The sequence below is a fragment of the Aulonocara sp. 'chitande type north' Nkhata Bay genome, linkage group LG2 (genome assembly GCF_057382095.1).
Source record: "Aulonocara sp. 'chitande type north' Nkhata Bay isolate Kocher_YH1m ecotype deep benthic linkage group LG2, A_spYH_male_GT1.1, whole genome shotgun sequence".
Classification (NCBI taxonomy): Eukaryota; Metazoa; Chordata; class Actinopteri; order Cichliformes; family Cichlidae; genus Aulonocara; species Aulonocara sp. 'chitande type north' Nkhata Bay.
In genome coordinates this window covers 35,344,158-35,483,089 of record NC_141345.1, presented here as the reverse complement: position 1 = coordinate 35,483,089, position 138,932 = coordinate 35,344,158, and the positions used below count along the sequence as shown (strand labels likewise).

The following is a 138,932-nucleotide window of genomic DNA, read 5'->3' as shown; positions in this document are numbered from 1 at the left end:
ATACCCATTAATCCACCCCATTCTCCTCTCATGTAAGTGTTCCCTCTGCCACAGTTCAATATTCCATCCCCAACCCACTGAAGTAATTATTCATCTTTTATCTACAGTCCTCTGTATATCCGTGTATCAGTCATTGAGCTGCACTAACTCTGGTTCTTGATATAGAAACCTTCATGTCAAAATGTGTGTGAAGAAAACATGTAGCATCGCAAAATTGTTGCTTAACATTGTTTTCTATGGCGTCAAAATGGCTTCTCTCTTGGTTGTAGTACTAATGCTTCAAAATGGATTACACTGTCTAATAAGCAATGTCAAAATGGATATGCCCATCTTTAGTTTCTGACCTTTCACGTTCTCTCGCTTTTCTCTTTCACAAATTTAACCATTAGAATACACATTTCTATCTCCGATCGGGATTTCTTATTGGACTGGTGACTTCTATCCGACTATCATGCATATCATGATTGTCTGGCATCCTCTTCTGTCAAACCTCTGCTTGTCCTCCTTCAAACCACTCAAAAGTAAGCTCCACCCACTCCACCCTGCTGCTATCATTATGCCACAAATCACCCCAGACACTTCCCTCCGCCCACTCCACCCTGCCTACACTCTGTTCTTCAGCTCTGTTGTGCACTCTATTGCTTTGGAAGATTGACCCTAGGTGTTTGAACTCATCCACCTTCACAACTTATGCCTTGCACTTCTCATTTCTACTATTTCTCTGTCACTGCTCACACATCTGCCGTGACTCTGTTCTCATGCTTGACTTGCACAACCTTCACATACTTGCATATTAAAAACTAAGAGAACTATTAAAATGTTTCCGGGTCCTGACATTACACATTGCCATTTGCTGTCACATCTGCAGTTTGTTTTTTTGTTTTTTACAATTATCATTTTAATTCATTTTAACTGAAACAACCATCAACAATCTGGCACATGAAGTTAACTTTGTGTTAAAGTATATAATCTAGTGTAGCCTTACTGTGTTTCTTTGATGGTAGTTCATTTTTTGTTTTTTCCAATACCATGTAAGTAAAATAATTTAATTGTAAAGTAAATGAACATTATTTTCTGTTAAGACAAATGGTTACATAACACCCCATGTTTTCTAAGCTTTAATATAAAGATGTCTAAGCCTTCAAAGCAATGCAGTTCTTTATAATGTGATGCAACGTAAAAATGTCCACATGTCACCCATTTTGAGTAGTCATATTTCACAGCGATGTCAATTCTGTCTTCCACAGTTGTGAGGAAGAAGTAAAAACCTAAATGTAGAGTCACATTGCAGAGTATTTAAAAAAAGAAATGAGAACTAATATAAATCTAAAGTTAAACAGAGTCCAAAGAGAAACAGACAAAACAAAACAAGGAACCAGGATGAATGGAGAACATGCAGAATAACTCATAGCAGCACATTAGGAATGAACTGACACTTGCACAAAGAGGAACAGAGGGTTACATAATATGTACAAACAGAGGGCTGACTTTAATAATATAAAATAGCTTTTATTAGTCCCATAGTTGGGAAATTCACAGGGCACATAGGCAGGGAACACACATTAAGTAATATTTAACACTATTAATAATTGTGTTAGTAATTAACGAACATTAGACAAAAGAGGGATGTGAAGCCACCAAAGAGCATCACAGCTTCTTCCCAAACCAAAAAACCCCAAAACAAACAAACAAGCAAACACATTTAAACAAAATAGCACACACAAAAACTGGACTTCTACAGAATACAAATGTGTGTGATGTTAGACTTGAGGAACTGCATAGTATTCAGTATGACAAAGAAATTCTTCAGAAGGGATATCAAGCCTCAATGCTGTTAAGTCCTACAGATTCCAGTTTTCCAGAACAACTATAGTACTAATGAGCATACATTATTCAGTACACAAATAGTTAATTTATGGCTAAAACACTGACATCACTGTAGACTGTTTCTCCCTCTGTCACTTTTTCATTCCTACGCTCTACTTTACCATTTTTCCTCCTGTTGAAAGCTGGTACAGTATAAACCATGAGGTCCTCTTCTGTCTGAGGAAATAGATGAAGTTTATGATGAGATGGGAATGTTAATTATAAACACGTAGCTAAAACATTTTAATTTTTTCAGTTTTACCTGCTGACCTTGCTGATCACCATCACTGCCTGTTTGGAAGACAGAGACGTTTAAGATGAAAGATGCTGTAGGCTGATTACAAAACAAACAAACAAACAAATAAATAAATAATGTCTATTACCATTCCAACAATCACAAGAGTTTTTCTTGATGGTATAGATGAGGAAACCTATAACCATCAGACTTGTAACCAAAGCAGCACATAACAAAAAGAGAGCTGTGTTGGCCGTCTGCAAATTCCACATGTCAGGTGCTGTAAAAATATAATCACCCAATAATTGTGATTATTTTGGTAAAATTATCAATTAAAACAAATATATTTTATTGATCACATGGGTATGTTGTGCAGAAGTGTAAAATTTACCTTTAATGTCCAGTTTTGATTCATTTCCAAAAATGATCTGTCCACATATGGCCACAGCACAGTAGTAAGGCCCAGGATCAGAGGAGCTGACGTTCCTTGAGAAGCTGTAGACACATTTACGTTGTGAGGGAGCTTCAGGACTCCCACATTCATCACCACTGTTTCCATGAACATAAATGGAATGGGATTTCTCTGATCCAGCTCTGAACCAGTACACACTGGGATTTTCTGGACACGTTTTCTTCTCATACTTAGAGAGGACTGAACACCGCAGAGTCTCTTGGGCTCCTGAATGAATACGATCAGAAGATCGTATTTGTATGACATCAGGTTCTGGTCCTTTTGAAAAAGATTAACATAAATAAATAAATGAACTTTATTGAGATGCCATTGAATTGAACATTTTAAAATTAGACTCATAAGCACATAGACTTTTTTTTTTTTTACCTTTGATGGTCAGAAATGTTCCCTCCAAAAAGGTCATAGCAAGCTGTCTGACTTTTATGCAGTAGTAAAAACCAGTATCACTTAGTTTAGTTTTACTGATTTGCATAATAAAGGTTCCAGGTTCTTGTTTTACTGTAATATGAGACGTATTGTTAACATCGTCATAATCAAAGGTGAATGTTCCTCCCAAGAATTCAAACTGGTTTCCAGAAACAAGTCTGATCCAAAATAATGTTTCCTGGTGCAAAAGTGTTGACTGGCGAATACACGAAAGTGTCACATTTTGTCCAACATCAACAGTCTTTGTCACAAAATTGTGATCATTTGAGCAACCTGGAAAAACAAACAAACAAAAAAAGTTATGATACTTGTAAACAAATAGTATTACAAACAAGAAAGATAAACTGTTGTCTGCCACGTGCTAAATTACTGTGAGAACATATGCATGGTACTTTAAATATAACTGCAACACGTCTTTGATACATACTTACCCCCCATTCTGGCTGACAGCAGTAAATAAAATAGGACCATCATTTTCTTATTAAAACACATTTACATTGGAGCATATGATGATATGACCAGCTTTAAAATAGACGTGCAATGTGGGAGGGAACAATTTTAGATCAGTCTGATTGGCCTTGCTTTGCTTTCTCATTCACTATATTACCACAGTGGAAATATCAACTATATTTCCTACATAAACACATGAAACAACACCAACAACTAGAACCAATCATGATTAGTGTGAAGCATTTCTTTTGTGTTGTGTAATTCAAACACATTAAACATAAAACATTCTTTTCATTATATGTTTAGAAAGTCTGACGTTTTCAGCTGAAACTAAATAGGTCTGTCTGACTGGGGCAAATACAAATCTACAGTGATGTGAAAGAGAAAGTACACCCCCTTTCAATCGTAATGTGTTTCACTCACTATTCTGAAACATTATTTATCAATAGACCCTGAGATTAACAACTCAGACACACAATTTCATTATTTATGTACAACAAACTGGGTTAAATTTAAGCAGAATAGGATTCAATAGCTGGATCTGAAAACTTTTAAAACCACCATTATGTCTCTGTGGAAGAATGTTGGCACACTTTTCTTTACAATACTGCTTCAGTTGTTTAGTTTGAGGTTTGTACTCTTTGACTATGTAAAGCTCTCTTGATGTCTGAATTTTGATGAGCTATCATAAGATCTTGACTCTTTTCTTTTTCAACCATTCTGTGGAAGATCTGCTGTTGCAGGATCTTTTTGTTGTTACATGATTCAGCTTTGGTCAAGCAGTTAGATGTTTGAGAGATGTGCTTACATCAGACTCTAGATTATTTTGATATACAGGGAGTGCAGAATTATTAGGCAAATGAGTATTTTGTCCACATCATCCTCTTCATGCATGTTGTCTTACTCCAAGCTGTATAGGCTCGAAAGCCTACTACCAATTAAGCATATTAGGTGATGTGCATCTCTGTAATGAGAAGGGGTGTGGTCTAATGACATCAACACCCTATATCAGGTGTGCATAATTATTAGGCAATGTCCTTTCCTTTGGCAAAATGGGTCAAAAGAAGGGCTTGACAGGCTCAGAAAAGTCAAAAATAGTGAGATATCTTGCAGAGGGATGCAGCAGTCTCAAAATTGCAAAGCTTCTGAAGTGTGATCATCGAACAATCAGGCGTTTCATTCAAAATAGTCAACAGGGTCGCAAGAAGCGTGTGGAAAAACCAAGGCGCAAAATAACTGCCCATGAACTGAGAAAAGTCAAGCGTGCAGCTGCCAAGATGCCACTTGCCACCAGTTTGGCCATATTTCAGAGCTGCAACATCACTGGAGTGCCCAAAAGCACAAGGTGTGCAATACTCAGAGACATGGCCAAGGAAAGAAAGGCTGAAAGACGACCACCACTGAACAAGACACACAAGCTGAAACGTCAAGACTGGGCCAAGAAATATCTCAAGACTGGTTTTTCTAAGGTTTTATGGACTGATGAAATGAGAGTGAGTCTTGATGGGCCAGATGGATGGGCCCGTGGCTGGATTGGTAAAGGGCAGAGAGCTCCAGTCCGACTCAGACGCCAGCAAGGTGGAGGTGGAGTACTGGTTTGGGCTGGTATCATCAAAGATGAGCTTGTGGGGCCTTTTCGGGTTGAGGATGGAGTCAAGCTCAACTCCCAGTCCTACTGCCGGTTTCTGGAAGACACCTTCTTCAAGCAGTGGTACAGGAAGAAGTCTGCATCCTTCAAGAAAAACATGATTTTCATGCAGGACAATGCTCACACGCGTCCAAGTACTCCACAGCGTGGCTGGCAAGAAAGGGTATAAAAGAAGAAAAACTAATGACATGGCCTCCTTGTTCACCTGATCTGAACCCCATTGAGAACCTGTGGTCCATCATCAAATGTGAGATTTACAAGGAGGGAAAACAGTACACCTCTCTGAACAGTGTCTGGGAGGCTGTGGTTGCTGCTGCACGCAATGTTGATGGTGAACAGATCAAAACACTGACAGAATCCATGGATGGCAGGCTTTTGAGTGTCCTTGCAAAGAAAGGTGGCTATATTGGTCGCTGATTTGTTTTTGTTTTGTTTTTGAATGTCAGAAATGTATATTTGTGAATGTGGAGATGTTATATTGGTTTCACTGGTAAAAATAAATAATTGAAATGGGTATATATTTGGTTTTGGTTAAGTTGCCTAATAATTATGCACAGTAATAGTCACCTGAACACACAGATATCCCCCTAAAATAGTTAAAACTAAAAACAAACTAAAAACTACTTCCAAAAACATTCAGCTTTGATATTAATGAGTTTTTTTGGGTTCATTGAGAACATGGTTGTTGTTCAATAATAACATTATTCCTCAAAAATACAACTTGCCTAATAATTCTGCACTCCCTGTACAGTGGTGTCCTGGCTACAAAATAAGCCCAAATTATCACCCATGCGTCACTGTGCTTGATAGCTATTATGAGGTGTTAATGCTCATATGTTCTGTTTGTTTATCACCAAACTCATGGCACTGTCTATTATGGCTAAAAATCTCCAGCTTGATCTTCTCTGTTCAAAGAACATTGTTCCCGAAGTTTTGTGTTTGCTGAGATGAACAGTACACAGTACAGCAGTCTGCATGGTATTTGACAAAGAATAACATCAATTATAGAATCATTTATAGGAAACATGTTGTCTTCCCACCATGGTCACAGAACACAATCAGAACATTCTATGTACAGGATAACTGGTACAAATACATCTTAAAACAGAGGATTATATAGACAAAACATAACACTAGCCTAATACTTCTAGATAATACTAACCTTTCTGTTTGGCCATCAGAGAAGGTCAAGGCTATTCAGTCCATTTATAAGACTACTGTAATGAATTCTTAAAACCCCTTTTTTGTAGTTTCTCTGAATATTGCACAGCCTGACCCTGGGTTGAATTTGCCGGGGTGTCCATTCATGAGAAAATTAGAAACTCTCTCAAATACTTGGCAATTAATCTAAATGTGTTCAGGTTTTGAAAGACTTTTCTTTTTCACTAGTGAATAATGGACTCCTATTTTTTTGAGTTGGGGTGGGGGCTTCCCCAAGACCGATGGGCAGCAACAATTGCTTCACTGAGATAATTAATCATCCATTAATTACAGGTGACCAATTTGTTAACAATTCTCAGGGTAAATATGAGTTGGGGTTCTTTGGGTTGTTTTTCTTTGTTTGTTTGTTTGTTTTCTTGTCTTGTTGTGTTAATGTCCTAAACAACAGGAGAAGAGAACAGGAAGCATTCGTGTTTAATATAACCAAAACTCTAAATACAAACTGAGTAAGATATCGTGTCAAAGTCATGCAATATGGTATCCACAGCAGTATACAATGCAAATAAAGTTAGCAGTTGTCTATGGGACGCCGTTTGTAAACTGAAACATGCCGACATTAACAGCAACATTTTTCCACATTTAGCTCTAAATCTTACAAAAACATATTTTTTCAAGTCATTTTTTACAACATTTAGTAAAATATTTGTAACTTTTCATATTTAAAACAGGATTTTAAATGTTAAATCTAAATGCTAAATGTTAAATCTAAATGTTAAATGTTAAATCTAAATGCTAAATGTTAAATGTAAATATTATATTTAAATGTAAATGTTAAATGTAAATATTATATTTAAATGTAAATGTTAAATGTTAAATCTAAATGTTATATATAAATCTAAATGTTAAATGTTAAATCTAAATATTATATATAAATCTAAATGTTAAATGTTAAATCTAAATATTATATATAAATCTAAATGTTAAATGTTAAATCTAAATGTTATATATAAATCTAAATGTTAAATGTTAAATCTAAATGTTATATATAAATCTAAATGTTAAATGTTAAATCTAAATGTTACAGGAAACTAAATATTTAGCTAATATGCAAATTTATTGTACGGGTCAACGGAAATACCAAAATAAAAGCTTCAAGAAAACCTCCCGCGCTAAAGTGTGCCGGTCGTGGTCAGGTTCTGTGTTTGCGCTCCTCTTACGGTCACTTTTGACTGCCATGAGCTGCTTCGACTATTCCCTACCAGCATGTCCAGCGATTTAGCTGAAAACATTGGAAGAGCCGTTTTGTCGGCCATCCAACGATTCAGCGGTAGTGCACCCGCGACCTCACAAACGCCGCAGCACTTGGTAAGTTTATTGTATAGCATTTTGGACGGGTTGATAGCAGTGTTAGCAAAACTAGCAAAGCTAAATTACTTAGCTAGTCCTCAATTATTTCATTTGGTAGGCAGCAGACAGAGATCGAACATCATACAACTCTATTTATTTATTTGGTAGGAAGGTAACAGTCGTTCTTGATGTAAATGTTTCCTTAGGAATCCAGCAATGCACCTGGACCAAGTAGACCTGCCGTCTCCACTGGGATACCATACTGCTCGGTAGGCCTTCTTACACATATCATTTAGCTGACTGATTTTTGTTTTTTCTTTGGTGTAATATGTCACCTTAAATTAAATCCTGTCAAAGTAATGATTCTGATTCTACATACATTTCATCTTCTTAGGGGTCCATTACTAGCAGTGTCACATCACCACCAACAACATTCACAAGTTTTACGTCATATTTTATTACTGTTTTTGCTGTGAAGTGTCTTTTGATTGCTCACTTTCATATTTTAAAACTATTGATAAAAGATTACTCTAGCTAATCTGTCACAGTACAATTGCCTCAAATTACCCATCTTTTGTTATAGAATTGTGCTCATTGAGATTTTCTGTGCCGTGTTCTAGGATGGTTACCAAGGAAGGCTTCAGATTTCCAAAGAGGAATTGGAAAATGTTCTTTCCCTGAAAACATCTTTTACTGAAGCTGCATCTATCCTTTCCATCTCCAGGCCCACTCTGTATAAGTTACTGCAAGACTATAATATCTCAGAGTCAAAATTCAATGTAATCAGTGACCATGAGTTAGATCAGATAGTGTCCCAGATAAAAACTGAACATCCAAATGTTGGAGAAGTGATGCTGATGGGTCATCTGCGTTCCAAAAACATAGTGGTTCAAAGATGGTGCGTAAGAAAGTCACTGCGGAGGGTGGACTCGGCTGGTGTTCTATCCAGGAGAAGAACTGCAGTTGCTCGGCGAGTATATTCTGTGCCTCATCCAAATTTCATATGGCACATAGATGGAAATCACAAACTGATTCGCTGGAAGTTTGTTGTTCATGGTGCAATAGATGGATACAGCAGGATGTTGATGTTTCTTCAGTGCTCCAGCAATAATCGAGCTGAGACTGTGAAAGCCCTCTTTACTGCAGCTGTTGGACAATTTGGCAGACCCCTGCATATCAGGACTGATCACGGAGGAGAGAATGCTCAGATTTGGGAGGACATGCGAGCAAGCAGGGGTGAAAGCTCTGTCTTAATGGGAAGTTCTGTGCACAACCAGAGGATTGAGCGTTTCAACCGAGACTTAAACAACAACTGTAGCCGCATTTATGCACCTATATTTTTTGAATTGGAATCACTTGGTATCCTAGACTTAGAAAATGCAACAGACCTATTTTGCCTTCATTATGTGTTTCTACCACGAATCAACCGCACTTTGAAGGAATTCAAAGCTGGATATAACAATCACTCTGTTTCCACTGAAGGTAATAGAACTCCCATCCAGCTTTTTGCCTGCGGAACTCATGTGTCTCATCGTCACAACCCAGAACTTTCTACAGCAGAGGTCTCCATACCCTCCTTGTCAAACTCTGAAAGTAGGTTTGTCCCATTAAATGACAGCGATTTACAAGAGCTATATACAAGCATTCACCCTTTTGAAGAAGACAACAATAATGGTAAAACATTGTTTCAACGAACACAGCAGTATATTTTTAACAAACTTGTAAATGTGTGACCTCAACCACAGGATACCAGTGATGTTCTAAAGAGTGATGACACTTAGCATTCTTAAATGCTGTACAGCAAATGCAGTTTTTGTACTACTGCAGAAGCCCCTCCCCTCTAGCAGTGATGCCTCCTGCCACATAAGGACTCAGAGTTAATGACTGACAGTGACTCATAGGCTATTCAGAAGGCTACAACCACTTTTAGTTTATGGGTAAAACCAGTTATTCAGATTGCAGTAAAGATCAAATTCACACTGTAATACAGTATAACAGTGAAAATTATCAACACGGAACAGTCAGTCTTTAAATCAATTCACAAGATTATCTACAGTATTGTTTTAATCATTGTAAAGTTGCAATAGTCTTAATAAATGTTGCTGTTAGATGTCTAAGTAATCCTGGCTTGTTCTACAAAGCATGTTTAGTATACTCTGTGCATAAACTGTTTTGAAGTGTCCTTGTTTAAAAAAGAAAAGCTTAATAAAATTATTGTATTACACCAGTGACTTTATTGATTTGTCGTTGAAAATACAGAGTTAGCATTTTTATAAATCTATTGAAGCTTTGAAAATTGTTACATTTCAACATTAAATGCAGTCAGAATTTATTTCAACTATCTTGTATGAAGCAAAGTTACTTGAAACTACAATTAATGTAGTTTCAAGTAACGTGCGCCTGCTGGTCCTGTTCTGTGCCTGCCAGAGGCCCGTGTGCCTGCTGGTTCTGTCCTGTGTGTTCCAGGGGCCCCTGTGCCCACTGGTCCTGAGACTGTTCTCACTGGAGGGCCCGAGGAGCCCGTCCAGCCTTTTGCATCATCAGCTGGGGGGCCCGAGGAGCCCGTCCAGCCTCCTTCCTCGTCAGCTGGGGGGCCCGAGGAGCCCGTCCAGCCTCCTTCCTCGTCAGCTGGAGGGCCCGAGGAGCCCGTCCAGCCTTTTGCATCATCAGCTGGGGGGCCCGAGGAGCCCATCCAGCCTCCTTCCTCGTCAGCTGGGGGGCCCGAGGAGCCCGTTCAGCCTCCTTCCTCGTCAGCTGGGGGGCCCGAGGAGCCCATCCAGCCTCCTTCCTCGTCAGCTGGGGGGCCCGAGGAGCCCATCCAGCCACCAGCTGCTCCACCAGCAGCCTCATCCACGCTTGCAGCAGCAGTTTCATCCATGCCGCCACCTGCTTCAGCGCCTCCGTCTGCATCCTCCACGCCGTCGCCTGGTCCGGATTCAGCCTCCTCAGCGTCGCCTGGTCCAGCGCATGCTTCGGCTTCATCCGCTTCACCTGGTCCAGCCTCCGTGTCTTCATCCTCGCCTGGTCCAGCCTCCGTGTCTTCATCCTCGTCTGGTCCAGCTCCCGCATCACCTGCAGTGGCCTCCTCTTCAGCTTCAGTATCAGCTGCTTTGCCTGGTCCAGCTTCAGCATCCTCATCAGCTGCTTTGCCTGGTCCAGCTTCAGCATCCTCATCAGCTGCTTTGCCTGGTCCAGCTTCAGCATCCTCATCAGCTGCTGCCTCGCCTGGTCCGGCCTCCGCTTCTGCTTCAGCCTCGCCTGGTCCGGCCTCCGCTTCTGCTTCAGCCTCGCCTGGTCCGGCCTCCGCATCCTCATCAGCCTCGCCTGGTCCGGCCTCAGCTTCCTCATCATCCTCATCAGCCTCGTCTGGTCCAGCCTCAGCTTCCTCGTCATCCTCATCAGCCTTGTCTGGTCCAGCCTCAGCTTCCGCCTTGTCTGGTCCAGCCTCAGCTTGCGCCTCGCCTGGGGCTGCAGGGGCCACGCAGCCTTCAGGTCCCCTACTACCACCTCCACATCTTCGGTCATCTGCCAGGCCGCTTGTTGGGCATCTCCGCCACCGTGGACGCCCTCCTGAACGCCCTCCTGAACGCCGCCACTGCCTTCCGCGTGGCCGGCCTCCGGACTTGTTTCCACGCCGCCGTTGCCGTCCGCACGGTCGGCCCCCAGAACTGTTTCCACGCCGCCGTTGCCGTCCGCACGGTCGGCCCCCAGAACTGTTTCCACGCCGCCGTTGCCGTCCGCACGGTCGGCCCCAGAACTGTTTCCACGCCGCCGTTGCCGTCCGCACAGTCGGCCCCCAGAACTGTTTCCACGCCACTGCCTACTGCGTGGCCGGCATCCGGACCTGCCCCGTTGCCATTCGCATGGTCGGCCTCCTGAACTTGACCATCTGGGCCTTTTTGGACTCTGTCCCTCCGTCCTGGGCCCCCTCCGCCCGCCCTGGTCGGGTTGTTTTCTGTTTTGTTTTGGTCCGTTTTTTCGTTTCTGCTGGGCTGTCTGGTGCCAGCCCTTGAGGGGGGGGGGGGGGGGGGGGTACTGTCATGGTCCTGGGTCGGTGACCCAGCGCTTTTAGTTTGTTATCATTTTCTAGATGATGATTGTTTAAGTTCTGTGTTATTTTCGATCTGCCTCTGAGTCTGCGTCTGTATCTGTCTGTCTATGGTGTCTCCCCATCTGTTTGTGAATCTGTCTGTTTAGTTCAATGTCTTGTCTGGTTCCATGTATCTGAGTTTCCTGTTTTATTGTGAAGGTCCGTGTCGTATGTGAGTGTGTTCAGTTTACTTTTTCCCTGTCCCGTCAGCGCGGATTTCTCCCAGCTGTGTTGCCCTCCTGTCTCTCATCCCCTGATTACTGGTGTGTGTATTTAAGCCCTGTGTGTTCTCCTGCCTGTTGCCGGTTCGTCTGTGTAACTCCGCGTCAGTCTGTGTTCCTCGGTGTCCTGCTCGTCTCTCTGCCTCTCTTCCCTTTTTTGTTTCATCTCAGGTTTGTCATTTAGCTTTCCCAGTTCAGGTCTTTAGTTTTGTCTTCCCTCTTGCCTGTTTTGCCTTCTCACCACTGTGTAAATAAACTCACCGGCATCTCATCCACTGCCTGCATCTTGGGTCCTTCTTCTAACTCCACACGGCTCGCCTCGGCAGCCGTGACAAGAACAAATGATAGCGTATAATATGAAATGATAGATGTTTTCATATTGTCATATCGAACAGCCCTAATACAGAGGGTTCACTGCAAGGTGCAAGCCACTCATAAGCCTCAAGAATAGAAAGGCTAGAATGGACTTAACAAAAAAACAAACAAAAAAAAAAACATCTAGTAAAAGCCAGATAAATTTTGGAAAAACATTCTTTGGACAGATAAAACCAAGATCAACCTCTACCAGAATGATGGCAAGAAAAAAAGTATGGAGAAGGGTGGAACGACTCATGATCCAAAGCATACCACATCATCTGTAAAACATGGCAGAGGCAGTGTGATGGTTTGGGCGTGCATGGCTGCCAGTGGCACTGGTAGTGTTTACTGAATATGTGACACAGGACTGAAGCAGCTGAATGTGTTCAGAGACATACTTGTCTGCTTAAGTCCAGCTAAAAGTAGTCACATTGATTGGGCAGCATTTAATAATAAAGATGGAAGATGACCCAAAACATACAGTCCAAGCACCCCATGACTTTAATAAAGTAAAGAAATAGAATATTCTTCAATGGCCAAGTCAGTCACTGGATTTTAACCCAATTGAGCATACATTTCAGTTGTTGAAGACTAAATTTAGGACAGAAAGGCCCACAAACAAACAGCAACTGAAAGCCAATGCAGTAAAGGCCTGGCAGAGCCTTAGTAAGGAGGAATGCCAGCATCTGGTGGTGTCCATGACTTCAAGACTTCAGGCTGTCATTGCCAACAAAGGGTTTTGAATAAAGTAATAGAAATTATCATTTTATTTTCAGTTATTTAATTTGTCTAATTACTTTAGAGCCTCTGAAATGATAGGATTGTGTTTACAAATTCATTTTTCCCCCTCACATTTTTATGCATTCATTTAGTCCAACCCACTGAATTAAAACTTAAAGTCTGCACTTCAACTGCATTGGAGTAGTTTCATTTTTAATTCATTCTGGCAATGTACAGAAGCAACATTAGAAAATGTGTCTGTATCCAACTACTTATGAACCTGACTGTATATCAAAACCAGTCAGCTAAGATAAGATAACATACCTTTATTAGTCCCACAAGGGGAAATTTCATGATAAATAAATTAAATGATATGTGTAAGAAGGCCTACCGAGCAGTATGGTATCCCAGTGGAGACGGCAGGTCTACTTGGTCCAGGTGCATTGCTGGATTCCTAAGGAAACATTTACATCAAGAACGACTTTTACCTACCTACCAAATAAATAAATAGAGTTGTATGATGCTCGATCTCTGTCTGCTGCCTACCAAATGAAATAATTGAGGACTAGCTAAGTAATTTAGCTTTGCTAGTTTTGCTAACACTGCTATCAACCCGTCCAAAATGCTATACAATAAACTTACCAAGTGCTGCGGCGTTTGTGAGGTCGCGGGTGCACTACCGCTGAATCGTTGGATGGCCGACAAAACGGCTCTTCCAATGTTTTCAGCTAAATCGCTGGACATGCTGGTAGGGAATAGTCGAAGCAGCTCATGGCAGTCAAAAGTGACCGTAAGAGGAGCGCAAACACAGAACCTGACCACGACCGGCACACTTTAGCGCGGGAGGTTTTCTTGAAGCTTTTATTTTGGTATTTCCGTTGACCCGTACAATAAATTTGCATATTAGGTAAATATTTAGTTTCCCGTAACATTTAGATTTAACATTTAACATTTAGATTTATATATAACATTTAGATTTAACATTTAACATTTAGATTTATATATAACATTTAGATTTAACATTTAACATTTAGATTTATATATAACATTTAGATTTAACATTTAACATTTGGATTTATATATAATATTTAGATTTAACATTTAACATTTAGATTTATATATAACATTTAGATTCAACATTTAACATTTACATTTATATATAATATTTACATTTAACATTTAACATTTACATTTAAATATAATATTTACATTTAACATTTAACATTTACATTTAAATATAATATTTACATTTAACATTTAGCATTTAGATTTAACATTTAACATTTAGATTTAACATTTAGCATTTAGATTTAACATTTAAAATCCTGTTTTAAATATGAAAAGTTACAAATATTTTACTAAATGTTGTAAAAAATGACTCGAAAAAACATGTTTTTGTAAGATTTAGAGCTAAATGTGGAAAAATATTGCTGTTAATTTCGGCATGTTTCAGTTTACAAACGGCGCCCCATAGTTGTCATCATCCCCTGAGTAACCTCTAAACCACATTATGCTTGCTCAGAATTAAAAGGTATCATAATGTTGTGATGTGGAAATAGGTAGCAGCTGTACAGGTTTTATTGCTTTTTGTTTGCTTGGTTTTTACTCACGGAAACAAAAGGACTGGTTGGGCTTTCAAACAAGGGTGTAAATACAAAGGGGATTCTCTTTTCTCTCTTTAACATCAGATAGCTGTTATCACTGTTTTATCTATTTTAAAAAAGCAACTCGCAATTAGCATTAGCATTAGCATTATTTTTATGATTGTCTGAGCAGTTAAATGCTATAAAAGGATTTGACCCCATGCCTTATTTAGATTTCATATGAATTGCTTTCTTATTCAGGGACTTTTCATCAGGCAGAAAACAACTGACAGGCTTTTTATTATTTGAGCCTACGTTTCTGCATCCTTAGGATTTGGTTTGTCTCACCTATACACACTCCATTACGACCATTTTGGATTCAGGACACAGACATTCTCTATAATTCTAAGATTAGGCTTAAAATTTTACTCAAAAGTTTATACAAGTCAGACTGGATAATGGCTTCGACCTGAGATTGGTTCTGACAGAGGTCTCTTCCTGTTAAAAGAGAATTTGTCATTCCCACTGTCGCCAGCCGGTTGCTCCTAGGGCATTGAATGTTTTCTTTTAATGTAGTGGAGCCTTTAACTTACAATGTAAAGCACCTTGAATTACACTGAATAAAAGACCATGTTTAAACTCACCCCTTTACAGTTTCAGAACTGTGACTTTCGGCCTCATATCAACACCTACCAATGTCTCAAACCACCTCTGTGGTTGGTCATGCCACAATAGGTGTGTCCAGGAGTGCATTTTTCCATCACACATAAAGACTCATGCTGCACAGTGTCACACATACTGATGCTTTGTCCTTGTCACACTGTTTGAAATCACCATCTATCCCCTTTGTGCAATTTTCTGCTGCCATGTGTACAGTTCCCAAATGCTATTTTCAAAGATAAGTGTAAGAACTAAGAAAAGTCTGCCTAAAAAGGTAAGTGATCTCACGGTTTTCACCTGAGAGACAGATATTTTCTGACTTTTCTTTCTGACTCTGTCACTGTTTAACCTTTGGAAAAGCTGTTAGTTTAATTTTATGTAAATAAACCCTTGTATAAATTAGCCGCAAATTCGAAGGCAAAGTTCTCATGTCTGCAACAGGAATCTTTTTGCGCAGTGGCTACTATTAGCCCTGCCTACTCCAACACTGGATGATATATTACAAAGTGGATTAAAGTGATAGACAGAGTAATATTCAAAAATACTGGTCTCTCAAATAGTGTGGCAAAATCCCTTTCATTTCACTTATAACCCACTTCTATATAGCATATTTGTTATTCACCCAAGTGTCTCATTTTCCCAACAAACCTTGATGGTTAGGATACATTTAATTATTTGAAAGTTAATTTTGGTCATAATTCAACTGTTTTTGTAACAGACTATTTATCTTTGTAGGGTTCAAGTAAGTCATAACCTAGTATTTCTATTTAAGCATCTCAAAGTAATGTATTGTTTTTTGCTGTAAGCAAACATTAAAAATCTGCAGTTAGCTTAAACATGATAGAAACAAATGAAAAAAAATACAATCAGAGAAATATGGACTGGTTCTTAAATGGACTGCTTCTTCTACTGCGCTTTTCTACTCTACCTGAGCACTCAGAGTGCTTAAAGAATGTTGCATGTAAAAATGAAAGAAGAAGGCCTTGTTTTTTTATCTGAAAGCAAATCTGTAATATAGTCAACTTTATTAGATCATTGTTTTTGTGATGTATTCTAATTTTAAGGAAAAAAGACACCAATGGGGATTGTTATCATTTAGTGAAAATGTTTTACACTGAAGATCAATACTGTTAAACATACATATCAGACAAAGGCAAATAAAGCTTAAACATACATACTCTTTCAAAAGCTCCTCAAAACAGAAAGAATGAACTTCAAAACCAATGCAAGAATGAATTACCCCTTAAAATTATAATAACACGCAGAGTATGGCATGATTTTAAAATATTACATAGTGTCTAATATATATGGAGCCCTGCAGGGGACATGGGAGAAAAAAAACTTAAGACGGACTTTTGCGAGATCTCGCAAAACAAACTCTGAATTCCAACAATGGCGGCAGCTACTTAGTTGTAATATTACTCTTTCTGGGTCACAAAATAAACTTTTAAGATATTTTGAGGCGTGAATGTAGTTGTGTAAACGTCAGATATCTGCTCGGTTTACAAGACATCACATATTTGCAAAAGTGCTCTGACGTTTTCGGAGATCCGACACCCACCATCTCGAAGCTAACAGGAGGTCGAGACCTACTACAACCGGGAGGAACACCACTTTCCCGGCACATCGTGCCTCGACCTCCCGGTCGGCTTCGAGCTGGCGGCCTCCGAAGAATGCGGGCAAAACTTTTGCGAGATCCCGAGTTTGTTTTGCGAGATCTCGCAAAAGTCCGTCTTAATTTTTTTTTCTCCCATGTCCCCTGCGGGGCTCCGTAAATATACAATATTACACTAGTAAAATAGAAGCAGAGGTGATAGCTAAATGCTAGCTTTCCCACAATTTATGAGAAAATTAAAGTTCTAGTTGGTAAATGTACAATGTGTAAAATATCTGGTCAAGCACTGATATGAGTCAGTCTGCTGCCATTCTGTCATGCCTTTGCTCAGCTTTCCACATGGTGAAGACTGCCACAGAATAGGTCACCAAATCCTTAGCTCTCTGAGGAAAATATGAGACATATATATATATATATATATATATATATATAGGGGGAGAGAGAGAGAGAAAATCTTAGACTTTAGATGGTAATTACAAATGCCACGAGAAAAGTATGAAACCTTTTCAAGTCTTAGATATACACTTTACCTGCCAACTTCTCTGTTGACCACTACTGGATCTTCCACCTTCTATTAGTCGAACAAAGAGAGATAATGATATGATAGGCTAATTTAGATTATAATGTAAACCTGTAAAATTAAAACAATAATGATCGAGTGATGTAAGGAAAAACATCTGTTACCATTCCAACAATCACAAGCTTTCTCCTTGAGAGTATAAATGAGGAAACCTATAACTATCAGACTTGTAACCAAAGCAGCACATAACAGAAAGAGAGTTGTGTTGGCTGTCTGCAAATCCCACATGTTGGGTGCTGTAAAATTAAAACAACCATTATTTTGGCAACATTATCAATTAAAACAAATATATTTTATTGATCACATGGGTATGTTGTGCAGAAGTGTAAAATTTACCTTTAATGTCCAGTTTTGATTCATTTCCAAAAATGATCTGTCCACATATGGCCACAGCACAGTAGTAAGGCCCAGGATCAGAGGAGCTGACGTTCCTTGAGAAGCTGTAGACACATTTACGTTGTGAGGGAGCTTCAGGACTCCCACATTCATCACCACTGTTTCCATGAACATAAATGGAATGGGATTTGTCTGATCCAGCTCTGAACCAGTACACACTGGGATTTTCTGGACACGTTTTCTTCTCATACTTAGAGAGGACTGAACACCGCAGAGTCTCTTGGGCTCCTGAATGAATACGATCAGAAGATTGCATTTGTATGACATCAGGTTCTGGACCTTTTGAAAAAGATTAACATAAATAAATAAATGAACTTTATTGAGATGCCATTGAATTGAACATTTTAAAATTAGACTCATAAGCACATAGACTTTTTTTTTTTTTTACCTTTGATGGTCAGAAATGTTCCCTCCAAAAAGGTCATAGCAAGCTGTCTGACTTTTATGCAGTAGTAAAAACCAGTATCACTTAGTTTAGTTTTACTGATTTGCATAATAAAGGTTCCAGGTTCTTGTTTTACTGTAATATGAGACGTATTGTTAACATCGTCATAATCAAAGGTGAATGTTCCTCCCAAGAATTCAAACTGGTTTCCAGAAACAAGTCTGATCCAAAATAATGTTTCCTGGTGCAAAAGTGTTGACTGGCGAATACACGAAAGTGTCACATTTTGTCCAACATCAACAGTCTTTGTCACAAAATTGTGATCATTTGAGCAACCTGAAAAAACAAACAAACAAAAAAAGTTATGATACTTGTAAACAAATAGTATTACAAACAAGAAAGATAAACTGTTGTCTGCCACGTGCTAAATTACTGTGAGAACATATGCATGGTACTTTAATTATAACTGCAACACGTCTTTGATACATACTTACCCCCCATTCTGGCTGACAGCAGTAAATAAAATAGGACCATCATTTTCTTATTAAAACACATTTACATTGGAGCATATGATGATGTGACCAGCTTTAAAATAGACGTGCAATGTGGGAGGGAACAATTTTAGATCAGTCTGATTGGCCTTGCTTTGCTTTCTCATTCACTATATTACCACAGTGGAAATATCAACTATATTTCCTACATAAACACATGAAACAACACCAATGAGTAGCACCGCTAGTCATTGGTGCTAGTATTTCTTTAGTGTTGTTTAATTCAAACACATTAAACATGAAAAGCTCTTTTCATTATATACATTTAGAAAGTTTTCAGCTGAAACTAAATAAATGAACTAAAATAGGTCTATAGAAAGATAAGATAAGACAGTTTTCAGCTAAATAAAAGATGTTTGTCTGACAAAGCAAAGACAAACTTGCAGTAATGTGAATCAGTTCAATGTCTTTCAGTTTCAAGCTTTTTGTATATCATGAGATAATAAATACTCTCTTCTTACCATTTTCTAAAATGTATTAAATACAGTCTCAGATGAACAACAACTCATGGTATATTACACAATTTCATGATTTATGTAGCAAAAATTGAACGAAAATGCTCAGGTTAACCTCACCTCATTCTAATATATTGTGTTTGTTATGCATCAAATGTGACACTGTGCATTATGACGATACATCTGGACTTTGGTTTCATCTATCCACAGGACATTGTGAATAATCTTTTTCATTATAGAATGATGGGATTGTCTGTCTTCCTTGGCATTGTGTTCACACACTAAAAAATACCTCCAAACTTTCAAAACTTTTGTTTTTACAGAGGTGGCTTATGATCAACTAAGTGTATTTGATTAGCATTACCCGGCTGCTACTTGCTCTTTAATCCCTGTGGAAGCAGTAGGGGTATGCCTCTGTTAAATAAATAATGTCACAGTGTTTCATGCCTTGTCCCGGGATTTATGTACGTATTAGAGCAGCGGTCCCCAACCTTTTTTGCGCCACGCACCGGTTTATGCCCGACAATATTTTCACGGACCGGCCTTTAAGGTGTCGCGGATAAATACAACAAAATAAAACTAGTACCGGTACCGAAAAAAAGAAAATTTATTCATAACACGCGTGAAAAGACCCAGGAAAACTGAGTAAATGATAAAAACGATAACAAAATAACGCTGAAAACCGATAAAAACCCTGAAAACCATACATTTCACACCTGAGCCTCAACTCTCGCGGCCCGGTACCAAACGACTCACGGACCGGTACCGGTCCGAGGCCCGGGGGTTGGGGACCGCTGTATTAGAGTATTCAGGATTTTAACTAACTGACGGTTTGCTTCTTTTAAAAACATGTACTCATTGGTTCTTCAAAAGTTAAACACTGTCTGTATACAACTTTAGCATTTTTTCCATTCAGTTTTGTTTTCAGTTCAGTATTTATGATGGTGTTAGCCTTGTTTTCAGAAAAAAAAACCAAGACACCATTTGACTACAATATTACATAAGCAAGCAAGCTAAGTCTGATCCACAAAGGAAAACATTCTGTGCGATACATGTTTTTATTAAACATTTGAACATAATACCACACAAACACTTGTAGAGGATATAAAGTCAGAGAGATACATGTTTTTAAAACGACAAGGAGCAGGCGCATCTAGTTCACGTAGAGCGGCTGCAAAACAACAACATACAAGCAGAGCTCAGCAGGCAGCACAACAAATTTTGGATCCTTCACTCTTAGTTAGCGGTGAGCACAGCACATGCCACGTCTGATGTGAAAGGGCCTTTATGCTGCGCAGTGTGACTCACAGCAATGGTCCTAGGTCTGCCCTGACTTTGTGTTAAAGTAATACTAAATTAATAATGGTATTTCTGACCATTTGTATAGGACAACTTTATCCTTTCAAACCTTACTCATGTCATATCTCATGTAGAGATCCTCCAACTTCAAATTGTGTTACCCTACCAGGACCTGAAGCTCAGTAAAGAACCCCACCGACAGCCAAACCCACCTGTTGTCTGATTGGGTTGTTAAATTTGTGATTGACATGACACTGACCAATCAGCTGAAAGGAAGAAAAACCGGGTCAAAATTCATACTTGCAAGTTGAAACTCACCCATAAGCAGGGAACTTGAGTCCAGAGTTTTATAGGTAGTTTTTTGCTTTGTATCTGTAAGCAGATCTTAACAAAAATAATTTGTAAATATGTTTTACAAACACAAATCATTTTTTACACACACACACACACACACGCACACACTATTTTTCTTCTACAAATACACAAACAGATGATTTTCAGATATTTTGGTGTGCAAGGTTACAAAACTCTCAACTCACAACTAGTTGTGATTTACAAGTACAAAATATTTATGACCACAATTTGAGCCCACAGACTCCCACATATAAACTTGACACAGAGACAGGACTGAACTCAGACTTACAAACTTACATATGTGGCCTATACACCTTTTGAAAGTGTGAGATGAGAATGTGTGGTTTTGGATACATTTCCTCTTATTGTCCCCTGAAGCTTCGACACTTTTCTTCAACCTCACAAGTGAACAAATGCAAAGTAGCTCACAGTGCTCGAGAAATCCTCTTTTTTTTCTGTAAGTATTAAATGAGATATCTAATTTGAAATCATTTTTAATCTTTGAAATAAAGGGAACAATTTCTCACACGGTAATTCTTTCTAAACTAATGTATTAGATTTTGGCACATGGACTGTATAGTGTCTGTGTGTGAAAAGTAAATGCAGAAGTACCAAAAATCTGCATTCTTCTAAATGACGAGGAGGGTTGAAACGCTTAGTGGGGCAAACTGTGAGAAAAAAATAACTCTGCCATTCTTTAAGTAGCCAGAATAAAGGAAGTGATAACTTCTAACACACACCTATGTGTATTTTTACTAAATAGGCAGAAGGCAATTTCTGACATTTCCGCCAATGACCTGTTTGTGCTTTAGAAACACTCCTCATCGTGTGACTATTTGGGCAAGAAGAGAACATTAGCGCGAGGCAAGAGTGCTGCAGTACAATGACCTTAAAACTGACTGTTTTCATTCTGCTTTTTACACCAGGTAAGTGCACTTCTTTTTCAGTGTGAAAGACATGATGCACATCTTCTGTTTGTAATGTGCGATGTCTGAAAACTCAAATATACACAGCAAAATCTCCAGTGTTAAATTAACACTGGAGAGTGTCTATATGGGTCCACACCTCTGAGTGTTAAATACAACACTGTTGAGTGTTAAATTAACACTTTTGACAGTATCATATGTTTAAAAGTAACCTAGTCAGTTTTGAAGATTAACAATGGCTAACACTGAGCAGTGTTGGTTTTCTAACACTGGAATATTTCTAACATTTTGAGTTATTTTCCAGTGTTAGAAAATCAGCACTGCTCAGTGTTAGCCATTGTTAATCTTCAAAACTGACTAGGTTACTTTTAAACATATAACACTGTCAAAAGTGTTAATTTAACACTGGAGATTTTGCTGTGTATCTTAGCCATAGTTGTGTACTAATGTTTCTACAGGTAATTACATTGATATTGTCCTGTAATGTTGAAACTTTTCTTATTTTCCTTTTTTCACAGCCCTGATTCTGGCTGCTGACCTTCTTCCACCGATTTCTTTGACTGCTGTTGAACCTGGTGACAATGTTACTTTAGTGTGTAATGTCTCTGGGGTGGAAATGAAATATTTCTACTGGCATAAACAGCCTCTTGGACATATGGTCCAAACTGTTGCCAAAGTCATCCGTGGCCAAAGCACTATTTCTGAGGAATTCAAAGATTCTCATTTCACAGTTATAAAAAAGGCATCTCAGTATTTTCTAACTATCAGAAATGTCAGTAAAGAGCATGAAGCAACATATTTCTGTCACACTGGAACAGATTACTCTCCTAAATTCAGTGGAGGAACATTCTTGTTTGTGAATGGTACATTTTTTTTCTTTAATCTGTCAGTCTCACTGATCACCTTCAATTTTTAATTAACTAAAAATAGTTTATGTTATGAATTTGTCTGATTCACAGATCACAGTAACCAGAAATGTGTCTACGTGAAACAAAGTCCACAGAGGGCATCGGTTCTTCTGGGACACTCAGTGACACTAAATTGTTCGCTTCTCTCGAAGAACAAAGAAACTGCTGTCCAGTGTTCAGATGAACACACAGTGTACTGGTTGAGAGCTGGACCAGAAGGATTTGATTTAAACATCATTAACACTCACAGGAACAGCAGAACTGAAGATGTGAAGAGAAGTTGTGTCTTCAGCCTGTCCAAAACGATACAGAACTCCTCTGATGCTGGGACTTACTATTGTGCTGTGGTCACATGTAGAAAGATCCTGTTTGGTAATGGAACTCAAGTAGAGACACGTATGTAGTGAACATTGGTATTTAAATCAGAAACTAGCTTGCTTTTTCTTTTTTTTTAGAAAATTGTTTTACTCATTTCATCAGTAAATCAATATTTGTATCAATATCTTATAGACTGATTTTGAATACACGAGCATAACTCCCAATAGTCTGTATAAAATAAATATGATAAATTTCCATAAAAATCAGGACCTGAATTAGAACCTGTTGTCCTTGCTCTTGGAGTACTGCTGGCCTGCTGTGTTTCTGTGATTGCCTTTCTTCTTTTCTACATAAAACAAAGGAGCACAACAAAGGAGCACTGCAGAGGTAGGTTAATACATACACACACACACAAAATACACACACACACCCATATATACATATATATATATATATATATATATATATATATATGGACTGCTCCACCTTCCCAACAGTTATAGAAAAGATCCTTAGCAAGTTACCTTGCCAACTTGGGTCAGCAAATTTCTCCTAACCCTAAGTAAGGAATCCACAAAGGACTTAGAAACAGTACATTTCACGTGTTTCATTACACGGTGAATACATCATTCCAGTTAAGCCAAAAGAACTTTATTGCCTTCTAAAAGCCTGTCAGTAAAATGTCACAAACAGGACAGGAGACAGGGTGCAACCCTAATCACCTGATTGCTTCGTGTGTATTTAAGTCCTCCGTCTTCCTGTGTTCAGGGTTGCATCGTCTGTGTTACCTGCCACCATGTTGTCACAGTCGTCACAGTCATAGTCATTGTTGTTTATAGTTGAGTTTAGCCACTGTCCTTGTTGTTTTGTCACGCCACCTTGTATCAGCCACTTTTGTATAAAGTTCACTTCCATCTCCTTGCCTGTGTCTGCTCCTGGATTCACCTCACTCACTCCACTCGGTCTGCCCTGCAGACAGTGACATCCAGGTCCCAACCACTAGATGCATTCTGTCTGTTTATAAGTGGCCCTTAATAAAACAGTGTCATGACAGCTGTAACCATATTCCTCATATGTAAACTCAAAAATTCAAAACTCCTTTACCTTTTCTCTTTATAGGGGAAATGCATGCCTCCAGTCATTTTGGACAGGACGTGTCAAATGTGGATCGAGCAGTTTTGGTAAATATACCTTTGGACATGCTGCAGTATGTCTTGTGGAGAGGGCATGCATAATATCATACTCACAGCATATAAGTTATATATTATAATCTTGTTTTGCCATTTTGTTAAATGTGTTCCAATATCATTATATAATAAACTGGAATAAAGTTACAAGGTAAACAGCAAAGTCTTAAATTAAATATGTAACTTATTAATAATTCTAATCTCAGTAATCTCATTTAAATTCATCCTGATTCTCCACCCATGAAATCTGAAATATGTGTCATTTCAGCCTATGAACTATTCATCGGTGGATTTCTCTGCAACAAGTGTAAAAAGAGGGAAGAAGAGGAGAGAGTCACTGCAAGACTATGTGTACACTGATGTTAAAGACTACCAGCGACGCTCTGTATAAGCCAAGGGCAGAAGCCAGATGCTCTGACCTTTTGAACTTTTGCTAACAAAAGTTTAATATTTGGAGACCATTCCCCAATGCAAATACTTTTTTATTATCTAAAGACTCAGATCAGCTCAAGTGGGAGAGAACGTCTTCTTAAGTTCCATGTCAATTGTAATGTAAGGTTCTTAAAACCACTGATCGTTTTTAATGTTGAAATCTGTAAACGTCTCTGATATACGGTTACTCTGGATAAAGTGCCTTTACGTGTAGAAAAACTGCAGGTGGGATATAAAGTTGCATTTACTCAGCATAATAACCATGACCACAAAAATAGACTAGAAATATTCATTTATTTTATTTAAATCAAATAAAATTTGTAACTTTGTTGTAAAAAAATTAAGAAATGTGGGAAAGGGGAGCACTGGAAACGATGTATATTACGTAGCTGGGCATCTCATCACGTGTATTGTTTTAATTGGTTTTTTGAAGTATTTGGAGGATTTTTTTTCTTTACAGCAGGTTGAAAGGAGATGGCATGAGATGAGAGAACAACAAATACCAGTCATGGCCAGATTAGACAAGAATGTTGTATATTCTGGCTGAATGGAAGAATGAGATTCATTCAGTATACAATACTGAGTACAGCTTATAGGCATTAAAGATAAGCCAACATCAACAAGGTGATCACATACCAAGTGATGCTAAACAGGTTTGCTAATTCAGTGATCCAGCCCTAAAGTCTTGCAAGTCATGTTGATCTTCTGCATCTTCACTGCTTTTGCACCTTTTAATGCACCTCTGTTAGCTTTCATCATGGTAAAGACAGCAGCAGAAAACAACCACGTGTCCTTATTCTGGGAAAAAGATAAATAAAAATATTTGCAATATTGAATGCTAAACACCAATACATTTTGATTATTTTACAGAGATAACCCAAGCTTTACCTGTTGATTTTTCTGACTGCTGAATCTTTTCTGTGGAACAGCACCTTGTTTATGGAATATATTGATAAATATTAATAGAAATGCAAAACTTTGTACTTTAATTATTTTTAGCTAAAACACTGTGGTAAACTTTAATTGCCTGAGAAATGATCACTAATGTTTTTCTTGATGAGGACAGCTATAACGTTTTGTTTAAATTCGATGGGATAGCTATGATTAACTTATATTACCTTCACAATTATCCCTGCTGTTTTTCTTTGACATGCGAATCAGGACAGCTATAACAATCAGACATATAGTCAAGACAGCACACAGCAGAAGAATAACTGTACTGGCACCCTGTGACCACGTACAGTCTCCTGGAACAATAACAAAAGAAGAAATACAGTAACAGATGAGTAAAAGTCAACCTACTGATTAGATTCCTATAAATGTGAAATTTTACACCCAAAAACTAATTATGGTCTATACACTTACATTTTTAAATATTCAAATGAACAGATCATGGTACACCTACCTTGAATATTCACTTTAGTTCCATTTCCAAATAATATCTCCCCACATGTGGCCACAGCACAGTAGTAAGTCCCAGCATCAGAGGAGCTGACGTTCTTAGAGAAGCGATAAACACATCTCTTCTGAGTCTCAGATCGATTCTCACATTCATCATGTGTATTTCCATGAGTATAGATGATGTTTGGATGAGATTTATTTGATCCGGCTCTGAACCAAAAGACACTAAGATCTTCTGAACATGTTGCTTTGTCAAAGACAGAGATGATCGAACATTGCAGAGTCACTGATTCTCCTGGATGGAGTGGGTCTAATACTGGAGGCCACTGAACAACAGTATAGTTTGATGTCATCTGAGTATTTCCTGTGTATTACAAAAGATACAGAGATGCTTTAAAGCTTATAGTAGAAACTTTAAAGTTTGTAAAAGTAGCTCAGTCTTACCTTTTACTGACAAATACGTCTCACTCCACTGAATGGGATACATCCACTCAGCTATTCCACAGTGATAGATTCCCTCATCCTCTTGGACTGTCTTCAGAACGGTCAGGTTGCAAACATTATTAGCATTTTCCACATTAAATCTCTTTCTAGAAAATTCAGAACTATATTCAGGTGGTGCTGATTTTGACAATGTCACAATTAATTTAAGACCATCTCCAGCACTCTGCTTGTACCAGTGGACTGTTATACTGCCGAATTCTTTAATGGGCAAAGCACATGTTAATGTTGCTGCTTCACCGAGCTGAACGGTTTTTACTGGGACCAGAGAATCTGAAGAAAAAGAAAAACAAATAGAAAAAGTGTTACAAGAAAAAAAAGAAACATTTAAATGATAATTGTATTAATTGTAATTTTAGTATGTAGAGTTTCAACAAAGAAAATTATTAGTGAAAATAAAAAAGCGCTTAAATTCTCTATAAAAGTTAAGAAAATTATTATAGAGAATAATGAAAAACCACTTACACCCTCGATGAAGAAAACTCAGTGTAATCCATACCATGATCATCTTGGCAATGTCTTTTGCTAGAAGCGTTCTTCATATTTCAGCTAGAATAGGAGGAGGGATTGTTTTAGACTAACCTGTAAAATGCTGCTGATTGGTTATCAAACAGGTCATTTCAGAAGTCGTCTTCCTGTCACATTAGTCCGATCCTTCATTTTGTAAAACATCACTTGTCTTTTAGCTTTCATCACAGTTATCCAAGTTGTTTACTTTTTTCGTTTGATGGTTGTTTTGAATGTTTTTGTGTACAAGTTGTGTTCTGACTGATTGGTCTTCTGGTCTTTTGACTTGAACACTGGTAGCTTTGTTTTTTCATATGTACTTCATTCTGCTTATGTCGTGCCTCAAGGCACTTCATGCTGTAGGTTACAGAACCTACAGTATTTGGAGGAAAAGCTCAACAAATGACCCCCTATAATTAACCACTTTGAGTTGGTGAGAAGGATAAACTAAGTTTTAACAGGAACAAACCTCTGTCAGAACCAGGTTTAGGTAGTGGCAATCTACCATGACCGTTTCTGTGCTATGTTGAATTCTTTAACCAGACTGAAACACTTCAAATAAGTCAATTATCTGCCAATGATCATTTGAAATGGTTTCTCAGCGGCTTCTTCTCTGACTCCACCTTATGGTAGAGCTGCTCTTCCAAGTTTATTCTCTCCCACACCTGCAAGTTATTATCCATGTTGAGACTGCTACCTTAAGGACCAGCTGTGGCTGTGATGCTCCGCCAGATCATTCTGTCCATTTTAATAATTCTTGGATCTGCACCCCACTCGCTCATCAGAAGCTCATCAGCTGTGTGGACTTTCACTGGTGGCTTTGCACCCTGTGCTGACCTCCATCTCTGTCAGTACATAGACGTCAACCCAAGAACAGATTCAAAACAGAGGAAACAGCAATATAGGTTTTCACAAGCTTAATTGCTAAACACAGGACTAAACAGTGACATGAGGGAGAGAAGCTTGGCGGAGAGTCAGAAACTGTAAACAAAGGTTTGTTTCTACATGAGCTTTGATCATTCTCTGTAAGATTAAGCTCAGCTATTGAACGGCGTATATTTTAAAGTAAAGGCTTTAAAACCAAGTTAGTACAAACGTCACTAATGTCACGTGACTTTGCCGACATGTGGCCAACAGGAATGTTTTCATGTTCTTCGTTATTAAACATTTGCACATAAATAAGTGACATCATATTCAGTACTTACTTAAAGTTTACTCTTCGGACGCCCCTCATCCGCCGTTTTTTTTCGGTAAAATTATCCACACCCATCACCGCCCTATGCATTCTGGGATATGTTGGGCCATGAAGTCTACACCGCCACGTCCTTGAAATTCAGGGAAATGAAGGACGCATTTGAGGCAGCCTTCGAATTGGGACAGCCTTCGTCGCGTCGCTGTGACGTAATCGGCCTTAAAATGCGGCCTTTAAGGCTGCAGACGCTGAATTGGGATACATCTGCTTGTTTCTTGAGAATGTGGAATATAATTTTCAGTCATCATACTGGTTATGTGAAATAGGCATTAACTCTATCAATTATACTGGGGTTTTCTTGGTTGATTGTTTTATTTCACTTTATGAAAAACAATCACAATTGTGATACATGGAAACTTTAGCATTGCTATGATTTTGCTTTCAACCAAGCATGTACAAAGAGGCCTTTCTTCCTCTTATACTTCCTCTCTCTTCCTTTTCTCTCTCTTTCTGTAATATCAAGTAACAGCTACCACTGTTTTATCAAAAAGCAATAGGTGTGAAAAGGTTAGACGCATCCTCACACCTTTTTCTCCCTCATGAGCTGACCGTTTCACACTTTCATGTTTTTTGTGTTTGTTTGTAGTTACAGAGAGAACTATCAACAAAGAGAAGGTAAAGTGCAAATCATTAACCAACCACACACTGGAGATTTTAGTAAAAATGCTATGATGGGAAATCTCATGAACCGTTGATACTTGAACTGTTCCAGAAAGTCATGGGGATAATCGAGATGTTTTCTGGTAAAATGTGAGATCAGCCTTTGTGTTCTTTTTGATTAGCACTTTTTTTTCCCACCTTGGAGCCCTACATAGACTCAATATTTTCCAGGTCTCTTTCTTATTATTAAATGATGGTCACTGATGTTAACTGAAGAATGTAGTTCTCTAGATGTTGTGCCTGCAGATCTAGATGTTGTTATTGGCTCAGAACAATATCTCATTTCTTATTTTTGCGGCCCAGATTCATACTGCAGAGATCTCTCAATGATTCCCTTTGATTTTGACCTTGGTGGCAATGTTGCTTTTGACTGAAATGTAATTTACAAGATAGAAAAGTGAATTCTTACCCGTTTTGCTTACTGCTAATAATTTGATAAAAGAGGATGAATCAGCATACATTTTTCTAATGAAAGTCTGCAAAATGTGTCACTTCTGCTGGAAGACTGAAAAGCATTCACTTGTCCACATGTCTATTAGCTAATTATAGGCCTGTTTCCAAGCTTCCTTTACTTTCCAAGGTTTTAGAGAAAATGACATTAAAGTGTGGTTGGCTTTAAACTTTTTAAATTTTAATGAAAAGAAAACAGAGGTGTTGTGTTTGGACCCAGTTGTCCCGGTGAGTCGTCCTCTGTTGATTTGGGACCCTTGGAAGTTTATTTTAAACCTGTTATTACTGACCTTGGTTTTAAGTTGGACAGACAAGTTAGAGCAGTGGTGAAGTCCAGTTTTTAACCTTTAAGGTGACTGGCAAAAGTGAAGTCTTTTCTTTCTAACCAGCACCTTCAAAAAGTGATCCATGCTTTTATTTCTTCCCGTCTGGACTACTGTAACGCACTTTATGTGTGGGCCAGTCAGTCGCTGCTCTCACGTCTGCTGCTGGTTCAAAATGTCACTGCTCACCCTGTCGGTCTCTTAGGTCAGCTGACCAGCTGCTCCTGGAAGTACCAAGATCCAGGAGGAAGCTCCGAGGGGACAGGGCCTTTTCTATCGTGGCTCCTAAATTATGGAATAACCTGTCCTTGCACGTTAGAGAGGCGCCTTCACTGTCCACTTTTAAAACACGTCTTAAAACTAGTTTTTATTCGTTGGCTTTTGACCTCAGTGAGACTTAGTTTCTCTTGTAATTATATTAATTATTTAAATGCCTTATAAGCTTATATTTTATATATTTTTCTTTTATTTGGCTTTTATTTATATCTTATGTAATTTTATTATGTAGCTTAAATGTACATAACTTTGTGTCAGCTGTGGCTCATTTAAAGTGCTTTATAAATAAAGGTGATGATGATGATGATGATGATGATGATGATGATGATGATGACGATGTGAGACAAAATTAATTTACACTTGCAGGTACAGGAATTATGTGGAATGATGAAAGCTGTGTCTCTAGTCTGTACAAAACTATGGATGGGAATTACATGTGAAATCCTGTTTTGTGAACAAACTAAAGTGGAAAAAATTGCATTTATTTTTGTATTTTCCCTTCTTAGCAAGGCAAAACACAACTTTGTCAAACTTCTCTAAAGGTTAGATCTTTGACTAAAAGTAGTAAAGCTAATACAAATCACTACTTTTAATTTTATCAACACATTATCATTAAATTCCCTATTAATAGCACACTATTTCTAGCATAGTATGCATGTTAGCCATGTGATAGACTGACAACCTATCCAGGGTGGTCATCTATTAAAGCCTATTTATAGAATAATTTCACAAACAAATTTCTCTTTTAAGCATTATATTTATTCATGTTGCAGAATTTTAGCACAGTTGATACATTACAGAACTGAAATTACATTTCTGCTTTTGACTTTTGCACACAGTTCATGCAACAGCATTCATGCATCAATGCAGTGTGTGCAGATAATTCAATCTAAATACAAATAAGCATGCTGATATAACATATACTGTATTGAATACTAAAAGAGATAAGAAGCCCATTATTAAAAAGCAAACATCAGCTCGATTATTGCATACCGGGAGATACTCAATAGGCTAGCTAATTCACTAATCCAGCCCCAAAGCCTTACAAGCCATGTAGAGTCGCTGCCTTTTCGACATTTTTCCATCTTTTAATGCACCTCTCTCAGCTTTCATCAGGGTAAAGACAGCAGCAGAAAACATCCATGTGTCCTTATTCTAGGAAAATCAATCAAAGAAAAATATGGGAAATGTTAAAACCTAAACACAATTAGGCTTTTTAAATTAGGACAGCCCTAGTTTTAAGTACTTTACCTGTTGTCTTCTCTGATCACTAAAGTTTTCCTGCAGAACAGCAACTTAATTGCAGAATAATACAGATAACAATGAATTCAAATTAAAAACATTTTACTTAAATTCATTGATGAGATTGCTATGATTAACTTTAATTACCTTCACAGTTATCCATGCTGTTTTTCTTTGATGTGCAAATAAGGACAGCTATAACAATCAGACATATCGCCAGTAAAGCACACAGTAGAAAAATAACTGTGCTGGCGCTCTTTGACCATGAGTAGTCTCCTGGAACGACAAAGAAAAAAACAAAACATGTGTTTGTTAGTTTATAATTTTTTTCCCTTTTTGAAGTAATGGAAAGCAGAATGATACAATTTTCCCTTTAGAGTGGATGCAAAATTAAATAAGTTTAATGTCATCTCCTAATGAGATTGCTGTGAAATAGAAAATACTTGTTTTACACCAAAATGCTGCTAAATTCAGCTGAAATTTACGAATTTTAAACTTAAATATTCTAATTTTCAAATTAAAAGATGAGTGGTACAGGTACCGTGAATATCCAGTTTAGTTCCATTTCCAAATAATATCTCTCCACATGTGGCCACAGCACAGTAGTAAGTCCCAGCATCGGAGGAGCTGACGTGCTTAGAGAAGCGATAAATGCATCTCTTCTGAGTGTCTGATCTTTTCTCACATTCATCATGTGTATTTCCATCAGTGTAAATGACTGGATGAGATTCATGAGATCTGTCTCTGAACCAAAGAACTCTGAGACCTCCTGGACACGTCTTGTTGACAGAGTGAGAGACTGAACACTGGAAAGTCACTGTGTCTCCTGGATGGATTGGATTTGATCCTGTCAGCTGTTGAACAACTACTGATGCTTTCTGATTGTTTCCTGTGTAATAAAAATGCAAAGACATTACGCTGTCATAGTAGCTGAAAAATATTGTAAATGAGTGTTACGTTCCCCTAAAAAGGTTCAGGGGATGAGGAGGATGTAACAAAATGTGTCCAGGTCGAAAAAAGGAGACAGAGAGGCAAAATAACTTTTTTAAAGCTTATATTAAGGATGTACACTTACCTTTTACAAACAAATATGTGCCACTCCAGTTAGTCCTAATCCACTCTGTGAGCCCACAGTGATAGATTCCCTCGTCCTCTTGGACGGTCTTCAAAATAGTCACATTGCTGAAATTGTTATCATTATGTTCCTCAAATCTTGATCTAGAAAATGCAGGACCATATTGCGCTGGTGTAGATTTAAACGATGTCATAATTAACTTTAGGGTATCCCCGTGATTCTGCTTGTACCAGTGGACTTCTCCACTCTGGAGCCCTTTGGGCAAAGCACATGTTAAGGTCACTGGTTCACCAAGTTGAACTGTTTTCACTGGAACCAGAGAATCTGAGGTAAAATAAATAAAATTAAAAAAACATTAAAAAGCATTATGTACATGTAAAAGTCATCTCACAGATTGTTTATTCTAATAGTCCTCTATTGGTTAGCGTGTACAAGCGAAGACAATTATTAGAGAGAATAATTTAAAAAAGCACTTACATCCTCGATGAAGAAAAATCAGTGTAATCCATACCGTGATCATCTTGACAGTGTCTTTTGTTAAGGATGTTATTCATATTTTAGTGAGTGAAGGAGGTGGGATGGCCATACCTTTGGTGTAAAATGCATCTGATTGGTTATCAGATTCAAAGCACACTTCCTGTCCTTGGCTTAATGAAACAAGGCTGTCATTCATCTCTCATTGCAGCTGTCCACATTAATTACTGTTTGTTTTTTTCGTTGGAAGGCCGGTTTGTGTATGAGTTCTATTCTGAATTCCAGTCTTTCAACTTAAAAGAACTACTGCTGTTTGCGATATGTACTTTACTGCAAGAAACGTATTACATTGTGCATCTTAGAGGAACACTATACATATGAAGGGGCACAAAATAAATTTTTCCTTGCAAGAAGTATAGATCAGGCTGACCGAATGTTGCCTTTAAAAGTGGTTTTGCACCTGTAAAAACCAGAATTAGTCTATTTTCTTAACAGATATCAAAGTATATCGTGTGAAAAGAAAAACAAAATCGCACATAATCACAGAGGAAGAAACAGAATAATGCTGATCTTAAACTACACGATTTAAGCTAAAAATGTACTCACTCACATAAACAACAACAGTTGTACTGCAAAGTAATTCTGGCAGACTTTGTATAACAACAGAGCTGTGTAAGGAAGAGAGAAAGCTGTGCTGGTTGGTGGGTTCTTAGAGGAGTGGAATGAAGACAGGCAAGCTTTTTACCAGAGAGCGTAGAAAGTGGAGAACTAACCATCACACTAAAAAGTGCAAGAGAAAAATCTGACACATGGGAACCTTTATGATCCAATTTGAATTGGGTCATAAAGGTTGTAACTAGGGATGGGTATCGTTTAGGTTTTATCCGATACCGGTGCCAAACCGGTACTTTTGAAACGGTGCCGGTGCTTAAACGGTGCTCAAACCGGTGCTTAAAGAATGGAGAACACAAACTTTGTCCAAAAACCTCTCATGTTCAGCTGGTTTTTTTGTAAAAAGATAACAATGTTAGCCTTTTCTGCAGCTATGGGGCATATATGGTATCACTCTTGGCTGGAAGCAGTGCTTAAACAATGGAAAAAACACAAACTTTGTCCAAAAACCTCTCGTGTTTAGCTGTTTTCCACTTTTTCTTTGGTCATTTTAGCCTTTTTGGCCAGGGTGAAGGGAGTATCTGCCATCAAACAAGAAGACAGCCGCATGTAGCTATGATGATGTTTGCTAGTTCACCTTACATGCATTAATTTAATAACGTGGTTAGCCTACTCAACGTAAATTATACACGAACAACATTAAACTACTCACGCAGAGAAGAACGGCTGCTGCTTTCATCAGATTTGAGGTGTTACCTCCTTTGACAGTATCAGCTTAAAGCACTTGTTGCAGGCTGCTGGGTTTGCATCTTTTGCTGTGAAGTACATCCAGACTTTTGACCGCTTCGCCTTGGGCATTTTTAATCTGTAGCTCTGCTCTAAAAGAACGTATGTACCTGGACCCGCCTACTATCCTCGGAAACGTAAAATGATTGGCTGGAATCCAAAGTGTATCACATCTCAGGTAAAAAAAAACACCTAAATAAAGCACCAAAATATGCGCTGCTGTTTGGTCTGGTTACTACCGTTTATGTCAGAACCGGTGCCATCATGGCACCGGATACCGGTACCCATCCCTAGTTGTAACACATATAAGGCATGAATGCTATTTAGTAAGCTTAAATATTGCTGGGACTCGATGACTTCATCTTGGGTGTATACTTTGTTTGTACTGCCAGGTCTACGCCCAAACAGACAAGACATGAAAATTGTGAGAAATGAGGTTGGACTAGAAGTAACTGACTTTAGTAACGAAATGTGAAAAGCAAAGTGTTTAGGACAATAAAGGAAAATAAAGCAAGAGAAGAGTTTCTCAGAATTTGTCACCAAAATATTAATCTTGAAAAAAAAAAACGGTTTTGTGGTCTAATGGCAGAAAGTGGTGAGAGTAAGTTCACAATTTTTTCTCCTTTTTTTCAGCGTGTGGGGGGGGATGGGTCTAAAACATTGATACTGCTTCTTACTAATAGATATAAAGCAAATATTAGAGCAATACTGAATAAAACAACTCTTTTTCCTGTCCTGTTTAATCCATTGATTAGTGGCTTAATTGATTATGTAGCTTAGGAAGCTGTGCAGCTAACAGGTCACACAACATACCAGGCTACCAGAGCAAGTGACTCCGGTAAGGCCAGCGGGAGAGGACTGTGTGTGTATACAAACAACAGAAGGTGCACACACACTAAGATTACCAACACTCAGTGCTCCCCGGACTTGAAGTATTTGACTGTTACGTGTCGCCCCTTTTATCTACCTGGAGAACTCAGGGGTAATGATTACTACTGTAATACTTTAGCCACCTGCTAAATGCTATTAGCAAGCAACATCCTTAACATGGTGAAACCAACTGCTAGAGTTCTAGTGAGGCCCAAGAGAACATCTGAACAGCTTTGGGGCTGCTTTGATTGAACTGACTGGTCTAGTTTTAAGGATGATGACATCTACACTTACACTGTACTCCTCTATTATAAGAAGTTGTATCGACACGATCACTACCACAAAACATATTTCCCTTCTCTAACAACAAGCTGTGGATAATGAAAGATGTCCGAGTCCTGCTTAAATCAAATCACTTTTTTTTTTTTTTTTTTTTTATTGTCACATCACATGTGCAGGCACACTGGCACAGCACATGCGAGTGAAATTCTTGTGTGCGAGCCCCACAAGCAACAGAGATGTGCAAACACAACAACACAAACGAGCAAAATACAAGAATGGCCAACCTGAAACTAATAAATATATGTACAATATATAATAGTGTATGCATTTCTGGATGTGTATACTAAATATTTTCCTACGTGTGTGTGTGTGTGTGTGTGTGTGTGTGTGTGTATACACATTTTTACAAATTAAATAGTAAAAAAATAAAATAAAATAATAATAATAATAATAATAAAATATATAAAATATACAGAGTTGAATATGTGCAAAACAAGTGGCATTTATATACAGTGTGGAGTGCATAATGTTGAAGTTCCAGTAGTGAAGCTGAGGTGTCTATGACGTGTTCAGCAGTCTGATGGCCTGATGGAAGAAGCTGTCTCTCAGTCTGCTGGTACGGGACCGGATGCTGCAGAACCTCCTTCCTGATGGAAGTAGTCTGAACAGTTTATGGCTGGGGTGACTGGAGTCCTTGATGATCCTCCCCGCTTTCCTCAGGCAGCGCTTCCTGTAGATGTCTTGGAGGGAGGGAAGCTCACCTCCAATTATCCGTTCAGAGCACCGCACTACTCGCTGGAGAGCTTTGCAGTTGTAGGCGGTGCTGTTGCCATACCAGGTGGTGATGCATCCAGTGAGGATGCTCTCAATGGCACAGCGATAGAAGGTCCTGAGGATGCGGGGGCTCATGCCGAATCTTTTCAGTCTCCTGAGAAAGAAGAGGCGCTGCTGCGCCTTCTTCACTGTTTTGTTTGTGTGTACTGACCACGTAAGATCCTCAGCCAGGTGTACACCAAGGAACCGGAAGCTGCTCACTCTCTCCACAGCAGCGCCGTTGATGGTGATGGGGGTGTGTACTTCTCTGCACCTCCGGAAGTCCACTATCAACTCCTTTGTCTTTGCGACGTTGAGGGTGAGATGGTTGTCTTGACACCAGTGGGTCAGGGCGCTGACCTCCTCCCTGTAAGCCGTCTCATCACCGTTGGTGATAAGACCCACCACTGTAGTGTCGTCCGCAAACTTCACAATGATGTTGGAGCTGTTAGTGGCTGTGCAGTCGTAGGTGTAGAGTGAGTACAGGAGAGGGCTCAGTACACACCCCTGTGGAGCACCAGTGTTCAGTGTGATGGGGGATGAGGTGATGCTGCCCAGTCTGACCACCTGGCGTCTGTCAGACAGGAAGCTAAGGATCCAGCTGCAGAGGGAGCTGCTCAGTCCTAGATCCTGCAGTTTCCTGTCCAGCTTCGAGGGAACGATGGTATTGAATGCTGAGCTGTAATCTACAAACAGCATTCTCACATACGTGTCTCTCTTCTCCAGGTGTGACAGGGCAGTGTGTAGTGTCAGGGCTATGGCATCATCAGTGGACCTGTTGTGGCGGTATGCAAACTGTAGAGGGTCCAGTGAGTCGGGTAGTGCAGAGCGGATGAAGTCCCTGACCAGCTTCTCGAAGCATTTGCTTACGATGGGGGTCAGGGCTACAGGTCGCCAGTCGTTCAATGAGGAGATGGTGGAGGATTTGGGTACAGGGACGATGGTGGCCATTTTGAAGCAGGCTGGGACTACAGACAGAGAGAGGGAAAGGTTGAAGATGTGCGTGAACACTCCAGCCAGCTGAGCCGCGCATGACCTGAGGACGCGGCCGGGAATCCCGTCCGGACCAGTAGCTTTGCGTGCGTTCACCTTCCTGAAGCACTTCCGCACATCCTCCTCAGACACAGTGTGCCCTTAACATGGTTTTCAGATCTGATGGCATACAACAATATAGTGTTGTCAGGTCTGGTTTGAAGAGGGGCATCAGAGATGCCAAGGTAGATGGATTGATTATTTTATAGCACATTTCTACTCTGTCTGAGACTTAAAGAGACGTGACTTAAAGCGTTTTATGTTCACTTCCCACTGCCTTGAGGAAGTCACAAAGATCTTAAAGGACTCATCCCATCCTACCCATCATCTGTTCAACCTGGTGCTCTCCATCAGTAAAACCACAGACAGATTGTCTAACTGTTTTTAATCATTTTTTAAGTCATCAAATATTAAAATATTAGTTATATGAAGTATTTGCAAGGTAAATCATTGTCGAAACAAAAAAACCCCAAACAGGTTGGATCACTATTTTGAGAAAGAAAAGAAATAAAGAGAAGAGAACAAAACAAAAAAATAAGGACAGAAGCAAATATTTTTTAGTGCACTGCATTTGTAAGTTCGTCATTCGTATAACCACAGTAAACATGTGCTGCTCACATTGAACATCATGTGTGCTTCAGTTTAATTGTTCTTTAAATGTTGTCCTGACTACCTGCTTGGCAGACCACAGTACTCACCACAGTGAATACTGGTGTTGTAGTTTTAGTTGTGCTCTAATAGTGCTTTAAGAGGAAACCTAAGTACCTTCTTATAGTGAAATAAAAGTGCTACAAATCACACCAAAAGCCACAGTTTGGTACTAGAAAGTGTTTTATTTATTTACATATTATGATGTTACAAGAAAACGTCTTTGAAAATGTGTTCCTCCACTTCACTACAAGTGCATCCCCACTTAGGTCTTTACGTTTGACAACAGTAGTTTTCTTTACATAGTATTGTATAACTCAGCCTTTTGCTTTTGTGAAAGTAAGCCTGAGACTTAATTCAGAAAAGTGTAAAGTAATGTCCCTAGCCAGACTGAAAAGGTTGCATGCATGTATACAGATGTAGAAGTTTATGCTTAAACAGAAGTTTAACCAAAATACATTTTTAAGCTTACAATGGTATCTAATATACCTAATATTAGGTGTACTCTACTGTGACATAAAAGAAACACCTAAATTATTCAGTGGATCCAAAAGGCTCATTAATCCAGCCCAAAGGCCTTGACAGCAGTGTGGAGTCTCTCCCTCTCAGCTGCATCTGTTGTCCCACCTCTGTCAGTTCCCATCATGGCAAAGACTGCAGCAGAGTAAAACCACACATCCTCTGCTTTCTAAGGGGAAAAAACAAAATGTCAAAAGTAACATTTGATTCTGATGAGGTTAATTCAGTCGTTTACTACTTTACCTGTTGAGTTTTCTGGATACCAGTGTTTTTTCGCAGGGGAACAACACCTACATTATGGAATATGAAAAAAAACAAGAACTATGAATGCAGCAATTCAAATATAATGCTGTTTTCTGAATAGCTGCTATTACCTTTGCAATATTGCGTGTCATCTTTCTTCATTGCAGCAATAAGGATAGCTATAACAATCAGGCTTATAGCCAAGACAGCACACAGCATAAAAATAACTGCACCGGATCTGTGTGACCATATGCTGCTTCCTGGAACAATATGAATAAAAGATCTGACAGTTAGAGTATATCAAAATGTTTTAATTGATAGACCGATGATTGCGTTACCATGGATGTCTGGCTTAGTTCCAGATGATACTGTCGAACTCTGAGCAACAGAAGAGTTGGAAATGCTCTGATTTTTTCCTGTTGGACATAAAGGTTTTTTTTAAAGTTATACAAGCTTTGTTATAAATTTTTAATTTAGGAATTGTGTATATTAGATTAGAAGCACACTATTTTTTTAAAATAATTTTAAATTAATACTCTACTACTAATAACACTGCCAAAATAATAACAAATGTGCATTTAAAACACATAAAGTTAGATTCTGGTGAAAGCCTCAGCAATTAAAAAAAACACCATAAAAAGAAATGAAACAAAATAAAAAAAATATTAAAAATGAGATATTTTGAAATGTACTGATTTTGTCATTACCTTTTATTAATAAATGCATCCCAGTCCATATAATGTCTGCAAGCCACTCGGAGACGCCACAGTGATACATTCCCTCATCTTCTTGAATTGTCCTCAAAATGGTCAGGTTACTAAAACTGCTGTTGCTTTTTATCTCCCATCTGGATTTAGGAAAATCTTGTGCATACTCAGGTGGTTTAGATTTCCGCACTGTCACAATTACTTTCAGTGTATCCCCGCCACTCTGTTTATACCAGTGGACTTGTCGAGGGAGGACCTCTGTGTGAGGTAGACTACAGATGAAGGTTGCAGGTTCTCCAGCTTGAACAGTAATTTGTGAAACCAGTGCATCTGACATAACACATTAAAGCACATTGAGTAACAATGTATGATCCAATATGACTCAGCTGACATGCATGTCTTGACTATGAGCATTTAAGACTGAATAAAAAAGCACTTACATCCTTGATGAAGAAGATTCAGTGCAATCCAAAACACAATCATCTTCACATTGTCTTCTTCTTGGAGACTTGTCGATAATCAGCAACGTAGGTCGATAGGTCAGACTGCTGAGTACATTAAACGTGCACTTCCTGTGACACAACTTGGAGTGCCTTGCATTTAGGTGGGTGTAGTCACCCTCAACTAGCCTTTCAGTTTTTAAAAAAATGTCTTTGTGTGAATGACTTTTGGATTCTCAGGACATTTTGTGTCATTTATTACTGTGTAATGCACTTGAAATGTTGTTTTGATTGGGAAGGAATAGTCATCATTAGTGCAGCAGAAATGGCCATGCAACAAACATTGCTGCTTGCTCCTATTTTCACCTCTCTCTGTATTACATAGAACACTTTAACTAACACCTTTTTCAAGCCAAATGTACAAGAGGAAATGTGTGTGCCTCGTGCACAGAGTGAGACACTGTGAACTAGACATTCTTTGCTGGCATGTTGCAAGAAATTTTTGCATGCTTGTTAAAGCCACTTTGGATAATCCTAAAATCTGAATGATAACAGTATTTTGTGGTTAAGCTGTAACATTTCGCAAATACTAACAGTAGCAAAATAAGTGAAGGATGGGGTATGGTATGTTGGGATCTAGTAAGAATTTGGTAGCAAAAGCTTAAAAGAAAAATCAGGCACAATGGAAACATCTTTAAGGCAGTTTTTTTCCTACAATGTCCCAAAGAAAATCCCACGAGTCCAATGTTTGGATGTGTAATGTATTACAAGGCACATACGTCATTGTCATTGCTTCCTGTGCTTCTTGTCTCTTTGTCAGTTTTCTCCCTGTAGATATTGTAAATATTATTGTACAGTGAACCAAAGACACCTTATTTTTCCTGATAAAGTGCAAAATAAAAAATTGTTTAAAAGACCATTTTGTGGGAACTGGTGGCATCGGAGATGAGACTTGCAGACTTTTGCAGAATACAAATAAATACATAATTCAGCCACTTCTGTCACTCTGTGGTGGCAGTCACTGACCTGACACTGCATTTGAGGTGTTGAATTAAACTCTGCAGAGATTTATCTTTACAGTTTTACTCACATTCACAGTTGTGATCAGAGAAAAGAAACAAGAGTTTTCTTGATAAACTGTATCTGATAGAAAGTTTTTGATAGCATGCTACAATGCTATAAAAGCTATAAAACTGGGGGAAAAACACAATTACATCTGCACTGAGAGCCAATGTTCTCTCCTGAACAGCATACCTACACAACAAGTCCTCAAAATCCTGTGTCCCCTTCATCTACATGTCTATAGATGTCTGCTCCAACGACCACCATTTGAACTTGATCCCACTTATTCCAGAATTTGTCTTTAAATGAGCATCCAACTTGTGGGGCATACACGATAACAGATTTCAGCATCGCTCCAATTTCTTTCAATATATCACCTGCCCAACAACGCATATAAAAATGTTGGTGTTATGGACCAATTAAGACGGTGTTAGGTTGATTTTGACAATATTTGTCATTGTTGTACTTAAATTTGTAAGCCTTGTCCTTAAACTGTATGTTTAGAGATTTTTCTGTTCCTCCCCTACACATCGAGGATGTGGGGGAGGCAAATAGTTGTTTAACTGCAGGCACATTCCATCTAAAGGTTCTGGTTCCTTATCTGGTAAAGGATGTTCACTCCCGGCCATTTAGGGGCTCACCTATGCTTGCATATGGTGAACCATTAAAGTTAAACCATATATGGGTGTGGGGAGATCCTCTGGATAACTACGAAATGTGGTTAAATAGTTCTAAGCTTATATTGTGTGAGAAGAATTCACATATACAGAGACACATACCCACATGCACTCACACATGCACACAACACACACACATGTGCTCGCTCATGCATGCCCACACACACTCAGTGCCTGAGCTTTTATGGGACACACTATATGGGTTTTACATTGCGTAACCAGTTTAAACCAGTTTGACAGTGTTTGTGTAACCCACGGTGGTCATTAGCCTGCAAGGGGAGTCAGTTTGAAGTCGGCTGAACATCTTGCCGGACTTCCTTGCTAGCAAGTGAGAACCGTACGGAGTGTCTTGCTTTTGTTCACAATGACGAACCTCTGCGCCAGCGAGGTCTGACATTAGACCTAACAGAGGGCATATAAGTCTGTGGCAGGACCTGCATTAAGTTCTTTGGATTATTACAATGTTTACCTCCTTCCTGCTTAAAACATAGCACACAACACCTAAATAAACAGAGACCATGGCTGTGTGCAGTGCCCCCAAGAGCACTAAAGACCAGAGGACACACACCCAAATGATAACGATGTGTCCACCTCAGCAGATTCAAGAGGGAAGCCCCAGATTGACCCCTCAAGGCCAAAGGGTGAGAGCCTCAGATGTGAAGCTGACTCACCAGAGGCTGGCCCAACTCGAGGACAGGCCCCCAGAACCACCCAGCAAAAATATTATTACATTACCAATTTACATATCAGCTGGCATAGTGATTCATAGTTCTCACTCATTATTTTTTAAAAAGAATTGTTGAGCTCCTCACCTGACATAGGTGGGTATGTAAAATTAAGCGTCTTCAAACAGACAATTCAAACAAACTAACAGGCTATTATTGATGTCATCAACATGAATTTTGCATGCCTTAGAACAGTGGTTCTCAAACATTTCACAATGAGCACCACCTAATAAAATATATGGCTCTTGAAGTACCACCCTTATGACCGACATTAAAGTACAGTAGTATAGGCCTATTTAACACCGCATACAGTTCACTTACATACATACTTATATGAATGTTATTTATTTTAACTGTCATAAACAAGATATGACAAGTGATAATAATAACAACTGTACTGCATTAAAACATTTACAACAGGTGCGATATCCAATCTCTAAGTGATGACCTGATGAAACCTGCTTCCAGGTCCAAACTACTCTGCATTTATTAAGGCTGTTGTGTTTTTAACATGTTTTAATTCTTTATATTTTGTTCGATTTAATATGAACAAACCCCTCAAAAAAAGTCAGTGATCACTGTCGGCCTCTCTTGGTTTTTAATCATCACTATTCATTTTAAAGCTCAGTTTTTAAAACATCACGATGTAACTACAGCCCAGCCCATGCAGCGGTATATTAATGACTGACCTTATATTGCAGTTGTTCTCCTGACTGAAGTTTGGTCTGTTAACTTCATCCTGCCATGCAGTTTCATTTGTTCCTAACCATCGGGAACCCTCATTGAGTGGAAAAAAAGTTAGTGTTTATCCTCCAGCTTCACTGTTTATATTATGCTAACTATTGCTGTGTAGCTAGCCACCATGCAGCACATCATTATATACCAGCTAGCCCAACTTCAGTAACCCTACAAACGTCACTGCTGTTTAGTTTTCTGTCTGCATTTATTTTGGAAGTGATAGCAGAGCTGTACGTTTGAATTTTTGCTGTGACGTTTAAGCTGCTGGATTTTTGGCTTCACGACCCTACTTCATGGTTTGTGGACATCGAAACTCAGTTGGTCCTCGTGGCGTTTCGGCCGTTTGGCTCTCGGCGAAGGCAGTCACACTTTTTCTCCTCTCCTCCTCTCCCTTATCTTCCCTGCTTAGCCTCTTGTGTCCTTGTCTTGTCTCGTGTGCATTACTTTCCCTGGAACAGTCTCTCACTGTCGTTCTCTAAAACCTAAAAGAGAATTATGGATTTGATCAGCTGGTCTCTGAATGCTATTGACACCCTTTTCTAAACGAGAAGTCTGGGCTCGGGAGAGCCCGAGTGCCCTGAAGGGACTTTCCCTGCCGGATACACGATGGACGGGTGGCAGACCTGGAGGATCATGTGCCTGGCGGGACTGTCGATCGAGGACACTGAAGATATCTACCTATTCGGAACCATGGTAACAGGGTTCTTGCTGATCGGAGCTGGCTTGAGATGACCGAGATGTGGGTCCCAGGCACCTTTACTCCATTTCTAATGACAGGGGAGTGGACCTTTCTGTGTCTTTTGAAGTAAGCTATGAGTTCTTTTGTTTTCAGGACATGCAGTTTTTTTTTCTGAGCAGCAGGCAGGGAGGGATTTGAAGGTGGTCCAGTTTGGTGGTGTGGCGAGGTGTGGCTTGGGTACAGCAGCAGGCGAGGCTGAGACACACTGGAGCTCCATCAGCTCATCACGCCTTCCCTGCATAAAAGAGTGTGCCAGGACCCAAGGTTGTTGGCGTTGTTGTGTGCGTGTGGTGCAGCTGAAAAGCTGCAATTGAGTGAAAGATACAGCAACTGGAAAAGAGACATGTTGAAAGAGCAAACTATGTGGTCGGGTCCGAGCCAGCCAGTAGAGGCGCAGGCCCGAATGGTGACCAAGCTCGTGGCCATGCAGAGGGAGCAGGCGGCGGTGTTTCACGGCCAGGCAGAAGAGCTGCATGACTGGTCCGAGCGCCGGATGCAGCTGATAATGAGTCTGACAGCTCGGTTGGTTCCTGAGCATCAAAGAAACCTGCTCTGCTTGAGCCTGAGGTCAGCGCACGGTGAGGACCTGTTCTGCCTGAGTCAGAGGTCACTGTGTCGTCTAGTCCAGTGGCATCGGCCAGGCGTGTGTCTACAGGCGCGCAGGTGTGGTCCTGCGCGCCAGCCACCTGGCAAGCTGCCTATGTGCCCCAACTCTGTTCACATCTTCTGCACAGCCACCGCTTGCCACGCAGTTGCCCCCCGGACCCGCCTCATCACCTCGTCAACGGCTGACTGTGGCCAATTTCCCCTTCCATCCTAGATGGTTTTGATCACTGTCACATTCTCTACACTGCACCAAATGTAGAAAACGACAAACTGAGTGAGGGTCTCCAGGTCCTGCTGTTTGAAGATGGGTCAGTCTGTCAGACCAAAACAGTCCTGTGGCTGGAGGAGAGCATCATCGTGTTTTAATGATCCGGGTTCTTGGAGAGGTTTGTTTCCTGAGGGGTGTGTAGGCAGAGATGAGGAACATAGAGATTGTTCGAGGTCAGGAAAGGGTGTTGCTATGTAGACATGCTTGATGTTACTGTACACATTGTCTAGTGTCCTGTCCCCCCTTATAGGACACTTAACTTTGGAAAATTCCACCAGAAAAAGAAAGGGAGCATCTTGACTCAGTAAGTCTAGGGCTAAGCTCTGAATCTGACAAATATTATGCCTATGCCAAGCATTTAATAGGATATTCTTTGATGCATAGTTGTCAACATATGCACCAGCTAACATCCTAAGACACCCTGCTAACATGATTAAAATTGGCTTGGTATTTATCATAGCAAAACAGCAAAAGGCAGTCCCGTGTTCTGTCTGATGACCCTCTCTCTCTGCCTACCAACAAAATAGCTGAAGAAGAAAAGATTAAAATAGACCTACAGTATATCTACAGAGCTATATCATTATCTGTAGGTAATTTCACACCGAGAGCTTTATTTCTTTTAAAGAACCATTTGTACTTGCAGTAATGTCAAACACTGAGTGGTCTCTCTCTCTCTGGGCGACGCCTCCGCTGCATTTCCTGAAGCAGGAGGAGGAGAGCCACCTTAGTCCCCAAAGCCACCCTGCTTTTTAACTCCAGCCAATAAGACCATTTCCCACACCCATAAACATAAACTACACTCTTCTTATACTACTGACACTTTATTCACTTTTAGTCACTTACAGTTATTTATTCACCTTTCAGTCACTTTAATTTAAAAACTGTGGAATTTTAAAACTGTATATACTGTATATTTATTATTTCACTCCTATTGCCTGTTCTTATTGTCCTTATCTTCAACGTTATGCTGCTCGGTTGTTTGTTAATTGCCCCTTGGGGATAAATAAAGTCTTCTGATTCTGATTCTGATTCTCTCTCTGATATGCACACACACACACACACACACACACACACACACACACACGCGCGCGCGCACACACACCTGCACACACACGCACACACACGCACACCTACACACGCATACACACACATACACAGATAGAAAGAGAGGGGGAAAAAGAGAAAGATTAACAGAAGTGTGGTCAGCGATGTTGTCAACTTTTTCAGCTTGTACACACAAACTCGATGCATGGAAAGTTAAGCATTGTTTTTGAGGTTGGGCTTTCAGTTGAGGTGTGAATTCACAGGGGGCTTATCTTCCTGTCTCGCTTTCTATTTTAGTTGCAGGAACCTAGGCTGCTGCTTTACCTTCTCATCAGGGCGAGTGAAAAAACTACCTCTGTGTGACAGTGTTCGTGAAAATACCTTAAAGTAATTAAAACCTACAAAAGAGCTGTTGACACACAGATACCCAGTCACACTACATCATCCTTACATATTCTATGAATATTATCATATTCATAATATTAAATGGCAGATTTAGTGAAAATGAGCCAATGGCGTATATCAAAGCCACTTTGTGCCAAATACAGTATTTTGCTAGTAGTTTTTTGGGTCTGTGAAGAAATGAAAAGAATTGAAAATTTCATTTCATTTATTCTGTCTATCTATCTATCTATCTATCTATCTATCTATCTATCTATCTATCTATCTATCTATCTATCTATCTATCTATCTATCTATCTATCTATCTATCTATCTATCTATCTATCTATCTATCTATCTATCTATCTATCTGTATTGTTTTTCTTTGATAGGTCATTAAAGTATTTATCTATGGTTAAGTATATTAGTAGCATGAGGGTTATGCTGAGTGATTTTGTGGAAATTTTCTGTGTTGTCTGTGAGCTTGCAACTCCTCCCACAATAAAAGTCAATTTGAAACTCCTAATGCACAAGCTAAACTGTCCGTGTACTTTAAAGTATGTGTTTCTCACTTGTTTAATGTTACAACTTATAGACTGACAACCTTTTAACATTTTGTTGTAACAGGCTAATTATTGCACCAATTAATAATAATGTTATTTAAAAAAAATTACATTACTGTTAAAAACTATACTAGGATTTATAGACCAACCAGTAGCTCATTGCAGCTTTTTTTTAAACTCCTCCCTTCTTGCACATTTACACTTACAGCATATCCTGTTGAAGCCTGTAGAGTTAAAGTTAGTTCTGAGTAAACAACTTTAGTGGTTGGTCAAAGAGCAGATAGATGGCTCACCACAGCCGGTCTGTTAGTGTAGATGTTCCATGTGGTTTTACAATTCAAAATGTGCTGTTAGTTCACCCAGTTTGTTCCATAATAATTTTGCTTAATCAAAGCATGTGTATGATATAAAAATGCATACTTAACTACTAAAAGTAAGTAAGAGTAAAGGTCCGAGTGTGCTTCTCTTACTTATGTTTCCATATATAGGACTTTGTAGGTTGTGGTAAGAGCTATAGATACTCAACTCACTGTCAAAACCACCGACTCTTTTCAGTTGGTCTCTCTCTCTCTCTCTCTGAAGACTCAAAAATGAAGAATCGACAGTGCACACCTTTCATTTTATAAATCGAAATATCATCTATTCTATTCATACATATTTTATTTCATTTTTGGTATTTATTTCCATGTTTAGATATTTCAAACATGAAAGACGGTGTTGTAAAATAAAATAAAAAAATCAGCTTTTTTGTAGATTTCCACAATCACTCGATCTGTGAGAATACAATGCACTAGAACTACATGGTTAAAGCTATGTGGTCAGCCTTAGGTTATTAAGGCTGCCAAGTGAGACTTGCCTAGCGGGTTAGGGTGAATGACCTCATGAACTGCTCTCTAACACACACACAAACACACACAGATGCAAAGACACACACACCCTGAGAACATAAGCAATAAGTGAGTGAAACAGACTTGGACTTTCACAGAATTTCACTCAAGCAATGGAGAACAATGCTTTTTAAAAATCCTGTAACTCTGTTTAGTCTCTCATTTGTCATGACTTTTCCCAAAATAGGCTCATTCATCAAATACTACATTTAAAGTTGAGTTGGATCAAATGAAAAAAAAAAACCCATGAGCACTTATATTTTAAAATTACAGAATTAAAAAAAATATTGTAATACCACTACTGCGGCACACTGAGTAGTTTATTAACGCAGTTGTTTACACATATTTTGACATGAAAACTGCTCTAAAACTAAGCCCGAGTTGGCTATGTGATTGATAAATAAATATACAAGGGGTTGGTTGTATAAAAGATGATTACTGCCAGACTGATGATGCAACTGTCTGAACAGAGCAGAGAGTCCAGACTGTGGAGAACTAATCAGAGAAAATAAAGGGTGAAATCTAGAACACAGCAGTAAAACAGGTTTCAGGCCTGAACGTGATAGCTCACCAGACTGAGGGCGGAGCATTGTGGATGCTGGATAAGCATGGAGGGAAGTTAGACAACTATCAGAGCTGCAGAAAGGTATCCAAGGTGTACTCTCAGTGGCAGGAGAACAATATGAGAACAGCCCCACCAAGGCTGGAGACGGTGCAATACCGGAAGAGCATATGGGAGAAAGATGTAACCCATAACAACAATACTCAGTGGCTAGCCGAGCCCCAGCAACCTCCCCAAACAGGATACAGTATCACAGTGGCAAACATCCCAGACAGAGTATAAAGCAGGAAGAGGCCCTGACATTATTCACACCTACTGGTTAAAGAAGTTAACTGCACTCCATGAGCATCTAGAGGCACAAATGAACCAGCTGCTAAGAGACAAAACACCAATGGAATAGCAAACTGAAGGCAAGACCGGTCAATAATTATTGGTCTACTGGTCGATAATCTGCCTCAGTACCAACCACATGTAAGCTCCTGTCCTGCATCATGACCTCTAAGATTAAGAGCCACATGAGTGAGGTACAGGAAGGAGTTGGTAAGAACACTAGAGGAGCAAAACACCAGCTATTGGTTTTATTTATTTATGTGCACTGATTTAGTTGGCATCTAGTTAAATAAAAGGATGATATGATGCAAATTGTTAATGTTAGCATGCGGTGGCTGCTTGTATAAAAATATACAAATGTTCGCTGCACTGAAAATGATTTGTGTTTGCTAAATGGGAGGTCGCGATATGGGGTGGGGGGTGGGGGGGGGGGGGGGTAATTTGCATTTTAACCAATCACTTTGATTTGTGCTTTGCAAACCTTAAACACCTTCTGACTAAATCTTCCATTTGGTGGAAAGAGTACAGTACTGTGGTACTGTGAGACAGGTCTGCTGTACCACAATGATTGGAGGACTGTCTGCTTTGATTCTTCTTAGTACAACATGTAAGTGCATCTTACCTACCTATATACTTACTATGACAACTACTCAGATATACGTATAGTACTGTGACATACTATTGTTGCACAATTATGAGTTAAAGGTCATATTAGATGACCTCTGAAGCACTGTATAGAGAAGCAAATATGTATATGTTTCAGTGATTTTCTCCCGTTGTGTTATGACAATTACTGTTTCTTTTCTTTAGCCTTGCTTCATACTGCAGAGGTTCCTCATCTGATCTCTTTGACTACACTTGAACTTGGTGGAAATGCCACTTTTCACTGTCCGTTCTCTGAGAAGACAGACAGATTCTTCCACTGGTATAAGCAGTCTCTTGGGAAAATGGTTCAAACAGTAGCTACAGTAGTTTATAAGAAGATAGAGCTCATCAGTCCATTTAATCATACACGTTTCCATGTCCATAAATCAAATGATCAGTGTTTTCTTACGATCAATCACATAAACAAAGAGGATGAAGCAACATACTTTTGTCAAACTGGATCCGAGTTTTTACAACATTTCGTTAGAGGATTCTTCTTGGCTGTAAATGGTAAAATATGCTACATTATGATTGGTGTGTATTGGTGTTGTTTTTTTTCTGTCAATAATTACAAATCTTTTCCATCTTGCAAATAACTGAGCTCAGTCATTTCTGTACAAACTCTACTTTTAATACATCACACAGATTATAATCACCAGACATCTGTTTATGTGACACAAACTCCAAAGTCATCATCGGTCCAACTGGGAAACACGGTCACCCTCCAGTGTTCATTTCTCACCAAGAACAAAGAAAGCAGTGCTCAGTGTCCCAGTGACCGCAGTGTGCACTGGTTCAAAAGTGGATCAGGAGAAAACCATCCAAGTATCATTTATAGAAATGTCACTCATAGAAACAGCATGGATGATACAGAGAGACGCTGCATCTACCATCTGTCCAAAACCATACAGAACCTCTCTGATACTGGGACTTACTACTGTGCTGTCGCCACATGTGGAGTGATACTGTTTGGTGAAGGATCTAAAGTGGACACAAGTAAGTATGTACAGTCTCTAATATCCTGAACTCTTTTACACATATAAAAACAGGTAGGCTGAACTTGATTAGCTGTTTGGTATTTGGATGGGTTATCTGTAGAAGTCAGCACAAGCCAACTCTAAAGATTGTATTGAAATCATAATTTCATATATATTTTTTGAAACAGCTACATTACTTAAAACAAAACGTGGTGACATTGTGAAAGGCAAAATGTATTTCATTGTGCAGAACATTTTTACCTTTGATGTCTTACACATCTGTACTGAGAAAAATGTAAAAGGTAAAATAAGGTTATATTACTGTTTATTTGTTACAGTAGTTGAAATGTTCAAATAACCAGTATTACCCACATCATTACACCACCAGCAGCCTGAACCATTGATCTAAAGTATTCATGTTGGTTATGTCAAATTTGGATCTTATCATCGAGATGACTCAGTGGAAATTAACTGTTATTACACCAGGCAAGAGCTTTCCACTCTTCTTTTGTCCAATTGTGGTAAGCCCATGCAAGCTGTAGCCTCAGATTCCTGTTTTTAGCTGACAAAGAGTGGTCTTCTGCTGCTGTAGCCCATCTGCTATAATGTTCAACATGTTGCATTCAGAGATGCTATTCTGCATACCTTGGCTATAATTTGAGTTATTGAGAAGTGTGTCCATTCTCCTTTGACCCCAATATCAACAAAGAATCTTCACCTGAAGAACTGCTGCTAACTGGATTTTTTTTCTTCTAGATTCACTTTTCATTCTCTATGAAGCCTAGATGGCTGCATGACGAAAATCCCAGTAGACCAGCAATTTGAAAATTATTCCCAACTTCCTGTCTGACACTATGACGCTATGTTCAGAGACGCTTAAATAATATTTCATGTCGCTTTGAAATTCAGCAGACTCTCTTTATCATATCTACATGCCTACAGCTGTGGTCAAAAGGTTACATACATGCATGATGAGCATGAATGATGGTAATTTGGGAATGAATTCTGTGAACTGTTCTTTTTCATGGGTGAAATGACTCTGCACCATGAATCTTTACTAAGATGCTCAAGCTTAATTTCCTCTAATCCTCACAGAATCAAAAGTATATATACAGGCATAAAGTATACATGTACCCTCATTAATATTTGGTTAAATATTTCTTAAAAACTTGACCAGACACTTTTGGTAGCTACCAGGATGCATTACGGCAGAATTCAGGGTGGATATTTGACCACTTTTATTAGCAAAATTGGTCGGTTTCATGCCTGGCTTTTAAGCACAGTCTACAAATTCTCAGTAGGATTGAGGTCAGAGCTTTTGGAGGGCCATTACAGAAGCTTAATGAAATGTTATTCATCTTTGTCACCACACTGTCAGGCTCTGGAAGAAGACCTAAACTGTCACCTCCAGTTAAGCAAATGTACAGAAATTCATCAAATATTATTATACTCAGCTTTCTGCCAAAAAATGTGTTTTGTCTGTCTACAAAGGTAAGATTCTGAGGAAGGAAACAAAAAGTTAAGCAATTTAGCATTACCAGTAAATTATGTTGCTGTTAACTGTTTGCCGAAAACTGCCAAAATAATTCCAAGAATATGTTTTGCCAAAATTTAACATTTGTTTGAGTTTTTTTGTTTTGTTTTGTTTTGTTTTGTTTTGTTTTTCTCCCTTTTATACAGGTTTAAGTATATGTTGCAAAATCAATAAAAACTTAAATGCAAAAAAACAAAAAACAAAAAACATTTCTCTTCCTCCAGGAACAGAAGTGGACCCATTGATTCTTACTCTTGGAGGACTGTTGGTCTGCTGTGTGACTGTAATCATTGTCCTCATTTCCTGCATGACTTGTTGTCATTTCAAAGGTTGATTATAGATTGACATTTATATTATTTGCATATATATCTAGAATATGATATTAATATGATTCTACTGCAGTAATATTTTTTTATTTAAATTCTGTTTTTTAATAGTAAAACTAATTCTCAAAATCAATTATTAGGCTCCATTATTTCATAAATGTTGTTAAAAGTTTAGAGATTTACTGCCCACCTGGATGTCCTTGGCTAAGTTACAACCATAGGCTCATTAATCCAGATGCCCTTGAGCAAAACTCTTTCACAGCTCTCCCCAGCATATCATAACGTCTGCATACATTATACACCAGGGTATAAAATTATTTAAAAAAATATTTGTTCATTTTTTTTCTTAGAGAATGAAAACTATTACAGACTGATATGCAGCCTTTGATTTTATTAACAGGAGCAACAAGTGTTTCCCATCGTCTGGGACATAACAAGTCAGTTGGAAATCCGACAAATGATTTGGTAAATATTAATTTTTGTTTTTCCAAATTGTTTTTGTAATTGTTTTTCCAAAACATAAGTAAGCTACATTTTCACTACAAAAAACACAGAACAGCAGCCCAGAGGAAAAGTTTCCACACAAGACACATGATATTTGACAAGAACACACAAAGCCCATTCTAACATATATAGCTTGACGAAAGATTGAGCTCTCTCCAAATCTAGCAAAATTCGAGCTGCTGTTAATGTGCTGTTCTCTGCTTTACTGTTGCCAGAGCAGGTCTTCAGTCACCTTCTGCCTTATGTGATCATCTAGTCTGTATATATGCTGAGTTGATAATATAGCTACAACAAAGAAAATCTAAAATATTTTTTCATTAACAAATATATTTCTGTAGGATGGAGAAGAAAAAGATGTTAACTATGCACCGTTGGATTTCTCTACAAGGAAGATGAGAGAAGGAAAAAAGAAGAAGAGTGACTACGCAGACTGTGTGTACTCTTTTGTCAAATCAGAAGAACAAAACCAGCAGTAGCCTTCTCTCAGAAGAGAAAAAAATCCTCAGCTTACTTAGTCATTGTTACATTTGATTTGTAACATTGTATTTCCTTTTCCAAGACATTTTGCTAGGAACCAGTTGACCATCAAATTACATCATTTGGCAACTAGCGTTGCCAATTTTTGAACTATCAATTAAGGGACACTGGTGTGCCAGAAGCACAATGTACAACAAGCTGGGCAAACTGTAAATATGCACTATGTGCATAATTATGTATACTGCACTATGCAAATATGTGTGAATACTCTTCTAATAAAAATGCAGTAAAATGTTGGCATTCAGTTTAATCAATATTTCATTTAAAACAATAAAGAAAAATACAGTAAATGATAACAGAAATCACATGGGCCTTTTCTCTGAAAAATAAGAAAAAAAATAGAAATAAAATACTGTAAATAGGGGCTTCAACCACCCAGTTACATTTTTCAAGGATATGTTTTTATTCATTGCTGACAGGCTGAACCCTGGTATGTTTTTCTTCCCATTGTTCCAGATTCAAAGATTCAAAGTGTTTATTGTCATGTTTACAGAAGAAATAGCATTTCTCTGTGCAATGAAATTCTTCCTTTGCTCTCCATACGCAAATGCCAAGTTAGGTAAGGGTTAAAGGAACAAGATAAATAAGGATAAAAATAAGACAAAATATTAAGATGAATAAATATAAAAATAAGGAAAAAATAATGAAAGATAAATAAATAAGTTAAAAAAAAGCAAGTGATTGAGACAAGTGATGTCGTATGCAGATATCGTTGTAGATGCATGTACAAAGGAGCTTAATGTGCAAAATTAATTTAGTGTGCAAAGTGTCCTGATGTGCACATTGCAGTTGCTGTTCAGGAGTCTGATGGCAGTGGGGAAGAAGGAGTTGTTGAGTCGGGACCTTCTGGATTTCACACTTCTAAACCTTTGTCTCGAGAGTAGAAGTGTGAACAGTACGTGTTGAGGGTGTGTGGAGTCTTTGAGGATGGAGGCAGCTCTCCTCTGGACTCGATGGTAGATGCTCTGCATAGTGATCAGGGGAGTCCTGATGATCTTCTCCGCAGCTGTTATCACTCTCTGCAGGTGTTTGCCGTACCATGCAGTGATGCAGCTGGTCAATCTGCTCTCCACATAGCAGCTGTAGAAGCTGTTGAGGATCTTGGCCGACATACCAAATTTCCTTAGCCTCCTCAGGATATATAGCCGCTGCTGAGCCTTCTTGACCAGCTGTGTGGTGTTCAGTGTCCAGGTGAGGTCCTCACTGATGTGGACGCCCAGGTACCTAAAGCTGCTCACGCTCTCCACTTCACTCTAAACAGCAGCTGGTGAGGCCTCTTCTTCTTCCTCATGTCCACTATCATCTCCTTTGTTTTATCAGTGTTGAGGGTGAGGTTGTCCTCACACCATGACACCAGACTAGTCACCTCTCTCCTATAAGCCACCTCGTCCCCACCAGTGATGCAACTGATCACTGCAGTGTCACCCGCAAACTTCAGTATGATGTTGTTTTTGTTGGAGGTGACGCAGTCGTGGGTATACAGGGTGTAGAGGATGGGGCTGAGGACGCATCTCTGTGGTACGCCAGTGTTTGTAATAATGCTGACAGAAGTCCTGTTGCCGATCCTGACAGACTGAGGCCTGCCAGCCAAAAAGTCTTGTAGCCAGTCACAGAGGGTGGGGTGCAGGCCAAGTGTAGACAGTTCGTGGATGAGTTTGTGAGGGATGACTGTGTTGAAGGTGGAGCTGTAGTCAACAAAGACTACCCTGATGTAGGAATCATTATTTTCCAGGTGGGAGAGGGAATGGTGAAGGGCAGCAGCATTGGCGTCTGACGTAGACCTGTTGGGCCGGTATGCATACTGCAGAGGATCCAGAGTGTGTGGAATATTGCCCTTGATGTAGGCCAGCACTACTCTGTCAAAACACTTTGCAATGATTGGAGTGAGTGCAACTGATCTGTGATCTCTGGGCTTTTCTTGGGGAGAGGGATGATGGTTGTGGTCTTGAAGCATGTGGGAACGATGCTCTGGCTGAGGAAAAGGTTGATGATGGATGTGAGAACATCAGCCAGCTCGTTAGCACATGCTCTAAGGGCCCGTCCAGGGATGTTGTCTGGTCCTGCTGCCTTGCGGGGGGTTGATCATCCTCAGGACCTTGTGTACTTGGTCTATGAGCCCACTGGCGGGGGAGAGGGTCGCGTGATCTGGGGGTTCTGAAAGGTATTGGAGGTGTGGAGGGTCTGGGAGGTCTGGGGGTATGGGATGTCCGGAAGGTCTGGGAGGTCTGGGGGGTCTCAAAGCGGGTGTAAAACATGTTGAGATCATCCGGCAGACCGCCTACAGAGCTGATGGTGTTGGTGGTAGCCCTATACTACGTGATGTGCTGCATGCCTTGCCACATCCGCCTGGGGTCAGCAGAAGAATAGAAGCCAACCAGCTTCCCTCTGTACTGCCTCTTAGCTGCTGTAATAGCTTTCCTCAGTCTGTACTTCACAGCTTTGTACTCCATCTCATTGCTTGATCTGAATGCAAGAGAGTGAGTACGCAGCATGTGTCGTCCCATTCCAGGACTTTATCTGAAAGCCAGGTCTCGGTGAAAATAAGAGCGCGGCATTCTCTTATTTCCGTCAAATTTTGTCGAGTTTGTTTTGGATTACTTACTCAAATGTAACTGAAGAAGACTGTAATTGGAGGGGGGGGGGTTTGTTTCTTTTTTTGTTGTTGTTGTTTTTTGCAATATGCTGATGGATGTTAGGATTTCCAATCGTGTCTTGTAAGAAACAGTTATGGTTTAGGTGTGAAACTCGTGTAGTAACCTGTTATACAGGTTATTGTTTGGTATGTTGGGAAAAGAGAGAATATTTTAGTGCATAAAATAGCTGATTGCACACAGTATACCCGACCTGGTGAGGAAAAGCTGGAGTGTGGACTCCAGCTTGTTGGTCTGGTGACCCAAACAGGCTCTTCTTCATATTTTTCTTAGTTTATAAAATGCTTTTCAAACTCAAACATTATGACTAACACCTGGATTTTCCCGTTTGAGTGCAGCTAGCCAAAAAGCGAAGAGCCAATTACTGCTAAATTGACAGAGTGAAAGTGGGCGGTATTCATATTCATACATTAACCCAAACCAACTCCACTTAACTATTATTGTTGCTAATAAATGCAAGAAGTGAGTGGAAAATAAACTGCCCATTCCCAAACAGAACATGATCTAGTGTCTCTTTATTGTGAAACTTGCACCTCCAACCCAAACCCTAAAGCAATTTGTTCACTTTCTTTGCTTTAATTTTTATGAAAGTATTAGTGAGAACAGGTTGCCCTGATGCCCTCAGATAACACACACTGGACCTTAAGCCCTATATTCACACAATTTAACTTTCATACACAAACACATAAAAAGTGGCAGCCAGCTTTTAGAAAACAATAGATTTACTGGAAATTTTAGGCCTCCCATTCTCTTTGCTGCATCAATATAACAGTCATCTTCTCTTTATCATGATTACTGTTAGGTTGAAATTGTTAAATGTTGTCATCATTGTACTTAAATTTGTAAGTCTTGCCTTAAACTGTATGATCAAAGACATTCTTCTGTTTTTGCTCCCCTCCCCAGCCTGTTGAATGGTGAGGACGGCTATAGTGTAACTGTAGGCACATCCTCAGCAGGAAGTCACACAAACGCACCGCCATTCATACACACTCACGTGCACACACACACACACACACACACACACACACACACACACACACACACACACACACACACACAGTGTTTTAACCTTTTGTGACCATAGGGGGGTTTTACAATGGTTGTTGGTGTAAACTGTGTGTCGCACAATAAAAGGCTGCAGTGGGGTGATGTTCTTTGGAGTGGTCTGAGATCAAGGGCAGAAAGGCTGCTCTGAGATCCTTCCCTTGCTAGCAAGTAAAACCGATCGATCGCTGCTCTATCTTGCTTTCTTCAAGTCTGAACTAGCAGGCCTGTTGTAATGCAGACCCAGCAATTACTTTCATAAAAATGAATAAAACAGTGGAAAACTTTGACACCATTTAACTTCTGTTGATCTAGCACCCAGAATGAATTTAGGTGCGATTCATGGTCTGGAACAACTCGTCCATTCTCTAAGCAATCTATTTTAAAACAGTGAATGCGGTGAGTGAGGTGACAACAGAGTGAAGGAGGACTTCCCCCTTACAGACTAGAGTTAGTTTCTGATTCAAAAAGCACATTTTAAAAGTTAAGTAAATTAAAGTAAATAAGAACACATGTGATAAGGATAGTGCAACTAGATGTCAGTTACACATTAAATCTCACAATGAGTTTATGAATACAGTCTTGTTCCTATACCTTAATATACTTTACTAGTAAAGTTAGATTTCAAGGGATTGAACAAGAGAGACACTTATGAGTGTGCACACAGCCAAATGTTTATAATCTCAGCTAACAAACAATGCAAAGATCATGAGCGTGATCATGGGAGAGTTAAATTAAGTGTCCTATTCAAAAATTACTTTCCTTTTGTCATTCTCACTCTTTCAGTCTTTAGACCAGCTCAGATCTTTGTGTCAGGTTTGCACCAAACCCAGGGGTTTGAAGTCCCACTCCAATTCAGGAAATGTTATGAAGCTTTTCAAATACAAATGCACATGGGTTCATTATATTCTTTTTACTGTTTACTACCACAAAGACAAAGACAATCACACCTATAATATATCTTCTTTGAAAGCAAAAGTAAAACAGCAGTGTACCAGCAGGGCAGAAATACTATTATTATGGACCCAGCTGACTCATAAACAAACTCAGTCAACAAAGTTCAATGATGGCAACAACCCTTATGGTTTAATATTGTTAAGCATGACAATATCAGCATGTATAAAAGACTGTCTCTTGGTCTTCACTGCAGGTACTTTATACCAGCAACTCGAGGGAAGCTGCGGAGAGGATGGTCTAAACATAATAAGAAAGAGGTCGCCTTCCTCAACACCTCCCTGTTGTAAAAATCCACAAGCAAGGTCTGAGCCACAGATACAAGCCTTTCAGACAGCTTAGTATGTCTGACATCCTAAAAAGTGTAGTATGTCTCAAAAATTGTATCTGTCTGTACCTATAACACAATCTGAGCTGCAATAGTTTGATAAGATTGCTGTACCTGAAAACAAAATTTAGTTGGTGATATCTTAAAAGTTCATTCAGCACTTACTGCACAAGGTGCCAGGCATGACATGTCACCAAAAAGACAAAGATTTTTATACAACAGATTAAATCAAATGCAGATAATCTTACTACAGAATTGGTTGAAATCTCCTGCTTCTACAGAAATACCTCAAGAGATAATCCACTGATGGACCCAAATTATATCAGGAATACCTGTGCTTAGTACAGGTCAGGTATCTAAGCTCTGTAATGGCTGTTCAGCAAATGGTGCCCAAATTTAACATGAAATATTGATCTTTAGGCAGAGCAGCGTAGAGATGCTCTGCTTGCTTAGTCATTCATTTGTCACTCGTAGCATTATATATTTAGCAGTTAATCAGCAAATTATGTTATCATGTCTAACACGTCCTTGAACATGTGTGATTGTAAAGGGAATATTTAGATTATCTTCTTATATGGAGTAATGGTTCAATCATGATAGAATTAAATGAAAAGGACTGTTGTTATTTTAATGTGTTGATTTCAAAGATAAATCATGAATTTGTCCTTTATTTTGATTTCATGTTGAATGGATTTAATTGATTCCATTTTCAGAGCACTTGTATTGCACAGCAACAGTCAAACCAGCATCAGTTTGCAACAAATGGAAACTGAGTTACACCTCATATATGATGAAGTCTTTGGTGGAAAGCTGAGAAACCAGACATACTTCAGACATCATTTGATTGTTTCAATAAAGCTTCTGCAAGAGCCCCATAAAAAGCAAAGTTTATTTTCTGCTTATTTTCAGAACACCTGACAAAAATAGCTGAAAGATACAAAGAACTCACAAAACAAAGTAGTATTTTAGATGTTTCTGTGCAGATTTCTGTATTTCTATTACAGCGGACACAAAGGAAAACAGAAAGGGTAAAGGAATGCATTTAAAACACACTAAGAGTCTGGGCATGCCAATATAACATATCAGTCCAAAGTGAAGATGGATTTTGTTCTTCCAAATTGAATTCTTGTGAGTTACTAAAGGTATGACAAATCATCATTCATATTTTATGTACAGTCATCACAAATAAATACATCAGGTTTAAACATACAATAATACATTAGCTGCCACATAGTGTATTAGCTGATGGCCCAGTGAGATGAAATACAAGCTTTGCTCAAGCATCACTTTTTCCATACTCAAAAGCTCTGACATCAGAGTAAATACACATTGTCTCTGTTGCTCTCGTGTTCCTTCTCTCTGCTTTGCGAGTGTTTCTCTTGGTAAAAGTTGGTGCAGCATAAGTCAATGAGTCCTCATGTCTCTGAGAAATAAAAATAAAAAATCCATCAACTTGTATGCACATCCATAGACTAACAAGAAAAATTGCTCATAGCTATGCGCTGATTGCTGTTCATTTCTAAATTTCTTACTTGCTGGATTTGTTGTTCTGCACCAGCTGTTTCTGTATTTGTTTGTAGAGAAGCAGCAGCTGGATTAAAACAATTTGAACAAAAGAAAATAACTGTAAATAGTGACCAGAAGCAAATGTTTCACTGTATTTTACTTTACTGAAATAACTGTTCTTACCTGAGGTTTTGTGTTTTTCTTTGATGGTATAAATGAGGAAGGCTATAACAATCAGGCTTATGCTGAGAGCAACACATAGCAGAAAGACAACGGTGTTGGTCAAATCCCAATGACGGACAACTGGAACTATATTGAAAAAAGTTCTTATTTAATGGGAAGTAAGAGTGAAATGTAAAACTAATATTGATGTGTAATAATAATAATGTATTAATATGGACTAAAATATGAACAATAATTTATAGAAAAATTCTTACCTTCGATATCGAGTTTTGTTCCATTTCCAAACAGTATCTCTCCACATGTGGCCACAGCACAGTAATAAGTTCCTGTATCAGACGAGCTGACGTTCCTGGAGAAGCTGTAGACACATTTTTGTTGGGAGGCAGCCTCAGGACTCCGCTCACAATAATTACCATTGTTTCCATGACTATAAATTAAACTTGGATGAGACTCATCTGGTTTGGCTCTGTACCAGTACACACTGTGATCTTCTGTACATGTTCTGTTCTCAGAATTAGAGAGGACTGAACACTGCAGAGTCACTGGGTCTCCTGGATGGACTGGATTAGACAAAGAGTCTTGAGTGACACCAGTGATGCCTGGGTCAGGTCCTATGAAATAAAAATAAATATGTTTCATTATATTCAGTTAAATCAAAAATATATTAAATTATTGCATATTGGGCAAATAAAGTTGTTGCAACTAAACATAAAAACTACAAATAATTTTGCTGTCGCTGGCGCATTAGTGTTGCTGTTTCTGTTTCACTTACCTTTGACTCGAAGAAAAGTTCCTTTCAAAAATGTCATGGTTAGCTGACTTTCTTTGATGCAGTAATAAACAGCTGTATCGTTTAACTGTGCTCTGTTGATATGTAGAACAAAAGTTCCAGGCTCTTGTTTTGTAGTAATATTATGGATCTTTCCAATAGTCGGAACATCATGAGATATTGTTGATCCTAGAACTTCAGGAAAGCTCTGAGAAGCAAGTCTGATCCAAAATAAGTTTGTTGAAAGCCAACGATGATCCCGGGAACAATTCAGAGTCACATTTTGCCCAACAGCAACATTTTTGGTGTCAAAGATCTGATGATCTGAGCATCCTGAAAATTAAAAGCAGAATCATGGTTACCAACAGTCATATAGTCATATAGTCATATAATCTTTTAGATTAATACACCACAGTGATTCAGTGATTAAGAATTCTGTACTTACGCCCAATATTGATCAGGAGCAGTATATAAAAAATTGTCAGCATTTTGTTTTTTTCCTCTTGACACAGCAGACGTTTGAAGCTGCATTATGAAAGGATTTGTCTACATTTAACCGTATCAAATGGGAGGGAACAATTTTTAGAGCAATCTTATTGGCTTCTCACTGTAGTGTTGTTTCACTGCACTACCACAATGGAAATATGCCATACCCAAATACATGAAACAACACCAGCAACACACTCATGGTATTTTATTTTTGACTGTCATATTGGTTTGGTTACAGTGGGCTGTTTACTGTAGACAACACATGGTTTGTTTACAACAGTTTTATCAAACAGAAATCAAAACAGGAAAATGTGAAGGCTGTGCGTGATGTTAGTTATTGTTCCAGATACAGGGTTACCCTATTTTATTAGTTTCACACTTAGGTCATGCAGAAATAACTGTCATGTATATGCAAAGTAAAATATTAATCGAGATACAGTAATTGTGAATCTTTATTTGCTTCATCTGCACATACACACACACACACATATCGTTATCCAATTTACCTTTCATACCTACACATAAACTTGAACGCAATTCTCGTAAAGCGCTTTGATTATTGGAAATTTTAAGTATTCCATTCTGTTCTTTTCATTGACATATATTTATATGGCAGTCACTGTTTTACCATAATCACCTCTATCAAAGAGAAGAAAACAGTGGATGACTGAGACTGTGCACTATTAAACTTCTTTTGATTGAGTACTCACAATGAATTTTGGTTCTCCCTACATTCAAGAAATACTTTTTTACATTTCAAAGTGAATAAGAATGAACGTGAATAATGGCAGTACATGCCAGTTTTATGTGTTTAATAATAAAATCAGTTTAAATTTGAGTTTTTTCCATACCTGTTTTTAAATTCTAGTTTAGTAAAGTGAGACTAAAGTGGCTGAACAAGGGACACTTAAATATATGGGTGTGCACACAGACAAATACTGACAAAGAATGCAAAGATAATGAGCTTGATTGTGAAAAGCTGTCAAATTTAAAAACATATTCCACAGGATAAGAGACAAAGTATAAACGCTACATTCTAAAAGAGGGGTTCTTAAACTTTTTTACCTCTGGGCCCAACTTTTCTACTACAAGGTGGCCCGGGGCCCAGTCAGATATTAACACTGTATTGAATAAGTTGATGTTGCTTTTGGTTTGATTTATATTTAATAACTAAATCAAATCAATTATGATGGCATGATGCAATGTAATAGACATTTATTTATTATGTGTATGTGAAACTGCACATAAAACAAAATGCCAAACAGGTTAACAATTTCTGGAACAAATCAAACTGCAAGTAAAAACTGAAAGGCTCAAATCAGGGTTGATAACACAAGAGTAATTAATAATTCAATTTTATTACAGCAAAAGAGACAAAAAAGGGTAAAAATAAAAATTGGATCAATAATGTGATAATAATCTGGTTAAATGAATGAATAAATAAACTTACAAATTAAAAAAACATGCAAATGAAAATATAGCTTTATAATCTGTGAGTGAATTTAAAAGTTGCTTCAGCAGTAAACCTTTTTTCACTGGCAAACCAGAAGTTACTCTTTGTATTTGAGACAAATGAACAACAACAGTCACAGCAGTCATGTTTTTTGGCAAGCTGCAACTCCCCTTTTATGTTCACCTCTTAATAAGACAGTTGAGCCTGCCTCTGAGACACGATCTAATCCAGTCTGGGTGGAATGGGGGAAAGGCTCATTCTCAGAGTAGCTGCTCTGAGTCTGTTTCAGGCTTTGGTCTTGGCTGTGATCCTGATTCACACAGATATGTAGTTTTGAATTGGAGAAGGAGTTTCACAGCTCTCAATGTCAGACATGGGTACTCCTTTGAGACATCAATCCAGAAGGACTCCAGGTCCAGTTTGCCCCACTGCAACTTTAAAGTGCTGTCGGTGGAAACTTCCAGAAGCTGGGATTCCAGATGTGAGGGTAAAGCAACATAATTTTCAGTGGGATCCACGAAAAAATGGGTCGTAAATCCACGTGTCCTTCTCTGGGATCCTCAGGGATTCATCAATGCAGTGGAAACATTCCTGAGCTGTGGCTCGTGTTGGTAGCTCTCCACTAAACAGCATGTCTTCATGCATACTGCTGTCCAGCAATAATGAACAAAAACCAGCAGCAATGCACCATTTGTGACATAAGTGGACTCGTCTAGTTGCAAACAGCAAAATGGACTTCTTTTTATTCTTTCCAGAGGATGATGCTGTATGTCTAAGGCCATCATAAGATGGCTCACACTGTTGTTTGAGGCTGGGATGGTCAGTAGCTTATTTGCAGCGCCCTCTATGGTCATCTCATGACTTTTGGTTTGCTTTGTATTTAATAACTAAATCAAATCTATTTCAGCTAACTGCTAAATGTTATTATCATTTTTATTTGTCAAATAAAAATGATAACATGATGCAATGTGATAGACATTTATTATGTGAATGTGAACTTGCACATAAAACAAAATGCCAAACAGGTTAACAATTCATGGAACAAAATCAATTCCTCCGGTATCATTGGATTGCATTAGTCCACAGTCCACACATTGGGATCTGCGCTCCGCCTTGTTTCCTCCATTCAGAAACCTTTACTTCAGGAAGTCAGGGTTGTACTTGTGCAAAAAGTTTGCCTTTTGGGAGGGGCCCTTGTCACTTTCATCTTCATTTTTGCATTTTAAGAACTTCTGCATATATTTTGCTAACTGCAGACGTCGGGGAGAGTGTTTTCTTCTGCTTGCTTATTGAGACTGATTAAACAAATCCCACCTAGTGGTGGGAAGCTGTATTGTATCTGAGATTTTCATGGATAACAGTAGTCCCTGGTGTCTTCAATTTTTTTTTTTTTTTTTTTTTTTTTTGCCTGTCCCGTTTGGCTCTTTTGCCATCAGAGTTGTTGTCTAAAGGCAAAGAAAGATGCCCAACCAAATTGACCATCCCAGCCTTGCCGTAATGGTCCATTTGATTCACCTTTTATTGTTTATTTTATTTTCATTTGCTGAATACAGGACAGAATTGACTGGAGGAAAGAAGGGGAGAAAGAAAGAAAAAAAAACAGCTGAGAAGAGGGACGGGGGGAAGTGCAAAAAAAACCAAAAAAAACCAAAACAAAAACCAACAGAATAAGCAGAGAGAAAGAAGAAGAAAAAAAATGCATCTATCGATCACCTGGATCACCTGTTGAGAAAGAAAAAAAGAAAACAAGCAGAAGAAAACAAGAGTAATAGAATAAACAACATCACAATGATATATGGGAATATGACAGTAAATACCAAATACTAAACATTACCGTGCAGCACGCAAGATCGACAGCACACAGTGCGCTTCGAAGTAGGAGCCAAAAAGGGTGTAGTTTGTGTGTGTGATCACCCGTGTGTACACCTGTGAGCATGGACACGCTTGTTTTTTTTTAAAGGTTCCTTCATGTAATGATCTGCTAGAGGGTGTGGGGGGGCCACAGCCCCGTCCTCCAGGGCATGAAGCAGGTATGGAGGAGATCAAAACTCCAGACATCCAGAGGCCCCCAGAACACAAGAGACCAAGGAAGACCAACAGAGGGGCAGCTGCGCCACTGTCCCAGAAAGAGCTGAGGAGAGTCCCAGATGAGGGCTCACTCAGCAGCCGCGGAGCAGAAGCCAGGGGGAGTTGCAGTGACGTGCCTGTGAGCTCCGCCGGCAGCCAGCTGTACCTGAGTGACCGAGCCCCAGGCTGAGAGGCCAAGGGCACCCCACCCCCGAAGTGGCCCGAGCGAGCCCCAGGACCCAACAAGACGCCACCAAGAGTGAGCTGGTGTGTACCCGGACGCCCATCCCCAGACACAAAGAACCACCAATGCACCGATGTCTGCGGGCGTCTGCCACTGGCAGGGGAAGTGGTGGGAGAGATAGACCTCCATACCTTAGAGGGCCTGAGATGTCCCCAGAGAGGTGGCGTCTGATAACCAACCTGACATATAGACACAGACATACAGGCACACACAGATACAAACATCCATTCCCACCCTCATGCTCTCATATGCACTTACTCCACACTCACCCAACGTGGAGACAGACACAAAGAAACACTGTACACACAATCACACTCCCCAAGCGTACTCTATACCCCAGGTCTAGGTACCCTTGCCCCTGGAGGGGGAAACTGCACCCAGATCCAGGTAGTGTTACCCTTTTCGCTGGGGTGGAGAAAAGCAGACTGCCCCGACTCGGCAGCAGCAGGGAGGCCCCACATTCCAGACCCCAACTGGATGGCCAACTCCTCCTCCCAGCCCACCCGCTCCAGCAGGCTGCACAGCCCGGGACAGCCCACCCGACCCCACCACAGAGAAAACTGCACCCACCGCGTCATCCACTCATGTTCCAGACTACACAAGACAATAGACGCCCAGGCTGAGATCTTCCTGGTGTCTTCAATTAACTTATGATGTCCCGCGGGCCTCGCAGCCCACAGGTGTAAAACTAAAAATTGTTTGCGGCCCTCAAGGTCCGGCTCTTAAGAATCACTGTTCTAGACAGGCTGCCAATCTATTGTTGGGCTAACATATCAATACAGATAACCTTTCATGTTCACATTCAGACCTATGACCAACTTGGAACCATCACTTAGTCTAAACCCATGCAGGTCTTTGGACTGTGGGAGGAAGCCAAGTACCTTGCATTCTCCTTGATTCGATGCAAGGAGAACATTCAAGTTCTAGACACAAAAAAGTTCCCATTCTAGATTCAAACCAGGAATTTCTTACTATGAGCAATGGTGCTAACCACCACTGGTGAAACATTAAGTTCAAAGTAAATAAGAGGTGACTGATCTTTCGTGAAATTGTTCTCAAAGACACACTATGTGCTGGAAGGGTAGATTAAAAACAACTTATTTTGTGATGGACCTAGCTGACTCAAAATGAAATTATTTTATTATGCAGTACTTATCCCAAAACCTAAGTTACAAAAACCTGGATTATGCTTTAGTGATTTAACATATTTGAAAATATGCAACAGTGCTGATAATGGAAAAACTGTGTAGTTTCATTCTTTTCTTTTTCATTTGAATATTTTACTTAAAATGGAATTAATGAAATTTACTTTAACCGATTCCATCAAGTTTGTACTTGATGAAAGCTGTTAATGGTTCATGCTCTTATTTAGAAAATCTGAGTAAATGGTTAACTGATTCAGATACAGCAAGCTATTTGTGAGTAAGCATGCTACTAGTTTTTATGAATCCTCACTTCATACTGTAACTCATAGTTCATTTATGCAGTTTGTAGTTAATTCAGGATTTAGTGTGACCACATTTATGACTTACAAAGTCTTTAAAAATGAAATAGAAAGGTCAGCACTAACAGTCAGCTGTTGTCACAATAGAAAAAGAAACAGACAAAGCACAAAGTGACACAGAAAGATTCAGTATTATGCAAACACATTCACCTGGAGCGCACCAAAAATATTCTGCACTTGTTATTCGCCCCACTGTAAATAAGCGCACTGGCGGCATTCAAAGGTCCTGCGTTTGGGTCCTGTATCAGGATTCCTGACACTGAGTTTGTAAAGGGTTTAAGACAGAAAGAGACAGACTGAGCAGTTGTAGTCACTGAGGACTTTAACTTAAATATAGTGAAACGTCTTCATTTAAAATATAACAAGAATAACGTTATCACAAAACAATAGTGAGTATTTCACAGAGGTTCACAAACCAGTGTAAAGATCACAAACGATAATGTCTGGAAATGCCTGTGGGATGTTTAAGAGTTTAGCATTTCTTTAGTCCGTCCTGCAGTTCAACTTTCCTCTGATTTGTTGTCAGTTGATTGAAGTCAGTTAGCTAGCTTTAGTCAGACAAGTCAATCAAGTCAGGCTCAGTTTCAAAGTGTACCTGAATTAAACAAATAAGATAAGTTGTTTTGTGCTGTGCTTTTAAAAAGGTGAACTCACCTGAAAAAAGAAAGAAAATGGTGTGTGTGATTTTAAAGGGAATATTTAGATAAGTAATGGTCCAATAATAACAAAATACATAAAATGACTCTTGTTATTTTAATGTGGTACTACCAAAGTTAAAACAGAATTACGTGATTTATTTTCTTTTGATGTTGCATGTATTTAATTAAATCCATTTTCAGAGCACTTGTGTTGCACAATAACAGACCAGCATCACACTAGCATTAGTTTGCAACAGGAAAACCGTGGACATTGTATTTATTAATATAAAGTTACTTCTCATATATACAAATTATTTACAGTGTGGTGGAAATCAGAGAAACCAAGCATACTTCAGTTATCATTTCAATGTTTTATTAAAACTTCTGCATAATCCTCCTGAACAGACATAAAATCTATTTATGCAGGCTGATAGAAAAAAACTGTAATCACAAAGCAAACAGGTTCAAACATGCGCCACATAGTTATTTTTTGAACACCTGACATAAATAGTTAAAGATACAAAGAGCTCACAAAACAAAATAACATTTTAGAATTTTCTGTGCAGATTTCTGTATTTCTATCACAGCGGCCACAAAGCAAAACAAGAAAGAGTGAAGAAAACGGGACATGAGTTTAAAAAACACCAAATACGAAGATGTGTTGTCTTGTTGTTGTTCCAAACCAAATTTCTTGTCTGAAGACGTACTGGACTTACTTTCACATATTCATCATTTAAATGTTTTTCTTTTGCACTTTTAATATCCAGACAGATGCGGAGTCTGAGCATGACAATATTAAATATCAATCCAAAGTGAAGATGGGTTTTATTTTTCTAATTGAATTCTCTTGTTATTGAAGGTAAGTCAATATTCATATTTCTGCTTGCTTTTAGTCATTCATTCATCGTTAACATTTTATTTCAATCTGCCACCATATTACACTAGAACACTAGAACACACAAACTTAACATGTGTGATTTTAAGGAGAATATTTAGATTGTCTTATTATATGGAGGAATGGTTCAATCATAACATAAAACATGGACATGAAAATTGTGATTTTAATGTTGTACTGTTAAAGTTCAAACAGACATTTGGGCTTGATTTTCATTTTATGTTGGATGGATTTAATTGATTCAATTTTTAGAGCTCGCTTGTAGCACAATAACAGACTGAAAATCACACTAGACTAGTTTGCGACGACACTGGATTTATTAATGTAAAAGTACACCTCATATATACAAATTATTTACAATCTGTGGTGGAAATCTGAGAAGGCAAGCATACTTCAGATATCATATGAGTGTTTTATTAAAGCTTCTACTTAATCCTCATGAATAAACATAAAAAATAATTCATGCAAGCTGACGGAGTAAAAGGCAATCACAAAGCAAACAGGTTCAAACAGGTGCCACATAGTTATAACACCTGTTTCTGTGCAGATTTCTGTATTTCTATTACAGTTGTCACAAAGCAAAACAGAAAGAGTGAAGAAAACGGGACATTAAAGTAAACAAATAGAACGATGTGTTGTCTTGTAGTTGTTCCAAACCAAATTTCATGTCTGGTTGACATGCTGAACTTAATTTCACATATTCATCATTTAAATGTTTTCATTTTCCATTTCCAATATCCAGACTCAGAGAGCAGAGGCTGGGTATTCCAATATTAAATATCCATCCAAAGTGAAGCTATATTTTATTTTTCTAATTGAATTCAATAATCCAATTCAATATTCATATTTAATATACAGTTGTCACAAATACATACATAACACATTAGTTGCCACATAGTGTATTAGCTGATGGCCCAGTGAGATGAAATACAAACTTTGCTCAAGCATCACTTTTTCCACACTCAAAAGCTCTGACATCAGAGTAAATACAAATTGCCTCTGTTGCTCTTTCATCCCTTCTCTCTGCGCTGCGAGTGTTTCTCTTGGTAAAAGTTGGTGCCGCATAAGCCAATGAGTCCTCGTGTCTCTGAGAAAAAAATAAAAATAATTATCAACTTGTGTGCACATCTGTAGACTATCACTAAAAGTTAAAGTATTTTTTTCTGTCAGGCTGTTTATTGCAAAATTTCTTACTTGCTGAATTTGCTGTTCTTCACTAGTTGTTTCTGTATTTGTTTTTACAGAAAAAGGAGCTGAAAAAAAACATTTAAAAAACAGTAAATAACTGTATAGTGATCAGAAACAAATGTTTCACTGTATTTTGCTTTACAAATGAGTAGCAGCTAATAGGACGTTACTGAATATAATTTGAGAAATCAAAACTGAAGTAACTCTTCTTACCCGAGGTTTTGTGTTTTTCTTTGATGGTATAAATGAGGAAGGCTATAACAACCAGGCTTATGCTGAGAGCAACACATAGCAGAAAGACAATGGTGTTGGTCTTCTGCAAATCCCAATGTTGGACAACTGAAAGTATGTTGAAAAAAGCTCTTATTTAATGTGAAGTAATAGTGAAATGCAATACTATTTATAATTTATACATATAAATTCATTTTAATTAGTATTTGTTGACATTCACTTAATTGTTCTATAGTCAATATTGACTAAAATATGATCAATAATTAATAGAAAAATACTTACCTTCGATATCGAGTTTTGTTCCATTTCCAAACAGTATCTCTCCACATGTGGCCACAGCACAGTAATAAGTTCCTGTATCAGACGAGCTGACGTTCCTGGAGAAGCTGTAGACACATTTCTGTTGGGAGGCAGCCTCAGGACTCCGCTCACAGTCATAACTATTGTTTCCTTGAATATAAATTAAACTTGGATGAGACTCATCCGGTTTGGCTCTGTACCAGTACACACTGTGATCTTCTGTACATCTTCTGTTCTCAGAATTAGAGACGACTGAACACTGCAGAGTCACTGGGTCTCCTGGATGGACTGGATTAGACAAAGAGTCTTGAGTGACACCAGTGATGCCTGGGTCGGGTCCTATGAAATAAAAATAAAATAAATATGTTTCATTAAATACTGTTGAATTTAAAACAATTCAAATACATTAAAATAGAGCATATTTAGGAACTGTGAGTTGTGCAACAAAAGTACAAGAACTGCAAATAATTTTGCTGTCGCTGGCGCATTAGTGTTGCTGTTTCTGTTTCACTTACCTTTGACTCGAAGAAAAGTTCCTTTCAAAAATGTCATGGTTAGCTGACTTTCTTTGATGCAGTAATAAACAGCTGTATCGTTTAACTGTGCTCTGTTGATATGCAGAACAAAAGTTCCAGGCTCTTGTTTTGTTGTAATGTGATGAATGTTTTCAATAGTCGGAGAATCATGAGATATTGTTGATCCTAAAACTTCAGGAAAGCTCTGAGAAACAAGTCTGATCCAGAATAAGTTTGTTAAAAGCCAACGATGATCCCGGGAACAATTCAGAGTCACATTTTGCCCAACAGCAACATTTTTGGTGTCAAAGATCTGATGATCTGAGCATCCTGAAAATTAAAAGCAGAATCATGCTCATCAAAAGTGATACAGTCATATAAACATTCATATTAATATAAACGGTGACAGTACAGTGAGTACGATTTCTATACTTACGCCCAATATTGATCAGGAGCAGTATATAAAAAAATGTCAGCATTTTGTTTTTTTCCTCTTGACACGGCAGACGTTTGAAGCTGCATTATGAAAGGATTTGTCTACATTTAACCGTATTGCATGGGAGGGGACAACTTTTAGAGCAATCTTATTGGCTTCTCATTGTCGTGCTGTTTCACTGCACTACCACAATGGAAATATGCCATTTACAAAGCTTAAACACATGAAACAACACCAGCAACACACTCATGGTATTTTATGTTTGACTCTCATATTGGTTTTCTTACAGTGGGCTGTTTACAGTAGACAACACATGGTTTGTTGACAACAATTTCCTCATACGGAAATCAAAACAAGAAAATGTGAAGACTTTGTGTGATGTTAGTTAATGTTCCAGATTCCGTGTTACCCTATGTTATTATTATTTATTAGTTTCACACTTAGGACATCTACATAAAAAGTGCTGTAGTGCATCCGTTGTTATTGGGACTGTGAGGTGAGCAAGCTTTTTCTCATTCTCATTTCCATTTATATTCATATTTATAGTCATATATTAACCCAAACCACATCTTAGCCCAACCCTTAAAGTGCGTTTTGGTGCTAATGAATGCAAACCCCGAAACTGAGTGAAAAACTAACTAATCAGTGAGTGGAAACAAAGAGTAAAAAGTGCCAAATTTAAACTGCAGTCGACTAGTTGACAAACCTCCCGCTCCACTCCTTAATCTCCTAAAGCCCTTTGCTGAACTTTCTTTGCCTGAGTTTAATAGAGATATTGTTGAGAACATTTTACCCTCATTCAGAAATAACTGTCGTCTATTTGCAAAGTAAAATATTAGTAGACATACAGTAATTGTGAAACTTCATCAGCTGATAATTGTCTTACCTTCATAATACATTTTGAACTCATCATGAAATAAGACAAATTTAGGTTAGATTCATGGTTCTGTGTTAAGGATATATATATATATATATATATATATATATATATATATATATATATATATATATATATATAGATATATATATATAGATATATATATATATATCTATATATATCTATATATATATATATCTATATATATCTATATATATCTATTTATATATATATATATATATATATATATATATATATATATATATAGATATATACATATAGATATATAGATATATAGATATATATATATATATAGATATATAGATATATCATCATGCAATTTACCTTTAATACATACACATAAAATTGCACCCAGTTCTCAGGAAACGCTCTGATTATTGGAAATTAGTAACATGTCCTTTTCACTGGAAAATATGTATATGGCAGTCACTGTTTTACTATAATCATGTCTATCAAAGTGAAGAAAACTGTGGATAACTGTGACTGTACATAATTAAACTTCTTTTCATGGAGTACTCAAAATGAATTTTGGTTCTGCTCACATTGAAAAAATACCTTTTTAAATTAAATCAAATTAAGTGAATAACAATGAATGTGAAGATCATAATGCAAGTACATGTCAGTTTTGTGTGTGTAATGATAAAATCAATTTGAATTTGACATTTTGACTTGACTTGTTTTTAAAATGCTACAGTGATAAAGTTAGACTGAAGTGGTTGAACAAGGGACTTAAATATGTGGATGTGCACACAGACAAACACTACTGAGAAGTAATGCAAATGTAATGAGTTTGATTGTGGTGAAGTTGTCAAATTTGAAAACTTATTCCATACGATAAGAGACAAGGTACAAACACTACATTCTAAGACAGGAGTTCAAGTTATTGCTAACATATAAATAGAGATAACCATTCACGCTCACACTCACACCTACGACCAATTTGGAACCATCACTTAGTCTAAACCCGTGCATGTCTTTGGGCTGTGGGAGGAAGCCAAGTACCTGGAGAGAACCCACGCAGAGACAAGGAGAACATTCAAGTTCTACACAGAAAAAGTCCCCAGGCTAGATTCAAACCAGGGCCTTCTTACTGTGAGCAATAGTGCTAGCCAGCACTGGTGAAACATTCAATAGCTAAAACCTTGTCAAATAAAAAAGATGATAACATGATGCAATGTGGTAAACATTTATTTATTATGTGTATAAAACAAAATGCCAAACAGGTTAACAATTCATGGAACAAAATCAGTTCCTCCACTATGATTGGATAGCATCCACAGTCCACACATTGGGCTCTCCGCTCCACCATTCAGAAACTTTCATCTTCATTTTTCCATTTTAAGTACTTCTGCATATATTTTGCTAACTGCAAACAGCGGGGAGAGTGTTTTCTTCTGCTTGCTTATTGAGGCTGATTAAACAAATTCCACCAAGTGGTGGGAAGCTGTATTGTAACTGAGATTTTCATGGATAACAGTAAAATGGTAAATGGTAAATGGCCTGTATTTATATAGCGCTTTACTAGTCCCTAAGGACCCCAAAGCGCTTTACATATCCAGTCATCCACCCATTCACACACTGGTGATGGCAAGCTACATTGTAGCCACAGCCACCCTGGGGCGCACTGACAGTAGTCCCTGGTGTCTTCAATTAATAACTTATGATGTCCTGGGGCCCACAGGTCGAAAACTAAAAAGAATTTGCAGCTCTTAACCCTTTAAAGCCGGTTGGAGCGGGCACACTCCGTTTTGTGTAACTATTTTTAAATCCAGGTAGAACTGGAACCACGTAAGCTAGCACAGTATTTTTCTTTTGCATATGAAACTGGAGGAGATGTACTTACATCTTATGCCATCAGCTTGTCCTAGATCAGTTTCCTTCCACATATAGCTTTGCAAAAATGGCATAAAAATCGCTTGCAGCAACAAAAACATAATATTCCAGAAAAAGGCTTTGCCGATCCGATCAGCTGTTCATAACACTTCCTACGTTGAAATTTTCAATTTTTTTGTAGTTTATTGCACTTTTTTGCAATTTATGTAATTACTATGCATGTAATGCATACATATTATTAAGATTTGGGTTATAATGGTTGTACTGATGTATAGCAACTTGAAATGCTCCCAAAAATGGCTCTACAGCATGTAAAATATAATATAAGCCTTGGCTATATTAGACCTACCATGTTCTATGGTAGGTCTTAAAGGGTTAAGAATCACTGTTCTAGACAGATTGCCAATGTATTGCCTGGCTAACATATCAATACAGATTACCATTCATGTTCACATTCAGACCTATGACCAATTTGGAACCATCAGTTAGTCTAAACCCGTGCATGTCTTTGGGCTGTGGGAGGAAGCCAAGTACCTGGAGACAACCCGTGCAGATGCAAGGAGAACATTCAAGTTCTACACACAAAAAAATCCCCAGGCTAGATTCAAACCAGGGCCTTCTTACTATGAGCAATGGTGCTAACCACCACTGGTGAAACATTAAGTTCAAAATAAGAGGTGACTGATCTTTCGTGAAATTATTCTCAAAGACACACAATGTGCTGGAAGATTGAAAAGAACTTATTTTGTGATTTACCTAGCTGACTCAAAATGGGACTATTTTATTATCCAGTGCAATGTACAGTGCAAATCCCAAAACCTAAGTTACAAAACCTGGATTATGTTTTAGTGATTTAACGTATTTGAAAATATGCAGCAGTCTAATAAAGGAAAAAACTGTGTAGTTTCATTCTTTTCTTTTTCATTTGAGTATTTTACTTAAGATGGAATCAGTGAAATTTACTTTAACCGATTCCATCAAGTTTGCACTTTATGAAAGCTGTTAATGGTTCATGCTCTTATTTAGAAAATCTATGTAAATGATTAATTCATTTGTGTACACATGTACACATATACAGCAAGCTATTTGTGAGTAAGCATGTTACTAGAGGTTTTGTGAATCCTCACTTCATACTGTAACTCATAGTTCATTTATGCAGTTCGTAGTTAATTCAGGATTTAGTGTGACCTCATTTATGACTTACAAAGTCTTTAAAAATGAAACAGAAAGGTCAGCACTAACAGTCAGCTGTTGTCACAATAGAAAAAGAAACAGACAAAGCACAAAGTGACACAGAAAGATTCTGGGTTATACAAATATAATTTGCCTAATACAGAGAAGATGTTTGACCAGAGTCTAAATATGTAATAGGGTTTAAGACAGAGGAAGACAGACTGAGCAGCTGGTGTCACAGATGACTTTAATTTAAATATACTGAAACATCTTCATTTAAAGTAGAACACGAATAACGTAATCACAAAACAATAGCGAGTGTTTCACAGAGCTTCACAAACAAGTGTAAAGATCACAAACAGTATGTATATTTAACTGATGAAAGCTTTGCTCCCTTGTCACAAGGGATCACTCAATAATGAATGGGAATGCCTGTGGGATGTTCAAGAGTTTGCACTTTTTTTTAGCTCCCTCCTGCGGTTCAACTCTGGTTAGTTGTCAGCTTATTGAAGTCAGTTAGCTAGCTTTAGTCAGACAAATCAGAAAATCAAGTCAGGCTCAGTTCCAAAGTGCACCTGAAATAAACAAATAAGATAAGTTGTTTTGTGCTGTTTTTAAACAGGTGAACTCAGCTGAATAAAGAAAGAAAAGTGTGTGTGTGATTTTAAAGGGAATATTTATATTGCCTTAGTATACAGAGTAATGGTTCAATCGTAAGAGAATAGATGAAAATGACTCATTTAAATGTTGTACTATCAAAGTTAAAACAGAATTTTGTGTTTTACTTACATTTTATGTTGGATGTTTTTAATTAAATCCATTTTCAGAGCTCTTGTGTTGCACATTAACAGACTAGCATCACACTAGCATTACTTTGCAACAGGAAAGCTGTGGGCGTTATATGTATTTATTAATGTAAAGTTACTTCTCATATATACAAATTAATTACAATCTGTGGTGGAAATCTGAGAAACCAAGCTTCAGATATCATTTGAGTGTTTTAATAAAGCTTCTGCAAGATCCTACAGAGCATACATAAAAAGCATTTCATGCAGGGTGACAGAGAAAAACTTGAATCACAAACCAAACAGGTCCAAACAGGTGCAACATAGTTGTTTTCTGAGCACCTGACATAAACAGCTGAAAGATACAAAGTGCTCACACAACAAAATGGTACATTAGAACTTTCTGTGCAGTGTTTTGTATCTCTGTTACAGTTGTCACAAAGCAAAACAAAAAAAGTGAAGAAAATGGGACATGAATTAAAAAATACAAAGATTTGATGTGTTGTAGTTGTTCCAAAGCACATTTTGTGTTTGATGACTTACTGGACTTATTTTCACATATTCATCATTTGAATGTTTTTCTCTTCTGCTTTTAATATCCAGACTCAGTGGATGAAATCTGGGCATGGCAATATTAAATATCAGTCCAAAGTGAAGATGAAAGGGAGATGAAATACAAGCTTTGCTTAAGCTTCACTTTTTCCACACTCAAAAGCTCTGACATCAGAGTAAATACACATTGTCTCTGTTGCTCTCGTGTTCCTTCTCTCTGCTTTGCGAGTGTTTCTCTTGATAAAGGTTGGTGCAGCATAAGTCAATGAGTCCTCGTGTCTCTGAGAAATGCATCAAAATGTATCAACTGAAATGCACATCTGTAGACTATCATTAAAACTGCTGGTTTTATTTTTCCATCAGGCTTTTAATTGCAAAATTTCTTACTTTATGAATTTGATGTTCAGTCCTAGTTGATTCTGTATTTGTTTGTAGAGAAACAGCAGCTGGATTAAAACAATGTGAAAAAGTGATCAGAAGCAAATGTTTCACTGTATTTTACTTTACAAATCAGTTGTAAATGAGTATGACCTAACCAAATACTATTCAAGAAATCGATATAGAAGTAACTGTTCTTACCCGAGGTTTTGTGTTTTTCTTTGATGGTATAAATGAGGAAGGCTATGACAATCAGGCTTATGCTGAGAGCAACACATAGCAGAATGAGAACTGTGTTGGTCAAATCCCAATGACGGACAACTGGAACTATATTGGAAAAAGCTCTTATTAAAGGTGAAATAATGAAATAATAAAATAATGAAACTGAAATGTAATAATATTTATAATCTATATACATAGATTCATCAATTATTATGTGCCGATGTACTTCATCTAAATCCATTGTAGTCAAAACTAAATAAAATATAAACATTTATATATTTTTATTTTTTATTTTAATACGAAAACACTTACCTTCGATATTCAGTTTTGTTCCATTTCCAAACAGTATCTCTCCACATGTGGCCACAGCACAGTAATAAGTTCCTGTATCAGACGAGCTGACGTTCCTGGAGAAGCTGTAGACACATTTCTGTTGGGAGGCAGCCTCAGGACTCCGCTCACAGTCATAACTATTGTTTCCTTGACTGTACATTAAACTTGGATGAGACTCATCTGGTTTGGTTCTGTACCAGTACACACTGTGATCTTCTGTACATCTTCTGTTCTCAGAATTAGAGAGGACTGAACACTGCAGAGTTACTGGGTCTCCTGGATGGACTGGATTAGACAAAGAGTCTTGAGTGACACCAGTGATGCCTGGGTCAGGTCCTATGAAATAAAAATAAATATGTTTCATTATATTCAGTTAAATAAAAATTTCAATTATATTGAAATAGTGTGTCTTCAGGAATTACGCAAATAAACATATAAAAACGGTAAATAATTTTGCTGTGGTTGACTCATTAGTGTTGCTGTTTCTGTTTCACTTACCTTTGACTTGAAGAAAAGTTCCTTTCAAAAATGTCATCTTGCGCTGTCTTACTTTGATGCAGTAATAAACAGCTGTATCGCTTAACTGTGCTCCGTTGATATGCAGAACAAAAGTTCCAGGCTCTTGTTTTGTTGTAATGTGATGAATGTTTTCAATAATCGGAGAATCATAAGACATTGTTGATCCTACAATTTCAGGAAAGCTCTGAGAAACAAGTCTGATCCAGAATAAGTTTGTTAAAAGCCAAAGACGATCCCGGAAACAATTCAGAGTCACATTTTCCTCAACAGCAACATTTTTGGTGTCAAAGATCTGATGATCTGAGCATCCTGAAAATTAAAAGCAGAATCATGGTTACCAACAGTGATATATTCATATAATCTTTTAGATTAATACACCACAGTGATTCAGTGATTAAGAATTCTGTACTTACGCCCAGTTTTGATCAGGAGCAGTATATAAAAAAATGTCAGCATTTTGTTTTTTTCCTCTTGACACGGCAGACGTTTGAAGCTGCATTATGAAAGGATTTGTCTACATTTAACCGTATCAAATGGGAGGGAACAATTTTTAGAGCAATCTTATTGGCTTCTCACTGTAGTGTTGTTTCACTGCACTACCACAATGGAAATATGCCATACCCAAAGCTTAAACACATGAAACAACACCAGCAACACATTTATGTTAATTTATGTTTGACTCTCATTTTGGTTTTCTTACAGTGGGCTGTTTACAGTACACACATACTATGTTTACAACAGTTTCCTCAGGAAATCAAAACAGGAAAGTGTATTATGGCCTTGGTGATGATGTTAGTTAATGTTTCACATTCAGTGTTATAGTAATTTATTTTTACTCATTAGCATATTAGTTTTCATGTAGCTGACACTTAGGTGATGTGTATCAGCTTTAGTCAGGAGTTAGAGAATCAAGTCAGGCTCCAAAGTGCACCTGGATTAAAGGAAGAAGTTAAGGTATTTTGTGCTCTGCTTTCACACAGCTGAATTCGGCTAAATAAGGAAAGAACAGGGCGTGGTCTGCTTATCTGCACAGTAAAAACTCAGATCACTTCAGGGTATGGAGGTGATCAGGTTCAGGGGTGGCTTGCTATCTCTTTCGCTCAGAAGAATCCCAAAGCAAATGGCATTTTCATGGTTCTTAATTTTATATAAAACAGAGATGTTACTGCATCAAATAAATAAATTCAATAGCCACTACTAAATATAACATATGTGTGGATTTCGTGCTCCGATTTTATGATAAAAGTTGCGTTTATATTCATAATGGCCACTGAATCTTGGCATTTCTTGATTTAATGCAGTAACATCTCTGCTTTATACAGCCTGTGGTTTTCATTTTTGCTTTGGTTCTCCATTATGAAGGAGATAGGAACAACATGGTCACCAACCTGATCACCTCCTTACTCTGAGGAGCTGCACACAGTTTGCATTGTGCTGGTGAAGGAGACCATCCATGACTTTGTTCATTTCATCTGAGTTACTTGTACGAAAGAAATTCAAATGCTCAAATATTGAAAAGACATTTTGCTTTACAGTTTAATATGATGGATACTATGTAGTGTTTACACTCTATCGCTTTATGCTCTGGCTGTTTCTTGTTTTGTTTGTCTTTGTTTGTTGTTGTTTTGTTGTGAAAACAGCTGAGAGTTGTTTGCGTCTTGAGGTCCTGTTCACCTCTCAGTGTCATTTATAAATGCTTTGTTAGAAAATAGACTTAAAATGAGTTGAATGAGGTCACACAACTAATTCACTTGTTTGGGCGAACAGAAGGCAACAGAAGGGAAGAGAAGCACCAGGAAGAAGATCTCTTCTGCTGTCGTATGGTTGATATGGCTCACATGGCTGAGGTCATGGTACTCCTTGGGAACAATACATAAATCAGTTGAGTTTGAGGTTATAGTTGTGCGAAATAAGCTTCAGCATTCATTTGGTCTCTCTTACATTCTGTTAATAAGTGGATTATGTTTTTATAACCAGGGGATTCCCCAAATCCAAACGGATATGGGAGCAGTGAATACAACAAACTTCAACAACTCAGAGCCACTGCCGTAGATGACTAGGTGAACAGACTCTGTGTGAGTGTTGAAGCTGAGTGTAAAAGTGGGGTGGTCAGAGGCTTGGAGCATAGTGGGGATTCCAAGCTGTTGAAATCGGTTTTCATCAAGAAGATTTTGCTCACCGCAAGAGTCAGTGAGCACTTGCAAAGGGAGTCCTGGTTCAGACAAATGGTACTAGCGAGCAGAATAATAACTGATCCCTAGAACCACCTACCAGTAGTCCACTCTTACTGGGAGAAATACTTCTTTTTTTGGTGCCCCCAGATAGGTGGAAACAAAATTACTGGGTTGGCTGCAAGAGCGGAAAATTCTAGCCTCAATTCTTCTCTGCGTAGCCTTCCTTTCAAGCCATGACGCTACTATGCCCTTGGGAATGATAGAACTTGAATTTTCTCTCTTGGAAGATTGGCTCACTGTGAGAGTCCACCACATGATTCAGTTGTTCTTTTAATGAATGTAAAAATGTCACTTTTAAGATTATTAAGGCTACATGGCCCCCAACCCCCCTGGCTCTTGATGCCAAACACACAATTGATATATTGATATATATTTGCTAAAAAACAAACAAACAGCCCCCCCCCCCCCCCCCCCCCCCCCGAAAAGAAATACCCAAAACAAAACAAAAAAAACCCCAGAAAAGACACAGTAAGACCAAAACTGGTGGGTGTTAGAGCCCAACTGTCACAATTGCTTCTCTGTATAAAATTTCACACTGTGACGAACAGAATATGTGAAAACTCAAATAGATCTAACATAAAATAGAAGACCGGAGGAGGATTTTGTTTATTCTGGTAATATTCCAGGAGTTAATAGTAACATTAACACTTAGAAATACTGGAAATAATATATACTAAATGATTTACAGACAAATGTTACTTTTAATTGGAATTTTTTTTTAAATCACAACAAAATTATTTTAAAAGGATAAATCAAAGGAATTTATATTTAAACAGGTGCAATTTGATACCATATGATCTTGATACAATGATACCCAAACGCTGCAATGACAGTCTTACCGCTTTTGCATTTCATTAAATACTTATTAATGAAATTTGAACTCCTGTTATGGAGGTTAGACATGCTTTGTACCCGTCTATAACCATTGTTCTTACACTATACCTGGCTAAAGTAAAGTAACTACACACTTCAGGTCTGAACTTTGACACCAGGGCACCTGCTCCCCCTCACTATTCAGCCCTTCACCTCTTCTGTTCAGGCTTGAAAAATGTTTGATTCGGTTGTTCTGCTCTGGATTTCATTCTTTAATTGCTTGGATTAGTTTTCCACACTTCCACACACTCTGGGAGCTGGTTACACAGCAGAGGGGCCTGAAAGCTACAGGCTCTGCCTCCCATTCTACTTTTAATTGTCAAGGTCTGACTGTGTGGCAGGCAGGATGAGGACCAAAGTGCAGGACTCTGGAGACATAACGTGAACTTAAGCAGCTGTATTGCTGAGAACTACAAACTAAAATACAAAACACTGAAGTCTTGGCATGGCAAGGCATGAATCGGGTACTAGATACTAGACAGAAGATAAGATGGTAACTGACTATTCAAGAACTTGTATGTGAATAGAAGTATTTTAAATGTGATTCTAGATTTAACAGGGAGCCAATGAAGAGAAATATGTCAGTACTCTTGCTGTAGCACTTTTGATCAACTGAAGGCTCTTCAGGGAGTTTTTAGGACCAGTCGCTTCAGCCTGATGATAATACATTACAACAGTCCAGGTTAAAAGTAAATAAATACAGGAACTAGTTTTTCAGCATCACTCTGGGAAAAGATGTTTCTAATTTTGAAGCTATTGCAAAAATGCAGGAAAGCAGTCCTCTGTATTTGTTTAATATGCACATATCTTGGACATATCCTTGTCAAAAAGAACTTCAGGATTCCTCACAGTATCACTGGAGGTAAAGGTAATGCCATCCTGATTAAGTATCTGGTTAGACAAGATTTTTAGGGCTGAGTACAATAACCTCAGTTTAATTCGAAATTAGAAGCAGAAAATTAGAGGTCACCTGTTCTTTATGTCTTTCAATTCAAGTCAATTCAATTGGAATCCCATCCAAACATAATTTACCACAATAGTATCAGAAGGCAACAGAAACAGAGATGTGTCTACAGTCTGTCCAAAACTATAACAAACGTATCTGAGTTGGGATGTACAATGTGCTGTTTGTCACATCAGCTGTTTGTTGTACAACTGGCCCCACAAGGGAAAAACAGTTTCTGACCAACCAAAGCCAACTAAAGAGACAATGAAAGTGGACAGTATATCCTTGATTTAAAAAAAACCCCTCACAGTTAAAGCCAAGTGTAGACAAAAGTGACCCCCTTAGTCGGATTTTTAGTTTTAGTCTTCGGTCTGATTCTATAACTACTTAGCTAACATAAACTGATGTAAGTCTATGGACCGCAACCAACCAACCTGATGATGTCACGCTCTGTACTGGCACAAGCTGGCCCTAAATACGTTTTAAAAACTTTAACTCTAAGCACTAATTTCTTAACTCCAGCTACACTGAGTATCTATGTCAGTTTATGAGAGAAGGGCTCATGTTGTAAATTAGCCTTTATAAATGAAGTGTTTCATGTCCACTTTAAGTTAAATCTCTTCAGTAACTCCATGTTTATATTGGCTTTGTACTGGTTAGGGATTTCTTATTCCACCTGCAAAACCCCTAATCCATGGATCAACAGTTCCAAATGCAGATAAACACATCAATTAGTGAGGTTCAATCAGGATAAGATTACCTAATATTTTGCAGAAAAGTATGGTAGCTATCAGCTGCAGTGTATGCACTTGACATTCGTTTCTTAGATGCACAGGACATTTTCTGTGTTTTAGCCAATCACTGTGAATTTCACTTTCCATATATTGTATCAAAGAGGCCTGAAATGGACAAATTCATATAATTACCAGATGGTGTACATTAATCTAAAACATACATAAAAAGTAATAAAAACAAGTGAGATCATTATGTATAAACTAAAACTATATAGGTGTCTCTGGGACTCATCTTTTTAAAGCATTTTATTAGCTATTTTAAAGTGTTACAGATTACAGTTGTTGCTTTAACACTGTTAAAAACTGTAACAGGGCTTAATGAAAGCAGTATTAGCTGCTGTCAGCTTTATTTAGCTTACTAAAGACAGTAACTAATGCAAATAGATGTAAGTGTTGTGTGTTGCTCCTAAAAATGATGAGCTATATGACGTGATACAAGTATTAGTAATGGAAGTGTGTTACTTTCAAATGATTGTTGACCTCAGAGTTAGAATTAAATACTAAGTTTAAGTCTAAGATCATTAGGCAGGACACATAGTAAGAACAAATAATAATTAAACATTTTATTACCTGTTATTGCGCTTCATTAATTATTATTACAATTAATATGACTGAACACCAGTAACAGTTTCTTATTTTAAATTTTAAAAAATTGCATTTTGAAACATCAACCAGTCAAACAACAGTAAAATTACAAAAAAAAGAAAAAACACTTTCGAGGAAGTGTATTACCAGCATTTCAGCCAATCAGGATGATTTCTACTTGAAACACTTTGATGATCTTGTGACTAAACTTTCATTTAAGTAGGAAGGCATCTGTCATGCAAGACAAAGGTGTTTCACCACAATGATTGGAGTACAGACTGCTTTGATTCTTTTTACTACAATAGGTAAGTACAAGATGATCTAGTGTTGTTTACACAGATTTTAACAGGTGCAGTATAATGTAAAGACAATACTATTTAAGATGGAAGATTTGTAATGTTTACTGGTTTTGTCTCTTTTTGTCTTGTTTCTTCAGCTCTGATTCAAAGCGCAGAGGCTGCCCACCAGATCCCTTTGATTGAAGTTGAAGTTGGTAAAAATGTTACTTTGCAGTGTCCGGTTACAGAGAAGGACGGCAAATTTGTTCACTGGTTTAAGCAATCTCCAGGATATATGATCCAGACAGTTGCTACAGGATCTTACACAAAACAAACACTGAGTGAAGAATTTAACAACGGTCGTTTCTCAGTATCAGAGGGGCAGACTCTGTATTTTCTTTCCATGAGAAATGTCCAAAAAGAGGATGAAGCAACATATTTCTGTCAGTATGGATCAGCTTATTCACAGACCTTTAATACAAGCGTCTACTTGGCTGTAAATGGTAAACTATGTGATATGTTCATTTCTTTCTACCTCACTTAGTAATCACAAATGCTTTGAGGAAACCTGGTATTATATTTTTAAATATTTTAATTCCATTATCACTGCTTTTTACTAAACAACCCAGGTCACAGTGAGCAGAAATCAGTTTACGTGAAACAAACTCCGGAGGCAGTGTCAGTCCACCCAGGCAGCTCCGTGACTCTCCAGTGTTCACTTTTCTCCAATAACAACGAGAACAGAAGCAAGTGCCCAGATGAACACAGAGTGTACTGGTTCAGAGCAGGATCAGGACAATCCCACGCCATGATTATTTACACTCACAGAAACTACAGTCAAAAACAAGAGAGACGGCGTTGTGTCCACAGTCTGTCCAAAACTATTCAGAACTCCTCTGATGCTGGGATGTACTACTGTGCAGTGGTCACATGTGGAGAGATCGTGTTTGGCGAAGGAACTCAAGTGGAGACAAGTATGTGGTCACCGATTTTCTTTTTTTTTTTTTACAACTAAACAAGTAAAGCAAAAAATCAAATTTGAACTTTGCAGCAATAATTACTTTATGTTGTTTATTATGAACTATTTAATGAGTCTTTAAAATTCACTCCTTCGGTGAAATTACTTTTTTTTTTTGGCAAATTTACATAAAATATGTGAAGTAAATAGTTTGCTTTCTGATTTTGCTTTGGCAGAAATATAAAATAATATAATATAATATCTGTGCTTTTTTGATTCCAGGACAAAAATGGGACCCTGTGATCATTGTACTTGGGACGCTGTTGGCTCTCTGTGTAATTGTCATTGCAGTCCTTATTCTATCAAGAGATTGATGGTTTCTTTTCTTTTTCATCTTCAGTTAAGCACCCAGAATATCTTTATCTAGAATACAGAAATCATTGTATAGCTCAAAGGCAGAATTTACTAACAGTACTGTCATAATATGTATTATTACATTTTAATATCTGCAAAAAATAAAAACAAAAAACAAAAAGAACAAAATGCATGCATTTAAGCATCCTGAACAATTTCACAACATCGGCTTTGTGTTCTTCTTCACATTGAACAGGTCAGCTATTATGTATCGCTTTCAGGTTCATACTGTGGAATAACAATTACTTTTTAACTGTGCATGGCTGTGCATATCTGAATCAATGACAGTTCCATAAGAATAGAAACATGTTTTTAAAAATATATACATATTATAACCGCAGCAAACTCTATCGCTTATCATTATTTTTGTTAGACTGCAATGTTTCAGTCCAGGTGACCTTCGTCAGGTAAGGTGAAACTATTTTCACACAATTACTTAATTAATTGATTCCCATTTACCAAGGCAGAATACAATCAAACAATTTAGAAATAATAACTATTAGGCACATCACAGGTGTGTAGTATTGGTCAAATAATTTAACTGAATAACAACATTAGTTTTGTAAACAACCCTGTAGAAACCAAAAGGAAAGAAATGAGAACACACCTATTTTTAACTTACAGATCCAAAGAAGGACCAAAAATATCAGAAATTCTAAAAAACTAAAATTTAAAAATTAGTTTGTATCTGTGCTAAAAACTCTCTTTCATCTACTCCATGATGTGCACTATTAAAAATAATGCAGTTTGTTTGGGTGACAAAGTCCGCAAAGAAAATATCCAGGAAGCCTCACTTCTGTTCAATAATAAATTATGGTCTCCTTCCCTAGATGGTGCTGGACTGGGCTCAATGCTAAATAATCGTAAGGACATTATATCATGTTTTATGTCATTAAAGTGGGCTGCTAATGGAAAGCTTCTTTCAAGCCAGTAAATCACACTTGTATGTTCACTTGTTCTCTGTTTCAATTTTTTCACTCTTTTACCTCAATACGTTCTTTTGCTAGTGTTATGATTCTGGGCCCAATTTCCACATCTGTAATTTCCATTAAAATTAAGACTTAGAAGTGTCTGACACAGGACTGTCTCGAGTTATCATAGGGCTTCCATGTAGCCATGTCTGCGGTGTACATTTTAGGACATCGTCAGGTCTCAAGAAAAAAGTTGTCAGGTATCAGACAAAAAATTGTCAGGTCTCAGTTCTCAAGAAAAAAGTTGTCAGGTATCAGACAAAAAATTGTCAGGTCTCAGTTCTCAAGAAAAAAGTTGTCAGGTATCAGAACACAAGGTACCAAAGAGAAAATCTTCCTGCAGGTGGCGATGTTGTCATGTCCCACCCAGTGTTGCCAACTTAGCGACTTTGTCGCTATATTTAGCGAGTTTTCAGACCACCTTAGCGACTTTATTTCTGAAACGCAACTAGCGACAAATCTGGCGACTTTTTCTGGCGTTATTAGAGACTTATTTATGACGACTTTTTGACGTGAAAGTGCGTATCGCTCTTACTCTCAATAAGCAGCGGGTGCTGCGGTGGGCACCTCGCCCGTGCCAAAGCGCTCACAGGTGGAGGATAGCCCTCCCCAGCTGCTAATAGGGCAGGGCTCCTGCACTGACTGTAGCGCAGTCAGTTCTTCTTTTACTGGTATGCTGTTTTGTGGACCATAAAGTTTAAAACTACACACACACACACTAACTCCACCAGAGTGCCTGTTTCGGGTCACTTATGCCGGTCCAAGCCCGGATAAAGGAGCAGGGTTGGAATTGTGACATTAAAAAAACAATAATTGCTAAAAGAAATTTAATTTGTAGTTCTAAATAAATTCTAAATGCATTTAAGACGTTTTTTACTGACTTTATGCCTCTAACACGATGTTATTTCTCTCTCCAACAGCGTAGGTTACAATTACATTAGCATGACCAACTATGCAAATTAGGCGATGACATCACTTAGCGACTTCTTGCGACTTTTAGGACAGCCAATAGCGATTTTTCTTACTGAGGAGTTGGCAACACTGGTCCCACCCGAATTGATTTCCAGATACGTCATCAACGTGTGACAGTGGGAGAGCGTAAGGTCATTGACCTCACCGGAGTTTTACTGCGTTCAGGCTCCTAACGACACAAGGGCTGTATCCCAATTCAGGGTCTGCAGCCTTAAAGTGAGCAGCCTTAACGGTCCACAAGGGCCGCGTACTTAAAGGCCGGAAGTGAGAGGCTTGTGAAATGGGACGGTCTAGCCTCCGTCGCGCTGCCCTGGATGCCTAGCAACCATGACACTAACAGCTGGAAACGTTTCATACAGCTTTGTTTGACAGAAATGAAGGAGAAAATCTTTTGTTCATTCGTTTGTTTGTTTGTACATGAGCTTTGATTTGATAAGTATCTGAGGCTGACTGTGAAATCATGATTATTGGGCTTCACTTCTGTATTGAACAGTCATTTAAGATTACCTAGTAAATCTCCAGCTGCCTCCCTCTTCCCGCTCCACCACAACCACCCATACATGCAGGGCCTTGGAGTAGGGGTATGTCACCAGGGTGCAGAGGAGGCTACCCCCCCCCTCTGTCCCCTTCTGGCTGCCTCTGCCTCAATTTTATCCCACAACTCAGACATTCACATTACTCACTCTCTCATTACACATACATATAGGATCTTGGGGGTGGGCACGATACACGGAGTCCAAAGTACCATCAGGGTGTACACCTCACCCCTGGCATCGTTGCCCACCTCTCAATTTTAAATACACGTAGACATTGAGGGCTAGCAGGAGGGACCATGCGCTTACCTGCTGCTCTCTGGCAGGTAGCTCCAAGCCCTCCTGGGTTTTAAATGCACCTTAGAACACACATGCATCAACATTACAATGAGCGGGTGGAGGGAGGTTCGGAGTCTTCTCTCACCCCCATTCTCTGCGACCTGCTGGAGCAGGGGGGCTAGGACTAGGAGGAGGAGTTGGCCGTCCGACTGCGGTCTGGAGTGTGGAGCCTTCCTGCTGCTGCGGAGTCGGGGCGGTCTGCCTCCCCCCACCGCAGGGAAAAGGGAAACACCACCTGGGTCTGGGTGCAGTTCCCCCCTCCAGGGGCGGGGGCACCTAGACCCGGTTTGTAGAGTACGCTTGGGGAGTGTGATCGTGTGTACAACGTCTCTTTATGTCTGTCTCCACGTTGGTTGAGTGTGGAGTAAGTGCATATGAGAGCATGAGGGTGGGAATGGATGTTTGTATCTGTGTGTGCCTGTATGTCTGTGTCTATATGTCAGGTTGGGTGTCAGGCGCCACCTCTCTGGGGACATCTCAGGCCCTCCAAGGTTTGGAGGCCTATCTCCCCCTACCACCACTTCCCCTGCCAGTGGCGGACCCCCTCAGACATCGGTGCGTTGGTGGTTCTTTGTGTCCGGGGGTGGGCGTCCGGGTACACACCGGCTCACTCCTTGGCGGCCGCTTATCGGGGCCTGGAGCCTGGGGCTCGCTCGGACCACTTCGGAGGTGGGGTGCCCCCGGCCTCTCGGCCTGGGGCTCGGTCACTCAGGCGCAGCTGGCTGCCGGCGGAGCTCACGGGCGCGTCACTGCAACTCCCCCTGGCTTCTGCTCCGCGGCTGCTGAGTGAGCCCTCATCTGGGACTCTCCTCAGCTCTTTCCGGGACAGTGGCGCAGCTGCCCCTCTGTTGGTCTTCCTTGGTCTCTTGTGTTCTGGGGGCCTCTGGATGTCTGGAGTTTTGATCTCATCCACACCTGCTTCACGCCCTGGAGGACGGGGCTGTGGCCCCCCCCACACCCTCTAGCAGATTATTACATGAAGGAACCTTTTAAAAAAACAAAAAACAAGCGCGTCCATGCTCACAGGTGTACACACGGGTGATCACACCCACAAACTACACCCTTTTTGGCTCCTACCTCAAAGCACACTGTGTTCTGTTGATCTTATGTGCTGCACAATAATGTTTAACATTTAGTATTTACTGTCATATTCCCATATATCATTGTGATGTTGTTTATTCTATTACTCTTGTTCTCTTCTGCTTGCTTTCTTTTTTCTTTCTCAGCAGGTGATCCAGGTGATTGATATATGCATTTTTTTTCTCTGCCCGTTCTGTTGGTTTATGTGTTTTGCCCTTCTCCCCCGTCCCTCTTCTCAGCTGTTTCTCTTTCCCTCTTTCTTTCTCCCCTTCTTTCCCCCAGTCAAGTCTGTCCCGTATTCAGTAAGTGAAAATAAAATAAACAATAAAAGGTGAATCAAATGGACCATTACGGCAAGGCTGGGATGGTCAGTTTGGTAAAGTAAATCCGTTGGGCATCTTTCTTTGCCTTTAGACAACAATTCTGATGGCAAAAGAGCCAAACGGGACAGGCCAAAAAAAAAAAAGATTACCTAGTAAATAACAATTAGCTAATGTTGTTCATGAGACTAAAGTCATCTTACTTTGGAAATGTAAATATAATATGGCCAATATTAAAGTTGTAATTTCAATCATTATTAGTTATTACAGCAGTGAATGAACTCTGTTTAAAATACTGAGCTTCAGTAAAGATTCAAGCTGCATTTATTTATATTATTTATATTATTTATATTTCCTGTCACCTTAAATCTTCACTCAAAGACAGGTTTCTTTGACACAGTATATATAACTGTGTTATATATATGAGAGACAAATATTGTTCTTTTAATATGTTGGCATTACTAAATTTGTCTCAGTAGTTAATTTAATTATCCATAAAATCATCACATTCTCTGTAAGATTAAGGTCAACTATTGAACGGCGTATATTTTAAAGTAAAGGCTTTAAAACCAAGTTAGTACAAACGTCACTAATGTCACATAACTTTGCCGACATTTGGCCAACAGTAATGTTTTAATGTTCTTCGTTATTAAACATTCGCACATAAATAAGTAACATAATATTCAGTACTTACTTTTAAAAGTTTACTCTTCGGCCGCCCCTCTTCCGCCGTTTTTTTTTCCAGGAAAATTATCCACACCCACCGCCGCGCTATGCATTCTGGGATATGTTGGGCCACGAAGTCTACACCGCCACATCTTTAAAATTCAATGAAATGAAGGACGCATTTGAGGACCGCATTTCGAGCAGCCTTCGAATTGGGACAGCCTTCGTCGTGTCGCTGTGACGTAATCGGCCTTAAAATGCGGCCTTTAAGGCTGCAGACGCTGAATTGGGATACAGCCAAGGCCTACCCGACCTTCTGAGGACCTGGCCCACATAGACCGCGAAGGCCGGGTCCTCAGGAGGATGCAGCCCATGAATTTGGACACGTCAATATGACATGTCCAAATTCATGGGCTGCCACAGTTGTGTTATATTAAGTTGCGGTTATGTTGTGAAAGTTACATATCAGAGAAGGAAAGCTAGTTTTGTACGAAACCAAATCAGTACTATTTTTGTCTGGCTAATTCATTCTAGCTAGCGACAGTGGTGAAATGTGATTTTTTTGTTTTTTATTCGGAGATGTTTCTGTTTTATTAGGAGACTGTCTCACCCCAACATTGTCAGACTCATGGCAGTTGCCCGCACTGAGTCCTGCTTTTTGTTGGCAGCTGAATACATTCATGGCGCAACCCTGCAGCAAGTGCTTCACACAGACAGCTGCTACTCTAATAGTCTGTGTTATTGAAGGATTCAGCACTTCTTTTGTTCTGTTTTTTATCCATTTTTAGACAGCGATGAGATCGGCTACACACTCCACAGAAGCCCTGAGTTACTGTTAATATCAAAAATATAATGCTGTCCTTCGAGATTTTGACATTTAAGACTGTGAGTGTAATGGATCTAAAACTGTTTAAATCTTCTTAGCCTGGTAACATGGAAACTTTAAAAACAGCAGCAGAAGGTTTCAGTAGTGTAGTCTAATTTGTTATTTTCATTTAATAATAATCCATATTATGTATAACAGCTACATTCACCCTGGAGAGAAACTAGTGAGGGAGACCATCAGGACCAAGCTGGGTTTCTGGGTCCAGAGGTTTGGAGAAACTTCTTCCCTTTCTTTCATCACAGCTGTCCTGTGCCAGAAGTTCTGTTGACCCACTGAAAGAGGCTTCATTTAAGAAACACCAGGAAGACTGAAGCTCATCGCATTGATCAAGCAGGACTCATGATCTTCACCAGCAGCTTCCTCACAGGGAAATCTTCAGCACTCGCCCCAGGAGATGGATAAACCCAGCATTTCATGAACACTGTGATGGAGACCTTTGGTTTGTGTAATGTTATAAATACTCGGATACTCCCCAGAGGCTCCGGACTTTTACATAAAGATATTATATTCAGTCCTGTAGAAAGTTATATATTTAAAAATATATGATCCTCTCTGGTTACTCTGGTATGAATAACTCTGCATCACTTTATGGTAAATAACACACTATCTGCAAAAAACTGTGAAAACTGTGACCTTTGACCTTCATCAGGTTTTATTTAATTGTGTTAGAGAAACTCAAATGTGCTCTTTTTACAGCTGAGTACATCAAGTGTTTAAAACGGAAGCTGTGCAGGTCTGAGATACAAACTGAGGTCCTGTTAATGCTGATATATAGTGACACAGTTACATGGGTGATTAATCCTTTTGTTTTTTTGTGTTTAATTTTATCAATAAAACAGCTGCAGCTTTCACTACAGCACATGTGGTACTTTAACCTTTGTACTGTTTTCATCAGGTCATTTTGCAGTTAAAAATTTAAAGATGCCGAGGAGCAGCTCAACAAAACCTTAAAAGAACTGAAGGCAAAAGAAAAGCAAGCCGAGGACAGGAGGGGATTCTGGAGCAGACTGCTGAGAAAGAACTGACCCAGCAGCATCGAGTTTGAGGACATCAATAGTTTCTTCCTCCTCTCTCCACCTTTCTTTCACCCCATCCTTCTTCTTGGGACGTTTGTTTGTTTTTTAAAAACTCTAATCTAAATACATGTACTGAAACACACAAATAAAATTGCCATAACTTGACCTCATGTTGCCTGCTTCTTTTCTTGTGTGTCTGTGGATGTAAAACAGTAACACACTTCCTGCTCTGTGTGTCTTTACTTGTAAATAAATGCAATATGTTTTCATTTTAAAATGCAGTGCAAAAAACTTCTGCTCTAAATCTTTTTTTTTTTAGCAAAAAGCTTTTTTTTTGCCTGTTGTGGAAGTTTTCCATTTAAATAAAGCCTGCAGATGAGCGGTGAGCGGTAGCTAACATTCTTTAATCAAACACACAAAGAACAGACAACCAAGCTTGATGAAGTCCCTGCATGACTGCGGGACAGACTGTCAGCAGAGTCTCCCTGAGTCTAGCATGGCTCTCAGTTAAAAACCTTCTCCAGGAACAAAAGGCAGTACACAGCTGTTTCACACCTTAACACTAGAATTACTGAGCCTTTTTTCCCCCTGGTGCGAGTCCCTACTACTAGATTTACTAGCCCTGTGCAAATTTACGTAAATTCCACTGGCACTGCGTTGTCTTTACAGTCCCTGGCACAGCAGCTGCAGCAGCCTGCGTCTGTGCTAATATTTCCTTGTGCTACATGAATCGGCAACGAAGTTCCTGAGCTAGAAGACTCAGAAACAATCTTCTTTTGCCTGTCCACCCTGTACATGCCTTGTACAAAATGTAGGCATTCACCGCCGCCAGGTCCAGGATATTGTAGAAAACCGCTACTGACCACCTGCGTGTTGCTGCTCTTACGGAATACATCCGCACAAGTTGAGTAAGTTCACGCCAGACTTTATTCACCGTGCCCCGTAACGGCGTTTTGCGCTGCAGCAGTCTGTGCGACAGTGACAGTGAAGTAAAGAAATTGTCTGTTGTGACGTTTCTCCCATCATCCAAAAACGGCTCCATCAGTTTCATGACCACGTTCTTGATCCCAAATTTGTCTGGCTTGGTTGCGATATACTGTGTGAATGGACAACGAACCTTGGTAGGGAACAGCTGTTCATCTATGGTCATGTGTTCTCCTGGAGTGAAACTCTTAGCACAGTTCTTGTTGAAGCGTGTCCAGATGTCGGAGATCACTGCAAATTTATCTGTTTTCACCCGTTCTGCCCGTGTGTCCTTGTCATCAAATCGAAGGTGTGGCATAATTGAAATGAATCTATCTCGGGGCATTGTCTCTTTGATTACTGGCACCAGAAATCTTTCTGACCAGCAATCCACAATGGCACCAACAGGACACATGATTGCTCTTACAAACAGGATTGAAATGAATGCCATCAGTTCATGAACTGACAAATTCCAGTCCGGCTCTATTCTGTGGGCTTGATGGAGCGTACACTCCCTGACGGTCTGCAGCTTTCCCACGTCTAACAGGCAAAGGAAGCTTTGGAGCGCACTTGTAATCTTACGTTGTCAGAAGATAAACAAATAGAGAATGGTAAATTTACATGGACCTCACTCTAAATGGGTTTATATAAATATCATATGTAATATGGCAGTGACAAACCTTAGCAGACTCTGTGGGTCCAGCTTGTGCAGTGAAGCACGAGTGATTTGCTACTGCACTGGGCATTCCAATGTCCAATGTTTTTTCTTGAGAACTGAGACCTGACAACTTTTTTGTCTGATACCTGACAACTTTTTTCCTGACAACTGAGACCTGACAGTTTTTTTGTCTGATCAAAGTCAAAGTCAAAGTCAACTTTATTTGTCGATTCTGCCACATGTACAGGACATACGGAGAATAGAAATTGCGTTACTCTTCACTCCCTAGATAAATAGCAAATGAACATTTAAATATATTTAAATATAAAAGTGATTAAAAAATGCAAGTAAAATAATTAAAAAGTAAAAATTTAAATAAATACAATTTTACATATAACAAGAAAGCTATATAATATACAATATAATGGGTAAGTGACATTGAGTGTAAGCCAGGCAGAGTAGTGCAAATAGGCAAATAGTGCAAATGGAGATTTGGTAATGTACGGTAAGAGAAAGTGTACAACAAAGTCTTATGAGGTAATGGCAGTCCAATGCTCCACAAAGTGACTGGTAACTGGTGCAGGCCAGTGAGTGAGTCAGAGAGTGTGTGTGTTTGTGTGTGTGTGACAGAGTTCAGTGAGACCGTGGAGGAGAGAGGGGAGAGGGGGCAGAATCGGGAGGGAGTTAAGCTTCCTGACAGCCTGATGGATGAAGCTGTCCTTCAGCCTGCTGGTCCTGGCCTGGAGACTCCGCAGTCTCCTCCCCGACGGCAGCAGCTTGAAGAAGCTTTGCATTGGGTGTGTGGGATCAGCCGCTATGCAAAGGGCTTTTTTAGTGAGACGGGTGCTGTAAATGTCCTGGAGGGAGGGGAGAGAGACACCAATGATCCTCTCTGCAGCTCTCACTATGCGTTGGAGGGTTCTATGACAGGACGCATTGCAGGCTCCAAACCACACAGTGATGCAGCTGTGTGGTTTGGAGCCTGCAAAGCGTCCTGTCTGATACCTTATAGTGACAGGATCAATAACTCAAAGAAAAATAAGGACACTAAAACAAATCATCAGTTTAAGGAGATCACTTTTATGTTGTCTTTGGCTGCAACAATAAGTTTTATGTTAAAACCAGGGGCATACTGTTCACTGTCACTCTCTGTCTCTTTAGCAGTAATTGGCTTTTCGCTGTTTGGCTAGCTCCACTCAAACGGGGAAATCCAGCTGTTAGCCATAATGTTTGGGTTTATAAATAAGAACATTAGTGTTTCAGTGAAAACTGAAAAATAGAAGTAGAGAATTAGAGGTGGGAGGATCAGTCTAAATATTGAATACTGATCCATTCATGGTACTGGTATAGGATCAGTACTTTGTTTTTATCCTCTAAGTTCATGATGCAGTCCACTGAATTGTGTTAAATTAATGATCTCTTTGGAAATGACAAAAACAAATGCCTTAAGCTATGGAAAATGTTAGAACTCTTGTGTTCAGACATTTATAGCCCGACAGCACATTTTAACAACAAAAGTTGACTGAAAGTAGTTTAAAAACAGGCAGGTTTACATTAGATTTCCTAAAAGCCAGTGTCAAAATACATGTTTTGTGGTGTGTTTTGTTGTGTTAACGAATTATTCCGGAAAGTAAAAATCACTGATTCAGTAAAAGGACCAGATGTTGCAGTCCCTGATAATGCATTGCTTGAAATGGCGAGAATCTTTAGGGATGGCTGTTATGAGGAAAGGAAGCCCAGAAACTTTACGAGCAGAACACATTGTTGTGTGCCTCAACTTTCGCTCTTTTACCCAAGCTAATCTGCCATTCTTTGGGGGGAAATTAGATCTGATCTAGATTATCATATTAACATTTGGGACACATCGTCAGTAGTGGACCTTGGATTCATCGGGTGTTTCAGCCATTATCACTAGACGCTCTCACCCAAGGAGGCCCTGCCAGGGTTGATCAGGCCCTGGATGGTGTCACTGGTTTATGTGAATGTGTTATTTCCCTCAGTCTTTCTTCTGTTTAGTTTTCTACAGTTTATTTTCTCCTATCTATTCACTGCAACTGAGAATTAATACTTACCCCTTTAGCATTTATGGAGCCTCACTTCTTCAAAGGGATAGAAAAGGTGATAGAGAGAAGTAAGACAAAAGGGACTAGATAGGAGAGAGCAGAGAGGAGAGCCGGAAAGGGGGCGCCCGATCTGGCTTCCCACACCTCCCCGCCAGATCGGGCTGCTGGAAAGTAAAAATCACTGTTATTTAGTGGTTGTTAAAATCTGTTCAGAATTTGATGATAATTTAACTCATGAATCATGACACACTGCTCTCCCCTTCATAAACTGCCTTTATAGGTTTAAAGTATTGGTACTAGCATTTGTATCAAAAATACCGGCTTTATGTTTACTTGGTATCAGATCATTACCAAAATATGCAGTATTGCACAGCACTACTGAAAATGTTGCAGTCAGGGTTAAACAACATTATGATGATCACTGTCACAATAAACAAAATCTAAGTTGCAACCTTATCATGTCACAACTGACAAAATAAAAGAAAACACTAGCTAATGGTACATATGCGTCTAAGAGTAACTCAAAATGGATCATGGATTTGCTGAACCTTGGAGGAGTGCATTTTCTGTGTTTCAGCCAATCATGATGATTTCCACTTTGTACACTTTGATGATCTTGTGAGTAAACCTTCATTTGGGTAGGAAGGCACCAACCGTGCAACACAAGCGTGTTTCACCACAATGATTGGAGTACAGACTGCTTTGATTCTTTTTACTACAATAGGTAAGTACAAGATGATCTAGTGTTGTCTACACAGATTTTAACAGGTGCAGTATAATGTAAAGACAATAGTATTTAAGAGGGAAGATTTGTAATGTTTACTGGTTTTGTCTCTTTTTGTCTTGTTTCTTCAGCTCTGATTCAAAGCGCAGAGGCTGCCCACCAGATCCCTTTGATTGAAGTTGAAGTTGGTAAAAATGTTACTTTGCAGTGTCCGGTTACAGAGAAGGACGGCAAATTTGTTCACTGGTTTAAGCAATCCCCAGGATATATGATCCAGACAGTTGCTACAGGATCTTACACAAAACAAACACTGAGTGAAGAATTTAACAACGGTCGTTTCTCAGTATCAGAGGGGCAGACTCTGTATTTTCTTTCCATGAGAAATGTCCAAAAAGAGGATGAAGCAACATATTTCTGTCAGTATGGATCAGCTTATTCACAGACCTTTAATACAAGCGTCTACTTGGCTGTAAATGGTAAACTATGTGATATGTTCATTTTTTTCTACCTCACTTAGTAATCACAAATGCTTTGAGGAAACCTGGTATTATATTTTTTAATATTTTAATTCCATTATCACTGCTTTTTACTAAACAACCCAGGTCACAGTGAGCAGAAATCAGTTTACGTGAAACAAACTCCGGAGGCAGTGTCAGTCCACCCAGGCAGCTCCGTGACTCTCCAGTGTTCACTTTTCTCCAATAACAACGAGAACAGAAGCGAGTGCCCAGATGAACACAGAGTGTACTGGTTCAGAGCAGGATCAGGACAATCCCACGCCACGATTATTTACACTCACAGAAACTACAGTCAAAAACAAGAGGGACGGCGTTGTGTCCACAGTCTGTCCAAAACTATTCAGAACTCCTCTGATGCTGGGATCTACTACTGTGCAGTGGTCACATGTGGAGAGATCGTGTTTGGCGAAGGAACTCAAGTGGAGACAAGTATGTTTTAATGTCAGATCTTAAATCTCTTAAAATCATGACATTTTAGTCAATAACTGGGTAGATCTTAAATGTTTTCAAGGGAAATATAAATGCATTAAACTTCTTATATATCAGCAATATGGACATATACCAGGCCAACTCTAGTGTGATAAAATATATCATCATTGGCTGCATTTTTATTAGCTGTTCTAGTCTCTTTGGCTGGTAAATAACTACTGCATCATGTATTTAAACATTTTATAAAGAATAAATCATTTCCTATTTGTAATACTCACTCAATAAAATGTTCTCAAAAAATTGTTTTGCAGCCAAAAATATCTATTTTTTATGTTTTTACCTTTGGCTCAGTCTTAAAGTGTATATTTCTTTCTTTATTACTCTTCTTATATTTATTGCTCTCCTTTGCACTGAATGGAACTGGATCCTCGTCGTCTCGTCTCTCTATATACTGTTCTGTATGTTGCAGAGATAACAAGAAAGTTTACTTTGACTTTGATGTGAAAAGTATTTTGGGGTTCACTACTGAACATTTTTCAGCAAGTTTTATGTTATGATTTCTTCAAATCTGGCGTGAATAATCATAAATATCATGTGTGTCTTTTCCAGAAGCAAAACTTGACCCGGTTGTCCCTGCACTAGGTGTGTTATTGGCCTTTAGTGTGACTGTGAATATCATCTTTGTATTCTGCAAAAGTCAGAGAGGGTTTAAAAATGGCAAAGGTACGTGCATTTCATTACATTACTTGAGTAACTAAAAATGTTTCCATGGTGTTTTGTATGAATTTTCCTTCAATTTTTGGAACCAGATGCATTTTAACCTTGGAATTTGAATGATTTACGCTGTTGGAAAGTTTGTCCTCATGCATACCGCGGACTAAATACAGAGAACTGGTAAATGGGGACCAGTTAAGATATCCTTAACCTTTTTCTTTTCTTTTGCAGCCTAGTGAGCTGTAAGATTAACTACTGACTGTAGCCATGCAGTAAAACACAAAAAACTTGCATGCATCGTGTTGTAACAAGTATTTACAGTTCAGCTAGTGTTACAGAAAATGCATGAATATACTTTTATATGTGGTTTGAGTTTGCTGCCAGTGAATGTAGATTAGAAAGCAGTCTATTGTACTTATAGCAATGGTATTATTATATTCAATTGACAATTTTAATTTCAATGTGATCACTTCTACTTTATTATATATAACAGCATCAAACCTGGAGACACTTCTTTAGGTAATTCTTGGTATATTGAGTATCTGAAATTAATCTGCCCATGCTGAATAATCTATGTCTCCATGTGCACACAGCTTAGATGTCATGCACATTTAAATTAATATTTATTAAAAACAAATTTGTTGTCCTTTGCATTGTGACATCTTTTTAGATTACTGGATTTTTAGGTCTGCTTTTATTCTATTGCTATTTTAACCTTACAGTATATGATTTTATCTGATCTTATATACTGTCTTTGAATGCTGTGTAGACAATGTGCTTTATTTGATTGGATTTTAGTGTCATTTTTACTTTGGCTATATATTTTAATGTGTAGCACTCTGGTTGTCTGCCTTGAAATGTGAAATGTGATTTTACTGAACACACAATAAGTACAACTTTTATTTCAGTTCCATATTTAACTAGATACTTCACCTCTAAATGCAAGTTCAGGTGTCTGTACTTGAAATTAGATTTATTGTTAATATAAGGATGACATATTACAAAAGGAACACAAATCATATTCCCAACTTTGACTTTCTGAATCTTTTTGGTTTTCTCAGCAGGGACAAAGAATCCTTCTCACATTTCAGAAAATAACTTGTCAACTTTGGACCATTTAAATGTCGTGGTAAATATTCTACTTTTTCGCACATTACAATTCAACATTTTGTCTCTGAATTTTAATATGGCAGCGTTGACTTGAGCCCCAGATACATAGACCTAAAACCAGTTGGTGACCCTGTGGCAAACCACTGGTTGCTAGGGAAAATGTATATTCCCTGTCTGATTTGTGAGTCATTGCCGGAAGTTGTTGCCAAACACGAGGTGAAACTGGTCACAAAGAAAACCTCCTTGCAATAGAGATTGACAGACCACGTGATACTCGCGCATTGCATGCCGGGAACTCGTGGCAAAACAATCCAAGTACCGCCTCAAATGCAAGCATTTGCAGCACCGCAAAACGTTCATTCTCCGGTTCCAATACCTTCTTGCTTTTTCTTTGTCCCCCAAAAAAGTTATGTACAAAACGAAGGAGAACAATGTCGGTCCGTACAAAGACAGACTTAATGAAAAGTCAAAGAAAAGATACGAGGAAAAAAATCAAACGAGTGAAAGGTTTAGACCCGTACGAGCACACAGAGTGGACAAAAGACGTTAGCGTGCTGCCCAACTTTCACCACGCTCATATTTATAATTATACGGTTCTTGGAGTGAGTGCATACACTCGTGAAGTTTAGTAACTTCAGGTCACTGCAACAAGCCCAGGTACAGTTTACCGACGGATGGGTGCAGGACCTTGAAATGCACCGTGTAGAACGAAAGACCATCGTACGTATCATAAGTTTACCAGTCTCACAAATCGTCTTCATAAATACACATTCGTTAACCGTTTATTAATAGGACCTTTAAGCTCAACGGTAATTAATTAGTAGTGGAAATAATTTCTAATAATAAATAATACAGAAATGTAGCAGCGACAATAATATTGTATGCTGTAATCGCACTGGGCAATTAGTGATACAAAAAACCTGTTTTATCCTGTGAATAAAAGTATATGGTTTTGTCAATGTACCATGGTAATAACAGAAGCCAAGCGCAATATTGTGTCAGGACAATTCACTATTTATGCACAATAAACAAAAGAGCGACCATTTCTGTTTAGCGCCAGACTTGCTTGTAACCTATATCACCAATTATGTTAAGAAAAATGACGTATTAACTACTACAAAACTCTGACCTTTGTGGGAATGCTTGGAGCAGACTAACATGTGAGCTGGAGTGTTCTGGGACGTTATATTTGGTCTTTGAATGGCTGCAATCCAGGCCATCCGTCGCCTCTTTGTTACTTCGGAAACATGGCTCGAACAATTTCTCTTCAACGACGTGATCCGATAACAACTGATCTCTTTACCCGTCGACTTCCCGTGGCTGTCATGCGACCGGCTATTGCAGTTAATAATACAACAGCTTCTTGCCATTTTTTATGTTTCTTTGTATCGCTGTGTAATGTAATTTCAATTGAAAGCCTGCGTGCGCTAGTACCTCTTGCCACGAGTTCCCAGAATCCTTTGCGGTTTTACCCCTGAATGACGTCACATTTTCAATCTCTATTGCTTTGGTCAGCACACAATTTGCATGAAAGTTGCGCTTTCTAAAGCATGTTGACTGCAACAATAAGGCAGTAATTTAGTAAGTAACCAAAGATGGCAACCAAAGCAATCACAAGGAGGTTTGTGGTGAGGCACTAGCTTTGACACCACTTTTACCTCGCTGAACAGTCGGGAAAGTACCCTAGTGATCGAAGTTTGCCTTAGGTTCGCTGACTGGTCTCTCAGGCTGAGTGATGGAGGCCTTAGCTAAAGCGCAATAATTTTTTTCTCCTTTCTTCAATCATATGTCGTCTCATAATAATCACTGCATCATATTTAGTTAATTTTATCTGCCATAGTCAATGTAAATGTTTTCTTCAGCCAGGCTGACAAGTATGTTGACAGAAGCCTTGTTTTTGTTTTGTTTTACTAAAATAAAAACTACATAATTGTTATTCACAGGATGGTGAGTCAGACGCAGTAAACTATGTAGCACTGAATTTCTCCTCAAGAAATCGAGTGAAGAAGAACAAGATGAAAGAGTCACCACAGGAGTGTGTGTACTCTGCTGTGAGACCATATAATCACGCATTGTCTCAAACATCTTAGTAGGCAGAGCAGGATTTGCAAGGAAAAGACAGCCTATATTTCTTTATGGTGGTTATTTTTAATCAAATATTTGGTTGTTAATGTTTATTATATTTGAAGTTAATCCTACGACAAATTTCAGCATGTGAGTTGTTGAAAACATTACATTACACATTTTTATGCTGTTAATGCTGTGTTAGCTTATAATAAAGTGGCTTTTGTAAAATTAATTGTACAACCTAAAATGCATTCCTATAAATGGCTAAATACAACTTGACCTTACACTACAGCAGAAGTAATAACATCATTTCACTCAGCAACTCAGTACTATATCAGTATTGCATTTTTTGGTGTAACTGTGGACGATCAATGAAGTGATTGAGGTCTGTCATGTAGCAAGCATTAATGTGCATATCAACAACTGATGGCTGCGGCTGCTTCGTCATATTTTGGGTGAGCTGTTTTTGTGTTTTATGATGTTACATGGTTATAGTCCTTTTAGTGCCATCTACAGGCTGTAATGCTCCTGACCCGTAATATACTATATTAGAGTTAATTAAAATTCACACCTCACACTTCTGGCCAAATATAACATTAGTACAACCTTATCAAAAACAATTTGGAAAAAGTGACATTAACTTTTAACCTTTATTTTACCTACACACATACTATCGAAGCTTCCTATGTGGGGTTTAACTTTCTTATAGCAGCCAGATGATGCAACAGACCTGTAAGTTTCGTTTCATTTGGTACATTTTCCTGTTCAGCCTGATGAATCAGCAACATAACTTGGTTTTGTACAATTAACAATAAAAACAACCAAAATACCAAACTGGGACTTTAATCACATGTTAAATTTGCCACTTGTAAGTCAGATGATTTCTAGGCAAAATAAATGTGACAAAAAGTATCAGAATGAGAAAAGATGAAGAAAGACAAAGTGCTGCAACAAAAAACCTCATTATGATTGCTTTGGTTCCTAGCACAGTTGTCTCTAGTTTTTTCCATTTATCTGCAAACACTTGCTAGCTACTAGCCAAGTGACAGAAAAACTTGAAAAAGTGTGATACATACTGTAAATGGAGAAGTTTCACCTCTCAATGTAAAGGTTTTGCCTCAGAGCTGCAGCCAACATGTTGCAAAATCTCAATTTTTACTGTGAGCACAAATGGGAATTATTTTACCACAAACTGCCATCAACCCTCAGAAGGCACTTGCAACCGGTCTGTTACAACGGGTAGTACCCAGTGGATTGTTCATCGTCGACTATGACTGTCATTCATCCTAAATGAATGTCTTGTGGTTAGTGGTCACAAACCTCAATTACAAGTTTCAAAAAACCATGAAAATAATGAATCAAGATTTATAAGTGGGCTCACAATTACATTATTTTCTGGATGCAGTGACTTTGTATATTACAAAACACAAACATGGAGTGATGGATGCATCAAGGGCAATGATGAGTCGAGCCACATTCATAAGAACATTTACCTAAAACATTAATAATTAGCTGATGGCAATTACTTCCAGTGTCGGTTAATCCATTCCAAAAGCCTTGACGGCTGCATAGATCCTTTCTCGCTCCAATGCTTTTGTATTTCTTTTTCTAGCACTGTCAGTTTTTATCGTTGTAAATATGACAGCAGAGTAAATGCATGTGTCCTTTTCTCTCTGGAGAAATGTGGGGGGAAATGAAACGGTCAGTGTTATAACAAAGAATAATTACTTATTTTTGATAAGTTTACCTTACCTTCACGTTTCTTTTTTCAATACTTTCTTGCAGGGAATTAGAAGCTAGAAAAGAATAAAAATAAATTTATAAAAATTAATATTAAATTAGCATTTGTGACAGTAATTGTGATATATGACATAAGTAATATTACCATTGCAGTCACACTTGTTATGCTTGATGATATAAATAAGAATACCAATTGCCATCACACTTATGACCAACACAGCACACAACAGAAGAATTGTATTGTCTTTCAATAAACCACCAAACGTCCCCAAGCTGGTTTCTGACAGAAGAAAAAAAAATAATTAATCACATTTTTTTAACTTCTAATTAAGAGCAACAGTATCATCAGCATGTGTCAAACTCACCTCTAATATTGAGTTTTGTTCCATTCCCAAAAATAACTTCCCCACAAATGACCAGAGCACAATAATAAGTCTCAGTATCTGAGGAGGTGATGTTCTTAGAGAGTCGATACACACAGCTTTTTGAAGACGAGGTTGACTCAGGTTTCTTGTTACATTCATCGGATCCTTTACCATCAGTGTAAATGATGTTCGCCAAAGATTTATCTGATCCAGCACCAAACCAGTGGACACTGTGTTCATCAGGACAAGAACTGTTGCCAGAACTAGAGATGACCGAACACTGGAGAGTCACTGAGTCTCCTGGCTGAACTGGATCACTTCCTGCTGGCAACTGAACAACAGTGTAGTTTGACTGAGTGTTTTCTATAAAAAATGATAATAATATGGAACTTGAAAAAGGGCTGCAAAGGGTTAACGCATATAAAGAATGTAATGAAGGTTAAAACAAAACCAAAACAATGAAAAGACATCATTACCATTCAGAGACAAGTAGGTTGCATTCCAATGATCTTTACTCCAGGTGGAGGCTGCACAATGATAGAGTGCTTCATCTTCTCGGACAGTCGAAAAAATGGTCAGCATGCTCATTACTTGTGTGCTGTTTGCATCAAATCGTGACTGAGGAAAGCCTCGTTCAAATGTTGGCTTTTCAGTAGCTTTCATCAACGTTGTAATTAGTTTAAGGCTGCCACCAATGTTCTGTTTGTACCACTTGACTCGTGTGTTACTATACTCCAAATCAGGGAACCAACATGTGAAGGTCACTGAGTTGCCAAGTTGACATTTAGTCACTGGGAGTAGAGCAGCTGTAGGAAAGCACAACAGATATGTAGATTATATAAATGCAATTAGATAAGAATCATAATATTGTAGATTTGGGAAAGAAAAATAGAAGACAAAAATCTGTACATGCATATACATCATCAATCTTATGAAACAGCATATCCAGAGGCAAAGCGTTAGTGCATTACTTGCAACTGGAAGGCAAATTGAATTATTTTAATACAAAAAATGACAAATGGGTAAAACCTCCACAAAACACTAAAATGGGACATAGGTAGATTGCACTTACATCCTTGACGAAGCAGAGTCAGTATAATCCATAAATGCAACATCTTGATGCTTTTTGTGATGTGGGCTTTGGTTTTTAAGTGAGTGATGCAAGATTGATGTGATAGTCCCGACTGTCAAAAGAAGCCACTTGGTAGCTGCTTTCATTTCCTGCATTGTGCAACATGCCTTTGGAGGTTTTTGTGGTTTGCTCAAACAGGTCAAACTTCAGCATAAATATTTTAATAATCTAATATGTTCATAAATATATGGCATAATAATAATTATGTAAACAGAGAATATAGCTTAAGTGAAAAAGCTGAGGTGACAGGTAAAATATTTAGTCAACAGTTCTGAGGAGTTGTGATCCTGCAGAAATTTACAGATAAATAAAGTAATGAATTTGTTGCCTTTATAAGGCTAAAGGCTCAGTATGCTCACATTCACAATTTAAATAGCGCTTCTGTGCAAAAGGTAGAGGTCATTTGCTGTATTAACTGTTTTCAAATATCAACTCTAAAATGACTTGCTTGTTGCATCTGATGAAAATCAATTAAAGGTATTAAGGTGTTTATTTTTTATACACATATACATTATTTGTAACTGTAAATCAGTGCATCGTTTTTTTCTGGAGCAGTGGGTTTTACACAATTGTTCTGTAAAGTTTTGTTACTCTTTTTAACTTGTATCACGTTTGATTTTCATTTTTGATTTCCTGAGAAATAGGGAAATACCCACCCATGTACTGATCATAGTAGCCTTTTATGAAAAAAAATTGCATGCGTTCTCCACTGTTAGTCCTGTGGTTGAACCAAATGTGCCTTCTTAACACATACAGCATCTGTAAGTAAACCGAAACTTTACAGTCTCTGTATCACTTGTTTTGAGGACTATAGTTTAACAGCTTTCTCCAGTCCACAAGTGTTAACGCTGTAGAATACTTTTTTTTCTCTTACGGTTTTCTTACTGAAGGAAGTCTGCCTCACAGCAGTTCAATTTCCATTCAGTTCTATTAACATAGTGTCAAATCAAAACAGTTGCCTCAAGTTGCTTTACATTAAAGGCCTGACAGTAATACAGAGAAAACACCAAAGACCAGGCAATCACCTATGAGTAGGGATGGGTATCGTTTAGGTTTTATCCGATACCGGTGCCAAATCGGTACTTTTGAAACGGTGCCGGTGCTCAAACGGTGCTCAAACCGGTGCTTAAAGAATGGAGAACACAAAATTGGTCCGAAAACCTATCATGTTCAGCTGTTGTTTGTAAAAAGATAACAATGTTAGCCTTTTCTGCAGCTATGGGGCATATATGGTATCACTCTTGGCTGGAAGCAGTGCTTAAACAATGGAAAAAACACAAACTTAGTCCAAAAACCTCTCATGTTTAACTGTTTTCCACTTCTTCTGTGGTCATTTTAGCCTTTTTGGCCAGGGTGAAGGGAGTATCTGCCATCAAACAAGAAGACAGCCGCATGTAGCTATGATGGTGTTTGCTAGTTCACCTTACGTGCATTAATGTAATAACGTGGTTAGCCTACTCAACGTAAATTACACACGAACAACATTAAACTACTCACGCAGAAAAGAACGGCTGCTGCTGCATCATCATCCATCATCATTTCTGCTACACTGGCAGGGCTAGGGGCCAGGACTCTCCTCTTCGTGTTTTTGGGGGATGTTGCATAACAGCCAACCCACCTGCAGTAGATGCGCTCGGTGTGCGGTCTCGCAGCAAGCTATCAAATACGGCGCATTTCTCGGCTTTTAAAAAAAACGCTATGCGTCGCCAGGTGTTTCATCGGATTTGAGGTGTTACCTCCTTTGACAGTATCACAGTATCAGCTTAAAGCACTTGTTGCTGCTGAGTTTGCATATTTTGCTGTGAAGTACAGCCAGACTTTTGACCGCTTCGCCTTGGGCATTTTTAATCTGTAGCTCTGCTCTAAAAGAACGTTCGTACCTGGACCCGCCTACTATCCTCGGAAACTTAAAATGATTGGCTAGAAGTGTATCACAGCTCAGGAAAAAAAAGCACCGAAATAAAGCACCGAAATGTGCGCTGCTTTTCGGTCTGGTTACTACCGTTTATGTCAGAACCGGTGCCATCATGGCACCGGACACCGGTACCCATCCCTACCTATGAGCAAGCACTTGGTGGCAATGCTAGAGAAAATCTCCCTTTTAACAAGGTCAGGTGGGTGGGGCATCCATCCTCCATGATTGGTTGGATGTGAGGAGAGGAATGGAGAAAAAAAGGAGTAGGAATGTCTATATAAGTGTATGACAAACAGAACAGCCTGTTTGTCATTTATTTTAAATTATGTTCCACTTCAGAATGATGTTGAACAGTAAGTCATTTTGCTTTAGAGTTTGGCTGTCTTTTGATTGACACGTTGCTTATTATAGTTTATTGTGTCGTGTCCCTCACTTTCTCAGTCAGATTAACAGCTGGAAATATAAAACAAGAAAATACTAATAGTCAAAATTGAAGTTAAAGCTTCAGAACAAGATTTGATAAACCAGTGAGTGTTTTGATAATGGTTATGTGCATCTTCTGAATGCAGATACTTCTGAATACAGCAGCTAATTCCATTTTATTGCTATTTTATCTCTATCTTGATACAACAAATCCCTTTGAAGGTAGTAGCTGACTACACATGCTGGCAGACCTGGAACCCATCTTTGAAGCAACCATTTCAAAGGCATTGAGACTTCAAGTTAATTGCACATGGCGGCCACAGTCATTTTGGTCATTCCACAGTTTTGTAGTGTGAATGTAGCATAACTAGCAAACTGACAAGAGTAGGTTAATAAGGAGTCATAGAGACAAAAGTAGTGAACTAATGAAAAAATTTATTAAAACATTCTCAAAAGCTTAAGAAAAATCAGGATAAACACAATGCAATAGCCCTTAGCTAATTCATTACGTAATAATTTTTTTGTGCCAGGTTTCAAGTAACAATAAAAATGTATTTTGACAAATGCAAACAACAGCAACGAAAGATTATTTCATTATTATTGCTTTAAAAAAATCACCAAATTAAGAAAAAAAACCACTTTCCAGCTGAGCTCAAGCGTAAATAAAATTGTTCTATTGTTAATAACATAAATAATCAGTTCTATAAGTCTATATAAACAGTTTTTTTCCATGTCCAAAATAAAGTTTACTGCTAACAAAAACAACAAAAAGCTTAATTAGTTTCGACTGGCTGCAGGTTTCCCCAACCATATAGGAGTATTCAGTACAGCTGCATAATGATCTGTACTAGCAATAACCACTGGCTATCCCAGAGATCAGTAACCGCTTTGGAAAATTAAAAAAATATTTATGTACTAATTTATTCTCCCTCAGTTATATCTGTCATCTATCCTTGTGTGTCAGAAGTATTGTATAGCTGAAATACATTTTACTCTCAAACCCCAAAACACACCTTGCCAAATACTCGTTTATCCCAATGATTGGGTTCTATAGCACAAATAAAGCGATGTAGTGTACGAGGTTAAGTGCCCAAAAAACTGATGGAAATTATAATGCCTGCTAGTTAGCATCTCAGTAAGAAAAACCCTAGTTAGTCAAAGAGGCCATTTGTTTTAGAAAGGAATGACCATCGATGAGTCAAGCAGGGGGACCTCTTTCACCACCTTACACTGCTGCGATTGCATGTATTAATTATTGTATTTTATACTTGGTTATACCAAAAAGTCAACCATTTTAAAAAGTGGTTTTTATACTAAAAAGACATTTCAACTCCAATAAACTACAAACAAACAAAATCCCAAAAGAGGGCCCAAATATACGATCGAGTTAATAGGTTAATATAAATATTAGGCCTAAATGTATAGTTGACTGTTTCATGTCTCTTGGGAAAATACACTCTCTATTACAAAATTTCTCTCTCATTAAAGGCCATCAATACATAAAATGTATTGATTACGACCTTAACTGTAAATGTATCTACTCATACCCTAAAGCTCTGACATCTGCATAGATGCTCTGTCCATCAACAGATTTTTCACCGCTCCTTGGATTTCGTCTGACTTTCTTCTTTGTAAAATTAGGCACAGAATAAACTAAGGGCTCTTCAGTTACCTGTCGAGATAATGTGACAACTTGATTAAATATAAAAAACATAAATGTTCCAGTGCAACAATTTAGATTTAAAGCAGCCTACCTGCTGATGTTGTTGGTTGCCTGTGGTCATGGTAGAATGTGTTTCCACTGCAGCAGCAGCTGGAATAAATTACCCAAAAAATAATATGTACAGATGCAATGAATTTCATAATATACTCAAAATTAAATATAGATAAATATAATAGGAAATTCATTACCATTCGAACAATTATATTTCTTGTTCTTGATTACATAACTCAGTAAGGCTATAATCATCAAACTTATTGCCAAAGCAGCACACAAAAGAAACACAACTGTGTTGACCACCTGAGAATCTCCAAATGACCAAATGTTGTCTGAAAAACAAAAGGATCAAACACGAAAGGTTAATTGCTATGAGAACATTTCCTTAAATGTGCCTCCTGAAAACTAGAAATGATCTGAAGATGAATATATTACATAAAGGTTGTTACCTTTAATATTCAATTTTGCTCCATTACCAAAAATGACATATCCACATGTTGCCACAGCACAATAGTAGTTTCCAGAATCAGAAGAGCTGATATTGTTCTTTGAGAAGTTGTAGACACATTTTCGAGGAGAATGAACATCAGACTGCCTCTCACATTCATCACCACTGCTTCTATAAACGTAAATCACACTGGGATATGTTTCATCCATTCCTGCTCTGAACCAGTACACATCCTCTGGACATGTATTCTTCTGCAGGTCAGAGAGGACCGAACACTGTAGAGTTACTGAGTCTCCTTGATATATCGGAGCTGATGGCAGCTCTTGAATGACAACGGGGATGTCAGGTTCTGGTCCTGGAAAATAAAACAAAGTATGTACAATTCATTTAAAACCACTGCAAGAATTGTTATTTTTCACAGTCATGAATAAAGCTAAACTTATGCCACCAACTGTCCCTCAAACTTATGTATGATTCTTAACAAAAGTATTTTACCACCCATCATGAAAACAAGAAAACAGAAAAATGTGTCAATCAGCCAAAAACTTGTTTAAAGGCAAAAGTTATATTGTTATTTATTAGACAAACAGCAAACTGAATTCATGTTGTTATACACTCATTTAAGCTGACTTCTGTTCAGGAATGCAAGTAAATAAGATTTGGTATCTTAATAAAATATAGTAAAGTACTTTACTATATTTTCAGCTTTTTTGTAAAACAGTACTTTTAATAATTCAAGTATAATATTGATATTTTATTATAAACATATGCTTCTGCATGCTGGTGCATTATCCAACAGAGAAACATGAAAAATCATTTTTCTAATAACTAGTATTAACTAGTAAGTACTGTTAATTAAGGGCAGCTATGGCTTAAACCGTACAATGAGAGGTAGTTAATAAATGTGTAAATCAAAATAAATTCAAAGTTGAGCATCAATAAGGAGAATATTGTGTCATTTACCTTTGACTCTTAGGAAAGTAATATTCCACTTTGTCGTTTTGAGTTCAATCACTTCTTCACAGTAATAGAAGGCAGTGTCATTGAGCTGTGTTTGAATTATATGGAGGACAAATGTTCCTGTTTCCTTCTTTGTTGTAATACGAGGAGTTTCGTTAACAGTGCCCTGATCAAAAGTGTAGGTCGCCCCTAAGACTTCAGGCAGATTTCCAGCAACAACTCGCATCCAAAAAAGTAATCCTGACAAGTTAGACCGGCGACTACACGTCAGAGTCACATCTTCTCCAAGATGAACATTTTTTGTTACAAAGCTTTGGTCATCCATGCATCCTGAAAAAATAAAGACAATCCTTTACATCCAAGTGTAAAAGGTAACAATTACTGAAACACAGAGAAAACTGAACACAGATGCATACTTACGCCCAGCTGTGAGTAAAAGAGCTATGCACAATATGATCAACATTTTCTGGTTCAGACCTCAGTTAAAATTAGATTTCACTGCAAGATGATTAATCTTAATGTGGTTTTATCAAATGGGAGGGGACAATGAGATGGGAGGGGACAATGAGATGGGAGGTAACCATTTCAAAACAATCTGATTGGTCTGTAATAATGTTAGTTTTTAAATGTCTTTCCAAAATTAAAATTATCTCATTGTCTCCAATGAACATACATGACACGAGCAGTTATCACAACACAAGTAAAATTCTAGAATAGATTTCCTGTCCAAAATTTTCAGCCATGTTACAAAGAGAAAAGCTCCAAGACATCACTTTTTGCTTAGTTGCTCTATTGGGCCAAAAGAAGTGGCTAAATATTACCAGAAAAAGGCAATTATGGAAAATTGTATCCAAGATTTTACATTATAATTCATGATATAAGTTTTTATTATTGATAAACACAACATCATCAATACAGGAAGACGAAAAATCTTCACCAAAACACAAAACATGGCTGACAATACAGGTCAATCGTATGTCAAGAGAAAAACTACTATTTTGTGATTTTGCAGTAAAGAGGCTATATTAAAAGAAAACGTTGCTTCGTTTATTTTGGGCTAAACTAAAACCATGAGAATTTATATGATGTCTGAATTTTCTTTTGGTAACATCTTACACACGAGTCTTTTATTCTCTTTGCACTGCTGCCACCATTTGGTGGAAGCTGGTTTATTAATTCACTAAGAAAATTTAATTCAGGTAGCAGGTTTTTTCTTACTGAGATGCTTTTCTGACTGATGTTAGCTGATATTAGTAGATTTAGATTTTATATCTACATTATCTTGGATAATCTTTGAACCCACTGGACCAAAAGTAATCTGTCTTTAATATCCCTACAGATTACTTTGAATTTTTTGCTTGTTTACATGCGTTTTCCTGGTCTCTCGCTGCATCTATACTAGACGATTCATAAAAGTGACCCTTGATTACTTTAAAAGTAAAAAAAAAAACAACTACTATTACTCCAAAAAGTTGATTTTGGTCATCTGGACGTAGCGTTTTGTGGGAGAAACGTTTCATCACTCATCCAAGTGACTTCTTCAGTCTCAGCTGACTGCAGGTTTCCCCAATCTTATAAACAGTACATTTGCATAATGACTGAAGCGAGCCCACTGAAGGAACAATGGGCTGGGAGGTCAATTCCTTATTCTTAATTATGCAAATTCTCAAAACCATTGATCAACAACCACTGACCAAAACCTACTGATCAAAGACCACTGATCAATGGCCATGAGTACCATTCACAGAGAGTTGGTGAATGGCTGCAATCACAGCATTGTAAGATGGCGAAAGATGTACCCTTAGGCCCCCTCCTTGATTCAGAGATGGTCTTTCCCTTTTCATGTAAATGGCCTCCTTGACTCCACGCTCAAACCAGCGTTCCTCCCTGTCCAGGATGTTACATCCTCATCCTTGAAAGAGTGTCCACTGGCCTGCAGGTGTGAATAGACTGCAGAGTCCTGGCCTGACGAGGTGGCTCTTCTGTGTTGTGCCATCCGCTTCGCCAGAGGTTGTTTGGTTTCCCCGATGTATAAATCCTGGCAATCCTCCTGCACTTAACAGCGTACACTATGTTACTCTGTTTGTGTCGGGGGACCCGAGCCTTGGGGTCGACCAGTTTTGGGGTGGACCAAAGAGAGAAAAGCATCCTTGCTAAATGGCTGAATTTTGCTGTCACACTGAGACAAATCCCGCTAGTGAAGCTGATCATAGCCACAAAAACAGCAATTCGTAACAACAATATTGCAGAAGTGGAAGCAGAGCAACTACGGACGAAAGTTTCGGCCTGTCTCAGCAATGCAAAGGCCCCAGCATCCAAGGAAGGCACTCACATCACTTAGTGATGGCAACAACATTATCATCCTTCTGGCAGACAAGGGTAGGTGCACAGTATTGCTAAACCAGAAAGACTATCATGAGAAAATTTTGTCACTACTCAGTGATGAAAATACTTATGAGCCCCTGAAATGAGACCCAGGAAATGGCTACAGGAAGAGGGTGACAGACTGTCTGAAGCAGTTAGAACAAGACAAGGCTATTGACCGGACCTCATACCACAGGCTATACCCAGGTGAACCTACACCAAGCCTGTATGGTTTACCAAAAATACATAAACAGGGTGCACCTTTAAGACCGATTGCATGATCAACTCTGTCACCTATAACATCTCCAAGTTTCTGGCTTCCATCCTCAACCCGCTGGTGGGCAGCTCTGAACACCACATCCAGAACACCTTGGATTTTGTTGAGAAGGTGAGAGATGTCATCATGGAGGCAGATGAAACCATGGTCTCGTACGACGTTACATCTCTCTTCACTTGCATCCCAGTCACGGAAGCGTTGGAGGTAGTCCGTAAGAGGTTACAGGATGACACCAACCTCAGCAACAGGACCACTCTCAGCATGGGCTCCCCAGTTTCACCAATCGTGGCCAATTAGTACATGGAAGAAGTGGAAAAGAGGGCTTTGCTATCCTACCCTGGAACACCACCAAGCCATTGGTTCACATATGTGGATGACACCTGGATAAAAATCAAATCTCAGGACGTACCACAATTCACGGATCACATTAACTCGGTGGACCGACACATCAAATTCACCAGGGAGGATATGAAAAGTGGCAGGTTAGCCTTCTTAGATTGTGAGATTTCCATCAGTAATGGGGGACATCTAAAAGCTGACGTGTACCGTAAACCTACACATACGGATCAGTATCTAAGGTTTGACTCTCAACATCCACTGGAGCACAAACGGGGTGTCATCAGGACGCTACAACACAGAACGAACACCATCCCCATGAACTTCTTCACAAATAAAATTTTGATCATTAGAGAAAAGATTACCAATAATCATCCCACAGATGTAATATTATCTACAGCTACTCTTAGTACCATTGATGTTAAGTTAGACTCTTTTTCTCCAATTGATCTTTCTGAGTTAACTTCAATAATTACTTCCTCCAAACCATCAACGTGTCTTTTAGACCCCATTCCTACAAAACTGCTCAAAGAAGTCCTGCCATTAATTAATTCTTCGATCTTAAATATGATCAATCTATCTCTAATAATCGGCTATGTACCACAGGCCTTCAAGCTGGCTGTAGTTAAACCTTTACTCAAAAAGCATCTCTAGACCCAGCAGTCTTAGCTAATTATAGGCCAATCTCCAACCTTCCTGTCATATCAAACATCCTTGAAAGAGTAGTTGTCAAACAGCTAACAGATCATCTGCAGAGGAATGGCTTATTTGAAGAGTTTCAGTCAGGTTTCAGAGCTCATCACAGCACAGAAACATCTTTAGTGAAGGTTACAAATGATCTTCTTATGGCCTCTGACAGTGGACTCATCTCTGTTCTTGTCCTGCTAGACCTCCGTGCAGCGTTCTATACCATAATATCCTATTAGAGCAATTAGAACATGCTGTAGGTATTACAGGTACTGTGCTGCAGTGGTTTGTATCATATCTATCTAATAGACTCCAGTTTGTACATGTAAATGGAGAGTCCTCTTCACACACTGAGGTTAATTATGGAGTTCCACAGGGTTCAGTGCTAGGACCAATTCTGTTTACATTATACATGCTTCCCTTAGGCAGCATCATTAGAAGACATAGCATATATTTTCACTGCTATGCAGATGACACCCAGCTCTATCTGTCCATGAAGCCAGATAACACACACCAATTAGTTAAACTGCAGGAATGTCTTAAAGACATAAAGACCTGGATGGCCGCTAACTTTCTGCTTCTTAATTCAGATCAAACTGAGGTTATTGTACTCGGCCCTGAAAATCTGAAATATGGTATCTAACCAGATTCTTCCTCTGGATGGCATTACCTTGGTCTCCAGTAACACTGTGAGGAACCTTGGAGTCATTTTTGACCAGGACATGTCCTTCAATACACATAATAAACAAATATGTAAGACTGCGTTCTTCCATTTGCGCAACATCTCTAAAGTTAGAAATATCCTGTCTCAGAGTGACGCTGAAAAACTGGTTCATGCATTTATTACTTCCAGGCTGGACGACTGTAATTCATTATTATCAGGATGTCCTGAAAACTCACTGAAACGTCTTCAGTTAATCCAAAATGCTGCAGCAAGAGTCCTGACAGGGACTAGAAAGAGAGAGCATATTTCTCCTGTTTTGGCTTCCCTTCATTGGCTTCCTGTTAGATCCAGAATTGAATTCAAAATCCTGCTCCTCACAAGCAAGGTCTTAAATAATCAGGCCCCATCTTATCTTAATGACCTTGTAGTACCATATCACCCTATTAGAGCACTTCGCTCTCACACTGCAGGTCTACTTGTTGTTCCCAGAGTATTTAAAAGTAGAATGGGAGGGAGAGCCTTCAGTTTTCAGGCCCCTCTTCTGTGGAACCAGCTTCCAGTTTGGATTCGGGAGACAGACACTATCTCTACTTTTGAGATTAGACTTAAATCTTTTCTTTTTGTTAAAGCATGTAGATAGGGCTGGATCGGATGACCCTGAATCATCCCTTAGTTATGCTGCAATAGGTCTACACTGCTGGAGGATTCCCATGATGCATTGAGTATTTCTTCAGTCAGTCTTTCTCACTCACTATGTGTTAACAGACCTCTCTGCACTAAATCATACTTGTTATTAATCTCTGGCTCTCTTCCACAGCATCTCTTTATCCTGTCTTCCTTCTCTCTCACCAACCGGTCGTGGCAGATGGCCGCCCCTCTCCAAGTTGGGTTCTGCCTGAGGTTTTTTCCTATTAAAAGGGAATTTTTCCCTCCCACTGTTGCCAAAGTAAGGGGTCATATGTGTTGGGTCTGCGCTTCCACAGGCCTCGCTAGTTTAGAGACTTATTCTCGTTAACGACAAAAACAAGACGGAACCGGGTTTTACTTGCTAGCAAGGGAAGGCTGGTCGGAACCAGGCTCTGGGAGCTCAATGCTCCTCGCCCATCTCCAACCCAACTTCTTCAACAAGCAGCCCTCCTCGCAGCTATTTATTTCCATGACAGTTACAGTTTACAGTTTACACAAGCACCTCCCCTCGTAAAAGCCCCCTATGGTTCTTTTTTTTTTTTTTTTTTTTTTTTTTCCCGCCTGTCCCATTTGGTTCTTTAGCCATCAGAATTGTTGTCTGAAGACCAACAAGGATACCCAATGGATTTACTTTGCCAAATGGATCATCGTGGCATTGCCGTATTGGTCCATTTGGTCGATCTTTGTTTTTATTATTTATTATATTTTATTTTCAGATGTTACAGACGGGACAGACATGAGTGAGGGATAGGAAAGGGAGAAAGAAAGAGGAAGGAAAGGAAAAACAGAAGGGGAGAGGGACAGTGAGAAAGGGGGGGAGAAAAAAAATAAAAATCTCCTGGATCACCTGTTGAGAGAAGAATAGAAAACAAGCAAAAAAAACAAAAAAAAAAAAACAAAGCAACATACTAAACACAACACCATCGCATTAATCTAGCTAAGTGTAAACAGCAGTAAATATTAAATATTCAATGTTGTTGTGCAGCACGCAGGATAGATGTGCTTCGAAGTAGCAGCCAAGAAAGGTGTAATTTGGGTCTACGAGCAGTGAACACCCGTGTGCATACCTGTGTGGATCAGCGCGCTTGTATTCCAAAGGTTTCTCCATGTAACGATCTGCTAGGGAGTGTGGGGGGGGCCACAGCCCCGTCCTCCAGGGTGTGAAGCGGGTATGGAGGAGATCAAAACTCCAGACATCCAGAGGCCCCCAGAACACAAGAGACCATGGAAGACCAACAGAGGGGCAGCCGCGCCACTGTTCCAGTAAGAGCTGAGGAGAGTCCCAGATGAGGGTTAACCCAGCAGCCGCGGAGCAGAAGCCAGGGGGAGTTGCAGTGACGCGCCCGTGAGCTCCGCCGGCCGCCAGCTATGCCTGAGTGACCGAGCCCCAGGCCGAGAGGCCGGGGGCACCCCACCTCCGAAGGGGCCCGAGCGAGCCCCAGGCTCCAGGCCCCGATAAGCGGCAGCCAAGGAGTGAGCCGGTGTGTACCTGGACGCCCACCCCCAGACACAAAGAACCCCCAACGCACCGACACCTGAGGGAGTCCGCCACTGGCAGGGGAAGTGGTGGTGGGTGGAGATAGGCCTCCAAACCTTGGAGGGCCTGAGGTGTCCCCAGAGAGGTGGCGTCTGATACCCAACCTGACATATAGACACAGACATACAGGCACACACAGACACAAACATCCATTCCCACCCTCATGCTCTCATATGCACTCACTCCACACTCAACCAACGTGGAGACAGACATAAAGAGACGCTGTACACACGATCACACTCCCCAAGCGTACTCTACAAACCGGGTCTAGGTACCCTTGCCCCTGGAGGGGGGAACTGCACCCAGACCCAGGTGGTGTTACCCTTTTCCCTGCGGTGGGGAGAGGCAGACCACCCCGACTCCGTAGCAGCAGGGAGGCCCCACACCCCAGACCGCAGTCGGACGGCCAACTCCTCCTAGCCCTCCCGCTCCAGCAGGCCGCAGAGAATGGGGGTGGGGGAAGACTCCAAACCTCCCTCCACCCGCTCATTGTAGTGTTGATGCATGTGTGTTCTAAGGTGCAATTAAAACCCAGGAGGGCATGATGGAGCTACCTGCCAAGGAGCAGCAGGTAAGCGCATAGTCCCTCCTGATAGCCCTCAATGACTAAGTGTATTTAAAATTGAGAGGTGGGCAACGACGCCAGGGGTGAGGTGTACACCCTGATGGTAATTTGGACTCCGTGATTGTGCCCACCCCCAAGATCCTATATGTATGTGTAATGAAAGTGTGAATAATGTGAATGTCTAAGTTGTGGGATAAAATTGAGGCAGAGGCAGCCAGAAGGGGAAAGGGGGGAGGTAGCCTCCTCTGCACCCTGGTGACATACCCCTACTCCAAGGCCCTGCATGTGTGGGTGGTTGTGGTGGAGCGGGAAGAGGGAGGCAGCTGGAGATGGGGAGGGAAGGAAGGGAGGGGCAGGTAACCCCTCCCTGGGGCCAGCTCCCCCGCTGACCCCAGTAGGCACTCTCACACTCCGCGACCCACCAGGGAAAGGGGGCCCAGGCCCATCCAGACCGGGGCCCAGTGCAGCAGCGCCTCCCAGCTCCACAGAGCCCGGGACAGTCCACCCAACCCCACCACAGAGAAAACTGCACCCACCCCACCATCCACTCATCTTCCAGACTACATAAGACAGTAAACGCCCAGGCTGAGATCTTCCTCCACCTCTCCTGTATCTCCCCCTCCTGCAGAGAGAGTTCCTGAAGAGAGGAAAGCTCCTGCAAGATGTGACCATCTCCCCCACCAGTTGAAGAGCCCCCCAGGTGGCTCGACGCACCGGCGGCACCCTGCTCCAGGGCTGGGCCCCCATGCACCCACCCGCCCACAACCCCGGCAACACACCAACCAGGACCCAAGCCCCCGAGGCCCGGCCCGGGCCCCAGCCCAGAGACGGAGCGCCCCCAGAACCTCATGCCCATCCCGGACCCACCCAGGGGCAGCCAGGCTACCAGGTCAGTAACCCACGTCCGTCAGCACAGACCCTCCCCTAGCTCCGGTGCACGCAGCCGCGAGGAAACAGTCACCTGAGTCACCCCAACCGGACATGACCGCTACCCCGGGTTGAGCCCCCCAAGGAAGAAGCCTCCGGGGAACCCCCCGACGCCCTAAGCCTGTCCCTGCCCCCACACCAATCACAACAGTGAAGGCGGGACCAAACTATGACCCCCCACCCCCACTAGGTGATGGAGCTGATAAAAGGAGCCCAGAGCAATTGATCTGATGTGGTGGCAGAGGCTGTGTCAAGACTAATGTAATCTAATAGATAATTTCTATATTGGTTAGAATTAAGATTATTTTTATTTTTCCAGTTCATGAGGACTGTTTTCTTGGCTATGCATAGGGCAGTGAAAATCATATGGGCTATATTCTTTTCTGAAGTGACATTATCTAAGCTGCCCAGTAAACACACTAAGGGGGAAGTTGGAATGTTACATTTCAGACACTTTGATAAGTCTTCACATATCTCGCGCCAAAACTTTTGCACTGGTGGACAGAACCAAAGAGCGTGGATGTAATTGTCTGGTGTATTGCCTTGACAGTGTGAGCAGTTGTCGGAAGATGTAAAGCCCATCTTGAACATCCGATGACCTGTATAGTGCACTCTATGTAGTATTTTGTATTGTATTAATTGCAGACTGGGATTTTTAATTAATTTAAAGGTTTTTAAGCAAATCTGAGACCAGAAGTTTTGGTCTAAACTGACTGATAAATCTGCTTCCCACTTTTCAATAGGAAGGGATATTGATTCATCTAATTTAGAAAGTGTTCTGTATATTTTAGATAATAATTTGGGGGATTTAAGAGTAAGAAAATGTGCCGCACTTAGTGGTGTTTGTAATTCAACTTGACTGAGGTTAAATTTCTTTTTTACTATGGATTTAATTTGTTGATATTCTAAAAACCTTGTCTTGTTGATCCCATATTGTGCAACTAGTCTGTCAAATGGAATAAATTCTGTTCCCTCTAATATATGTTCTAAGTATTTAATTCCTTTACAACTCCATTCTGGGAAATTAATCATATTATTGTTTTGTAATATGTCAGGGTTATTCCAGATAGGTGTACGTTTGCATGGGATTAATGAAGACTCCGTTATTTTTAGAAACTCCCACCATGCTGTCAGAGAAAAGCTGATGTTGATACTTTTAAAGCATTCATGTCTTTTGATGTTTGAGCTAATAAATGGTAGGTCTGAAATCTCTAGATCCTTGCATAGTGCCTGTTCAACATCTAGCCAGGGCTCAACTAAGAAGGTATGTTTTAACCATTCTGAGATGAACTGAAGCCTGTTGGCTAAGAAGTATTGGTGAAAATTAGGCAGGTCTAATCCTCCTCTATCCTTGGTTCTTTGTAGCGTTTTTAAGCTGATACGCGGGGGTTTATCTTTCCAAAGGAATTTGGAAATATATGAATCCAGAGATCTGAACCAATCTTGTGATGGTTTGTTAGGGATCATCAAAAATAAGTAATTTATTTTTGGCAAGATCATCATTTTTATAGTGGCGACCCTTCCCATGAGTGATATGGGTAAAGATTTCCATCTAGTCAGATCGCCTTCTACTTTCTTTAGAAGTGGGATGTGGTTTAATTTAGTTAAGTCTGAAAGCTTAGGAGAGACATTAATACCTAAATATTTAATATTTCCGGATTGCAGTGGGGCAGAGGAAGAATTATGGAAGGAGCAGTTAATGGGGAGAGCTGTAGATTTTGGCCAGTTAATTGAATAATCTGAAACTCTTGAAAACCAGTTTATTAAAGTAATTACCTCAGAGAGGTTGGTTTGTGTGTTTTGCAGAAAAAGCAACACATCATCCGCATAGAGACTGATTTTATGTTCTATGTTCTTACATTTTATGCCCTTAATTGTTGTAGCCTGTCTAAATGCTGCTGCTAGAGGTTCGATAAAAATTGCAAAAAGTGAAGGGGAGAGTGGGCATCCCTGTATGGTGCCCCTCAGGAGACAGAAGCTAGAGGATGTCTGGTCATTTGTTCTGATACGAGCTGTTGGGGAATTGTATAATATTCTTATCCAGTTTATGAAAGAGTTTCCAAAACCAAATTTGTGTAAAGTTGCGAATAAAAATTTCCAGTTAACTCTGTCAAATGCTTTTTCTGCATCTAGAGATAATATTATGGCTTCGATGTTTTTATCGTATGAGTAGTCTATTAAATTAAGTAATCTACGAGTGTTTGTTGAGGAGTGCCGACCTTTTATGAAACCAGTTTGGTCAGGATGAATTAAGAGGGGGGTCATTTTCTCTAATCTCTTTGAGAGAGCTTTGCAGATTATTTTAAGGTCTACATTTAAAAGAGAAATTGGACGATAGCTTGAGGGAAATAAAGGGTCTTTGCCTGGTTTTAGCAGGAGACTAATGTTGGCAGAATTCATATTTGGTGGTAGTCTGCCCTTTTCCTCGATTTCCTGCAACATGCTGTGGAATACTGGTGCCAAAATTGTCCAGAATTCTTTGTAGAATTCTGCAGGGAAGCCGTCTGGACCTGGAGCCTTATTATTGGGCATACTTATCAGGGCTTCCTGGAGTTCACTTGGCGTCAGTGGCGAATCCAGTTCCATTGCTTGACTGTCTAGTAATTTTGGAAGAGTTACGTTGTCAAGAAACAAATCAATTTCATTTTTAGATGGGTTTATTTGTGGTGAGTATAAAGTTTCATAGAAATCCCTAAAAATGTTGTTTATTCTTCCAGGATCATATATTGTGTTCCCCGATAAATCTTTAGCAGCACATATAGTTGTTTTTTCTTTATTTATTTTTAGCTGGTTAGCTAGAAATCGACCTGATTTGTTACTGTGTTCAAAATTCTGCAAGCGAAGTCTTTGTATAAGGAATTGTGTTTTTTTATTAATAATTTCATTTAATTCTAGTTTTGTTTTGCATATTTTGTTCAATGTTTCCTGATCTTGGTTGCACGCGTAGGCTTCTTCTAGTGATTTGATGTTTTTTTCTAATTCCTGAATATTTTTGTTTTCTTCTTTCTTTTTGTGTGATGAGAAAGAAATTATTTTACCTCTCATCACAGCTTTCCCTGCTTCCCATAGAACAGAAGCAGATATTCCGGGAGTGTCATTAAAGTCTAAATATGAAGTCCATTCCTTTTTAAAATATTTAATAAAGTCTTCATCTTTAAGTAGTGATATATTAAATCTCCAGTTTTTTCTTGGCGTGGTGTTATTCTTGTGCATTAGTGTTAAAGATACAGGAGCATGATCGCTGACAGCTATAGGATGAATCTCAGTGTCTGAAATGTCACACAGCAGTGAGCTGCTGACCAAAAAATAATCCAGACGAGAGTAAGAGTGATGAACATGCGAGAAAAAAGTATATTCCTTACTGGTGGGGTGAAGAGAGCGCCATGCATCGCAAAGACCAAAGTCGCTCATATACTGTTTGATTATATTTGTGGACTGCCAATTGCGCTGAGTTCCTGTTGTGTTGAGCCTATCCATGTCTTCATTTAGTCCAAGGTTGAGGTCACCGCCAAGAATGAGTGTGCAATCAAGGTGTTCAGAGAGTGCACTAAAAAATCCGTGGAAGAATGAGGGTTCATCAACATTTGGACCGTATATACTTACAATACATAGTTTTTTGTTCAATATTGATAGTTTAATAATTAGAAATCTACCCTCTGGATCTATAACTGTATCGAGTACTGTAAAATTAACATTTTTATGTATTAAAATTGCTACTCCCCGTTGTCTAGAATTATAACCGGCTGCAAACACGTTAGGAAACTCAGGTGTTTTAAGTTCGTTTAAACCTGTGACAGGTTTATGAGTTTCTTGTAATAAAACAACATCTGCCTGTAGTTTTTTAAGCTGGTTAAATATCTTTAACCTCTTTCCTCTGGTGCCAGCTCCATTTACATTCCATGTGACAAACCTCAGCATGCCCATAATTGTGCGTGTGTGTCTAATGATGTATGCTGGGTGTTTCGTTTAGACAGGTGGAGAGAATGTGGAAACATCCCTTGTTTGTAAATAGAAAGAGAAAAAGAAGTGTGGTGAGAGACTCCATAAGTCTGACTATGTGTGTGAATATTCACTAATATGAACAAGCGTGGCTTGCTTATGTGTCCTTCAAGTCTGTGCGTGCTGTGAGGCTGTTGTGAATGTGCTGCCGTTGAGCTGATGTGTTTGCGTGATCGTGGTGTGAAAATATGGAGAAATAAAGGGTGTTGTTTGTAGGTGAGTGGGGAAGTAGGTGACCACAGCAGTGAAAGACAAGAGAAAGAAAGAAACCACATGAACTGTGAGCAACAACAACAAAAAAGAAACGAAACGGAAACATTCCAATTAAAGCAATGACGGAGGGTGACGGTGTTATATCTGCTATGACATCATATTGATATTACTAGCTTAAACTCATGTTAAAGGAGAGAGTGTGAATGAATAAGAAAAGAGTGTAGCGGGTTCTTATCTGGAGTGCAGTTAATATAACCACGGTGTGGTGCCGAGGTCGCGGTAAAGCTGTCCGTCCACGTAGAGCCGGTCCACGGCGATGACAGCACGGGAGCCTTTCTGGATGAAGCTACGTCGAACTGGGAACAGGACCTTGCGTCGTTCCAGGATCTCTTTGGGGAACTGGTCGTTCACGCTGAAGTCCGTTCCTTTCAGCTCTCTGCCGCGACTCTTCACCTGTTCCTTCTGTTTGAATTGACCGAACTTGGCCACAATAGGCCGTGGTCTCCCGGTCCGCGACCGCGCGCCCCCCAAGCGATGTACTCTATCGAAGTTGATGTTCTTTACGGTGTCCTCCGGCAGCTTCAGGTGGATTTTAATGAAGCTTTTCACCGTTGCCTCTGCGTCCTCTCCGGCAGTTTCTGGAATACCAGAAAACACAAGATTATCTCTCATGCTACGGGCTTGTAGATCGATAACGGACTCTTTTATTTTTTTATTTTCAATGTTTAGCTGGGTCACGTTATCGGTGAGAGATTTGACCGACTCCCGTAGCGTGGCATTTTCAGCGGCAAGCATTTCCACCTGCTGCTGGCTGAATTCCAGGGATTCTCTCAGAGATTTAAATTCCCGGTGTAAAATCTCCACCAGGGACAGCCTCGCATCGAAACTGGACAATCGCTTGTCGATTGACTCCAGGATTTCTGCGATGTCTTTGCCGGCAGGCGATGTTGTACCGGGGGAGTCTGCCGGGCGACATCTCTTCGATGACGGTGTCTCAATTTTGGCCGGGGAAGATGCACTCTGGGCCTTCTTCATTACTAAATCTTGAAAACAGCGGTCGATGTAATCTTGGAGAGCGTCTAAACTCTCCCCGTTGTCCTCCAGGGTGTTAGAGATGATAAAACAGATGTTGTTAGTTATATGACAATTGATTAGTATATTTGGTAATACTGAAGCTTGAAAAACCTTTGTTAAACTCTATGCTACCATTTGCTTTTTCTCCGCCAAAATCTCCGGCGTCTGACGTCACCTACAACATGGGTTGCTTACCTTGTCCGTCACTTCCGTCCTGTCCGTCACTTCCGTCATCGCCCCCTATGGTTCTAAAAGACAAGGCACTATGTGTGTATGTGTGTGCACGTGTAAGCACCTGTGTGTATGTGTATGCATATGCAAGAACGTGTGTGTGTGTGTGTGTGTGTGTGTGTGTGTGTGTGTGTGTGTGTGTGTGTGTGTGTACATGTTTGTGTCATGGGAAGCCGTTTGTGTGACCTCCTGCTGATCACAGAAGATCACAAAGTTAATGCCCGGACAAAAAAATCTTCACGAGGGACAATCAGATGGATCAGTGAGGGCCCTCTCTTTTTTATCAAGTGGATGGACCCAAGGTAGGTGAGTGTGTGCTCAGCTCAGCACAGTGCTTTTTCGGGGGAAACTGTGAAAAGGATGTGCAAGGTTGAAGGGTTAAGGTGCCAGTGCCACCAGCTGTAAAGGACTACAACCGCTTTATAGAAGGAGTTAACCTGTCAGACCAGCTGATTGGCTCCTATTCTTCATGTAGAAACAGCAGGAAGTGGTATGTGACAGTGCTGCATCGCTTTATAGACATTTCTGTCACAAGGAGCTCTGTGGCAGACTGGAGCAGCAGTCAATGACACACAACGATTTCCAGAAGCAGTTGATCGTTGAGCTCTGTTTGGGTTGTCCCCACAACCAGCCCACTGGAGCTACCAACAAGCCCCAGTTGCCATTGTTGAAGTGGTACCTGGTCAAAACAAAGCCACAAAGGGGCACAAGAAGTGAAAGCTGTGTGGGAAGTGCACACCCTTCAAGTATGAGGCATGCAAAGTGGCTTGGTGCGTTATTGTGGACAGGAACTGTCACAGGGCCTATCACACCTCCACCACTGCTACTGAAAAATAATATTTGACTGTTCCTTTCTGTCTAAAATTTACCGTGACACTTAGAAGTTTGACTGCACTATTGTAAATGATCTTTTTAATGCTTTTTATTGTCATGTTGCTAAATTGTGCAAAATATGAATGTATTTATTTTTGTTTTTGCTCCACCAGGGCTACTGAACACTTACATTTCACTGTGCCTTTCTGTATATAGGTTCCTGTGACACTTAGAAGTTTGATATTTTTGTATCAAGATGCACGGCAATGACCATGTGGCAAAAGAGGGGTTTTGCCACATAGTTTTCATTTTTAAATTGCACGCACTGGGACGTCAGTGGTATGGAAGGAGAGACTGAGGTGCAGGTGCAGACTGAGACCAGGAGAGAAGGCTTCAAGAGGACCAGTGAGAAGCAGTGACCATTTCACAAATCTCTCTGAATCTCTGCTGCTGTGCTGGGGAGGCCCTGCGGCTCCGGCTGTCTTTTTTGTTCCCTCCTTCAAACCTCACCGTCACTGCCCTCTTCCTGCTGCTCCTCGCAAAAATCTTGGGCTCATTGTTGTCACTGCCACCTTAACTTCAGCTACTTTCCTTACTCCTCTTCCTCCCCCTCTGCTGCAGGGGCGTGTATTGAACAGATGATGGTCCATCTGGAGGTTTCTTCCTCTTAAAACGTTTTTCTTTGCTACTGTTACCAAGTGCCTGCTTATAGGGGTTGTTTGATTGTTGCTTTTTTCTTTACTATTGTAGGATTTTTCCTTACAATATAAAACACCTAAAAATGGCTGTCTTGTGTGGCACTATATAAAGAAAATTTAATTTAACTGAAAATTAAATGTATTTTTGGTAAATGGTAAATGGTAAATGGCCTGTATTTGTATAGCGCTTTACTAGTCCCTAAGGACCCCAAAGCGCTTTACATATCCAGTCATCCACCCATTCACACACACATTCACACACTGGTGATGGCAAGCTACATTGTAGCCACAGCCACCCTGGGGCGCACTGACAGAGGCGAGGCTGCCGGACACTGGCGCCACCGGGCCCTCTGACCACTTATTGTGGTTACTTATTGTTATTCTTAGTAACCTTCTAAATAAATAAATGATTGTAAAAAAAATGTATTGCTTTCAATTTCACTCTCCCAGTGAGTGGTTCCTCATTGTTTGGCTAGGTGCACTGAAATGAGGAAAATCTGACTGGTAACTGAAATGTTTGGGTTTGTAAAGCACTTTTAAAGCACAATTCTAATTGATTCTGACAAAATGATCTTTTTTAACTTGGGGCAGCTTTCAACATACTGGATGACAAGCACTTCTGTCATTTCCAGACAGTTCAGCTAAAATGATCAGTTACGGGAGCCTTTGGTTGATGTTGTAGTTTCTCACCATGCATCTGACAAACGCCATGAGGATAGCCGTTATTACTTCTGAAAGTCAGCATTAAAATTAACTTTGCCGTCTTTATTGAGTTGTATAATTAGAAAAGTAGCTTTGAAAGTAAGGCTCCCCAGTAAATGCAATGCTATTTTTACAGTGAGCTAACAAGCTACAGATACTCAACAATAATGAAAAATATTATTTATTTTATTTGAATACAATAAAGCAGAAAATTAAACATTTGTAACTTAAGTTGACTGCTTCCAGCATATTGTATTTTTTAAAAACCCATCACCAATTTTTCACATTACATAACCAACAGTCACAAAAACATTTATGTGGCAGAGAGCTGTTTCCAACATTGAGACCTGGCCATTATGTTTTTTATTATATTGTGAATGCTTTGCCATGGATAACACTTCCACTGAGATACCTCTGACAGGGGGCATAATTATCTTTTCACACTGCTCCTATGGTGTTAAAAATCATATGAGTTCCTGTTCTGTCAGTATACCAGCTGAATCCCAGATAATACAGAACAGAGTGGTAATTGATAGTAGGAGAACCAGGGCTCTGGGCAAAATACGATGAAGCTGCCCTGGTTTTTCTTCTTTTTTTTTTTTCTTTTTTTTCTCTTTGCTTAATGCTTTAATTTAATTATTTTTTTCTTATTTTCTTTTCTTTTAAAATTTGTTTTAATGGTCAGTCACTAGAGAACAAGTGCTGCGAAAAGGCTTGGGACTGTACGTGTTAATTTGAAAGGGTTTACTCCAGTTCTTTAGCTCTCCTCCCTGAAGAGGAGACGAGATGTGAAAATCTCATTAATATGCCTTGGAGTGGAGAAACCTCTTGCTGGATTAGACAAACATGGCTACTTGCGCTGAAGATTGACAACTTCAACAGCAGCACAAAGCCAGCTTCTGCATTATTAAGGTTGTTTGGTGGTCTTGTGCTGTATGTGATCTTGTCCTAGTCCCATTGTGACTTTCTTGACCACTACACGTTTAATAAGTTTTTGTATGGGACGAGATGTGCTCATTACTGAACCAAGCCTCACTCTGCCTCTCTACATGTCCCTGTTGGTGTTCTTCTCTATGGGGTCAGCTCCTTCTAGTTACAATTTAATGAGAAATAATAATCCTTTCAACTCTCACAAGACCATGTGGTTAGCAACAGCTTATCACTGTGGACAATGGTGACAGGTAGAAGAGGTGGAGAAGTGTAGCCACCTGTCAACACTGTCATTAAAATAATAATAATTATTATCATTATTATTATTATTATTATTATTATCAAAATGCTAATATTAGTAAAATAGTTGTTATTATTTAGAAATCCAACAAAATGCCTTTCATTACATAGATATTTTTTTTTTTTTTTTTTTTTTTTTTTCTTTTGGCCTGTCCCGTTTGGCTCTTTTGCATCAGAATTGTTGTCTAAAGGCAAAGAAAGATGCCCAACGGATTTACTTTACCAAACTGACCATCCCAGCCTTGCCATAATGGTCCATTTGATTCACCTTTTATTGTTTATTTTATTTTCACTTACTGAATACGGGACAGACTTGACTGGGGGAAAGAAGGGGAGAAAGAAAGAGGGAAAGAGAAACAGCTGAGAAGAGGGACGGGGGAGAAGGGCAAAAGACAAAAACCAACAGAACGGGCAGAGAAAAAGAAATGCATATATCAATCACCTGGGTCACCTGCTGAGAAAGAAAAAAGAAAGCAAGCAGAAGAGAACAAGAGTAATAGAATAAACAACATCACAATGATATATGGGAATATGACAGTAAATACTAAATGTTAAACATTATTGTGCAGCACATAAGATCAACAGAACACAGTGTGCTTTGAGGTAGGAGCCAAAAAGGGTGTAGTTTGTGGGTGTGATCACCCGTGTGTACACCTGTGAGCATGGACGCGCTTGTTTTTTGTTTTTTTAAAAGGTTCCTTCATGTAATAATCTGCTAGAGGGTGTGGGGGGGCCACAGCCCCGTCCTCCAGGGCATGAAGCAGGTGTGGATGAGATCAAAACTCCAGACATCCAGAGGCCCCCAGAACACAAGAGACCAAGGAAGACCAACAGAGGGGCAGCTGCGCCACTGTCCCAGAAAGAGCTGAGGAGAGTCCCAGATGAGGGCTCACTCAGCAGCCGCGGAGCAGAAGCCAGGGGGAGTTGCAGTGACGCGCCCGTGAGCTCCGCCGGCAGCCAGCTGCGCCTGAGTGACCGAGCCCCAGGCCGAGAGGCCGGGGGCACCCCACCTCCGAAGTGGCCCGAGCGAGCCCCAGGCTCCAGGCCCCGATAAGCGGCCGCCAAGGAGTGAGCCGGTGTGTACCTGGACGCCCATCCCCGGACACAAAGAACCACCAACGCACCGATGTCTGAGGGGGTCCGCCACTGGCAGGGGAAGTGGTGGTAGGGGGAGATAGGCCTCCAAACCTTGGAGGGCCTGAGATGTCCCCAGAGAGGTGGCGCCTGACACCCAACCTGACATATAGACACAGACATACAGGCCCACACAGATACAAACATCCATTCCCACCCTCATGCTCTCATATACACTTACTCCACACTCAACCAACGTGGAGACAGACATAAAGAGACGTTGTACACACGATCACACTCCCCAAGCGTACTCTACAAACCGGGTCTAGGTGCCCCCGCCCCTGGAGGGGGGAACTGCACCCAGACCCAGGTGGTGTTTCCCTTTTCCCTGCGGTGGGGGGAGGCAGACCGCCCCGACTCCGCAGCAGCAGGAAGGCTCCACACTCCAGACCGCAGTCGGACGGCCAACTCCTCCTCCTAGTCCTAGCCCCCCTGCTCCAGCAGGTCGCAGAGAACGGGGGTGAGAGAAGACTCCAAACCTCCCTCCACCCGCTCATTGTAATGTTGATGCATGTGTGTTCTAAGGTGCATTTAAAACCCAGGAGGGCTTGGAGCTACCTGCCAGAGAGCAGCAGGTAAGCGCATGGTCCCTCCTGCTAGCCCTCAATGTCTACGTGTATTTAAAATTGAGAGGTGGGCAACGATGCCAGGGGTGGGGTGTACACCCTGATGGTACTTTGGACTCCGTGTATCGTGCCCACCCCCAAGATCCTATATGTATGTGTAATGAGAGTGTGAGTAATGTGAATGTCTAAGTTGTGGGATAAAATTGAGGCAGAGGCAGCCAGAAGGGGACGGGGGGGGGGGGGGGGGGGTAGCCCCCTCTGCACCCTGGTGACATACCTCTACTCCAAGGCCCTGCATGTGTGGGTGGTTGTGGTGGAGCGGGAAGAGGGAGGCAGCTGGAGATGGGGAGGGAAGGAAGGGAGGGGCAAGTGACCCCTCCCTGGGGCCAGCTCCCCCGCTGACCCCAGTAGGCACCCCCATACTCCGCGACCCGCCAGGGAAAGGGGGCCCAGGCCCATCCAGACCGGGCCCAGTGCAGCAGCGCCGCCCGGCCCCACAGAGCCCGGGACAGTCCACCCAACCCCACCACAGAGAAAACTGCACCCACCCCACCATCCACTCATCTTCCAGACTACATAAGACAATAAACACCCAGGCTGAGATCTTCCTCCACCTCTCCTGTATCTCCCCCTCCTGCAGAGGGAGCTCCTGAGGAGAGGAAAGCTCCTGCAAGATGTGACAATCTCCCCCACCAGTTGAAGAGCCCCCCAGGTGGCTCGACGCACCGGCGGCACCCTGCTCCAGGGCTGGGCCCCCATGCACCCACCCGCCCACAACCCCGGCAACACACCAACCAGGACCTAAGCCCCCGAGGCCCGGTCCGGGTCCCAGCCCTGGTTTTTCTGCCTGTACTTGCAACAGCCTACATATGCAATGTGGCTACGTGGGAGATCATATGTCAAAGATTTGCATAAGATCTGAAAGCAAGAGTCTTGAGTGACAACGGAATGCACAGCAAACACACCAACATGGTCATCATTGCCAAGAACTTTGTTATCAGCTATAAAATTTACTTTTTACATTTACAAACAACTATTACAATGAAGCAAAAAATGATTCTATAACTGATTAATGTCCACATTTTTTATTTACGCATAGATATGGAAATCGCAGTTGAGGATCATCAGTCAATCAATCAAAGCTTTATTTGTCACAAGCAGGTTGCCCTGCAGTGAAAAAGGAACCCCCCCCCCCCCCCCCCCCCGACCTTACACACACATAACACAGACATCACATGGGGTTACAAGTCGGAGATCGGTAGCGTTACAGAAAAGAACACTGAAATGTACACAACAACGGGAGGGTACAAGAGGAAAAAAAGAGACCCCCACTCATGCTGTGCTTTCATGGTAGGACAGCATGAGAACAGGAAACAAAAAACCTCCTCTGCACAAAAAAGCACATGAATGGCCACAGCACAACATTGTGAAAGACATGACAAGCCACAGGGTTGGGTAGGGGATATCATAACACAATAAACACAGTATGTACATCTGATCTGGGACTGCTGCAATCTTTCGACTGCGCCGCCAGCTGACCCGATGTCCACATCATGGGGGAGGTAAGCATCGAAGGCACTAGACACACTGATGCTACCCCACATAGCAGACAGGTCTGGCCCGGATCTGGTGCCAAGCCGGCATTGCTGGCTGACTTCCTGCATAGTAAGTGGTATGTCATCCAGATATGGGCCAGGCCTGGCGTACGTGCCACTGTTTATGTGATAGTATGCCACATCTAGCCCAATTATGGTTTGGTTTATGTGGCCCAGGCTCATGGAAAACAGGTCTGGCCCGGATCTGGCATCAAGCTGGCACTTGTGACTGACTGGTGTCATGGCAGGGTGTATGCCAACCAGATGTTGGCCAGGTCTGGCAATGGCAATTTTAGTTAGAAGACCCAAATGCCACGTTGCAATACTATACTGCTGTGGTAGCCAACATTTCAAATGCAGGTTTGACAAGTTTGCGAGTGCACGCTTTATCCAAAACCTAGTGAAAGGTTTACTCATGTTCACCACCAGGTGTCTGTAGCTCAGGAGGTAGAGCAGGTCACCTGCTGAGGGTAAGATTAGTGGTTCGTTCCCTGAACCCTTTAGTCTGCATGTCAAGAGTGTGAATTTGTATGAATGTAGTTAGGAAGCACTCAGTTTAGAGAAAGTGTGTGTATGATTGGGTGAATGTGGCATGCTGTAAAGAGCACTTTGAGTAATACACTGAAAAAAAGGGACTGGCCATCTCTTGGATTTATGTAAGCATCTTGCATGTATTTAACGCAATTGCCTCATGTTTTAAAGATAAATGTAACTATATAGTGTAAAAACTACATGATATGCAGAAAGGGTGTATTAAATTGTTCATATCATGTTCAGGTGAAGTAAGTCAATAAGATAGCAATGTTAAATCTCGTGAAACCACGCGTGATTTCATCTTGCGGGCTTTGGATCGTGGTTTAAAAAATGCATCCATCTCAGTCAAGTCGAGCAGCCAACTCTACGTTTTTTGGTATGTCTTGATTTTTTGAATTAATGTTTACCATATTTCAGCCAAATGTAGTTAAACGTCTAGAGTGTCGCCATGTAACATGCTAAAAAAGAGCCGTTAGCTTATTTGCTGTTTTATCTGTTGTCAAAGAATTGGCGCTTTTTCATTTGAATTTGTCTTTGGCACAAGAGCCGTAATATCACATTAAACCTAATTACGAGGCACTCACAACATAATTTGGTTTTCTGTGTGAATAGATTTGCCAACTGACTCTTCAGTTACATTGTGTATTTACTGCACCGTGGTGTTAGTGAGATTTTGGACATTGAACAGCTTTAGCTAATATCATCAGCGGCATTATGCTAGCTTACATCCCTACCCCTCCTGCCCTCACCTGCTGTCCTTTTGTTTTTGTTTTTTTTTGCTGCACATTGAGAGATGACCTCTATTCTGCATTTCACCAGGAGTCAGCTGATGGATTGTGGGTTCAAGGTGTTATGGTAAGAAAGTATATTCTATTTTCGCTTAAGGTTTCTGTAACTTAATTATAATAGGTTTTTTATAATTATTAGGTGCATGCATACTCAAATAGACCACCCTATTAATACAACTGAGAAATCCAAAATCTGCCATAGGTTTAACCTGTATGTATTGTCAGAAAGGTGATTACTGGACTCGCATTAATGCACACTTGAACTAAAATGAGGTTGTAACTTGTGGGTTCTTGGGTTGCAAATCAGAAACAAACATCTTTGGATTTTTTTAATCCCATAAGATCTGGAAACACAGTTTTTATTCAACAAAACATTACTGATTAACCAAGCACAGTGCCTGCTGTTATTTCAAAATAATTTTATGTCATTTCAGATAAAATGCAGCATTCCAGTGCATCCCAACCATGCATACAGTCAAGGTTTCTGACGGAGCTGAGTTTCTCTCTGACAGTCTGCTGAAAGTGTTTGCAAAGTGATCGGGGGAACAGTGCACAAAGCTAAAGGATGTAGCTGCCATGATGACAGTAAGAACTTTAAAATTCTTTAACTACAAAGTGTATATGTATTGCATTAGGTCAGTAAAAGATTTTTATGCTGCATCCATTGAAACAGTCAACTATTACCCGTGAGTACTGATTCCACCGAAAGGATGCCATAATTTTCGTTATGCATTTACTGGCCCACTGAGAAAAATTTATCTTTTTAAAAAAATAAATGTTCTGGAAACTATATATCCATAAAGTTGATGTCAAACAGAAACTTTTGATATTTCTTTGTAGATGCTGGTGTTGCATGTTGACTGGTTTAAGTTTTTGTCTGGGATCATTTTCTTCTGTGCTACTGAAAAGTTCACAAATCTCTGTTTTCTTTGTTATAATACTTTAGGATGACGTTAATGCTCGAAGGGAGTCTCATCAAAGTGCTCCGCATCCGTGTGAAAGACAATTGCAACATCTTGGTGCAGGAGTTCATGGTGAGTGTTTTATGAGTAGATTGTGGCTTTGCAACATTTAAAAATGCATTTAGTTATCCACTTGATCCTCATTGGACCAGTTAGGACCAGTAGTCCTCTTTAATAATTTGAAGTTCACATGAGGCCTGGTAGTGAACTCGGCCGCCCCCCCTTGAGGCCCCACCCCCCTATATTAGGGGTCACATCAGTGTGAAAAAACTTTAAATTTGTCATTCTAGTGAACAAAGGAAAATCCCACCAGTATTTACATTAGCTTTTGTTTGAAAAAAAAAAAAGACCAACAGCTAACCAAATTGTGGGGCTGAAAGTCTAAATTCTAACATCTTCTGAGTGACAAAACCTGGATTTCTGATGGGCCGGTGTCTTTCTAACAAAAACTAATGTAAAGCATTTGAAATTATTATGTTTTTCACTCTGTCTTAGAAACTCTGTTAGACCATGAATGGCAGCATGGCAGGCAACTCTTTGGCTATAGCTATTTACTATGTTGCTTGCATTGGTTTAAATTACTCTAACATTAGAACTGGTAGATTCAAAAGAGATGAGTTTAAAAAGGAATCTTAAAGAAATGTTTTGTGTTTAACCAGGACTTGACTGAGGCCACTGCACAGATTGAGAAAACCACAATGAACATCTGTCTCCAGAGGATGCACCAGGCAATGACTTTTCTGATGTTGGCATCATCATCGAGGGTATAGTAGTTCTTCAAGATCTGGATAACGTGACCTTTGCAGTAGCCATGCTGTTTGGACCTTTTTTATTCCTTCAATATGAGTTACCCATCACAACTCTGCTACACTTTTGAGGTGATTCAAAGGGTGGTAATGGAGTTGGATGCAACTCAGCTCTCAAGAAAAGCTCACAACTGAGACAAAACTGCTCCTGCAAGGAAAGCTCACTGTTATGCATGCAAGCTGATCAGCTCTAGGTGAGAGGACATTTAAATCTCACACTTGTTCTGCTGCATTTTGAAGCTCAATTCCAGAAACGGATCGCAGGGTTTATTTTTATAAACTCTGCAACTGCCATGAGGACGAGCCGTTTTTGTTGTTGTTGTTTGTTTTTCCTTTTGCTCTGTACAGCATTTTGGCAGCATTTTTAAATTTCTCTTTGTATTTTTTCTTTCTTTTACTAGTGAAGAGATGTAGCATGAACAGTTAGTTATACAGTCTAAATATCCCATATGGGTCGTGTGAAATGGTATTTTCAGTTTCATTCATTTGAAGTAAAGAACGTTGAATATTTCTAAGTGTGCTGTTTTGAACCAAGATGTCACAGTATGATCAGTGCTGTATTTTTTGACAGTCACTGTATCAATGTTATTTTTGCATCTCTTGAATAAAGGTTTTGACCTGCAGGTGCTAATTTCTTTAGTTATTGGGGTAAAATGGGTAATGTTAATAGGAAGGTGTTTGCCAATTCAGTAACCTAATTTAATGTTAATGGAAACTAACATTACCTCAAATTGTTTAGTTATAATTGTTGTTTAACTGAATCTTGACGTCAGAGGCCTTAAATAGAATGTTTTGATTTGTTCTTTCCCAACATTTTTCAAAAGAAACAGTCTAATTTCTTTGCTGTGATTGATTCCAGAGAACACGGAAGAACTGACATTATTTAACTGTTGATTTATGTAGATTCAGTGGAGGAGTAATGTCAGTTTAATTCTTTACCTACTGTCAATGCAGTGAAATTAGACATTTTGTTTTGAAAGGTTACTGGTGGATGCCAGCAACCATCTTGGAAGAGAACAATACAATCTGTTATAAGGCCTCCATTTGAAAATTGTGTATTTGATGCTAGAATATAATAGCAAAATGTAATTTGAAGATAACATGTAGCATTTAAGTGACCAAGTAGTATTGGGTAAAAGTTATTGAATGGTGTTGGGATAAAGTGAGAAAATTGTGAAGGATTAAAATATTTCAAGAGCTCAAATTACTTCATCAAAACATGTTTAAGTCACATTTTATCAACACAAATTGCACAGGTTTATTGAACATGAATAAATTGTGTTAATTTAACTCAATTGTTTAAGTTGCTGCCAAAGCAAAACATCTGTGTGCAACAAATGTCCACCATTGAATTAAGTAAATCCAACAACATATTTTTTTCAGTGTACGGGAGACTAGAAAAGCGCTGTCTGAACAGAGTTCATCATCTTACTTTTGCACTGTTATTATCCAGCACATGTTATTATTACATGGCTTGATTAAGGTACACATTAGGCTGACATCTGGGGCCAAATCCACCATAGGTCCCAAGCACCATACAGGTTTAGTCATTACGCTGTACTTGTATATCTCTTTCCATCATCATAGCTGTCTTAGTCAACCTGAACACAACCACAGTATGAAGCCCTGTATCCTGTGATATCTGAAAAAAATAATATATTTCACAAAAACTGTGAGATGACAAATATATAAAAGGAATAACAGTAGTGTTAAAATGTATGTATGTATGTTTAAAATAACTTACCTTCTGATTTAGTTGATTACTAGTGGTCATGGTATAAGTCAGTTGCACTGCTGCAGCACCTGAATTAAAGGAACCTAAAATAAAAATAACATTTACTGAAATTCAGAATATACTGCAAATTAAGTATAAATAAGTATAAAGGAAAACAGATTACCATTCGAACAATTATATTTCTTGTTCTTGATTACATAACTCAGTAAGGCTATAACCATCAAACTTATTGCCAAAGCAGCACACAAAAGAAACACAACTGTGTTGACCACCCGAGAATCACCAAATGACCTAATGTTGTCTGAAAAACAAAAGGATCAAACACGAAAGGTTAATCGCTATGAAAACATTTCCTTAAATGTGCCTCCTGAAAACTAGAAATAATCTGAAGATGTATATATTACATAAAGGTTGTTACCTTCAATATTCAATTTTGCTCCATTCCCAAAAATGATATGTCCACATGTTGCCACAGCACAATAGTAGTTTCCAGAATCAGAAGAGCTGATATTGTTCTTTGAGAACTTGTAGACACATTTTCGAGGAGAATGAACATCAGACTGCCTCTCACATTCATCACCACTGCTTCTATAAACGTAAATCACACTGGGATGTGTTTCATCCATTCCTGCTCTGAACCAGTACACATCCTCTGGACATGTATTCTTCTGCAGGTCAGAGAGGACCGAACACTGTAGAGTCACTGAGTCTCCTTGATATATCGGAGCTGATGGCAGCTCTTGAATGACAACGGGGATGTCAGGTTCTGGTCCTGGAAAATAAAACAAAGTATGTACAATTCATTTAAAACCACTGCAAGAATTGTTATTTTTCACAGTCATGAATAAAGCTAAACTTATGCCACCAACTGTCCCTCAAACTTATGTATGATTCTTAACAAAAGTATTTTACCACCCATCATGAAAACAAGAAAACAGAAAAATGTGTCAATCAGCCAAAAACTTGTTTAAAGGCAAAAGTTATATTGTTATTTATTAGACAAACAGCAAACTGAATTCATGTTGTTATACACTCATTTAAGCTGACTTCTGTTCAGGAATGCAAGTAAATAAGATTTGGTATCTTAATAAAATATAGTAAAGTACTTTACTATATTTTCAGCTTTTTTGTAAAACAGTACTTTTAAGAATTCAAGTATAATATTGATATTTTATTATAAACATGCTTCTGCATGCTGGTGCATTTTTCAACAGAGAAACATGAAAAATCATTTTTCTAATAACTAGTAATAACTAGTAAGTACTGTTAATTAAGGGCAGCTATGGCATAAACCGTACAATGAGAGGTAGTTAATAAATGTGTAAATCAAAATAAATTCAAAGTTGAGCATCAATAAGGAGAATATTGTGTCATTTACCTTTGACTCTTAGGAAAGTAATATTCCACTTTGTCGTTTTGAGTTCAATCACTTCTTCACAGTAATAGAAGGCAGTGTCATTGAGCTGTGTTTGAATTATATGGAAGACAAATGTTCCTGTTTCCTGCTTTGTTGTAATACGAGGAGTTTTGTTAACAGTGCCCTGATCAAAAGTGTAGGCCGCCCCTAAGACTTCAGGCAGATTTCCAGCAACAACTCGCATCCAAAAAAGTAATCCTGACAAGTTAGACCGGCGACTACACGTCAGAGTCACATCTTCTCCAAGATGAACATTTTTTGTTACAAAGCTTTGGTCATCCATGCATCCTGAAAAAATAAAGACAATCCTTTACATCCAAGTGTAAAAGGTAACAATTACTGAAACACAGAGAAAACTGAACACAGATGCATACTTACGCCCAGCTGTGAGTAAAAGAGCTATGCACAATATGATCAACATTGTCTGGTTCAGACCTCAGTTAAAATTAGATTTCACTGCAAGATGATTAATCTTAATGTGGTTTTATCAAATGGGAGGGGACAATGAGATGGGAGGGGACAATGAGATGGGAGGTAACCATTTTAAAACAATCTGATTGGTCTGTAATAATGTTGGCCGTAAAGTTAAATGTTAAGTTAAAATTATCTCATTGTCTCCAATGAACATACACGACACTAGCAGTCATCACAAGAGTCACAAATAAAATTCTAGAATAGATTTCCTGTCCAAAATTTTCAGCCATGTTATAAAGAGAAAAGCTCCAAGACATCAGCTTTTGCTTAGATGCTCTATTGGGCCAGAAAAAGGTTACCAGAAAATGGCAATTGTGCAAAACTGTATCTAAGATTTTACATTATAATTTATGATATACTTTTTGAGCATTGATAAATGACGTCTTTGAGAGTAAACACAACATGACCAACACACCAAAACACGAAGTATGGTTGACAAAACAGGTTCTGTGACAATCGTATGTCCAGAGTAAAAATAGCATTTTGTGATTGTGCTGCAATACTGTTTCAGTCAAATTCTCCAAACTGCAAAAAGCCTAGAGAAAATACTGTTAGTGATATATCAGTGTGATATATCAAAAGACAATGTTGTTCCACTTATTTTGCACTAAACCAAACACGTGAGGATTTATATGAAGTCAGACCTTTCTCTTTCTATATTATTGTCATGTTTTGCTGTGCAGCAGGCAGGATGTAGGACCCAAATGCAGGATTTGGAGACTGAATTATAAACTAAAAGCAGTAGCTTTATTGCTGGGGAAAAACTTGAAATGCAAGAAAGGTAAACTAGAAACGCAAACACAAAACTCAAACTAGGAAACTAGAAAACAAAACCTGAGGGAGCCTGAACATTACCATAAACACAGAGGAAAAACACACCATGGTGACGACACCACGGTGAGCAGGGGAACACTGAGGACTAAAATACACCGGCAGGATAATGAGAGGATGGGGAACAGCTGGGACTACTCAGACGAAACAAGACACGGGAAAAGCAAAACTCAAAACACTGAACACAGGACAGGATCTATCAAAATAAAACAGGAAACACACAACAGGCACAGAGGCACGGACCTGATGCTAAACAAAGGGAACGTGAAGCACAGGGACAGGAGTGACATGAGACATGACTGACTGGGGAACAAGAAAATAAACATAAAGACAAAACTTAACCTACACTAAACACGAGGGGCATGGGAACAAAACCCAAGAACTAGAAATCAAGAAATACTAGAGAACTTAGGGAGCTAGAAATACAAAACAGAAACCCAAAAACACCAACGGTGATAAACAATGGTGAAGTCAAAAACTTATATAATGACACAAAAGACTGGGTCACCGACACAGGACCGTGACAGTTATCATTTAGCAATAAACTGTTTGCATTATTATCCTTTGCTGTATCACACTCTTTGGGATTATCATCAATTAATGTTTACTTCCAGTGATGGATGGAGGAAATTTTTACTGCAGACAAAAACATTTTAAACAGCTTATTTTCTAACCAGACATCGCAGTGGCGGACAAGAAGAGAAAGAAGGCCATAGTGATAGATGTAGTTGTTCCAACCAATATCAGGAAGAAAGATGGTTGAGAGATACCAAAAAGACTGAGAGAGGAGCCAGAGCAAATGTGGAGAGTGAAGGCAACGGTTGTCCCCATGAAGCACCCAAATTAGTGATCTCCAAAGCGGGAGAGTGGCTCCAACAGATCCCAGGAACGACATCCAAGATCTCTGTCCAGAGAAGTGAAGTCCTAGGTGCATCATATTGTAACTATACATTAAAATTCAGAAATTCCCAACAGCCAGACAACCCAGACTCTATATAGTTTGATGTCTTGTGCACCCCTAAATTTTATGTAGTGTTGTGTCAAAGTCCACAATAGGACATTGGAGGCCTAGCTGTTTGCATCCCATTGGCACCTTGTGTTTTTTTGCCTATATATATAGTTTTTTTTTTAATTTGCTGATTTATTTATTTTCAAAATCACTTTTTAACTTTTGTTTTCAGGGCTGGTAAGGTTTAGGAGATTAAAAAGATTTTGTTTTGGGTTAAAACATGGCCCTTCTTCCCAGAACTCCTCTTTGTTGACATATGATAAAAGATAAAAGTGAAGGATCAATCGCAATAATCACATAACGCTGTGTCAGGATACGTTAGATTACAGTCACAACTTAGCAGCTTTAATGCAACACACCATGCAGCTTTATTGTTTATTAGGTTATGGAACTATTTTTATTGAGCACCGAAGTGCAGAGCAAATATTTATTCAAAGTTTACAATGTCTCTGTCAAAGTGCACAGGTAAGCCTTGTTCACATCTAATAGCAATTTTTCTGGTGTAAGCGTTCCCACGGTACTCACAGTGGCCTGGCCTTCCCCCTTTTAGTTTACAGACAACAATGTCAAAAGGTTTTGTGCTTTTGGTCATCTCACCATATGGCTCTCCTGCACGGTCACAAATGGGTTTCACTAGACCCGTGGTAGCTCTGATAAAGGTGTTGGTCTCCTTACACTCATTGTCGGCAGTTTTAATGCGTCTACTAGCTATCACGCTGGTACACCTGTCAACACTCATCCGCTGAAAAATATGCTGATTTATAAACTTCTGGTAACGCTCAGTGATGTTAGCATTTACACAGAGTACAGTGGCAGAAAGCAGCAGCACAAACTGGGTCCTCATGGCTCCCTGTTGAAGAAAATGTGAAAAAAAATATTTTAGACAATTTGTCGCATCTGAGATGAGGACTGAGTAAAGGCAAACATTTACTCAATTTAGTTGTAAATTGACTGGATATTGTTCATATTGTTGTTGTTGTTATTTTATTAAAATGCACAGTGATCATATTAAACCATATCAACAAATAAACCTCTTGGAGATTTTAGCAATCATAGACTCTCTAGATATATACTCCCGAGGGAAAAGTACAATTTTAAATAAAGTCATATTTAACTTGTGTGTAATGGCAGAGCATTCTGAAAAAATGAAGAAACAAACCTTCCGAGTTTAAATCAGAAACTTTGTCAGGTCTCTCAGTTCTCCCGTTGTTAAGCTTGTGAAGCTTAAATGGAAAACAATAAAAAATATATGTAAAAATGTTACAATATCAATACCACATTACAGAGAATAACTTACCCGTATCAAGACCACAGTGAC

The 138,932-nt window shown here is 39.3% G+C and overlaps 17 protein-coding genes and 1 long non-coding RNA gene across 23 annotated transcripts; 6 read left to right on the top strand and 12 right to left on the bottom strand.

Moving 5' to 3' along the window:
* Positions 1-1,908: 1,908 nt before the first annotated feature.
* Positions 1,909-3,491, bottom strand: LOC147338290 (uncharacterized). Its single transcript, XM_086309536.1, has 6 exons — positions 3,431-3,491; positions 2,940-3,272; positions 2,493-2,831; positions 2,250-2,381; positions 2,129-2,157; positions 1,909-2,043 (listed from the first exon to the last, which is right to left on the bottom strand). The coding sequence occupies exons 1-6, from the start codon at positions 3,489-3,491 to the stop codon at positions 1,909-1,911; spliced, it is 1,029 nt and encodes a 342-aa protein (XP_086165662.1).
* A 4,005-nt stretch (positions 3,492-7,496) lies between these two features.
* Positions 7,497-9,824, top strand: LOC147338289 (uncharacterized). Its single transcript, XM_086264408.1, has 3 exons — positions 7,497-7,623; positions 7,812-7,874; positions 8,226-9,824. Exons 1-3 carry the CDS (start codon positions 7,522-7,524, stop codon positions 9,336-9,338), a joined length of 1,278 nt encoding a protein of 425 aa, XP_086120534.1. The 5' UTR covers positions 7,497-7,521; the 3' UTR covers positions 9,339-9,824.
* Positions 9,825-16,534: 6,710 nt separating this feature from the next.
* On the bottom strand, positions 16,535-18,767 carry LOC147338288 (uncharacterized). The gene is made up of 5 exons (XM_086309525.1): positions 18,707-18,767; positions 18,216-18,548; positions 17,768-18,106; positions 17,536-17,667; positions 16,535-16,551 (listed from the first exon to the last, which is right to left on the bottom strand). Exons 1-5 carry the CDS (start codon positions 18,765-18,767, stop codon positions 16,535-16,537), a joined length of 882 nt encoding a protein of 293 aa, XP_086165651.1.
* Positions 18,768-21,754: 2,987 nt separating this feature from the next.
* LOC147338287 (uncharacterized) lies at positions 21,755-24,601 on the top strand. The gene is made up of 6 exons (XM_086309516.1): positions 21,755-21,797; positions 22,316-22,660; positions 22,757-23,101; positions 23,291-23,410; positions 24,143-24,204; positions 24,479-24,601. Exons 1-6 carry the CDS (start codon positions 21,755-21,757, stop codon positions 24,599-24,601), a joined length of 1,038 nt encoding a protein of 345 aa, XP_086165642.1.
* A 302-nt stretch (positions 24,602-24,903) lies between these two features.
* Positions 24,904-26,887, bottom strand: LOC147338286 (uncharacterized; the record flags this gene model as incomplete). The annotated part of the gene is made up of 5 exons (XM_086309504.1): positions 24,904-25,440; positions 25,531-25,574; positions 25,761-25,889; positions 26,048-26,407; positions 26,488-26,887. Coding segments are annotated over 5 exons (1,068 nt in total), but the record flags the coding sequence as incomplete, so codon positions are not given.
* Positions 26,888-30,788: 3,901 nt separating this feature from the next.
* On the bottom strand, positions 30,789-32,849 carry LOC147338285 (signal-regulatory protein beta-2-like). Of its 2 annotated transcripts, XM_086260471.1 has the most exons (6): positions 32,807-32,849; positions 32,330-32,653; positions 31,796-32,143; positions 31,402-31,530; positions 31,264-31,307; positions 30,789-31,167 (listed from the first exon to the last, which is right to left on the bottom strand). In XM_086260471.1, the coding sequence occupies exons 1-6, from the start codon at positions 32,847-32,849 to the stop codon at positions 31,036-31,038; spliced, it is 1,020 nt and encodes a 339-aa protein (XP_086116597.1). In that variant the 3' UTR covers positions 30,789-31,035. The 2 variants fall into 2 exon arrangements, with proteins under 2 accessions (XP_086116597.1, XP_086116605.1); XM_086260479.1 differs by lacking the exon at positions 31,264-31,307 and having other exon boundaries at positions 31,032-31,167.
* A 5,185-nt stretch (positions 32,850-38,034) lies between these two features.
* Positions 38,035-39,918, bottom strand: LOC147338284 (uncharacterized). The gene is made up of 6 exons (XM_086260565.1): positions 39,756-39,918; positions 39,316-39,645; positions 38,947-39,024; positions 38,740-38,868; positions 38,609-38,655; positions 38,035-38,534 (listed from the first exon to the last, which is right to left on the bottom strand). Exons 1-6 carry the CDS (start codon positions 39,796-39,798, stop codon positions 38,406-38,408), a joined length of 756 nt encoding a protein of 251 aa, XP_086116691.1. The 5' UTR covers positions 39,799-39,918; the 3' UTR covers positions 38,035-38,405.
* Positions 39,919-48,901: 8,983 nt separating this feature from the next.
* On the top strand, positions 48,902-50,007 carry LOC147338283 (uncharacterized). The gene is made up of 3 exons (XM_086260578.1): positions 48,902-48,944; positions 49,148-49,492; positions 49,628-50,007. The coding sequence occupies exons 1-3, from the start codon at positions 48,902-48,904 to the stop codon at positions 50,005-50,007; spliced, it is 768 nt and encodes a 255-aa protein (XP_086116704.1).
* Positions 50,008-59,113: 9,106 nt separating this feature from the next.
* Positions 59,114-60,783, bottom strand: LOC147338282 (uncharacterized). The gene is made up of 6 exons (XM_086260529.1): positions 60,741-60,783; positions 60,299-60,628; positions 59,781-60,137; positions 59,527-59,652; positions 59,370-59,428; positions 59,114-59,260 (listed from the first exon to the last, which is right to left on the bottom strand). Exons 1-6 carry the CDS (start codon positions 60,781-60,783, stop codon positions 59,114-59,116), a joined length of 1,062 nt encoding a protein of 353 aa, XP_086116655.1.
* A 7,742-nt stretch (positions 60,784-68,525) lies between these two features.
* LOC147338281 (uncharacterized) lies at positions 68,526-70,298 on the bottom strand. Its single transcript, XM_086260516.1, has 6 exons — positions 70,256-70,298; positions 69,820-70,149; positions 69,287-69,643; positions 68,987-69,112; positions 68,780-68,838; positions 68,526-68,672 (listed from the first exon to the last, which is right to left on the bottom strand). Exons 1-6 carry the CDS (start codon positions 70,296-70,298, stop codon positions 68,526-68,528), a joined length of 1,062 nt encoding a protein of 353 aa, XP_086116642.1.
* A 5,332-nt stretch (positions 70,299-75,630) lies between these two features.
* On the bottom strand, positions 75,631-77,404 carry LOC147338280 (uncharacterized). Its single transcript, XM_086260543.1, has 6 exons — positions 77,362-77,404; positions 76,928-77,257; positions 76,409-76,765; positions 76,076-76,201; positions 75,884-75,942; positions 75,631-75,777 (listed from the first exon to the last, which is right to left on the bottom strand). The coding sequence occupies exons 1-6, from the start codon at positions 77,402-77,404 to the stop codon at positions 75,631-75,633; spliced, it is 1,062 nt and encodes a 353-aa protein (XP_086116669.1).
* A 5,238-nt stretch (positions 77,405-82,642) lies between these two features.
* On the top strand, positions 82,643-84,120 carry LOC147338279 (uncharacterized). The gene is made up of 4 exons (XM_086260552.1): positions 82,643-82,685; positions 82,817-83,161; positions 83,288-83,632; positions 83,899-84,120. Exons 1-4 carry the CDS (start codon positions 82,643-82,645, stop codon positions 83,988-83,990), a joined length of 825 nt encoding a protein of 274 aa, XP_086116678.1. The 3' UTR covers positions 83,991-84,120.
* A 7,414-nt stretch (positions 84,121-91,534) lies between these two features.
* Positions 91,535-94,517, bottom strand: LOC147338278 (uncharacterized). The gene is made up of 3 exons (XM_086309491.1): positions 94,507-94,517; positions 92,459-92,580; positions 91,535-92,361 (listed from the first exon to the last, which is right to left on the bottom strand). Exons 1-3 carry the CDS (start codon positions 94,515-94,517, stop codon positions 91,535-91,537), a joined length of 960 nt encoding a protein of 319 aa, XP_086165617.1.
* Positions 94,518-95,178: 661 nt separating this feature from the next.
* LOC147338277 (immunoglobulin kappa light chain-like) lies at positions 95,179-100,082 on the top strand. Its single transcript, XM_086260505.1, has 6 exons — positions 95,179-95,221; positions 95,353-95,697; positions 95,824-96,168; positions 96,778-96,891; positions 97,944-98,011; positions 99,936-100,082. The coding sequence occupies exons 1-6, from the start codon at positions 95,179-95,181 to the stop codon at positions 100,080-100,082; spliced, it is 1,062 nt and encodes a 353-aa protein (XP_086116631.1).
* A 660-nt stretch (positions 100,083-100,742) lies between these two features.
* Positions 100,743-103,334, bottom strand: LOC147338276 (uncharacterized). Its single transcript, XM_086260464.1, has 6 exons — positions 103,237-103,334; positions 102,641-102,970; positions 102,165-102,527; positions 101,945-102,079; positions 101,812-101,855; positions 100,743-101,732 (listed from the first exon to the last, which is right to left on the bottom strand). Exons 1-6 carry the CDS (start codon positions 103,277-103,279, stop codon positions 101,598-101,600), a joined length of 1,050 nt encoding a protein of 349 aa, XP_086116590.1. The 5' UTR covers positions 103,280-103,334; the 3' UTR covers positions 100,743-101,597.
* Positions 103,335-107,171: 3,837 nt separating this feature from the next.
* On the bottom strand, positions 107,172-109,222 carry LOC147338275 (uncharacterized). Its single transcript, XM_086260492.1, has 6 exons — positions 109,180-109,222; positions 108,763-109,089; positions 107,801-108,154; positions 107,546-107,683; positions 107,389-107,447; positions 107,172-107,306 (listed from the first exon to the last, which is right to left on the bottom strand). The coding sequence occupies exons 1-6, from the start codon at positions 109,220-109,222 to the stop codon at positions 107,172-107,174; spliced, it is 1,056 nt and encodes a 351-aa protein (XP_086116618.1).
* A 20,455-nt stretch (positions 109,223-129,677) lies between these two features.
* Positions 129,678-132,563, top strand: LOC147338274 (uncharacterized). 5 transcript variants are annotated; one of them, XR_015124555.1, is made up of 5 exons: positions 129,678-129,968; positions 130,412-130,447; positions 130,815-130,965; positions 131,327-131,414; positions 132,002-132,563. It is a non-coding gene; the product is annotated as an uncharacterized LOC147338274 (long non-coding RNA). The 5 variants fall into 5 exon arrangements; XR_015124553.1 differs by having other exon boundaries at positions 130,412-130,965; XR_015124554.1 differs by having other exon boundaries at positions 129,678-130,447; positions 130,893-130,965.
* Positions 132,564-133,539: 976 nt separating this feature from the next.
* LOC147338273 (uncharacterized) lies at positions 133,540-138,045 on the bottom strand. Its single transcript, XM_086260447.1, has 5 exons — positions 135,262-138,045; positions 134,302-134,655; positions 134,047-134,184; positions 133,893-133,966; positions 133,540-133,790 (listed from the first exon to the last, which is right to left on the bottom strand). The coding sequence occupies exons 1-5, from the start codon at positions 135,581-135,583 to the stop codon at positions 133,692-133,694; spliced, it is 987 nt and encodes a 328-aa protein (XP_086116573.1). The 5' UTR covers positions 135,584-138,045; the 3' UTR covers positions 133,540-133,691.
* Between the last annotated feature and the right edge of the window lie 887 nt (positions 138,046-138,932).

Excerpts from the sequence above, each read along its gene's own strand:
- LOC147338275 (XM_086260492.1), bottom strand. The coding sequence starts at position 109,222 with ATGTTGATCATATTGTGCATAGCTCTTTTACTCACAGCTGGGC. Across the intron at positions 108,155-108,762 it reads TACTTTCCTAAGAGTCAAAG|GACCAGAACCTGACATCCCC; the intron begins GTAAATGACACA and ends TTTATTTTCCAG. Across the intron at positions 107,448-107,545 it reads GAAATATAATTGTTCGAATG|CTGCTGCTGCAGTGGAAACA; the intron begins GTAATGAATTTC and ends AATTTATTCCAG.
- LOC147338280 (XM_086260543.1), bottom strand. The coding sequence starts at position 77,404 with ATGCTGACATTTTTTTATATACTGCTCCTGATCAAAACTGGGC. Across the intron at positions 77,258-77,361 it reads GCTCCTGATCAAAACTGGGC|GATGCTCAGATCATCAGATC; the intron begins GTAAGTACAGAA and ends TTTAATTTTCAG. Across the intron at positions 75,943-76,075 it reads AGAAAAACACAAAACCTCGG|CTGCTGTTTCTCTACAAACA; the intron begins GTAAGAACAGTT and ends GTTTTAATCCAG.
- LOC147338284 (XM_086260565.1), bottom strand. The coding sequence starts at position 39,798 with ATGATTGTGTTTTGGATTGCACTGAATCTTCTTCATCAAGGAT. Across the intron at positions 39,646-39,755 it reads GAATCTTCTTCATCAAGGAT|ATGCACTGGTTTCACAAATT; the intron begins GTAAGTGCTTTT and ends GTGTTATGTCAG. Across the intron at positions 39,025-39,315 it reads GATGCATTTATTAATAAAAG|GAAAAAATCAGAGCATTTCC; the intron begins GTAATGACAAAA and ends TATGTCCAACAG.
- LOC147338278 (XM_086309491.1), bottom strand. Across the intron at positions 92,362-92,458 it reads TGGACCCACAGAGTCTGCTA|AACGTAAGATTACAAGTGCG; the intron begins AGGTTTGTCACT and ends TTATCTTCTGAC.
- LOC147338277 (XM_086260505.1), top strand. The coding sequence starts at position 95,179 with ATGATTGGAGTACAGACTGCTTTGATTCTTTTTACTACAATAG. Across the intron at positions 95,698-95,823 it reads CGTCTACTTGGCTGTAAATG|GTCACAGTGAGCAGAAATCA; the intron begins GTAAACTATGTG and ends TAAACAACCCAG. Across the intron at positions 96,892-97,943 it reads AGGGTTTAAAAATGGCAAAG|CAGGGACAAAGAATCCTTCT; the intron begins GTACGTGCATTT and ends TGGTTTTCTCAG.
- LOC147338289 (XM_086264408.1), top strand. The coding sequence starts at position 7,522 with ATGTCCAGCGATTTAGCTGAAAACATTGGAAGAGCCGTTTTGTCGGCC. Across the intron at positions 7,624-7,811 it reads CACAAACGCCGCAGCACTTG|GAATCCAGCAATGCACCTGG; the intron begins GTAAGTTTATTG and ends ATGTTTCCTTAG. Across the intron at positions 7,875-8,225 it reads CTGGGATACCATACTGCTCG|GATGGTTACCAAGGAAGGCT; the intron begins GTAGGCCTTCTT and ends GCCGTGTTCTAG.
- LOC147338283 (XM_086260578.1), top strand. The coding sequence starts at position 48,902 with ATGATTGGAGGACTGTCTGCTTTGATTCTTCTTAGTACAACAT. Across the intron at positions 48,945-49,147 it reads GATTCTTCTTAGTACAACAT|CCTTGCTTCATACTGCAGAG; the intron begins GTAAGTGCATCT and ends TCTTTTCTTTAG. Across the intron at positions 49,493-49,627 it reads ATTCTTCTTGGCTGTAAATG|ATTATAATCACCAGACATCT; the intron begins GTAAAATATGCT and ends TACATCACACAG.
- LOC147338288 (XM_086309525.1), bottom strand. The coding sequence starts at position 18,767 with ATGTGTTTTAATAAGAAAATGATGGTCCTATTTTATTTACTGCTGTCA. Across the intron at positions 18,107-18,215 it reads AACATTTCTGACCATCAAAG|GTCCAGAACCTGATGTCATA; the intron begins GTAAAAAAAAAA and ends CTTTTTCAAAAG. Across the intron at positions 17,668-17,767 it reads ATCAAAACTGGACATTAAAG|CACCCAACATGTGGGATTTG; the intron begins GTAAATTTTACA and ends TTAATTTTACAG.
- LOC147338281 (XM_086260516.1), bottom strand. The coding sequence starts at position 70,298 with ATGCTGACATTTTTTTATATACTGCTCCTGATCAATATTGGGC. Across the intron at positions 70,150-70,255 it reads GCTCCTGATCAATATTGGGC|GATGCTCAGATCATCAGATC; the intron begins GTAAGTATAGAA and ends TTTAATTTTCAG. Across the intron at positions 68,839-68,986 it reads AGAAAAACACAAAACCTCGG|CTCCTTTTTCTGTAAAAACA; the intron begins GTAAGAAGAGTT and ends GTTTTTTTTCAG.
- LOC147338279 (XM_086260552.1), top strand. The coding sequence starts at position 82,643 with ATGATTGGAGTACAGACTGCTTTGATTCTTTTTACTACAATAG. Across the intron at positions 83,162-83,287 it reads CGTCTACTTGGCTGTAAATG|GTCACAGTGAGCAGAAATCA; the intron begins GTAAACTATGTG and ends TAAACAACCCAG. Across the intron at positions 83,633-83,898 it reads AGGAACTCAAGTGGAGACAA|GACAAAAATGGGACCCTGTG; the intron begins GTATGTGGTCAC and ends TTTTGATTCCAG.
- LOC147338287 (XM_086309516.1), top strand. The coding sequence starts at position 21,755 with ATGACCTTAAAACTGACTGTTTTCATTCTGCTTTTTACACCAG. Across the intron at positions 21,798-22,315 it reads CATTCTGCTTTTTACACCAG|CCCTGATTCTGGCTGCTGAC; the intron begins GTAAGTGCACTT and ends CTTTTTTCACAG. Across the intron at positions 24,205-24,478 it reads ATGTGGATCGAGCAGTTTTG|CCTATGAACTATTCATCGGT; the intron begins GTAAATATACCT and ends GTGTCATTTCAG.
- LOC147338273 (XM_086260447.1), bottom strand. The coding sequence starts at position 135,583 with ATGGATGACCAAAGCTTTGTAACAAAAAATGTTCATCTTGGAGAAGAT. Across the intron at positions 134,656-135,261 it reads TACTTTCCTAAGAGTCAAAG|GACCAGAACCTGACATCCCC; the intron begins GTAAATGACACA and ends TTTATTTTCCAG. Across the intron at positions 133,967-134,046 it reads GAAATATAATTGTTCGAATG|GTTCCTTTAATTCAGGTGCT; the intron begins GTAATCTGTTTT and ends TTTTTATTTTAG.
- LOC147338285 (XM_086260471.1), bottom strand. The coding sequence starts at position 32,849 with ATGATCACGGTATGGATTACACTGATTTTTCTTCATCGAGGAT. Across the intron at positions 32,144-32,329 it reads CACATATTTGTTTGTAAAAG|GAAACAATCAGAAAGCATCA; the intron begins GTAAGTGTACAT and ends TTTATTACACAG. Across the intron at positions 31,308-31,401 it reads CAGCATGGATAACTGTGAAG|TTGCTGTTCTGCAGGAAAAC; the intron begins GTAATTAAAGTT and ends TCTGCAATTAAG.
- LOC147338276 (XM_086260464.1), bottom strand. The coding sequence starts at position 103,279 with ATGTTGCATTTATGGATTATACTGACTCTGCTTCGTCAAGGAT. Across the intron at positions 102,971-103,236 it reads GACTCTGCTTCGTCAAGGAT|CTGCTCTACTCCCAGTGACT; the intron begins GTAAGTGCAATC and ends GCTTTCCTACAG. Across the intron at positions 102,080-102,164 it reads AACAAAACTCAATATTAGAG|AAACCAGCTTGGGGACGTTT; the intron begins GTGAGTTTGACA and ends TTCTTCTGTCAG.
- LOC147338290 (XM_086309536.1), bottom strand. The coding sequence starts at position 3,491 with ATGTGTTTTAATAAGAAAATGATGGTCCTATTTTATTTACTGCTGTCA. Across the intron at positions 2,158-2,249 it reads CTCTTGTGATTGTTGGAATG|GCAGTGATGGTGATCAGCAA; the intron begins GTAATAGACATT and ends TCTTCCAAACAG. Across the intron at positions 2,044-2,128 it reads GTGATCAGCAAGGTCAGCAG|ACAGAAGAGGACCTCATGGT; the intron begins GTAAAACTGAAA and ends CTATTTCCTCAG.
- LOC147338282 (XM_086260529.1), bottom strand. The coding sequence starts at position 60,783 with ATGCTGACAATTTTTTATATACTGCTCCTGATCAATATTGGGC. Across the intron at positions 59,653-59,780 it reads AACAAAACTCGATATCGAAG|TTCCAGTTGTCCGTCATTGG; the intron begins GTAAGAATTTTT and ends TTTTCAATATAG. Across the intron at positions 59,261-59,369 it reads CAGAACAACAAATCCAGCAA|AGACATGAGGACTCATTGAC; the intron begins GTAAGAAATTTA and ends TTTATTTCTCAG.